At 70.0% G+C, this 112,881-nt stretch overlaps 7 protein-coding genes across 8 annotated transcripts; 4 read left to right on the top strand and 3 right to left on the bottom strand.

Moving 5' to 3' along the window:
* Positions 1–25,061: 25,061 nt before the first annotated feature.
* Positions 25,062–34,833, top strand: ADGRA1 (adhesion G protein-coupled receptor A1; the record flags this gene model as incomplete). Its single annotated transcript, XM_084244521.1, has 6 exons — positions 25,062–25,295; positions 25,542–25,669; positions 26,235–26,358; positions 28,534–28,679; positions 33,100–33,198; positions 33,708–34,833. The coding sequence occupies 6 exons, from the start codon at positions 25,062–25,064 to the stop codon at positions 34,831–34,833; spliced, it is 1,857 nt and encodes a 618-aa protein (XP_084100647.1).
* Positions 34,834–40,310: 5,477 nt separating this feature from the next.
* Positions 40,311–66,712, top strand: KNDC1 (kinase non-catalytic C-lobe domain containing 1; the record flags this gene model as incomplete). Its single annotated transcript, XM_084244520.1, has 29 exons — positions 40,311–40,412; positions 42,515–42,713; positions 43,171–43,229; positions 43,995–44,141; positions 44,249–44,366; positions 45,727–46,370; positions 49,060–49,174; positions 49,977–50,048; positions 50,135–50,196; positions 55,902–56,060; positions 56,614–56,691; positions 57,140–57,342; positions 57,416–58,041; positions 58,221–58,365; positions 58,796–58,896; positions 59,335–59,699; positions 60,181–60,274; positions 60,351–60,448; positions 60,545–60,765; positions 61,264–61,377; positions 61,724–61,865; positions 61,935–62,111; positions 62,462–62,668; positions 63,058–63,140; positions 63,236–63,386; positions 65,013–65,135; positions 65,200–65,259; positions 65,556–65,713; positions 66,441–66,712. 29 exons carry the CDS (start codon positions 40,311–40,313, stop codon positions 66,670–66,672), a joined length of 5,055 nt encoding a protein of 1,684 aa, XP_084100646.1. The 3' UTR covers positions 66,673–66,712.
* A 3,341-nt stretch (positions 66,713–70,053) lies between these two features.
* On the top strand, positions 70,054–71,110 carry UTF1 (undifferentiated embryonic cell transcription factor 1; the record flags this gene model as incomplete). The annotated part of the gene is made up of 2 exons (XM_084244571.1): positions 70,054–70,579; positions 70,659–71,110. 2 exons carry the CDS (start codon positions 70,054–70,056, stop codon positions 71,108–71,110), a joined length of 978 nt encoding a protein of 325 aa, XP_084100697.1.
* A 7,801-nt stretch (positions 71,111–78,911) lies between these two features.
* On the bottom strand, positions 78,912–82,779 carry LOC311178143 (sperm flagellar protein 1-like; the record flags this gene model as incomplete). Its single annotated transcript, XM_084244519.1, has 6 exons — positions 78,912–79,033; positions 79,923–80,211; positions 80,926–81,000; positions 81,596–81,740; positions 82,249–82,348; positions 82,641–82,779. Coding segments are annotated over 6 exons (870 nt in total), but the record flags the coding sequence as incomplete, so codon positions are not given.
* A 1,140-nt stretch (positions 82,780–83,919) lies between these two features.
* Positions 83,920–92,406, bottom strand: ADAM8 (ADAM metallopeptidase domain 8; the record flags this gene model as incomplete). The annotated part of the gene is made up of 22 exons (XM_084244518.1): positions 83,920–83,970; positions 84,308–84,385; positions 84,699–84,749; positions 84,838–84,903; positions 85,220–85,388; positions 85,711–85,813; positions 86,287–86,371; positions 87,088–87,318; positions 87,634–87,873; positions 87,958–88,047; positions 88,271–88,448; positions 88,515–88,663; positions 88,841–88,922; positions 89,065–89,234; positions 89,484–89,552; positions 89,649–89,711; positions 89,921–90,104; positions 90,286–90,362; positions 90,575–90,653; positions 90,828–90,904; positions 91,548–91,651; positions 92,361–92,406. The coding sequence occupies 22 exons, from the start codon at positions 92,404–92,406 to the stop codon at positions 83,920–83,922; spliced, it is 2,442 nt and encodes an 813-aa protein (XP_084100644.1).
* Positions 92,407–93,029: 623 nt separating this feature from the next.
* TUBGCP2 (tubulin gamma complex component 2) lies at positions 93,030–102,541 on the bottom strand (the record flags this gene model as incomplete). Of its 2 annotated transcripts, XM_084244969.1 has the most annotated exons (17): positions 93,030–93,425; positions 93,871–94,034; positions 94,437–94,565; positions 94,921–95,064; positions 95,364–95,484; positions 95,707–95,835; positions 95,997–96,169; positions 96,994–97,174; positions 97,399–97,579; positions 98,499–98,644; positions 98,880–99,069; positions 99,362–99,561; positions 99,829–100,036; positions 100,199–100,355; positions 100,465–100,641; positions 101,217–101,345; positions 102,392–102,541. In XM_084244969.1, 17 exons carry the CDS (start codon positions 102,539–102,541, stop codon positions 93,290–93,292), a joined length of 2,715 nt encoding a protein of 904 aa, XP_084101095.1. In that variant the 3' UTR covers positions 93,030–93,289. The 2 variants fall into 2 exon arrangements, with proteins under 2 accessions (XP_084101095.1, XP_084101094.1); XM_084244968.1 differs by having other exon boundaries at positions 99,829–100,355.
* Positions 102,542–104,555: 2,014 nt separating this feature from the next.
* ZNF511 (zinc finger protein 511) lies at positions 104,556–107,642 on the top strand. The gene is made up of 6 exons (XM_084244798.1): positions 104,556–104,912; positions 105,325–105,398; positions 105,588–105,789; positions 105,936–106,060; positions 106,785–106,904; positions 107,450–107,642. The coding sequence occupies exons 1-6, from the start codon at positions 104,760–104,762 to the stop codon at positions 107,526–107,528; spliced, it is 753 nt and encodes a 250-aa protein (XP_084100924.1). The 5' UTR covers positions 104,556–104,759; the 3' UTR covers positions 107,529–107,642.
* The last annotated feature ends 5,239 nt before the right edge of the window (positions 107,643–112,881 follow it).

Below are 112,881 nucleotides of genomic sequence, written 5' to 3'. Positions count from 1 at the left end.
GGGGACAGGGGGGAGGGAGAGGGGCAGGGGGGAGGGGGAGGGAGGGGGAGGGTGGGGGGACGGAGGGAGGGAGAGGGAGGGGGAGGGAGGGGGGGCCTGGGGCGCAAAGGGGCTCAGCAGGTGTGCGCCTTCCTAGCCCCGGGGTTCTGGAGGGGCTGCCTGGGAGGCGCGTCCTGAACGAACCCCAGAACCCCAGGCTCCGCTGCTCTGTGGGCCACCCCTCCGGGCGGGACGACCGCAGCGCCCACGGCCCGTGGCATGGCCCTGCCTGACCCCGACTCCCGGCCTCAGGGGTGCTGCGGGAAGGCGCTGGTCTCTCCGCCCGTCTCTCGGGAACCTTCCTCTGTGCCCGCCTGGGCCTCGCCCCAAGTGTTCCTGAGGGTGGGCGAGGCCCCGACCCTGCCTCGGCGCCCCGGGGCGCCTCTTCTCCTCCGTCCCAAGCAGCGGCTCCTCTTCTGGGGGCTGCTCCTGCGCCCCGCGCCCCCACCGCGCCCGCTCAGTGGGAGGCCAGGGCGAGGCGGCCCCTGGACTGGGGGACAGGGCTGGGGGCCAGGGACATGCACAGTCCTGGAACCCCAAAAAAGGGGTGCCAGGCTGAGGTGAGAGGCAGGCTCTGGGCCTGCAGACGTGGGGGAGGGAGAGGCCCCTTCCCCCTCAGTTCTGCTGCCTCCTGGCAGGCGGGCACGAGGGTTCACAGGGCAGAAAGGCCCATCAAGCCGCGCTCCCCGGTGAAGTGTCACCCGGGGAACCGCCAACCAGCTTACTGAGAGGAACCGAGTGTCAGTGGGTGAGGACGAGCTGCTGGAGGACACCCCCAGGCCGCAGTGGAGTGGGGGGCTTGCGGGCTGGGCAGTGCCCCTGACAGCCAGGCCCCCACCCTGCACCGTGGACTCCCACAGCACTGGACCAGAAGACCCCAGGCGCACCCCTGGCGTCCTGAGCAGGGGCTGCCCCGGGACTGAGGGTAGCGCAGAGGGACTTGAAGGCCAGGGTGTGGGCTGCAGCGGCCTCTAGCTCCTGGCCACATGTGCCGCTCCGGCCCCAGTGCTCGGGTCTCTCCTCCCCCCTTGTCCTCCACGTGTGCAGCCCCAGCTCCCAGCCGCCCTCTGCCAGGCGGCCCAGTCTCCCCCCAGGTGTGGCTTCGCTGGGGCCTGGTCTCTGCTCCGTGGATGAATCTCCTGTTCTCTCACCTCCCCCTTCCCCTTGCTCCCCGCGTGAACACACTCGCGTCCCTTTCTCTGTATGCTCACCCCCAATCTCACGCCTGTGGGTGTCACCTGGGGGCAGCAGCCTGGCCAGTGGGTGGGAGTGGGAGACATCACAGTCCACAGGCTGGTTGTGCTTTTAGCATCAGGGACAAAGGTGAGCAAGGGCATGGGGGGGTGTGCATGGAGGAGGGGGGTGGGGGTGGGGTGACCAGGGGCTATTGCCTGGGGGCTCCGTTGTTCCCCTGGTCAAAGCACATTATCTCCATTATCCGCCTGCTGTTTTCAGCAGACCCTGGGCCCCGGTGTGCCGCTCAGACCAGAACTTTAGCCCTTGGTGAAGGGCCCTGCAGGACCCTGGCCTGACTGACCAGCAGGAACTCTGGGCGCCGGGCCAATGTCCCCAAGAACAGGGAGGGGCCGGCCTATGCTGGCCAGATGGGAGGACAAGCTGTCTGGAGAGCGGGACTGTCCCTGTCCTGTGCCCGATGTCCGGAGGGGTCGGCCCTGGGATCCTGCTGCTGGCTGTGGAGGCAGCCTTGAGCAACCTGAGGGCTCCTGGGGTGAGCCTGAGGGGCCGGGTTGGCCGGGGCAGCTGCTGGTATCACTGGGCCTCCCCGGCCTTCCCTTCGTGTCCTCCTCGTTGGCCTGACTGGCCTGCTCCTGGCCCTGTCCAGAGGGAGAGAAGGGCAGGCGATTCCATGGTCCCTGCTGCTGTGAAGGGGGCTTCAAGATAGCTGCCCCCAGGGGTCAGCAGGAGGAGCTGAATCTTCCATGTTGTAACACCCCCCCCCAGCCCCACCTGCCTGAGCAGGTGCCCCGTCTTCCCACACGGTGCTCCAGGGGAGGCTGAGCACACCCGCACTGCCCGGCTGTCTAGAATTACACCTCCAGGGACGCCGTAATAGGATCAGTAAACTTACGGATTTCTATAAAGCACTTAATGACCCAGAGTGACAAGATTTTTTAGTAGATCTGAATTTCTTTGACAGGCTCAGTATTGCCGACAGGATTGGATTCTTGATTAACCAAGTCTGGGGGGAGAAGGTCACCAGGACACCCGGATTACCTAAGCATCGGGCTAGCGAGCCAGTAGAGGCGGCTGTGGGGCACGTCCATCCTTTCTGTAGACTAAAAGCCACACTTCAACACCCGGGAAACCAGCATAAACTCTCACAGCAAGTCCAGGGACTGCACAGAGCTTTTCCTTGTAGGCTCGCCCAGGCCCGTACCCCTCCCAGGCCCGTACCCCTCCCAGGCCGGTACCCCCTCCCAGGCCCGTACCCCTCCCAGGCCCGTACCCCCTCCCAGGCCCATACCCCCTCCCAGGCCCGTACCCCTCCCAGGCCCATACCCCCTCCCAGGCCCGTACCCCCTCCCAGGCCCATACCCCCTCCCAGGCCCGTACCCCTCCCAGGCCCGTACCCCCTCCCAGGCTGGTACCCCCTCCCAGGCTGGTACCCCCTCCCACGCGTTCCTAAAGCCTCCAGAGACCTTCAAGATACCCACCCCCCACCTTCCTGCCTTTCACAAACACTCCCTTGCCTGGCGGGGCAGCGCTGACCCCTGGCTGGGGCTTCTGGGCGGGAAAACCTTGTGGAGCTGCTGCGCAGCCCCCTGAAGCTGCTTTCCGGAAACACGCGCTTCAGCTGTCCTCCGGGTGAGGTCCACGTCATTTTTGGAGGTGTTGGGCTCGGAGAGGGGGTCCTTGTGCTACGGAACCGGCCTCAGCTTCCCTTGCCCAGGGGAGCAGTCTGAGGAGGAGGAAGGTGCTTTGATTTGCCGGCAAACAGGAGGGCGCGGGCTCGCGTCTGAACGCCCGTCCTGCTCCTGGACAGGGGGCGGAGGGGGGGGGTCACACACAGCAGGAGAACGGCAGGGAGGGGTGAGGGTCTGCAGAGGGGAGGCGGGCAGGGCGGGCATGGCCTGTGACGGGGGCGTAGGAGGCCCGGAGGGGCCGCTTGCCCGGTGAGCACCCGCCGTCCTGACCGTCCTCTGAGGGGCGTCCGTCCCTGTCCTTAGACGGCGAGGGGCGAGCGTGTCACGCGCAGCAGCGAGGGCTGCTCGGCTGGGGCGGCGAGACCGGCCGTGTCACCGCGTCCACGCCGCGCGGCTGCGACCTCCGTCTCTGCGGGAGCGCGGGGCCGCCCTCGGGCTCTTCCCGAGGAGGGGCGGCCGGGGGCCCCTGTGCACGGCCTGCGCTTGCTGGCGCCACGGTTCCCAGCACGATGTGGAGGCCTGGCGTGGGGTGGCAGCCACGGGGGCACACGACTTGCCCTTCCTCGGATGGCGGCGCTGGGAGCCGCCCTCCCCGAGGAGGCCCGGGGCTAACATAAAAGTTTCCGAGACCTAATTTTTCTCTGCCCTCATCCTAATTCTGTAAAATAGTGAACCAACCCTACTTTTAAGCAACTTTACCGATATTCGCACAAACTCCCAGGTCAGAATGACCAAGCAGCAGGTCGGCTTTGCTGAAAGCTCCACAGGCCTGGAAGCGCGTCCACACCCAGGCCGCGGGCGCCAGAATCCAGGCCACGGTCCGACCTGGCTGCACCTGCGGTTTCGTCTTCTTGAGGTCCCCAGGCTCTCCCCAGGGCTGTTCCAGCCCTGCCAGCGGGGACAAGCGGCCTCCCCTTCCGTGGAGGCCTTCGGAACCCGCTGAGCAAGGTGACGGCCCATCTCGGCTCGTCTTGGCTCAGCTCAAGCTAAAGAATTCAATAAAGCCTTGTAACACAACAAGCTTCCAATTTTCTAGTTCAAGGAGAAATAAATAAAATTCCCTGTGGAGATTAGGCCGAGATAGACATGTCCTGAGAAGTACCAATACTGCCTACAAATATCTTGGGATGAGAAAGGAGAAAAAGCCAATGTTCCAGTCTGCTCATGAAAAGATGCAAATTCACTGCTAAGATCACAGCCCAGTTTAAAGACAAATTTTCTGGAGATTAAAAAACAAAACATTAAAAACCAATTTTTTAAAAAGTTTTTCAATATTATAACAAGTTCTCCTCAGTGTACTTGTCCCATGTAGTAAGTCTTGATCTTCTGTTGGTAATTTTTATAAAGCCAATTTTTCTATAGGCTGATAGTCCTTTTTAGTTTCAAAACACATCTACACTATCAGTCGCTTTTTGGGATTTTTTTTGAAGACAAGGTTCAGCAGGTAACCTTTAGAAATAACAAAAACTTGAAAATGTCCATACCTGAAATGATAGTATAAAGCAAAAGACAAGGATGTTTGCTCAATTTTGTGACACACACACACACACATATTTGAGAATAATTGGAATTGACCAATAGTATTATACCAGCATATACTAGGTTTTAAAAATCTCATATATTTTAAAACACTTTTATCAATTTATATATATGTTAAAAAGCTCTGACTTTCTTTTCCTCAATGACAATACTTTTTCTATGAAGTTTAACATCTCTAGATTGGTCTAGATTGTGTTTTAACATTTTCTACAAGGAAAACTCTTTATTTAGAGTTCTTTTTTTTTTTTTTAGATTTATTTCTTTATTTATACAAGCACTGGGCACAGTCAGAAGCGCGGGAGGGTGAGAGGATTCACCAGAGCCAGAGCGGGGAGCAGAGCAGGCAGAAGGACCGAAGGACACTGCTGAGGGGAGCAGCGGGCGGCAGGAGAGGTCTGCACGCCATGCGGGACCCTCACCCGGCCGCCGGGGATCGAACCGGCGCTGCAGAGGCTGCGGCAGCTTCGCAGCCCAGCGCTCAACCGCTGCGCCACCAGGGGGGCCCTATTAAGAGTTCTTTTAAGACATCTCATATGTTTTTACTGATCAAACACTACTATTTCTGAAATTTGAGTTCAAGAAAGTTTTGTTACAGGGTTAATAAAAATATACAGATTTCTGTAACACAACACAAACTTACCCAGAGTGACTACTAAAGGTTTTTAAAGGTAGATCTATGTTTACAGTGCTCAACAATGCTGACAGGGCTGAATTTTTTTCTGTTAACCAAGCCTGAGGGTAAAAGAGAACCAAGATTTTAGATTACCTAAACAGTCCTTAATTTGTCATCAAAAACGAGTGAAAGCAGTTTAAGAATACTTGAGTTTTTACTGCGGATGAAAAAAAAATTAAAGTTTGGTTTTACAGAAGAACACTACTGCTATTAAACTTAAATATTTCTACAGCAAGTCACTCGAGAACATGTTTTCTCAGACCTTCAACAATTTCTTTTGCCTTCCTATTTTTATACCATTTATTTTATTTTGATGCAAAATTTTCCCCAAGACCTTCAGCATATCCATTTCAAATACACTCCTTAACACACCTCACTTTATTTGCATTCAGCTATGACATCCTAGCTTTTAATTTTTAGATTGTTAGACACCGTAAGAGCTATTATGCTAGCATTCCTCTGTGCTGGATAACCCACACATAAGCACACACTGTAATTTTTTCAGGTGAGATGGTACTAAGTTTTTGTTTTCTTACAATAAGAAGCAAAAAGTAAGCCCAAAAGCTCGTTAAGCAATCAACAAATTTTCATTATTAAACTCAGTAGCTGCTTAGTGTTATAGGACAAATACACGACCATTTAAATAATGATAAAAAGAACAGATTTAAGAGAGATACCAACTATACCTTTCACTTTTCTTAGGATTGGAAATTCAAATTACAGAGTTACACATGAAACAATTTCATACACCAGGGTTCTTTTTAGGCAAACTACACCACACACATTTCCTGTATGCATGTGAGAGTCTCAAGTCACCCCTCCACATGGCTTTAATGCCATTGAATTTTTTGGCAGGTACAGGGAAGGAAAAAGCCAATTAAGGTGCTTACCTGGGGAACAAAGTTACTTCTCTAAGGAAAGAGATAGTGGATTAGTCTTTTTAGAAAAGAATTTTATCAGGCCTCCCCGGTGGCGCAGCGGTTGAGCGCTGGCCTGCAAAGCTGCCCGCAGCCTCTGCAGCGCCGGTTCGATCCCCGGCTGCTCCCCGGCCACCGGAGGAGGGTCCCACATGGCGCCCAGACCTCTCCTGCCGCCTGCTGCTCCCCTCAGCAGTGTCCTTCGGTCCTTCTGCCTGCTCTGCTCCCCGCTCTGGCTCTGGTGAATTCTCTCACCCTCCCGCCCTTCTGACTGTGCCCAGTGCTTGTGTAAATAAATTTAAAAAAAATCTTTAGAAAAGAACTTTATCAAAAGAAATTTAGGTATAAACAAAATCACATTTATCTCTTAACACAGACCATATCAGTTGCTCTTACTGACTACCCCAAATGAAACACATTTAGACATACAATAAAAATGCTAACACCCAACATTATAAATTGAAGGCATGCATGCTTTAATTAAATCTTCACATTCTGAACTAGATTTGTTTACCAAAAATTCTAGATCATGATCTCAAAATTTGGTTTTCCTCTATTAGAATTTATATAGGTGCCATTCATAATAATTCTAACACAGCAACCTTCCAGAGACAAAAGACACAAAGGCAAAGACACAGACACAGAGGTCACTTTCATTTAGCATTTTGTCATTTGCACTAATTTTGAGAAATTGTTATTTTACCAATATCTGTGACAACACTGAGAACAATTATTCAATTTTTAATTACTCCTTTTTAACTGACTCCTTCAGGTAAGGAACCGTTTTTCAAGTTTATATTTCTAAGAACACCCCTCAGTTTCTAAAGAACGTAGGGCAGAAAATTCCCTATCAGTTTTCTAAGACCACATTTTCCCTTTAATTCCTAGAAGAGATTTTGAGCGGGTGGGCGGTTTCACCAGAACTATATCCCTTTTCAAGACAGAAATGGACCAATTCCTCAAACAACTTAAGTTTTCTAAGTTTGATAAACCCACCCAAGTTTCCCTCCCACACACTTTTCCGTCAAGGAGGATGCCAGTACGAGGTGGAAGCTAATACCCTTCCATGCTGGATAAATATCCCATTTTAGTAATTTTAAAACCTCCAAGGCCCAAGACTGGAATAGTTTTCAAGAGAAGCATGGAAAATTCAAACTGCCCCCAAAGGCCTGGTTTCTGTTTGACCTCACAGCTGAGGCCTGGTCCCGGGAAAGCAGAGACGCCGCCTCCGGGCCGCGAGGAGAGGCTCTTATTGGAAATCTGAGGTTAGGAATGCTGTTCACGGAAGCCTGCCATACAGACTTTTGCTTACTACATTGATTACTTTTAATGAAAAACTTAGATTTTTAAAGAAACCTCTATTTTTTCTGGCCAATCAGCAGCTTAGAAATTTTTTCCAACCAACCATCAAGCTCCCTTCACAGCTGACTCGAAAATCCAAAGTAATTTTGGCAAAACCAACGAGCCTGATCCCAGAAGTCTCAAGTGCAGAGTGTGATCAGGAGAAGAGGCCAGCGGACGGCGAGGGGGAGAAACAGGCCCCCCTCGAGTGGAGAACGCTCTCTTCAGTCACCGCACGGCCAACCTTCACAGTGACGGGTGGACACTGAGTTCGTTGTCTGACTAAACACACAAAAAGCAGAAAATACCAAATTTTCAAATCCTCCAAGACCTGAGTCCAGATACTTGCCTGAATTCCTTGCACGGGCACAAAGGTCAGACCCGAAAAGACATTTGTGGCAAGTGAGGAGAGAAAGGGACCGTGCGCCCCGGGGAGGAGAGGCCTGGCCCGCCCTGTCCCTGCAGCAGCCGAGGCCTCCAGCCGTCCAGCCGCCCCCGACAGTCAGGGTGACCCTGGGGCGCCTCAGCCAGGCTCCTGGACACACTGGACTTCAGGGTCAGCCTTCCGGGAAGGACAGCGACGGGACAGCGTGGGGCGGTGCTGGCTTTCTGCAGCCCCACAGCAGTGGCCCCGGGCTCCTGCAGGGACGCAGCATGGGGGCTGCTTCCTAGACACGGTTCGGTTCATAGATACAGGTCGACCCCAGCTCGTGTTCCCCGAGGGGCCTCCCAAACCCCCGCTTCCAGAAACTAACGGCAAACTGCAAGCCCCAAGCAGAACACCACGCGTCTCCCCGTTCCCACTCGCCGTGCCTCCACGCCAAGGGCGCCCCAAAGGGAGAGAGACTCATGGGCCCTCTCCCAAGTGTCGGGGGGGCGGGCCTGGACGCTCCCTTGCCAACGGGGAAGGCGAAGGCGCGGGCCTGGGGCCAGGCCGGGCTCACCCCTGACGCCATGGCTGCAGCTTCCATGCATTTCCCTCTCCTGGGAGGTGGAGGCAGCGGGGAGCCGAGCCTCTCCCGAGGAGGACCTGGGAGTTCCCGGAGAAGCCCCAGCAGCTGCCGGACTCCCCCTCCGCCCCCTGGACAGAGGGCGTCCCCCCTCCACCCCTCATGAGGGTCAGGCCGCCGGTGCCCGCCGCTCTGATAGCCTGGCTGGTAGGCCCTGGCCCGGCTGTGGCGGCTCCAGCTGCTGGGGGTCAGGGTTGGGGCTGGGGCAGGGGTGGCGCCCAGCTCCCAGGCGGGGGCCCAGCTGACAGGGATCGTGGGCTCAGTTTCCCTCTGCCAACAAAAGCAAACAGTTTGACGAGAAGGGAAGACGCTTGATTTGTCGACAAACAAAGGGCGCGGGCTCGCGTCTCAAAGGCCTGTCCTGCTCCTGGGCAGGGGTGGGGTGGGGTGGGGGTGGGGTGGGGGGGGGTTCACACACAGCAGGAGAACGGCAGGGAGGGGTGAGGGTCTGCAGAGGGGAGGCGGGCAGGGCGGGCATGGCCTGTGACGGGGACGTAGGAGGCCCGGGGGGGCCGCTTGCCCGGTGGGCACCCGCCGTCCTGACCGTCCTCTGAGGGGCGTCCGTCCCTGTCCTTAGACGGCGAGGGACAAGCGTGTCATTCGCAGCAGCGAGGGCTGCTCAGCTGGGGGCGGCGAGACCGGCCTGCGTCACTGCAGCATCTGGCCCCCTGGAGCTAGCTGGGGACACCCCCTAATTGTCCGGCGCCCAGGGTGGCCAGAGCAGACACTGCCCCGAGGCCGTGGAGTCCCGTGTGATCCCTCGTGGGGCATGTCCACACCCTGTCCGGGCCCAGCTGAGCCTCCCCCCTGGCGTCTTCACGGGCATCCCCATGGAAATGTTCATGGACGCTCTTTGATCCCAAACTTTGGGGTTCTCCAGAGAGTCCCTGAAAGACCTCAGGAAACTTCTCTATCCATCCGCCAGGGAGCTCAGCCCTGGGCCTCAGGGCATCCACGAGAGCCCAGACCAGCCTTCCTCAGCCATTCCCCACGAAAGGTCGGCCTGGTCAGCCGGTCACATGTCACCCAAGGCAGCCATGGCCAGAGAGGGCTGGCGGAGGGAGAGGCCGGCCCCAGCTGTGCGTTGCTCTCAGCTCCTTGCTCAGCAAAGAGTCGGGGTCCCCAGCCATCGCTGGGGGGCGGGGGGCTCTCCTTGCATGGCAGCCAGGATGGTGTGTTTTTCGAGATGTGCTCTCTTTTGTCTTAGTTCTCACATTTATTGGCATAAAATCACCTGGGCTTGGGCCTCCCTGGTGGCGCAGCGGTTGAGCACTGGGCTGCGAAGCTGCCCGCAGCGTCTGCGGCGCCGGTTCGATCCCCGGCTGCTCCCCGGCCACCGACGAGGGTCCCACCTGGCACGCAGACCTCTCCTGCCACCCGCTGCTCCCCTCAGCAGTGTCCTTCGGTCCTTCTGCCTGCTCTGCTCCCCGCTCTGGCTCTGGTGAATTCTCTCACCCTCCCGCGCTTCTGACTGCACCCAGTGCATGTATAAACAAATAAACACATCTTTAAAAAAATCACCTGGGCTTGCCTCCAGTGTGGGGGTGCCTGGGGCGCCACCACAGCGGCCTGGGCTCTCAGAGCCAGCTCTCACCGGTCCTGCCTCCTGGGGCGCTGGCTGCAGCATCCATGCGGCTCTGTAATGGCAGGTGGGCACGGAGCAGGTTCTCTATGACCTGAGCAGACGGGGTAAAGGAGAGAGTCCTGGAGCCCTCGGTGGCTTTTACGGCTTTTATTGGGATTTACCAGGCACACGGCAGGCAGGGGTGCTGCGGGGCCGGGAGGCGGGCAGGCCCCAGCCCCCAGCAAGTCTTCACTTTCTCTGGGCTCTCCGGCCTTCTCTGGTGGCCTTGTGCTCTGCTGCTCTCGTGGTTCTTTGTCTCTTTTGTTCTCTTTGCTTCTCTACTCTCTGCTTTACTGGCAGAGAGTAAACAGGCCGGTGACGCGCCCTGTGAGCCCAGCCTCAGCCCAGGTGAAGCCCATCTCCCTAGGCCCACCCCCCACTCCAGGTGCCGCCATCAGGCCTGCGTTCAGGACCGCAGGGATCCGTCATCCATCCTCATGGCGGGAGGGCAGGACAGCCTGATATCATTGACTCACCCCACAGGCTCCCTCCCTTCAACAAACCTGCGTCCGCTGCAAACGTGAAGGCGACTGAAGCCACCTGCTCAGAAGCGCTCGCCTCACCCCAGAAGCGGGCACGGCGGCCCGGTGGGCACTGAGGGTCCCTGGGGACACCAAGCCGGGCACGCCCCGCCCTGCGGAGCACACTCCAGCCGCAGGGCTGCATCAGGCTCCTGGCCCGGCCGGCGCAGGCACCCAGGCCACGCGGACGGCGGGGGTGCCGGGGGGGTCAGACTCCCAAAGGAGGAAGCAAGTGACAAGGTGTAGGGTAAGGTCAAAAGCATCAGGCTTTTCTGCCCTCCCGCCATGAGGATAGATGAGGGAAGCCCGTGGTCCTGGATGCAGGCCTGATGGCGGAGCTGGAGTGGGTGCACTGGGCTGAGAGACTGAGTTCATCAGGGCGGCGGCGCGGGGACGCCAGCAGAAGCGGGAACCGAGACAGAAGCCAAGAACGAACGGAAGCCGAGAGAAGAAGAGAAGCAGAGAGCACGCCAGAGAGCCCAGACAGAGTGAGGACTTGCTGGGGGCTGGGAGACCTGCCGGCCCCCCGGCCCCCCAGCACCCAGCCTGCCGTGTACCGGGTAAATCCCAATAAAAGACCCGCAAAAGCCGCCGAGGGCTCTGACTCCTCCTTTACCCAGGCTGCTGGGTCAGAAAACCTGCCCTGCCTTTACATTCCTGCCTTTACACAAGGCCACCCCACTGACCACGACACGGCACCATGGTCAGCGCGCTGCTCCCTGCCCCCGCACGCTGCCCCAAATGGCGGCGGCGCCCTGGGGCTCCAGTGCTGACTCACAGCGCTGAGTGCGCCAAAACACCCGTGTCCCGAGGCCCAGGGTCCAGCGACGCCCACCACCGAGCTGGTCCTCAGCCGCAGCCTGGGGCCGACGCACACACTTCCCGAGAAGGCCACTGCCCCTCCCGGGCTGACCAGGCCTGTCCTGGGCCCCGGGAACCCCGAGTCCACAGCCCCTCTGAACCCCCACCAGCCCACTGTAGGCGCCTGGCCCTCAGCTTTCCCACCTGGGCAGCACGGTCTGGGCCACCTCTGCCCAGGGCATCGGGGTGGACACATCTCTTGTGCTTTTCTTCTTCAAATGGCCAGAGTGCTCATCCTCAGACTCAGCACTACCCAGCTGCCCTGTCCCCCACCCGCCTCCCGCCCATGCAGAGAAGTCCTGGGCCGGGACTCAGGCCTGCCCAGCCCGCTGCCCGTGTGGCTGGGAGGCCTCCGCGGGGCTAGAGGGGAGCCACACGTACCCCCACATGGACAAGGGGAAGAGCTGGGCCTCAGAGGACAGGGCTGCTGGGTGGTGGCTCTCTGGTGTCTGGCACTCATGAGCCCTCAGCAGCAGGCATCTGCTCCTGGGCCCGCCTGCCTGGACAAGGGCCGTGGACTCCCCAGCAAACTCGTGCCTGGCCGAGGCCTGGCAGTCAGCTGTGGTCAGTTAAGAGTGGTTGTGGGGGGCCTCCCCGGTGGCGCAGCGGTTGAGATCTGGGTTGCGAAGCTGCCCGCGGCCTCTGCAGCGCCAGTTCGATCCCCGGCTGCTCCCCGGCCACCGGAGGAGGGTCCCGCATGGCGCGCAGACCTCTCCTGCCGCCCGCTGCTCCCCTCAGCAGTGTCCTTCGGTCCTTCTGCCTGCTCTGCTCCCCGCTCTGGCTCTGGTGGATTCTCTCACCCTCCCGTGCTTCTGACTGTACCCAGTGCATGTATAAACAAACAAACAAACAAACAAACAAACAAATGAATAAAATACATGCCTCTTAAAAAAAAAAAGAATAAAAAAAAAAGAGTGGTTGTGGGACTCAGGTGGCATCAAGCTCCCCGCACAGCTGAAGCTGTCTGGGGCTTTCAGAGCGGGGGAGCAAGAGGCGTGAGGCTCTAACAGCCCTGGCCAGGGTCCAGAGACCAGGCGGGCCAGCAGCACTTGCCGCAGCGCCCTGCAGGGCCCAGGCGTGAAGTTCTGGGGGGCCTGGTGAGAGCATGTGTGCTGGCCACCGTCTGTGGGAGCCCGGCTCAGCTGGGTGATTATGTAATCAGCGTGGCCTACCTGGGGTGCACAATCAGGGCTCCCGGAGACACAGCAAAGCAGCTAAAAATAGACGCGAGCCACAGGCTCCAGAGCCCAGGCCCCTCTCCCCAGCTGGGGGCAGACGGGTGCTGCCCCAGGGCCAGCCTGAGGCTCTGGAGGCCTGGGAACTGGCGGGCCGCTGCCCCACTGGCCCTTGGTCAGCTTCCTCCCAGGACCCAGCTTGGGGCGAAGGGCATGGTAGGGCCGTGCCTTCCCAAGCAGAAAACTGGGAAGCAGGGGTGGGCCCGCTCCCACACTCTCCACCCTGGGAGGGTGGATGGACCCTGGGTCCAGCCGGCAGGGGCCCGGCTCCTGGCCAGTGACCCCAGCCCGCGGGCGGGCCACAGGCGCCATCCCAGAGACACGGCTGCTGCGTGGGTCTGTGGGGCCCAGCGGGACCTTGGAGGGCACAGCCCCCAGCCTGCTGTCCAGAGTCAGGCTCCCCAGCCCGGCTCCCTGGTGGTCCCTGGTGTGGATCTGCGCCCAGCCCGGGCCGGCCCAGCACTGCAGAGGCTGTGTCTCGCCTCACTTCCTGTAGCCCCGCGGCCTCACGCACACGCGTGCACACACACCGTGCACCCGTACACATGCACACTCCTGCACACGTGCGTGCACAAGGCAGGCGCCAGCGCACGGCCCTCCATGCGGGCAGGCTGAGGGTGCACGTCCTCAAGGGGCCAGCCGCGGGGCTGACCCTACCACCCTGTTCCTGCGGGCGGTTTCTTCTTTTAACAAAAGTGAAAGGCTCTTTCCACCCGAGAAAATGCCACCTTGCTGCCGCGGAAGAGCCCACGACGCCCTTTTCCGGTGGTGGCTGAGCTCAGGCCAGGCCTGCGCCCCTGCAGCAGCGCAGCAGACCCTCCCCACAGGCTGCACAGAAGGGGGGTCGTCCGTGCTTGCAAAGTGCTCCTTTGCGGATGGCGTGTGCCTCCCGCCCCCCAGATCCCAGGGGTGGAGCCAGGGCCCTCTGGACACCATCTCCCCGACCCAGGAGCTGCCCTCCCGCTCCGCGCTGCAGACGGGCAGGAACGTGCCCCTCAGCACAGAGGTGCCGCAGCGGGCTCTGTGTTCCCATTAAACACGGGACTTGAAAATGTGGAACCAAGCTTAGCCGAGGTTTCGCCATTTTGTATATCCTCCACCTTGATGTGCTAGTCCTTGTCCAGCCGCATTCCGGAGATAGTTTCAGCAGTCACAACCCTCACTCCCCTTGGTGACGAAAAAGCAGACCACCCCAGCCGCCAGCGAGGGCAGGCCTGTCCATACATGGGACAGCATCCCTAACCGTCCCATCAGTTGGAACCTAGAACCGTGCGCGCCAAAATGCCTTTGTAGTAGCCATGAGTAATTGCCAGCGTCTTGCAAAGTTCGCGCCACTCGCGACCCTGTAAGACACCCCAGCTTCCCCTGTCCGGGCTCTCGACCTCTGCCGTGGCATCAGCGCCTGCGAGAGCCCGGACTCGAGCCCGTGATAAACTCCCTTTTGCATTTGCATCAGCTGTCTTTGGATTCTTGGAGGCTATGCTCCCCGAGTCTGCTGATCTCGGGCACAACAGCCCGCGGACGGCACCCCCACCCCCCACCCCGCCCCCCCTGCGCGCGCCGCGGTGTCCGCTCCGCTCCGAGGAGCCTGCGGCCCGGGGGGCTCCCGGCGCCCCTGAAGGCGGCCCCGCGGTCACGGAGACAGCCCGGGGAGGACACGCGCGCGCCCCCCGCCCCCGGCCGCCGGGCCGCGGCCCCCAAGCCCGCCCCGACCTGGGGGGCGCGTGGGGGGCCGGCGGGGCCGGGCGGCCTTGGCTCCGGGCCGGCCCCACCCCAGCCAGGCCCACCCGCCGCCCCGCCCCGCCCCGCCCCGCCCCGGCGCTGCCGCGAGGGTGGGCGGCGCGTCCGCGGGCACTGCCCGGACCGGACCGGGGCTGGGGCGGCCGCCCGGGCGGGCCGAGGGCGCGCGGGTCCGCGGGGCGTCCTGGGGAGCAGCGCGTCCCCGCTCTGCGGGAGAACCGACCCCTCCGGCGGCGCCTTCCCGGCCAACACGAGTCCGAGGGCCGCGCGGTGCAGGAATCTCCAATAAGAGCGAATGGATTTTAGTTGATTTAGCGGCAAGTCGGTGCAGCTTCGGAGGGTTTCAGGGAAACCTACAGGTGAACTTTCCATCGCTGTCTACGGGTAGCACTTGAAATTATATTTAGTGCAGAGACGCGTGGCGTTCCACGACGTGATCTGCGCGCCCCGCGCCGGAATCGGGAAGGAAAAACCTGCCATCACCCAACGCGGCCCGTTCTCGCCCACCTCAGGCCTGGCCCGAGCCAAATCTCCAATAAACAAGACGAGTCGCTCGCCCTTCAGATGGGGGGCCGGGCAGGCTCTCCCCGCCCCAGCAGCGGGGCCCCAGCCGGCCCCGAGTCTCAGAAGGTTCCCGGCCCTGCCCCCCACGTGCCCACCGCCCCCCGTCCTCCCCACCCCCCACCCCTGCCCATCCCCTGCCCTTGCCCATGCCCCTGCCCCCCCTGCCCCCCCTGCCCAGCCCCCTCCATCCCACCCGGCCCTGTGAGCTGGCATCCCCTGGCTGAGGCCCCTTGATGCTCCTTTGTGGGAGCAGGGACTCTGCTGGGGGCTCCCCAGCCTTCGCTGCTCCTTGACAAAGCTGCGTGTCCTCGCTGGGGAAAGCTGCCCTGAGTCGCTGGTTCTAGAACATCCATGAGGGGCACAGCCCTGGCCACGCGGGCCGGTCAGGTGACGCTGGGTGGGACAAGGTGCAGGGGTCCGGGACAGGCGGTGTGGACGGGGCGAGGGGCCTCCCCGCTGGCAGCGGCAGTGGGCTTGGGCTCGCTGGGGCCGGCCGTGTGGACGCTGGACCCCGGGTACCCACTGCGAGAGGCCAGCTCAGCAGCACGGACGAGCAGACACCAGGGGCGCACAAGCGCTGGGGGCAGCCGTCAGCCCAGTGGCTCCTGCACACCCGGCTCTGCCGGACCTCACTGTGAGACATCTCAGGGCCTCGCTGCCCACAACACACCCCCGCAGGCGCCCCACCCCAAGAGCCCCTCAGCCGCCCCGCAGAGGCCAGGTGGGGGCACCATGGGCCACTCCTACTTTGGGGCCCAGGGTCCTCTGGGCACCCCTGTATGGCTGTCAAATAGCCAGGCCAGCCGGTCAGCAAGAGCCGCAGGAACAGCTGCGCCGTGGGGCCTGCCTCTTCCGGCTGCGCTGCCTTGTGGCTATCTCTGGGTCAGCGAGCCTTGGCGACTCCTGAGGCCGTTCCACAGAGACTGAGGCTCAGGGTGGGGTGGAGCCTGGTGTCCAGGGAAGGAAGAGCCAGTTGTCTGTTGGGGGCAGCTGCCGGAGCCTCAGAGGCGCCCTCGTGGCCCAGGCCCCAGGCGGCCTTGGCTGGGCCTGCTCACTGGCCATGCAGCCCCTGCCCTGTGCAACATCTGGGGCCCCTGGTGGGCAGGGGTGCGCCAAGCTTTCCTCTGCTCTCTGAGAGCCCCAGGGCCCCCGACGGTCCCTGCGCTGCAACTGTGGGTCCCCACATTCAGGGCCTACTGCGGGTCATCACTCGTGTGTGACTGGACCAGGCCCTCCGCGAACACACCAGCCCTGCCTGCCCCGCGGCTCTCCCCACTGGAGACTCCTGGTCATCCTTCTAGGGGAGGCGCAATGGCTACCTCCTCCAGGAAGCCCTGCATGCTTGTGCCTCCCGTCAGAATGGGCCTCACCCCTGCCTCCCAGCACTGCCAGCTGCAGTCACTTCTGCCCCATCTTTCCCAGGGAGTCCACGACCCCAAAGCAGCACCCCCCCACCTCCGTCCCCAGCAGGACGCTGTGGTGCTGGGGATAGGCAGACCCCATCGCAAGGCCGGTGCCAACTGCAGACGCACTGGAGAACGCGGCTCCAGCCCCCTCTTGCTCCTGATCTGAGCTGGGGGGGGGGGGTCGCCATTAGAGGAGCGACCTCCTGCCAGGATGACGGCGTCGCCATGGAAACCACTTATTGTGAAATCCAGATGTTTATTTTGGTGACATCATCGCGGTGAAGCAGACAAATGGCACAGGGGTTCAAGTCGCCAAGACCGGAGACCCGATGTCGCCTGGGGCGGGGGCGGGGCACAGCCTGGCCAAGGCAGTGGCGTCAGCTCCCCGGAGGCCATGTTTCTGAGAAGGGCCTGCTGGGCTCGGTGTTGGGGTGCCGCCTTGGGAGCACAGCAGGAGCAGTGTTCAAGCCACAGCCTGGTGCAGAGAGGCCGAGAGCTGGCCTGGCCTGGACCCGCACCTAGGGGTCGGAGGGCAGGACAGCTGGCAGGGCGGGACCCTGAGTCAGCAGAGGGCAGGATCAGGGGTCAGGGCCCACTGACTGTGGGGCAGTCAGGCGCGTGGGAGGAGCCAGGCCCGAGCTGGTGCAGGTGCACGGAGCAGCCAAACAGACCTGCCTGGCCTCACCCTGGGGGAGCACGGGGTGCTCCCGCCCTCCCTTCCTGTATCTCCACGCTGGGTCACTTCCTGCCTCAGGGGCACCTGGGCCCACCTCCTCGGCCCCAAAGACCCCTGCCCAAGAAGACATGGTCCAGGCAAGGCGGTCACCTCGAGGCGGGACAAGCAGATGGACCCGCGATGCTTGAGCAGGAGGCGTCCGTGGCCACAGAGCCCCGATGGCGGGGCTGCAGGGGAGCTGGCAGCGGAGGTGGTGTCCCCCTGGACGGAGGAGCCCGGGAGCCAGGCGGGCCAGCGCGGGGGCCGGGAAGGTGGCCGCCGTCACAGCAGCCTCACCTGGCTTTCATGCTGAACCTCAGATGTGGCGTTTATCGAACCTACTTGAGAACTTAAGCCCAGAGCGTCACTCAGACTCACACACGAAGGTTTCCAACTTCGTCGGCGCCTGCCTGGAGGGGGTGGCCCTGACCAAGTCTCTTGAGTTCAGTGAGGACGCTCAGGCCTCCAGCCTGGACGGGCCCCCACGGCCGCCCCCCCCCCAGGCCACAAACAGCTGCAGGCGGCCCAGCTGGCTCCCGGCCGCTGCTGCCTGTCTGGGAGGTCACAGGCAGTCCCAGCGCTGCCCACGCGGGGGGCTGCAGCCAGGTCGCCTGAGAACTGGCCGCTGCAGGCGTGAGAGGGGCCGCCCGGGACTCCCCTGACCACAGGGCTCGGGGCACAGTCTGGGACCAGGGCGGAAGCTGCAGGCCGGGCCAGCGGCCAGCCCACCCTCAAGCTGTGGCCCGCACTGCGGGGGACAATCCCTCCAACCTCACAGAGGGCCACGAGCGCAGGGACACGTGGGGCCGAGGCCGCTGGACACGGTCTCCAGGCGCAGCTCCGGCGTCGCAGGCAGAGCCACGGCCCCACGCCCCCCCGGGGCAGCAGTGCGTCCTCCGCTGGGTGGCCCCCTCCGAGGCCAGGTCACACCTTGGCCCACCCCCAGGACGCCCCACCCCACTGGTCAAACCTTCGTGTGTGAGTCTGGTCACCCGGCCCGGCCCCACCCCATGATGCCCCGCCCCTCCGGTGGCCTCGCCCCCTCGCCCAGTCTTGTTCTCAGGCCAGAGCCTGCCAGGCTCAGCACCGCCGCCCCCGGGACACCTGGCTCTGCAGGGGACAGAGACCAAAGTGTGGCCTTGGGGTATCCTGACTCGATGGGGCAGGAGGGACCCAGCAGTCTCTGGGGGCCTGGGGGTTCAACGGGCGAGGAGGAGGGTGTGAGCACCCCGGGGTGCCTGGTGGTCAGTGAGCGGCTGGATCCTGGTGGTGTGGACATAGGCCTGGGATGGTACAGCTGGGGACGGCCCAGGAGGCCCCAGGGATATGTGGGGGCCACACGCCCAGACTTCAGTCCCTGAGGACTCAGACTGGGCCTCCGGCTCGTGGGGCTGTCCCTCGTCTGTCCATCCAGCCAGTCTGCCTCTCACCAGCTGCTTCTGGCCTCCCGGCTGCAGGCGTTTCTGCTGGACTGACCCAGAATGGCCGAGGACACGCTCAGGGGCCCCCGTCTTTGCAGGTGCAGGGGAAAATGCGAGTCCACCGCAGGGCGAGCTCAGCCGCACCTGGGACACCGGCCCTCCTCAGGGAGGGGGCAGGGGTCAGGCCATTGGGGTGCTCAGCTCGGCACAGGCCCCCGACCTTGCTAAGGCCCCGCAGACATACCTCGCCGCGTGGCTGGAGGCGCAGGCCCAGCAGCCACTGCCAGCCAGAGCCACGTCCGAGCGCCCCCCGGGCGCAGCCCAGCGCACCGACCGCCCCCCACGCCTGCCCCCGCCCCCCGCCCCGCGCCCAGGCAGCCCCCGGCTGCGGAACCCGTGTCTGCTGGCCCGGCACGCGCCGCGCTGGCTTATGAATATTTACATTCCCACGCTGTGCTTGTTTTTTCATGATTCAAGGGTTTTTCTGTTTCTGTTTATTATGTTTGCCGCTTTTCCCTTATTTTTTTACTTTTTGTTTGAAATTAATGCTCGTCATTTTTCTTTTTTCTTTTCTTTCTTTTTTGTTTTTCTAATGATATTTTTCCGGCCCTGTTTTGTGAAGCGGCCAGCACTGCAGCAAGCCAGACCCCGCAGGGAGCTGCTGCCCCGCCGCGGGCTGCGCCGGCCTCCCCTGGGCCTTCCCCACCTCACGGGTCACCGAGGAGGCGCTGGTGGCTGTTCAGGCGCCGGAGAGTGGGAGCACCGCGGCGCACCGTCCAGCCAGCCTCAGGCCCGGGCCCAGCAGCCACAGCCGAGGCCACCCAGGCACGCGCGGGCCAGGCACGCTCACCCAGGCTCACAGACACTCACACATGCTCACTCGCACACACCCTCTGACATCACTGCTCGCACTCACCTGTGCACACACATGTGGCTCCTGCACCGTTGTGTCCTCAGCTGTGTGTGAGCTCACGCTCGCAGGCACATGCCGGCACACTGCTCCCACGCCCGCTCACACTCGCGCGGCCCCCACGCCCTGCCCGGGCAGGCCTGCTTTCTGGACTGTTCCCGACAGCAGTTATGCCGGCGGCGCGAGTAATAACCCACTGGAGGGGACTAGAAATTTTAAAATAAGGAAATTATTTTAGTCTTCAGGGCATTTTGAGGGGGGGGCAGGTGTCCAGTGCCGCTCACACCAGAAAGGCCAGTGCTGGGGACACTGGTTTCCAGACCAACGGTCGTTTTCACGAAATCGCCAGGTGGCGCGCCCTGCTGCCGACCACATTTAATTTGGGTGAACTTGTTTGGGCCAAGTTGCCAGAAGCCTTGGCTGGAACCGGCAGAGGAGTCTTGCAGGAGGAACACCTGAATGGCAGCAGGGCCCAGGCTGGACACGCGGGCAGGGCCTAGTGGGGCAAGTGGCAGTTGCCAGGGGCGCAGGCACCAGGAGCTCAGGCGCAGTGTCCTCAGCTGCCCCAGCAGGCGTTCCCGGGAGGGGAGGCCCCCAGGCCTGACTGTCTGACCCCGCAGGGGCCGGGGAGGGGAGCCTGACTGCGGGCGGGCGGGCAGGGAGCAGCAGCCAGGTTAGGACGGGCTGAGGTCGCTGGCCGCCTCCTCACTGGCCCCCGAGCAGAGCCAGGCCACGGTGCAGGCTGGCCGGCCTGTTCTCTCTGCCCAGGCAGGGGGCTGCTGCAGCAAAGGCTCTTGAGAGAGGAGATTCTGCCAGCCCAGAGGCACCCCTGGCAGCCTGGATGCTGACTCAGCCCAGAGAGCACCCGCCCCCCAAGCATGGCCCCCAAGGCCCGGCCCCAAGGCCCAGCGTGGTGACCACTCCACAAGACCGGCTAGCTCTGTCCCCCTCTGGGCAGCAGGAAATCTGCCCCGGCCGAGACATCCAGCAGTGTGAGGACTCGGGGCAGCCTGGGGGTGCCAGAGCCCTGGCCAGGTGGGGATGGTGGGGGCCGGCTGGGCTGGGCGCCCCGAGCACAGGCCAGGTGTCAGGAGCTGGGAGGCGAGTGTGGAGTCCCCCGCGTCTGCCCAGGGTGAGGTGGGGGTGGCTGGGGGTGTCCTCCTCCAGGTGGGAGCCCTGGGCTTGCGCCCCCAGGGCGGTGCGACTGGCCTCCCCGTGGCCCCAACATGCTTAGTGAGGGGTGGGATGGGACCCCGAATGGGGACAGGGGTCTGGACAGCTCTTCTGCATACCTGTGGCCCCGGCCTTGCGCTTGCGCGGCAGGGTCGCCCCACGGCCCTCCCCGGGGTGGCAGCGCCGGCCAGCGCGAGGGCGAGCCCCTCCTGGCTCGGGAGGGGGGGCGGGGTCTCCCCAGGTCGCATCGGGGCGCAGGTTTGAGGGTATCTCAATACCAGACTTTGAAAACTACCCTAAAATCAATTTCCCGGCTGGGGTTTGCGCGCTCCGGCCTTGCTCGCCGGGCTTCCTCCGGCCGCGGGGCCCCGGGAGCCGCGCGGGGGGCGCCCCAGCCGGCCGGGGCGCCGCGGCCCCTTTAAGCCGCGCGGCGGGCCGGGCCGTCCAGCGCGAGGCCGGGCCGTCCCCATGGTGACGCGCGCCGCCGCCCGCGCCCCCCGCCCCCCGCCCCCCGCGCCCCGGAGCCGCGCGGCGCCTGACTCGCCGCAGCGCCCGCCGCAGCCCCGCAATCTGTTGCTGGAGCGCGCGCCCTGGGGTGGGCAGCGCTGCCCGGGGCGCGCGCCCGGCCTCGCGCGCAGCCGCCAGCCCCGCCGCGGGCCTCGGCCGCCTCCGCCGAACAGGTGACGGGCCGCGGGCGCGGGCCGGGCGGGCCGGGCGGGGGCGGCGGGGGCCCCGCGTCCACCGGCGCGGGCGGGCGGCGGCCCTTGCCTGGGGGTGGTGGATCCTGAGCCACTTTCCCTAAGCCGCGCGGTCCCGGCCCGCACCCACCCGCGCCAGGTGCTGCCGCCCGGCCCGGCCTCCTGGGGTGCGGTGGGGCGCGGTGGGCCCGGTGGGGTGCGGTGGGGTGGGGCGGGGGGCCCGCCGGGCCGGCGAACGGGCCCTCCTGGCCCTCCTGGCCCTCCTGGCCCTCGCGCGCTGACAGACTCCCGCCCGCGAGCCGTGCGCAGCCAGGGCCGGGCGCCTGCGCCGCACCTGCGGGTCTGCGTGGCTGTTCCCAGCCGGGGGCAGCTGCTGCCCGCACGTCCAGGCCCGGAGGGCTCCGGCCGCCCTGCGCGGCCCCCCGGCCAGCTCTGCTCCAGGGGCAACAGGCGGCCGCGGCGCTGGGGCGGGGGTGCCGGGGAGCCTGCTGGCTGGGGCAGCCCCGCCGCACCCACAGCGCTGGCTTGGCGGGCTGGGGAGCCTGCCCCGGCCCCCACCTGACCCTCCCTCTCTCTGCAGGTGGGCGCGGGAGCGGACTCAGCCTCCCTGAGGCCCGAGGTGCCGGACCCGCCCCCGCCCGCCGCTGGGTGCTGACCTTCTGCATGGCCATGGAGGCTGCCAGTGAGCAGGGTGCAACATAGCTGGCCCCCGGGCCCCCCGCCGCTCCCTGCTCATGTCTGCACCTGGGCAGGGCTCATGGTGAGTCCCGGGCGCGCCGGCAGGGAGGGTCAGGGGCCAGCAAGCCCGGTCGGGCCCGCCAGGGTGGCCGGGTGGCCGGGTGGCCAGCTTGCGGCTCCTGCGCTGACTGTGGGCCACGCTGACCAGCTGCGGGAGTGCTGCAGCGCTGAGTCACCTCCCGGGAGACAGCGTCCTGGGCCCCCAGCTGGACCACGGCTGCGCCACCGCCCTGAGCCTGTCCCCCGCGCTCCCCGGCCTCCCGCAGCTGCCCTCCCCTCCCCATCGGAAAGTTGGTGGACGCGCAGTGGGACGGCGTGGTCCTCTGGGCGTTGGGCGAGCAGGGGTGGCTGCTTCTCTCGCCAGGAGAGGGGCCCAGGGGCGGGGTCGTCCTGGAGACACCCCGCCTTTTCCTCGTGGCGCTGCCAGCCTGCGTGCGGCCGAGGCGGTCGGCGGAGTACAGAAGGGTTGTGCGGGCGGGGGTCAGCAGGGTGCGTGCGGGGTGCGGGCGAGTTCAGGCAGGGGTAGGTGTGGGCTCGGGCAGGGGTGCTGCTGGCCCAGTGGCTGCGTCCCGTGGCGGTCTGCCCGCGGGGCCTCTGGGGCCAGGCCAGGACTGGAGGCGTCTGCCGTCCACCAGCCCGGGATCAGGCACCTCAGCCCCCGGCCAGTCGTGCCCCTGAGGGCCACCAGCAGGGCCTCCTCGGCGTCCGCATTCTGCGCGCAGATCCAGGTGTTGTTTGCCACGCGGGAGCCGTGGCAGAGGGAGGGGAGCGGGGTGGGGGGGCGAGGGGCGAGGGGCGGGTCAGCTCGCCCCATGTGCCGGGCTGGAAGGGGCCCCCAGGGAGAGGCAGCATCTCTGCTGACCCCCACAATGGGGAGGCCACGGGCCACGCTGGGGCCGCCGTGGCATCAGCAGCTTGAGGTGTTTCATTCTAACAAAACACTTCTGACTGGAGACACGTGTCCCGGCGGGAAGAACCTGCGGGGGCTGCTGGCCCTCGTGCCTGGGCCTGGGGGGGGGCCTGGCCGGCCCACCCACCCCACTGGCCACACACACAGGAGCCGCCCGCCCACCGAGGCAGTGAGGATGGTAACCCTGGAGGCGGCTCTGCCAGGTTTGCTGCCCTCTCGCCTGGCGCCCGGCCACCCTGGGGCACACCTCCACATGGGGGCTGCCCCCGTTTCGCTGTCAGGAGGGCTGGGGCCCCGGGGTTTCCTTGGCCTCACAGCTCGGGGCTGCTCCTCAGCGGACAAAGTGACAGGCCGGGAATTAAAGATTGTCCAGGACACCCTGCTGGCTACGAAGAGGAGGCCACTGGCCCTGGGGAGCTGCAGCCCAGAACCTGGCCCCGAGGCCTCCACGCTGATCCCTGGGGCCACCGCGCAGGCAGGCCGGAGGCACTCAGCGGCTGGTGTCCAGGGCCAGGGGCGCCAAGCCCCGCGGCACCCCAGCTCCGGCGACCCACACGACCTCATGAGGCCCTGGCCGGGGGGTGACGGCAGAGCAGTCCCTCCGAGGAGCATGGACACAGGCCAGCTTTCAAAGAGGAGATATTGCTCTGCTTTGAATTTTAAGCGTCGGCTCTAGAGACGCAGACGCGCCAGGCTGGCGCACCCAGAGCAGGCAGGGGCAGTGGTCTGTGGTGCCTTGGGCATGCACGCAGCTGTGCCCCGGTCGGGGGCCAGCTCTGACGGCTCCGCTGGGCTCACGTCCAGGCGTTTGTTGGTGTGAACAGGCCCCACGGAGAAGACACATCTGGACATGAGCCCTGCCTCAGCTGGGGCCGGCCCCCCGGGCAGCAGGGCCCACTGCTGTCCTCGCCAGCCCCCCACGGGATCTGAGATCAAGGCCCCAAACCCACGCTCCCCCACCAGTGAGAGTCCAGAAGGGCTCCGGGGTCCCTCCATCAGGATTCCAGCAACCTGCTGACGAGGACACCGGTCCCGGAGGGCCAGAGAAAGCGCTGGACACAGACACTGGACACAAACGCTGGGCACCGTGTGCAGCCACGGTCCCACGGGGGCTGAGCTCGGGACAACCGCATGGCTCCCACGGGCAGCGGGGCTGTCCAGGTCCCACGAGGGTCATGGGCCTCACACGCGAGGGTCAGGGCCCAGGGCCCGGGGTACCCCATCGGGAGCCATGGCTGCCACTCCAGAAGGAGCCCGTGGAAAGCCCCTGACAGGCCTGAACAACATGTGCCTCCAGCTGAGCTGAGCCTGGACTTCCCAGGCTTTGAGGAGCCCGCGGGTTCAAGGTGCCCAGGTGGGCATGGGGTGATCCCACACTCCAGGTGGGTTCACGACTTCTGCTCCCCTTCCCTGCAGACCTCTGCACGTCACCAAGAGGTGACCCCACTGTTCAAGAAAACATCCTTACACTGCAAGCTGGAGGGGCCGCAGGCCTGAGCCCCAGACCCGGGAGGGCCGGGCCGGCAGACCCTCCCCAGGACCCCGGGGCCCAGCCCAGTGTGCGCAGCCCTTCCGCCAGGCTGGCGTGGGCCGGACCTCAGCAGCCGTGAGGGGCCGTCACCTGGGCGGGCCTTGGCCAACACTCCGAGTTCAGGATCCACGGCTCCTGGGCCATGTGTGTCCTGCTGAAACCCATGTCGTCCGGCCAGGCCGCTGTAGCCCATGTGTCCACAGCTGTCCTTGAGTCTCTGGCCGTGAGTCAGGCCTGGGGTGGGGGCCGAGCGGGTGCCGAACTGCTCTAGTCACGTCAGCCGCCTGCTTGCCCTGGGCCAGCGCCCAGCTCCTGGCCTCCTCTTGCTCCCCCCGGGCTCAGCGCCTTCCCGGGAGCAGCTTCCACCCATGTTGCTGGACCACTCACAAAAGCAGGCAAAGTCGGGGTGCAGAGGCTGAGGGGCACAGGCGCCCCACTCTGGCTGAGCCACACGGAGCACCATTGCCTGGCTTGCCCCAGCCTTGCCCTGCTGGACAGGGGCGGTCCTGCAGGAGCTCAATGCCCTCCCCTGGGTCGCCGCGGCCACCTTCTGCCCACCTGCCCACCTGCCTCAGGAGGGCAAGCAGCCCCCCCACGCGGGAGGCCCCGGATGGCAAGGCCGTCTCCCGAGGCCCCGCACCCTGGTGTCCACGGGGGCCGGCTGCACACGAGGCCTTCAGCCCACGTGGAGCACCTGAGCCGTGCGGCCGGACGGAGCCCAGCGGTGGGGCCAGAGGGGCACGGGGCCACCGAGGCCCAGGCCTGGCTGCAGTGGGTGCAGGGCCACAGCCCTGCTCCTCGTCTCCCTGCCCCGCGGCGCACCTGGGCTAGCAGCTCCCGGCAGGTGAGCTTTGGGGCTGCCCCCAGGGGCCTTCGCCACAGCGTGCCCCACGGTGGCTCCGTCCTTCCAGTCCCGCCTCTGGGGCCGCGCGGCGCACGGGGCTGGAGGGGAAGCTGGGGGAGGCTCGGCGGGCACCACTGCCCCACGGTAGCAGACCGGAGCTTCCACGGAGCCCCTCCCGGCTGAGGCTCTGGGGCGCGGGCCTGCGGTGGTCCAACTCCTGCTGCTCACGCACCCCTGTCTCCGCAGGATCTGAAGACTGAGCTGGCCCGGCCCCAGCACCCAGGGGAGCTCCTGCACCCCGTGGTGTACGCCTGCACCGCGGTCATGCTGCTCTGCCTGCTGGCCTCAGCCGTCACCTACCTCGTGCACCGCAGGTGAGGCCCGCCGCCCGCCGCCCTGTCCTGCCCGCCCGCACCCCGCGGCCACCCCGTCCCGCCCAGCCCAGTGGGGTCTCCTCGCAGCCCCAGCTCCCAGCAGAGCCGGTGAGGGGCCCAGACAGGCCCAGTCAGCACGGGCGCCCGTGAGCTGCCTCCTGCCGCCTCAGCAGGAGTCGGGCTGCCTTGGAGACACACTGGGCACTGTGAGGAAGGTCCTGGCCACGGTCAGTCCAGGCCCAGGATCAAGGGCATGGCCAGGGCTAGTGCTTTGGACACGTCCAAGGCCACGGAGCTGCTGTGGCCAGCACAGCGAGCGGCGGGAGCAGCAGCCTCAGCAGCAGCCATATCCAGGGCAGGGGCGGGCAGGAGCACGGGGAGGGCAGGAGTGGGGAGGGTCAGGGAGGGCTGGGGAGGCCGGGGGAGGCCGGGAGGCCCACCCCCGCAAGTGGCCCTGCCAGCGGGCTCGGGGCTGTCATGCTCGGCCGGGTCGCGGCCCCCGCTCCAGGTGCCCGGCCGGCCTGGGCTCCAGGGCTGAGCGGCGCTGACCGGCCCCCGCCTGCAGCGCCATCCGGATCAGCAGGAAGGGCCGGCACGCGCTGCTGAACCTCTGCCTGCACGCGGCGCTGACCTTCACGGTGTTTGCCGGCGGCGTCAACCGCACCAAGTACCCGACCCTGTGCCAGGCGGTGAGTGCTGCGGTTGGGCCCTGGGAGTCCATGGTCAGCCCCCCAGGCCAAGGGTGCAGGCGCCGCCCGCGGAGACGTGGGGCCGCCCCTCAGCCAGGGCCGCACCCTGGGGGGAGGCTGGTGCACCACCTTGAGAACAGGCCCCGGGGCCTCCATCCCGCCCACGGCCGCACTGGCCTTTCCTTGACAAGCTGCAAAGTGTGAGTGACCTGGGCCATGATGGTCGGGGAGCCCGCAGCAGTGACCCCCAGGCCAGACCCCTCCCTGCCCACTCTCTCAGGCCCCCGCCCAGCTGCCTGCCCTGGCCTCACCCAGCCGTTCAGAGTCACTCAGGTGGGCAGTAAGCCCGGGGGGTGGTGACCGTGGGTGGGTGGTGACCGTGGGTGGGCGGTGACCGTGGGTGGGCGGTGACCTTGGTGGGCAGTGACCCCAGATGGGTGGTGACCCCGGGTGGGCAGTGACCCCACGTGGGTGGTGACCATGGTGGCCACCTCCATGCCCAGGCACAGGTGGGTGGAGCTGCTTACAGAGCAGATCCCTGGCCAGCACCGGCCCTGGGCTGGCACTCGCAGGGTGTCCCGGCCGCCCTCTCCCTTTGCTGCTGTGAGTTCGGATGTTGACTGGGCCTCACTCCCGCGTGCCTGGGCCGGCGCGGCCTGCATGGCGCTGTCCATGGGGCCTTCCTCCTGCCCAAGTGGCGGCTGGCCTCGTGTGCTGGGACGGGGCAGGGCAGACATGCTGGGCTGCTTCACCGACACCCACCCCTGCCGCCTCCGCAGGGAGCCAGGGGCCAGGCTGGCCTCCCCACCCGGCCTGCGGCAGCCACTGTCAAGGCCAGCAGGACGTAGCCCCGACAAGTGGAGGGGACTTGCTTCCTTGAGCCGTGGGGGCGTGAGGGCCACCCAAGGGCCAGAGGGCAACTCTTGTGGTGCCCGTGGGCACGCAGGGCCGGCAGCAGGCAGACCGAGCCTCAGTGTCCTGTTGCCCAGACGCTGGTGCTGGGGAGCCTCACACCCCCAAGCCTGGCACTGCCCCTGTCTGCAGCCCAGACACAAGCTCCTGGGGCTGGACCCTGGAGGCCAGCTCAGCGGGTGGACGTAGTGTGTGGGGGGGGTCGGCCCCGCGGCGCCTGCACACGCGGCTGGGCAGCGGCTGGGCCAAGGCCCTGGGTCCCAGGAGGGGCGAGCCCCACCGCCCGAGAAGAGACCCTGGCAGGCAGGCGCAGACCTAGCGAGCACGTGGGGGTGGCTGGCCTGCCCTTCGAGCTGACTGGCCTCCACCCAGCGTTTGGTCGGATATGATTCCGGGGCATCCAAGGGTGTTCAGAGGTCCCAGCAACCCCATGGGTCTCTGCAAGCAATGAGGGCTGGGCCCCCAGGCCGCGTGGGGAGGAACCCCGGGGCCACGTGGGGAGGAACCCCACCCATCTGGCGCCAGCGTCCACCTGCGCCTGGACCAACCCCTGGCGCACCACAGGGGCCAGCGCCCCAGGTGACCGCGTCCTGCTCGCCACCACCTGGCATCTGCGCCCCGCAGCCCCCCAGGGCCCCTCGGCCTGGCTGTGAAGGCCCGGGGCTGGCGCCAGCAGATGGTCATAATGACAACAATGAAAAGATGACTCTGCGCCCCGCAAAAGCGCGCAGTGACATGGGGGCACCGGCGTGTGACTCATGCATCGGCGCCGCTCCACCACCACCACTCTGGGTCTGCAGAGGACATGAGCAGCAGGGCCCACCCTGGCCCCCGTCCTGGCCACTGCAGCCCACCCCTCGGGCTGGCCGGGCCAGACCAGTGCCCCTGGGGGTCTGAGGTCCGGGCTGGTGCCACGCTGAGCCCCACCCAGGCCGCGGGCTATCCTGCATGGGCGCCCCCACCCCCAGAGTGCCCCGGGCCGCAGCACCTCCCCCAGGCAGGAACTGCGCTGGGGACTGGGCAGCCACCCCGGATGCGGGTCAGGCCGGCTCTGCCCCTCCTCACTTGCGTCTGCAGGTCTCTCTGGCTCCAGCGTACCTGCCCCCTCTGTGGGCGTCCCCTGATCCCTCTGTGGGTGCCCCGTGCCCCCCACTGTGGGCGCCCCCTCCCTGTGCTCGCCCTGCAGGCTCATCCTGGAGCTGCGGCCCTGGGGGGGAGGGGCCGCTGGGCCCTGCCCGCCGGGTGCAGCAGGCTCTCCCGCAGGTGGGCGTGGCGCTGCACTACTGCACGCTCTGCACCCTGCTCTGGATCGCCGTGGCCGCCAGGAACGTCTACCAGCAGGTCGCCAGGAAGGCCCCCCCGGCTCCGGGTGCAGGCCAGCCCCCGGCCCCCAGGCAGCCCTTGCTCAGGTAGGGGCGCGTCTGGGGCGCGGGGTGAGCTCGCCTGGCCCTACAGGTGGCTGGGCTGGCGCCGAGAGCAGAGGGTCTGGGGGGCAGGGGAAGGGGCTGTCCAGTGGGGTGCCGGGAAGCACCTCCGCTGGGGAGCCGGGCGGGTGTGGGAGTCAGGTGTGGAGGGCAGGGTGTCGGGAGTAGTGTCCAGGTTGGGGTACAGGGGCAGGGTGCCCCGCTGCTGCTGCGGTGGGGCCGCCCTTTCTCCCTCCTTCCTGCCAGGTGTGCCCCCAAGTGTGTGGGACCCTGCGCCCACCCCTAGGTGCTCTCTCCCGCTCTCCAGTGGGTGGGGACGATCCCAGTGGGGGGGGGCTCTTGCTGAGCCACGGCTGGCACCCCCACGCCAGAACCCCGCCGGCCGCCGCTGCCCTCCTGGGAGAAGTGTGTGGCCCAGGGGGCTCCGCCTGTCTGTGCGTGGGCCGTGGGGGCCGTCACGTGTCCCGGACACTAGGTATGGTCCAGACGGGAGACCTGAAGATGCCGTGTCTGTGGGTGCGTGACCGTGTCACCCTCTTGGGAACGCCCCCTGACACGAGCCGTCGGTGAGGCTGACGCACTGTTTTCTCCTTGGTGACTTCAGTGCCACCTCGGACACCTTGGCCCGTCCCCAGGCCGTGATGCCGCCAGCTCCAGGGCTGACCCGCTGGGGTTTCTGTTTTAGTTCAGACATAGGCCGCAGGCCCCGACGTGAGGCGTGAGGCAGGGGTCCAGCCCCCCCTCTTCTCTGTGGACTGTCAGTGGGTCCAGCTGAGCGCCCCTGGCCAGCGGTCTTGGGCCCCCTGCTGAGAATGGCCTGGCCACACATTGTTGGGCTCCCCTGACCCCCAGGTCAAGTGCTACCTCTCCTTGGTCACCATGGCTTTGGGCTGAACCCTGAAACTGGAAAGGGTGGTCCCTCCGGGGACAGCACCCACCCAGCCCACCTCCTCAAGGGCCACGGGGGCCAGGCAGGGTGCCCAGGCCAGGACCCGTTGACTTTTGTCATGCGGCTGTCCACAAGGACGGCTCGGGCAGTTCCTCAGCTGCCCTGGACCTGGGCCCCTCAGCCCCACCCCAGCGGCGGGCAGGGCTGGCCACCCCCTCCTGTCCTCACTCCAGGGCTCCTCCCGTGCTGGGAGAGGGAGACCCCGCAGGCCAGCTGGACCTCTGAGTCCTGCACGGCAAATGCAGAGAGGCTGCGGCCGTGGACAGCAGCGTTAGAGGTCCATGGGGGCCATGGGGCAGGGAGGGCTTGCTGGTCACTAGCTAGAGACACACAGACAAAGCCCCTCTGGCATGGTGCAGCTGCAGTGGGGGGACAGTGCTGTCTGGAGCTAGATGGCCCCTTGGCCCGGCCTCTGTCCATCAAAGGCCGGGCCGGCCGCAGCCCCCCTCGCGGTGTTCGAGCCTTTGCCGGCTAAACTGCTCCCACAGCCGCGCCCCCGCCCGGGCCTCCTGAAGGCCACACTGACCCGCCGCCCGCCCTGGCACATCGGTGGCCTTCAGCCTGTCGCCATGTACATTTAGAACAAGTTTGTTCACTAAAAAAGCAATCTGCTGGCTTTATGTCATTGCAGATGGCTTTCTGATTGTCTAGTGCTTTCTGCTAGTGGACAGAAACATAACTGGCTGGCTCAGGAGGCCGGCAGCCCCGCACGGCGGGTGCTCCCCTTGGCTCCTGGTGCCCCGGGGCCGCGGGGCCGCCTGCTGGTCGACACACGTCCGTCCACTTCGTGGTGCCTCTCTCTTTGCTCGCTGGTGCCCCAGGACACGTCCACGGTGCTGGGGCCACCCCATCTGGTCCTGACCCGCCATCGGTGCCACTGCCGGAGGCTCCAGAGCCTCTTAGCAGCTTGCGGGGGCCCTTCTGCTCCAGTTTGTTGGGGCTTTTTTTTTTTTTAAGATTTATTTATTTTTATGCAAGAGCTGGGGTACAGGCCAGAGGTGCGGGGGTGAGAGGATTCACCAGAGACAGAGCGGGGAACGGAACAGGTGGATTGACCAAAGTACACGGCCGAGGGGGGCAGCGGGGAGGCAGGAGAGGTCTGCCGCGCCTTGTGGGAATCTCCCTGGCTGGCCGGGAATCGAACCCGCGCTGCAGAGGCTGCAGACAGCTTCACAGCGCTGCCCTCAACCCGCTGAGCCACCGGGAAGGCCCTGCTGGGGCTTTTTATGGGGAAAGTGTCGCATTTTGTCAGAAGCTTCTGCTGTGTCTGTCACGCGACCACGTCGCGGGTGCTCCCGGCTGCAGGGTCGGTTTTCAGGGAGACTGTGTTCCTGGCTGGGATCTTCCTTCCCACAAGCCTGGCTCGCGCTGCAGACGTGCTGGAGGTGCTGGGCCGGGGTCCCAGGGCACGTTGTGAGGCAGCGTGGCCTGGTGCAGTCAGCGGGGCCCCTCAGCGCCCCGGACACAGCCCTGCCACCCCCTTAGACAGGCGACTCACTGGCGAGTCGCGGGGCCTGGAATTCTCTGTTGCGTGTTTGTAAACAGGGAATTCGATTCCTGATCAGGTACAGGGTGTCCAGGTTTCCCGATTCCTCTCGCGCCAGGTCTGGTCATTTCTTTCCTGGAGACCTGCTGCATCTAAGCTGCCCGGCGTCAGACCTGCCGTCACTGGTGACGTGCTCTTGCGCTTGGACCGTCGGTGGGGGCGATCCTGGCAATTTGCGGCTCTCTCTCGTCCTAGTCTAGCTAGAAGGTTATAGTTTGGTTGATTTTTCAGAAAATTAACTTTTGGCTAGGTCATTTTCACTGCTTTTTTGCTTTCTACTTCTGCCCTTGTCTTTGTGATCTCCTTCCCAGTTACTCTCCTCCCCGTTTACTTGGTCATTTTGTTTTTGTGCCTTTGTGAAGTGGGATAACACCCCTTCCAGGTTTTCTCATGGAAGCATCTATGGCTATGGGTGTCCCTCTCGACGCGGCATTAGCTGCAGCGCACACACGTCACGAGTGTTTTCTTTCCCGTTCTGTTGTAAATATTTTCCAGATTCCCTGTGATGTCTCCTTGGGTCCATGGATTGTTTAGAAACCGGTTGTTTCATTTGCAGCCATGCGGGGTCTCCTGGCTGTCTTATCAGTAGCTCGTTTCCTTGCGGGCAGAGACCTTCGCTCCTCTGAACGCGTGGGGACTTGCTTCACGGGGCCTCGGCTCAGCCAGGCAGGCGAGCAGAGGGGCGCGGACGCGTGGCGTGACGGCCCGTGACCCGCGGGCAGGGCACGGGAGGCTCTGGGCGCTCAGACCTTGACCTCACGGCCTTTCACTTCCCCGCTCGCGGCTGGGAGCAGCGGGTCTCGCCCCCCGGGCCCGGCTCCTGGCTGCCGTCCTCCCGAGGGCACGCTCGCCCTGCTTCCTCGCGGAGCCCGTCTCGCCGGATGCAGGCGGCCGCTGGGCCCGCTCGGCTCAGGGCTCGTGCGAAGCTTCAGCCACCCAGTTAGTTTCCACAACGCGTCCCTCTGTTTCGGGCGTTGCTCGGTGGCCGTGACTGCTGCCTTCGCGGCATCTGTCCTGGCAGCTTCTCCCGGAGTTGCAGCGTTGGGTCCCTTCAAATGTAACAGATTTTTGTTTGGTGGAATTTAGGTCTTTTCGCTCTTGCTTCCTGCTTCGTTTCTCCTGTTCCCTCTTTCCTCTTGTTTCCTTCTTTTGAATTATTTTAACATTTTGAATCCACTTTCACGTACCCTCACGACTGCCTTCAGGACCACATGAACAGCCTCTCCACCGTCTGCTAGGGTAGAGACCGCGTGACGTGATGCAAGCACTTCTCAGAGCCGCGCGCAGACGGCCGCTCCCCTCCCTCCTCGGGGCGCAGGTGCCGGCCCCCCATCTGCTCTGCAGCCAGAGCGCCGCCCCCAGGGCTGCTTGAAAAGCAGGGCGCCACGAGATCATACACGTTGCCCCCCTTCATCCTTCAAGGGCGTGTTCTCTGGCGTAGAATTCTGGGGACCAGAGTCCCAGGGCCACTGCCCGTGACGGCCAGCACGGTCACTGCCGTCCACGAGCAGGGCCTGCTCCCCCGGCCGGGCGTGACGCTCTCTGGGCGCCCTGGACTGTGGCTGGAGCCGGGTCTGGGGCTGGGCAAGCCCCTCTGTGGGGAGGGCAGAGGTGGGCAGGGGAGGTGGGGGAGGGGCAGGGGAGGGGAGGTGGGGGAGGGGGAGAGCTGGGGGCTGTTGGGGGGCAGGGGAGGTGGGGGAGGAGCAGGGGAGGTGGGGGAGGTGGGGGAGGGGCAGGGGAGGTGGGGGAGGGGCAGGGGAGGTGGGCAGGGGAGGTGGGGAGGGGAGGCAGGGGGGAGGGGCAGAGGAGGTGGGGGAGGTAGGGAAGGCGGGAGAGGGGCGGGGAGGGGAGGTGGGGGAGGCGGCAGGGGGCCTCCCGGCCCGGGTGGTGAGGAGTCCGCCCTCCCACAGGTTCTACCTCGTCAGTGGAGGGGTCCCCTTCATCATCTGTGGGGTCACTGCTGCCACAAACATCCGGAATTATGGGAGGGAGGACGAGAACTCGGGGTAGTGAGTACAGGGCCCGGGGTGGCGCGGCCCAGCCCTTCCCGCCCACGGGGGGCCCAGCTCCCCCCACCCACTCAGCGGACCAGAGGCTGAGCCGGCCCCTCCAAGAGCGCTGACCCCTCCTCGCACCACCCACGTCCACGCAGCGACGCACACGCAGCTCGGCCCCGCGGCCCCTAAGGCGCCCTCACCCCGGCCCGGCCTGGCAGCCCTCCCTGCTCCCTGTGGTGGGGCTGGGGGTGGCTCTCTGGAGGTGGGAGGGTCACACACAGGGCAGCTGGGGTGGCCCAGCGTCCCCAGGCTCCCCTCCTAGCAGAGCCCTCCCTCCTGGGTCCTTCTCCTCCTCCTTTGTCCCTGCAGGAGAAAAGGGCAGCCCGGTGGGGGGGGCGCAGACCCGGGCACAGGCCTGCCCCCTCCCCCTCCCCGGAAGCCTCTGGCCACGGGACTGGATGGGCCCCTGACCGCGCTGACGCCAGCTCCCCCCTGCGCCCCTGACCTGCTGTCCCCCACAGCTGCTGGATGGCCTGGGAGCCCAGCCTGGGCGCCTTTTACGGGCCAGCGGCCTTCATCGCCCTGGTCACCTGCCTGTACCTCCTGGGCACCTACGTGCAGCTGCGCCGCCACCCGGAACGCAGGTACGAGCTCGGGGAGCGGCCGGAGCAGCCCCCGCGCCTGGCGGGCCGGGGCGACGGGGCCCTGCCGCGCTCACCCCCCTCCTGCGAGGCGGCAGGCGCCTCGCTGCTGCAGAACGAGCACTCTTTCAAGGCACAGCTGCGCGCGGCCGCCTTCACGCTCTTCCTGTTCACGGCCACCTGGGCCTTCGGGGCGCTGGCCGTGTCGCAGGGACACTTCCTGGACATGGTCTTCAGCTGCCTGTACGGGGCCTTCTGTGTGACCCTGGGGCTGTTTGTGCTCATCCACCACTGTGCCAAGCGCGAGGACGTGTGGCACTGCTGGTGGTCCTGCTGCCCGGCCCGCGGGGATGCCCCCGCCCCGGCGCTCTGCCCCCACCCGCTGCTGGACGCCAACGGGGAGGCCCTGGGACACCCCGCCTGCCTGCAGGACTCTCCCTGCCCCGGCCCGCCCCGGGGCTTCGGCCACTCGCCCGCCGGCCACTGCAAGATGGCCGAGCTGCGGGCCTCCCAGAGCCGCGTCAGCTGCCTGGCGCCCACCGCGCCCTGCTGCCCCGGCCGCCGCTGCGAGCAGCTGCTGGAGGAGGACGCCTTCGCGCCCGACCTGCACCTGCACAGGTGCCCGCAAGCCAGGACTAAGCTGCACTACTTTGGCCGCCCCCTGGCAGAGCCCGAGTGCGCCTACCACATCCCGGCCAGCCTGGACGGCAGCCCCCTCAGCTCGCGCTCGGACAGCGCCCGCAGCTCGCTGGAGGGCCCGGCGGGGGTGCCCCCGCTGGCCTGCTGCACCCAGGGCGACCCCTTCCCCGGGGCGGTGCCTGAGGGGGGCAGCCCCAGCCCCCGGCACTACGGCTGCGTTCCCGCCCACTTTGAGATGCTGCGGAGGACACAGTCCCTGCCCTTCGGGGCCCCGGGCCAGAGTGGGCTGCCCGAGAGCCTGGCCTTTGGCGCCGACAGCGCGGGGAACATCCGAACTGGGCTCTGGAGGAACGAGACCACCGTGTAGCCCCTGTTGCGCCGCGCCGCGCCCCTCCTGTGAGGGCCCGAGGCGGGACCCCGTCCCTCACGCCCCGCAGTAGCCGGCATTCACTATGCGGCCGGGTCTTGTCCGGTCCAGAGCCCCCGCTGGCCGGTCCAGACCCCCGCGACCCCCTATCTGACTGCAGCCCTGTCCTGCAGGCGCCTGCCAAGGCCAGCGGGTGTCTGGGGACCCTGTGCCTTTGGCACAGCCGCGGGTCCTGAGCCTGGGACTCGACCGCGGGGCTAGCGCTGTCGGGACAGGGCCGCGTCAGGCCGCCTCCGCGAGTGCCTGGACTCACGGCCCGACCAGGCTGGTGTCCGTTCCAGGCCCGCCCTCTGTGGGGTCTGGGGCACCCGGGCAGGGGGAGGCGTGCGTGTGAGCCCCCGCCCGCGCCCAGGTGTGTGCCCCCCATGCGCTGTCCCGTGCTGCCCCCGCCTGGGGCCCGGCTCTGCGCCCACTGCTGGGCTGAGGCTCCACGACTGCCGGGAGCGAGCCCCGCGTGGGCAGGGGGCGCTGCGTGTGCTGGGCTGCGGGGCAGAAATACAACGGAGGCCGTTTCCCCAGGTTATTAATGGTGTCGTTTGTGGGGTGCGCAGCCTGCTAGGCCCTGAGGGTGGGGACAGGGCATCCACAAGCCACCCACCCAGGCCCGGGGCATGGGCAGCACCGGGATGGGTGGACAGGACAGAGCTGGCCCTGGCGTTGGGTCTGGACCCGCCGGAGGGCCCTGGGCCTGGGGCTTCCCTTCTGGGCACCGGACGAGGGAGCAAGCTCAGGCCCACCAGCGGGTCCCAGCAGCCTCTGCACCTCCTGCTCCGCATGCGCACACATGTGCTTGTCTGCTGTGTGGCGCGTGCGGGTGTGCACCAAGCCATGAGGCTGTGTGCACATGAGCATGCATGTGCAGTGAGTGTGCGAGGGTGAGCTGTGCGTGGGGGTGCACCTGGTGCGTGTGCACGTGTGTGTGCATGTGTGTGCACATGTGGGCATGCACAGTGACATGGGTGCAGGTGGTGCATGGGTGTGAGTGCATGCATGTGCAATGGGCATGGTGGGGTACATGTGCACGGGTGTGAGTGCATGGGTGTGTGCACAGTGGGCATCGGGTGCGAGTGCATGGGTGTGTGCACAGGTGTGTGTGTAGTAGTGGGTGTGGGTGAGGGGGTGTGTGTGCATGGGTGTGTGTGCAATGGGTATGGTGGGGTACGTGTACACAGGTGTGAGTGCACAGGTGTGTGTGCCGTGGGTGTGGTGGGGTACATGTGCACGGGTGTGAGTGCACGGGTGTGTGCACAGTGGGTGCAGTGGGTGTGTGCACGGGTGTGGGTGCGGGGTGTGCGTGTGTGTGTGTGTGTACCTGCGTGGGAGACGCCATCCTGAGGCATCCATTGCAGGGTGGGGTGCCGGCCCAGGGCCACTTGGCTGTTGGCAGGGCGCTGGGAGCCACAGCCTTGCCATCCCCGCGAGCCCAGAAGCTGGCCGTGGCCTTGGGCACCGCCGCCAGCGTTGGGCACTGGCCCCCTGATCGGGGCGCTGCCGCCATCCCCAAGCCCTTCAGGCCGGGACTGTCTCCAAATTGCCCCCGAGCCATCTGGCTGGGCAGCCCCAGTCAAGGCTTCTGTGGGATGCAAGGTCCAGCCTGGGGCCCACCCCTGCCTCCCCTGGCCACCTCCATCCGGCCTTCCTGGCTGGGGCCCTGAAGGGATCCGGGGGGGCGAGGCCAGTGCATGGCTGCCCCCTCCACCGTGCCCGCAGCTCTGCCCCCACCACGGCACTGGTGTCCCAGCAGCCGGCCAGCCCCCCCCAGATCTACTGTGTGCCCACTGAGCTGGACCTTCACATCCCCATGTGGGCTCCTGGTGCCCTTGGGCCTCCCAGGAGCTACAGACACCATTTAAGGGGGACTCGGGGCCACGGCGCCCACAGACTGGGCAGCGGCTGGGACTGGACTCCACCCATTGCCTGGACCCCGGGTCCCAGAGGCTCATGCTCTGGGGACCTGCCACACAGCAGCCTGGGAACCCGGGCCTTCCAGACCTTTCCATGCCCTGGACCGGCCACGGGTGGGGTGGTGGGGGAGGAGGCCACAGATGACTGGGAGGACCAGGGCCTGGAGGGACAGGTGAAGGGACCCCAGCAGCCAGGACCTGGGGCCGCAGCCCCTGGAGCTGAGCACTTACCTGCGTCACAGGAGACACCTGCCCGGCCATGCTGGCAGCAGGAGAATGGGGGCTCCCAGCTGGCTTGGGGGACCTGTGGGGCCAAAAGGCACCCTAAAGCATGGTCAGCGCTGGGCAGACCCAACCCCCAGCTGCAGCCAGGGGCATCACGTGCAGGGGCTGGGCCACCCTCCCCCAGAGCCAGGATTCAGGCCACAGAAAGGTCCAGCCGCACCCACGCTCCAGCCAGCTCCAGGCAGCAGCCCCACTGCCCTCCCTGCCGCCTGTGACAGGGGCCCGTGCCACACCGGGGACACACAGGCGGGGCAGCCAGGGCCATGGACCCAACAGGAGGCCACTAACTGCTGGAGCTGGCCCCAGGCCCCTGCTGCGTCCCTCCCAGCCTGAGCACAGCTGGGCCGGCGCCGCCCTCTGCTGGCCACTCGCTGCACTGGCCCCGCTGCAGTCTGGGAGGAGCCCCCTGTCTCCCGCCCCCCCCCCCCAGAATGTGGCCTGTGGCCTCAGCGGACACCAGGGAAGCTCAGTGACCAAAAAAGTGGTCAGCAGCCTCTCGACGCAGCCCCAGTGCATTCTGGGCATGCGGCTTCCCTGGGCAGTGCGGGGCCAAACCTTGGGGCCTGGGGGGCTGAAGCCCACGCCCTCCAGGAGTGGCCAGAGATGCTCGGGGCCACCACAGGGACAGCAGGGGCTGCAGACAAGGCGCATCCCACGCGGGAGGTGGGGGGGGGCAGCAGGCCCACCTGTGTGTGCCCCTGTAAACTCAGCTTAAGCAGAACCCCCAGTCGCCCCCAGTATCCGAGTATACTTCCCGGCTGGGTGCCCCTGGTCCACTGGGCCTCCACCCCAGCCCCATCACCACCCTCCCCACTGCAGGGAGGGCTGGGCCCAGCCCCCACCCCAGCCCAGCCCAGCCCCGCCCCCAGCCCAGACCCCCCAGGCCTGCTCCCTGCCCAGCCCCTGCCTCTCCGCCCATGGGTGACGGGGCCACCCGGAGCCCAGAGGTCAGGCCAGGGCGTCCTTAGGGTCCTGAGTGTCACCTGCTCGGGAGGGGCCTGTCGCCCCAAGCCCCGGCCCGCAGACACGCAGAGACAGGTCCTGTTAATCAGGGGCTTGACGTTCTTGTCAGGAATGTTTGCCTCGAGTCTGATCTTCGGAAACTGCCTTCCGAGCGCCGGCCCCGACGACGGCCTCGCCCCCAAGCGACCCGCTCGGCCCTGCCGGGAGCCCCACTGGCCTGCGCTCGCGGCTGCCCCACTCGGCCAGCACCCCAGGCCCAGGCCCAGGCCCAGGCTCCAGCGGGCGGGCGGCGTCCTGGGCGGCGGCTCCCCACTCTGGGGGCGACTCTCGCTGGAGCTCCCCGCACCTCTCTGCTGGGGTCCCCACACAGGGAGCGTCTGGACAGGACACCTGGGGCAGGGGCGCAGGGGCGCAGGGGCGGGGCCCCAGGACTCAGCTGTGTGTGGGGTGTGCATGCGCCCGCGTCCACCCGTGTGTCTGTGTGTCCATGTGTGTCTCTGTGTGTCCGTGTGTGTCTGAGTGTCCGTGTGTCCGTGTGTATCCGTGTGTGTCTGTGTATCCGTGTGTGCCCGTGTGTTGTGTGTCCGGGCCCCGCTCCTGTCTGCCATGACTGCCCATGAGTCTCTCCCGCTCGCTCCATCTTGGGGAGAGGCCGTGGCCGCCCTTCTGGGGGCTGCCCAGTGCTGGGGCGGGTCCCCACAGCTTCCCTGCCCCTCCATCGTGGCGGCCCCAGGCTCGGTGCTGGCAAGGGGCACTGCCTGCTCTCGGCCGAGGTGCCCCAGCGGCCCTAACTTCCCATCCGTGCCCCTTGGCACCTCCCCCCAATGGCTGCGGGGGGTGCAGCAGGGCCCCCCCACCCCTCATCAGGGCAACAGCAGCCTTTTCCCACTGTGCCCTGGCCCTGGGGTGCCCCGCTGCAGGGCGCTGTCCGTGCTGCTGTCCGTGCTGCTGCCCATCGGCTGGCCGGGTCCTGCTCAGCTGTTGGGGCGCACGAGCCTCTCCCTGTGCCGGCGTGTTGGTCCTGTGGCCGGACACGCGAGCGAGTGTCTTCTGGGGGCGCCCACGGGACGTGTTTTCTCCTGCTGGGAAAGCTGCTCGCCGGGGCGCCCCTTGCCTGTGTTCGCGGCCCCCCCCGCCCCCCCCCCGCCCCCACAGCGCAGTCCGCCCAGGGCCGGGCCAGGTGCCCCTTCTCCGGGCCTTTGCGGCGGCGGGGGGCTCGGCCCTCGCCCTCGGGACCCGCAGTTACCCCGAGTGCCCCGCGCCGGCCTCTGCTGCGGGCGGGCGGTGCCCCGGGCCGCGGACAGCCCCGACCCCTCCTGCCCGGAGGCCCGCAGACGAGGGGGGACACGATGTCCTGCCCCCTGCCCCCCAGGAGCGGCGGGTCGCGCGGCGGCCACGGGCCAGGTGGGGCGACTGCGGGCTGACCCGCCCCGTCCCGCAGCCCGCGGAGCCCGCGGGGGCCCTCGGGGGGCCCGACCTCTGTGGCCGCCCTGGGCCCGGGCGCCCGGAGGCTGCCGCGGGCGAGGAGTGGGCGCCGCAGGGCGGAGGCCGGAGGGGGCTCCAGGGCGCCCCGCGGGCCCCGCCGACCCGGGCTGCGGCCCCGCCCCCCCAGCGGGGATTAGGGCTGCGCGGGTGGGGGGGGGGGGACCCGCGGACGCCCAGGGGGCCCCTCGCGTGGCCCGGGCGCTGCCTGCGCGGGCGGGGCGCACACACGGCGCCGCCCGCCCCATCGGAGCCCGCCGGCCCCCACGTCCCCCACGCCCGGCCCCCCCCGCCCCCCCAGGCCCGGGCCACCCCGCTCGCGGGCCACCCTCCTCGGCCCGCCCCGCCCCCCGGCCCCCCTCGGCCCGCCCCGCACCCCCCGCCCCCCCGCCCGGCCCCCCTCGGCCCGCCCCGCCCCCCGGCCCCCCCTCGGCCCGGCCCCCCCGCCCCGCCCCCCCCTCGGCCCGGCCCCCCCTCGGCCCGCCCCGCCCCGCCCCCCGGCCCCCCCTCGGCCCGGCCCCCCCTCGGCCCGGCCCCCCCGCCCGGCCCCCCCGCCCGGCCCCCCCCTCGGCCCGCCCCGCCCCGCCCCCCGGCCCGCCCCGGGCGACACTGCGGCAGCGCGGGGGGGGGCGGGGGGCGGGGCGCCGCGGGGCGGGGCGCGGGGGGCGGCGTTGCCATGGCGGCGGGGCGCGCGTAGCCGGCGGGGAGCCCCAGCCCGCGCGGCTCCAGGGGCGCGGCCGCCGCAGGACGAGCGCGGGGCGCGGGGCGCGGCCGGGCGGCGGGATGCAGGCCCCGGGCCCCGGCGCGGCCGCCCTGCGCGAGGGGGACGCCGCGGACCTGGACCTCTACGACTTCGAGCCGCTGCCCACGCTGCCCGAGGACGAGGTGAGCGCGCCCCGCGCCCCGCGCCCCGCGCCCGGCTCCCCGGCCGTGGGCTCCCCGGCTGCGGGCTCCCCGCTCCCCGGCTGCGGGCTCTCCGGCTCCCCGGCCGTGGGCTCCCCGGCTCCCCGGCTCCCCGCTCCCCGCTCCCCGGCCGCGGGCTCTCCGGCTCCCCGCTCCCCGCTCCCCGCTCCCCGCTCCCCGGCCGCGGGCTCCGCAGGCGCAGCGCCCGGGAAGGCGCGGGGGCGGGGGGGGGGGGGGCTGCGGCTGCTGCGGGGCGCCGGCCCTGCGGGGCTCGACCTCCACCTCAGTGGGGCGCGGGGGCGCGGGGGGGCGCGGGGGGGCGCGGGGGGCATGTTTCTCCGCACCCGGGAGGTCAGCGGCCGCGGAGCCGGTCAGACCGCGGTCGGGAGGTGGGGGAACCCCCCCCACGGAGGGCCGCTTCCTGCTCACAGGGCCTTGGGGTTCTCCATGGGGGTCCCGCGCAGCCCCGGGCACAGAGGGCCTGCAGCACATGGGGCTCCTGCTCTCCCACTGGGCCGGGCCCGGCCGGGACACCCTGGTCCCTCAAGGCGCAGGCCCCACCCAGAGCCGCGAGTCTGCTGCGGGCAAATGCGGGCGCCGGCGGCCGGGCCAGGAAGGCGGCCCTGCCCTTGGAAGGGCCAGCGCTGGACAACGGCCTCTGCCCTCGCCTGCAGGGGACGGGCCCGCCCCGCCCCCTCCTGGAAGAGCTGACCCTTCAGAGAGAGGGAGGGAGGGGCAGGGGGGAGGCCGCTGCAGGAGGGCTGGGGCGGGGTGGCCAGAGGGCAGTGCTTCAGGGCCTACCTGTCCCCCCAGTGCCTGCAGAGAGGGGAGCCAGGCGGAGGGAGCAAGCCTGTTGGCGGCTCCCTCACTGGTGGGGGGACACAGCCCACAGCCTCCAGACTCCCAGGCGTGCCTTTGGGGGTGTGTGCTGGAAGGCTCGCCTGGCGCCATCCAGAACAGCCCCTGCGTCAGCCTGAGGGCCTCAGGGCCTCCCGGGTGCCCTGCGAGGCCAGCGCCGCCAGCAGAGCCGCAGCCCCTGGATGGGCACCAGAGCTCGTCCCCGCCCAAGCCACCCCGGCTGGGCCCGCGGCCTCTGGTGGTGGCGTGACCCCAGCCCCCCGCTGAGCTAGAGCAGCCCAGCTGCACAGGTGTCTGGGGTGGGGGCGGCCGGACACTACCCTCCTGGTTGCTCCCAGCTGGAAGTTCAGGTGGACCCTGCAGACCCCACCACTCTGGAGGAGCTGCCGGGCTTGGGGGGCTTGACCCTGTTTGCCCGTCCCAGGCCGGTGCCTCGGGCCGGACCCACGCCTGTAGCTGAGGGCCTTAAGCCACGCCAGGGACGCTGCCCGCACAGGTCAGGGAGACGTCCTGTGGGCGAGCAGGCCGGGCTGCAGCTGCACCCGATGGGCAGGCCAGAGGAGGGGCCCTGGAGCCTGGCGGTGCAGGGTGCGCTGAGTGGGAGGTAGGGCGAGCCCCTGTCAGACAGCCGCTCGCGGGCCGTGTGGGGGTGTCTGGAGGAGTCTCTGGAATGCCCCCCGTGTGGCCCCGGAGAAAACCCCACACAGCCTGTGAACAGACGCGTCTGACGGCGGCGATGGGGAGCCAGAGGCTGCTGGGAGCGCTGGTTAGGGCCCCCTGCCAAGGGACCGCTGGGGCCGCACCGAGGCCCGTGGGGCCAGCAGGTGGGGGCCCCACCCCTGACCCTGAGGTGGCCCGGAGCCAGGGGCGCGGCCTGGGGGCCGGCGCCGGGAGGCGGGTGGGGCGCCGGCAGGGGTGAGAGCAGGGCAGGCGTGGGGCTGCCGGCGACTCCGGGGTGGGCGCCGAGGTCAGGGCGCATGGGTCCCCCCACGCCCCGGCACAGGCGGCTTTCGGGGACACCGCCAGGTTGGGGATGGCGGCCGGGGCCCGAGGCCTGCGGCCTGGCCGTCTGCTGAGCCGCCGCGGGGCAGAGCCGGGCCGGAGCAGCCTCTCGGGTGGGCGGGCGGCGCGGGCCTCGGCTGCCAGCGGTGGCTGGGCTGGCCGGGAGGCGGCGGGGTCCTCTGCCCAAGGCGGCCGGGACTGCGCCTCAGCGCCTTTCTCGGCAGGAGAACGTGTCCCTGGCGGACATCCTGTCCCTGCGGGACGGCGGCCTCAGCGAGCAGGAGGCCTGGGCCGTGTGCCTGGAGTGCAGCCTGGCCCTGCGCAGCGTGGCGCCCGCAGCCATCTTCCAGACCCTCTGCATCACGCCTGACACCCTGGCCTTCAACACCAGCGGCAGCGTGTGCTTCATGGAGCAGCTCAGCGGTGAGGCCCTCGGGGCGGGCGGTGGCCCGGGGAGGGCAGGGTGGGCAAGGCAGCTGCCGGAGATCAGGACCTGCTGTGCGCCCCGCGCCTGCTCGGGCCAGCCCCTCCCACGCCAGAGGGCACCCCGGCCTGGCCAGCACTCAGCCAGCCCCGACTTGTGCTGGGTCCAGCTGCCCTGTGGTGAGCGGACCGGTCAGGGAGGCCCTGGAGGCTGCTGCTGGCCCAAGGGGAGCTTGAGGGGCCAGGCCTGGCCCCCTGACGGGGCACCTCTGCCCTGCTGCTCTGGGGAGCCGGTCAAGCCCTTCCTCTCCGAGCCGACTTCCCACGCCCACCATCAAGTAGTGGCCTCCCCTTCGCGCCCGCCCTGGGGTGGAGGTGAGCGGCCCCAGCACGGGGACCCGAGTCCTGGCCCTGCTCACTGGGCCTGTGGTCAGCGCCTTCTCTTTCCCTCCCGCAGATGACCCTGAGGGCGCCTTTGTCCCCCCAGAGTTTGATGACACTGGGAACACCTTTGAGGTGAGTGTGGCAGGTGGCCAGGCCACAGGCCGGCCAGTCCCCAGGACCCCTTCTTGGCAGCAGAGGGTGGGCGGGTCACAGCGGTGCAGGCGCACTGGCCTCTGGGCACCGGCCAGGGAGCAAGCGTGGCGGCTGTGCCCACTCCGTCTGGAGCCCCACTCAGCAGAGTCGACTGCTTTGCACCCGAGTGCCCAGCGTGGGGCTCCCCACACAGGGGCCGCCCCCCAGCGGCATCTTCCCAGAGAAGCCCTGAGCCTCGCGTCAGTCGGCTGAGTGTTTGTGGAGGAAGCGTTTGTGACTGGGCCTCGGTCTGCTGTGAACAGCAGGGCTGGATCCCTCGGCTCTCAGGGCCGCCCGCGGAGGCCTGCAGAGGCTGGGGCCCCGTGGGGTTTGGGGACCCCGGGACCCCAGATTCCGTGTCCTGCAGTCCACACTCCCAGTCTTCAGGTGCCTTGAATCCAGAATCAGGTACCCCAGCACCGCCCCCAGATAGTCCATGTCCCTGTGCCCCGCATCCCCACTTGGGGGCCAGCGCCCAGCCCCGCCCTGGTTCCACCCACCCGGGCTAGGCTGGGGCGGGGCCTGGGCCTGGGGGCGGGGTCTGGGGCAGGGGCGGGGCCCAGAGGCAGGGGCGGGGCCCGGGGCGGGGCGGGGCCCGGAGCCGGGGGCGGGGCCCGGAGCCGGGGGCGGGGCCCGGAGCCGGGGGCGGGGCGCGGCGGGCCCACCGGGCGGGGGGCGCACTCACGGGTGCCCCCCCCCGCGCAGGCGCACATCTACTCCTTGGGGGCCACGCTGAAGGCGGCCCTGGAGTACCCCGCGGGGCCCGAGCCGGGGCCCGAGCTGAGCCGCGACCTGGAGGCCCTGCTGAGCCGGATGCAGGCGGAGGACCCCGGGGAGCGGCCCGAGCTGCAGGTACCCCCCCCGGCGCCCCCCCCCGCCCCCCGAGGAGCCGCCCGCCGTGCTGGGCGAGGCTGGGGGGGCGCCGGGCGAGGCGCGCGCTGAGGCCGCCCGGTCCGCAGAGCGTCATCGCGCTGTGCGAGCAGAAGCTGCAGCTGGCCTCCCCCTGCCGCCTGTGCCGGAGCCTGTCGGCCGCGGGACGGAGGGTGCTGTCGCTCGAGTCCTTCGGGGCCTTTCAAGGTGAGCGCCCCCCGCGGGGGCCCGCGGTGCACGCCGGGACCTTGCGCACCAGCCCTGCCCCGCACGCAGGCACCCCACCCCCCCACCCCCGCACGCAGGCACCCCCACCCCCGCACGCATGCACCCCCGCACACAGGCACCCCCACTCCCCCACCCCCGCACGTAGGCACCCCCGCTCACAGGCACACCCCGCACACAGGCACCCCCACACCCCCACCCCCGCACACAGGCACCCCCGCACACATGCACACCCCGCACGCAGGCACCCCCACCCCCCCACCCCCCGCACACAGGCACCCCCGCGCACAGGCACCCCCACCCCCCCACCCCCGCACGCAGGCACCCCCGCACACAGGCACACCCCGCACACAGGCACCCCCACTCCCCCACCCCCGCACACAGGCACCCCCGCACACAGGCACCCCCACCCCCCCACCCCCCGCACACAGGCACCCCCACTCCCCCACCCCCGCACACAGGCACCCCCACACACAGGCACACCCCGCACACAGGCACCCCCGCACCCCCACCCCCGCACACAGGCACCCCCACCCCCCACCCCCGCACACAGGCACCCCTGCACACAGGCACACCCCGCACACAGGCACCCCCGCACACAGGCACCCCCACTCCCCCACCCCCGCACTCAGGCACCCCCGCACACAGGCACACCCCGCACGCAGGCACCCCCACCCCCGCACACAGGCACCCCCGCACACAGGCACCCCCACCCCCCCACCCCCGCACACAGGCACCCCCGCACAGAGCTGCCCCCCGCACACAGGCACCCCTGCACACAGGCACCCCCCACACGCTGACAGCAGGCAGCAGCTCGGAGATCCTGGGTGGGGCGTCAGGCTCGGCCTGTGGGGGGCAGTGGGCGCCCCAACTCCTCTCCGGCCAGCCTGGGACTCAGCAGGCACTCGCTGACTGCCTGGGGCTTCCGGGCTCCCTGGGACTCCAGCGCAACCGCCTGGGGCACCCCTGGGAGGGGCACTGCCGGAGTGCACAGCAGGCACCTCCTCGCGGGGCCTCCAGAGGGGCTCACGGGCACGATGTGCACGCGTGTGGCGTGCGTGTGTGACTGTGTACGTGTGGCTGTGTGTGCCCGCGCACGTGGGCCCCGACCGGGCATGCCGGCAGGCCCGCTACCCCTGCGGGGTGCAGCCCTCAGGAGCTCCAGCGGCTGGCTTGGCTGGTCCCGCAGGAGTGGGACAGGCAAGGACATTTCTGGACTGAGGGAGGGGTGGGGCCTGAGTGCAGAGGACCCAGCCAGTGAGGCCCTGAGGGCGGGGTCCCTGGTGTGGGTCCCCCTTCCTGAACCACGGCGCCTGGCAGTGACCACCCTGCTTTTGCACAGAGGTCAGCGAGAGTGCCTGGCGGGGGAGACCCAGGAGGCCGCCCGGGGACCCTGGGGACCTGCCCACCACAGAGGGCCCACCCCAAGCCCCCCTCCCCCGGGGCCCGGAGCACCCCGGGACCCCGCCCACCAAGCCTCTGCTGTCGGCCCCCATGAGGAACGGTGAGAGCCACGGCCTGGATGAGCTGGCCAGCCTCCTGGATGAGCTGGACACCCCGCGTGCCAGGGGGGCCCTGGAGCCCGACTTTCTGGAGCGGGGCCACCTGCGTAAAGTGCAGACGTTCCCCCGGCTCCTGCCCGAGGGGCCCGAGGCCAGTGGCCTCTGCCTGCCACTGACCAGCGCCAAAAACTTGCTGCCCGCCTCGGAATCCCCTACTGCCGACGCCGGGAAGGGCCCCCGGGACGGGAGAAGGGGGCTCTCCAGTGTGAAGGCACCACCCAAGTCCAGACTGTGGCCAGAGCAGGGCCCAGAGCCCCAGCCGGACGGGGCCCAGGCAGCGTCGCAGCCCAGCCAGGGCCCTGCAGAGGAAAGCCCCCCAACCCACTCCCAGGACCCCGGTGAGGTGGGTCCCGCTGCCTGGACTCCCAAGACCGAGGGGACTCTGGATGCAGCTGGACAGCCAGGAAGTACAGCCGCGGAGCAGGTGAGAGCTGGGGGCTCCCCGTGGCTGGAGGGCCCCTGCACCGGCATGTGCCCCTCCACCCCCACACACACCACCTCGGCCTCCCTCGCCCAGCCCTTACCCAGCTTCGCCCCAGCTGCCCTGTGCACGCAGCCCAGACCCGGCCCTGGGCCAGGACCCTCCCTGTTTCCGTGGATTGTGAAGGACTTGTGTATGGTCAGCCCCCCACTAGGACCACCACACCCCCAGGGGTTATCTCCGGAGCTCTGGCATCTTCAGGCTGCTGGTGCTGTCCCCATATCAGCTGTGAGGACCTGGGAGGCCCAGGGAGGCCGGGGGTGTTCAGCCTCACTGCAGGTGCTCGGAGTGGCCCGAGGCTGGTCAACCCAGCCCCCAGCAGGCTGCTTCCCGAGCTCTGGCTCGTGACCGGACAGGAGGGGCACAGCTGGTGCTTGCACACCCTGGGCTCTCAGGCTGACATCACGTCCCTCACCTCAAACTATCACCTGCCCCATGGGCGCCACAGGTGCCCCTGGCCGACAGCGGCTCCCAGCACCCAGGTACATGACCTCACCACGGCCCCCTTCTAGATGGTAAACAGGCACGGGCAGCTCTCCCCAGCACTCGTCAGTCCAGCGGGGGGCCTGAGTCCTGGTGTCCTCAGGCGTGGGTGTAGCCGGGGTCAGCATCTCCCTTTTATCTCTTTCTTTAATTATCTCAATTCTATATTATCACGTATAGACATTAACATGTATGATATATAAGTGTTTTTATTTGTATTGAAGCAATGTCACAGTCCATCCTATAAACCCCCGGCCTGTGGCATCGTAACCGAACATGTCACGCTGGGCACCCCCCCAAAGTCCAGATCCCTCCCTCGCCACACCCTTGTCCCCTCGCCCACCCTCCTTCCCTCCTAGTGCCGCCAATTGGTCTCGTCCTCTGAAAGCTTGTCGGTTTCTTTGTTTCTCTACACACTGCACCAGTGAGGTCACGTGTTTGTCTTTCTCCCCTTGACTTATGTCCCCAGGCATCATCCATCGCGTCGTTACAAACGGCGAGGCTCCACCTTTTTCATGACCGAGTAGTACTCCACTGTGTTGTAGCCCACATCTCTCGGTCCACTCATCCGTCTGTGGTCGTGCGCTTAGGCTGTTTCCAGGTGTAATGCTGCAATGAAATGGGGGTGCACCTATACTTCAAAATAACATTTTTGCATTTTTCGGGTAAATGCCCAGCGGTGTGATAACTGGAACGTGTGGCACTTGGTTTTGATTGTTTGAGGCATCTTCATGCTGCTTCCCGTGATGTCTGCGCCCTCGCCCCACAGCAGGGCGCAAGCCCTTGGCCTCCTACCACCTGCTGCTTGTCTTGGGTGCACAGCTGTCCCCGCAGGGTGAGGTGACAGCACGAGGCTCAGACCTGTGTTTCCCTGGTGCCAGGGATGAGCTCCATCCTGGCCTGCTGGCCGTCTGTGTCTTCTTGGAGAAGGCCTGTCCTCTCCAGGCCAGCTCCTGGGCCTGTGTGGAAGATCTCAGTTTGCTGCTGTCCTTGCTGACTTGCGCTGCTTTGCGGCCGAGTCCCAGCAGCCCCGGCCGGTGGGCGTCCGGGAGGTGTCGCCGTGCTGGCCGGTGTGTTGTGGTTCCAGGTCTCACAGCCAAGCTTTAACCCACGTGGTGTGAGGGCCCCACTCCAGTCCTGTGTGTGGCTGGCGGGTTTTCCAGCTCCAGGGCCCGCGGGGCTCTCTCTCCATCGTGAGGCACCCGTTCCTGGTGTCGAGGAGCTGCCCACGTGAGCTTGGGCTCTTCTGGGCGCTCCTTTCTGGTGCGGGTCGTTATTCCCGTGCCATGTTGTTTTGATTCCTGGTGCTTCGAAGTGAGTTTGAAGTCAGCGAGTGCAGCCCTTCATGTTTGTTCTTTTCTCTCAGGGTTGTTTTTGCTCTTCAGGGTCTTTTGTTTTCCAAATAAACGCTGTCATTTGTTCTCCTGTGAGGAAGGCCGCTGGCATCTTGATGGAGGCTGCGCCAAGCTGGGCTTGGCTCTGGCTGGCACGGCACATGACTGCTTCCCCGCCGGCGTCTCCCCGATGGCCGTCGCACACAGGCTGTCACCTCTCGGGTGCGAGCATCCCCAGGGGCTCCTGTTGGTGCGGCTGGCCGGCCCCGGCTTTCTCCTCTGCCTGTTCGCAGGAGCAGAGAGATGCAGGTTCCTGCGGTCGGCCCTGCAACCTGCCGCTTCGCCGCCAGGGTTTATTATTCCCAATAGCTCTTCGCTCTGGGAGTCAGGGTTTTGGTTGAGGTTTGCATCTCTCTGGGTATATTATCAGGTCACCTGCAAATGGTGAGTTTTCCTCCTTCCTCTCCGGTCTGGCTGCCTCTCCCCCCTCCGCCCTGCCGGAGGCTGCGCTGGGCCCTGCTTGGGGCTGAATGCGGGCCGCGGGCAGGGCCGGGCGCGGTTGGGGTCCTGGGCGGCTCCAGCGGCGCTGCGGGCCGGGGGCAGCGGCACGGGAAGGCCGGGTCAGCTCCCGGCACGGGAAGGCCGGGCGGCCGGGGCCTCCGCCTGCCTGCCCGGCACGGCCCCGCGTACCCCCGCCGTCCCGGGATAGGGGCTCCCCTGTGCCTGCGGGGCTCTCCCCGACCTCTCCGCAGCCGGCCCGCCCGGGCTGCGCCCCGGGAGCCCCCAGCGGCTGGGCTGAGCCGGCTCCCCCGCAGGACGTCCGGCTGCGGGACCTGCTGCGCCAGCTGGGCCGGCCCTTCAGGGAGTACGAGCTGTGGGCGCTCGCCCTCGCCTGCCTCCGCGCCCTGCGCGCGCAGCGCCAGCGCCCAGGTGAGGACCCGCGCCCGCCCCGCGCCCCGCGCCCCGCCTCCCGACCCGCGCCCCGACCTCCCCGACCCGCGCCCCGCCTCCCCGACCCGCGCCCCGCCTCCCCGACCCGCGCCCCGACCCCCGACCCCACCCCGCGCCCCGACCCCCGCCCCGCGCCCTTAGCCCCCCGCGCCCCGAACCCCGCGCCCCCCGCGCCCCGCCTCCCCGACCCGCGCCCCGCCTCCCCGACCCCACCCCGCGCCCCGACCCCCGCCCCGCCCTTAGCCCCCCGCGCCCCCCGCGCCCCGCGCCCCGCCTCCCCGACCCGCGCCCCGCCTCCCCGACCCGCACCCCGACCCCCGCGCCCCGCCTCCCCGACCCGCGCCCCGCCTCCCCGACCCGCGCCCCGCCCCCCGACCCCACCCCGCGCCCCGACCCCCGCCCCGCGCCCTTAGCCCCCCGCGCCCCGCGCCCCGCCTCCCCGACCCGCGCCCCGCCTCCCCGACCCGCACCCCGACCCCCAAGCCCCGCCTCCCCGACCCGCGCCCCGACCCCCGACCCGCCTCCCCGACCCGCGCCCCGACCCCCAAGCCCCGCCTCCCCGACCCGCGCCCCGCCTCCCCGACCCGCGCCCCACCTCCCCGACCCGCGCCCCGACCCCCGCCCCCGACCCGCGCCCCGACCCCCGGCCCCGCCTCCCTGCCCCGCGCCCCGACCCCCGCCCCGCGCCCTTAGCCCCCCGCGCCCCGACCCCCGCGCCCCCCGCGCCCCCCGCCCCGCGCCCCGCCAGCAGGCCCGGCGCCCTGACCCGCCTTCTCCGCAGCCTACCTGAGCCCCGACTCCGTGCTGGTGGCCGAGGACGGGGCCGTGCGCCTCGCGCCGCCCCCCGCGCACGGTGCGTAGGCCGGGGTGGCCCCGGGGTGGCCCCGGGTTGCGGGGCGCCCTCCCCGCGCGGCTCAGCGGGCTCGCGTCTCCTCGCAGGTGCCCCCGACGCCTTCTTTCTGGCTCCCGAGGCTGCGGAGCAGAAGCCGGTGACCGAGAAGGTAACGCCGCCGGCCGGGCCTGGGGTCCTGCGAGCCGCCCGGCGGCCCGGGGTGGGGGGTGGTCGCTGAGCGGGGGCGCACTGGGCTAAGCGCCCCAACTGGCAATGAGGCGCTTAGGGTCAGAATCCCGGGGGCGCTGGGGCTGCCTGGAAGGTGGGAGCGCCTAACGGGCGCCCGAGGCGCGCACCCGAGCACCCCGCACCCTCCGCGGCGGGGAGGCCCAGGGGGGCTGCTGCGGGGCTTCTGGAGCCGGCGCCTCGGCCCGGGAGGCCCAAAGAGCCCAGGGCCCGCAGCCCCCGAGGCCAGCGGTCAGCAATGAGGTGCCCTGCCAACTGGGGGTGTCTGCGAGGCCTGGGAGAGTCGGACCTCCCGGTGGCCGGGGTACCGGGGCGAGGGCCCCCCACCCCCGCCGTGGGCACCTCTGGAGACTGAGCCCCGCCCCTGCTGCAAAGAGCCGAGGTGCCCTGCCTGGGGGTCTCCCCAGCCGAAAGAGGCACTGGGGGGGCGGGAAGCCTCCCAGAAGAAGGGGGGGGCTTGCTGGAAAGGAGGCGAAGCCACAGTCATCTAAGCTGCACCCAAAAGCTGAGGGCAAGAGCGGGGGAAGTGGGCGGCAGCAGGGGGGGCAGCAGAGAGGGTACGAGGTGGAGGCCGATCCCCAGGCAAGGCCAGCAGGACACGCTGCCCCCAAAACAGCAAAACCGGGAGATGGCGCCACAGCAGGGACACCCCTCGCCCGCGGGCACTGGCCAGGAGGGTGGGCGCCCAGCGGCCCTCACCCGGCAGGCCCAGCGGGCGAGGACAGGCCAGCGGGCGAGCAAGCTGAGCTCGTTCCCGGCAGAGCCTCGAAGCCAGTATTCCCACGGCCCCCAGCCAGAGGCCACGGGGCCGGCCAGGGCCTCGGCAAGCCCCTGGGGCGGGGCCAGCACAGGGCCGCTCCCCAGGCCCAGGACGGCCTATGTCGAAGCCAGCGGGGCGCCCAGCACACTCGCCCCCTCCCCCCAAGATCCTGGTGACCCGGAGAGATGATGCAGAAAAAAACATTTGGCAAAACTCAACTCCCACCCGATGCTACAAAGAAAAGTGGGAAGAGAAGAAACCAGGATGGGGAACAAAGCAGGGGCGTCCGTCCCCAACCTGGTCCTCGCAGAGCGGGGCGCTGCCGCTGCGGGGGGGACGGGGCAGAGCAGGCTGCAGACAGCCCGCGTCTCCACAGAAAATTCCAAGTTGTCGACAGGAGACCAGGCGCACACCGAGACCCTGAACATGGCGCCTTCACGACCCTCAGAAACACGGGCGCTGGGTGTGACCTCACAGACACGCACAGACACCAACGCGCCAGTGACCAAAGAGGGCTGCCGGGAGAGCCAGCGGGGCGGGGGCTGGACTCCAGACGCTCTGTCCAGAACTCCGTCCACTACAGGAAAGACAGACATTGAACTTCATCAAAATTAAAAATGGACCAAGTGGGATTTGTTCCTTGGAGGCAAGAATCCGAGGACTCACACGTGGATCCACGTGATACGGCACGTCAGTCGATTAAAGAAGGAAAATTACGTTTATGTGATTGTAGATGTTGAGCTTTTTTTTTTAAAGATTTATTTATTTATGCACATAAGATCTGGGGAGCAGGCCAGAGGTGCGCAGGGTGAGAGGATCCACCAGAGACAGAGCGGGGAGCAGAACAGGCAGACTGACTGAAATCCACCGCCGAGGGGAGCAGCGGGGAGACAGGAGGGGTCTGCTGCGCCCTGTGGGTAGCTCCCTGGTGGGCCAGGGGTCGAACTCGTGCTGCCGAGGCTGTGGATTGCGTCATAGTGCGGTGCTTAACCCCTTGCGCCGCCAGGGAGGCCCTGTGGATGTCGAACTTCTAACAAAATCTAGCGGCAGTTGGATAAACACTCAGCAAGCGAGGACCAGGGGAGATCTTCCTCACCTCGGGGACAAAGCCCCTCCCCAACCACCGCAGCGTCATCCTTACTACGGGAAACGAGCCAAGTGACCCGAGGAGCAGGCGGCCGGGGCCGGCCACTGCCCCTCTCAGCACCAGGCGGGGGTCTCGGCCTGTGCCCAAGGCGAAGACGGGAGGGAGGAAGCAGAGCGTGCCCAGGTGTAACATGCACAGAACCCCAGAGAACCAGCAAAGCCTGGGCTGCTCACGGCCATAAGCGCGCAGCTCGCCTGTCTGCCCTCAGTGGACGAGCACGGCTTCAAATTAAAAACACGCCCCATTGACACGCGTGCCAAAAAGCCACTCTCGTGCCCAGCAAGACTGCACCGGCGTGGGAGGAGGCGCCGAATCCGGGAAGGGAGCGCGGGTGGACGCGGGTGTGGGGGCCACGCCCCTCCCGCTGACCCAGGCCGGGCAGCAGTCAGAGCCTGCAGGCCACGGCGTGGGCACCAGCAAGCCGAGCCCCGTGTGTGGAGTGAGCACAGGCCCAGGACGCCAGTTCCGCCCAGAAGGTGAGGTCGCTGGCGGGCGCCTGGGCTCGCACACCCGTGCCCTGAACCCCAGGACAGAGCAGGGGGCCCGGGGCCCGCAGGAGCGACTCAGTGGGAAACACGGTCTCTTCAACCCACGCTGTCGGGAGTCTCAACACGCAGAAAAGCAGCTCCTGGCGCAGGTCTGCAGGCCACAGAGTTCACGTGCCCGGTCGGGCGCAGGTGTGCAGTGAGAGCCGGAAGCTTCCAGAAGAGCTGATGACGCAGACCTGAGGCTTACATGATGGCAGGGAGCTGCTACTTCAGTTTTTAAAAATGACCCTAAAAAAGAACTGCTCCATGAAGACACCGCAGGCGGGCAGTTTTCTGAGGTGTGGCCTGAAAACTGAGCCACGAGAGGGAAAACTCGCGTCAGCCTCTTGGTTCCAGGGTTTCGGCTCCCAGGAGACGCTGCGGAGGAAGAGCCAGCCCGGGGCGGGGACGGCTGCAGCCCAGACGCACAAGGAGCTCCTGAAACGCACACAAAGGAGGCGAACAATCGGAACGTGGGCACGAGGCCTGGAGAGACGCCCCCGGGAAGAAGCCCCGAGGGCAGTGACCCAGAGACACGGTCCCCAGGGCCCAGGGGCTCGCTGGGGGCGGCCCACCTGCTGGAACAGCCCAGCGGGGCGCAGGGCACAGCATAGCGCCCCACAGGGGGCGCCCGGCAGCTCCCGAAACAGCCCCAAGCTGGAAACCACGGGCTCCTGCTGGGGAGGTCCCTGCACCTGCCACACCAGGGGCGCCTGCTGCCGGGCGGCTCTCCTGGGGCTGCTGAGGGGTGCCAGTCCCGCGGGGCTGTGTGCTGCGGCCACCAGGCAGGGAGGGCCGGTCTCCTGCCCGTGCTGCTGTCCGGCTGCACCGCGGTCACGAGAGAGCTGCTTGGGGGACGGGGCGAGGGCGCGCGGTCTGCTCGTGACCTCCGTGTGGATCGACGGTTTCTCGGCGCTGGATGTGTAAGCTCAGGGAACGAACCGTTTCCTGTGAGGGCAGCATTGCCGCCTGCCCCGCGTGGGAGCCCCCGTGACACACGCCGCCTGCGCCCTCCCCCGCCCCAGCGCCCCGCTGTGGGGCATTGGCTCGGAAAGTCAACAATCTACAAGCAGGGCCTGTAAGGCTGTCGTCGTTCACAGGTGATACGGTGATGTCCGTAGAGAACCCCAAGGACTCCGTGGAAAAACTAATTAAAACAACAGACCAGGGCCTCCCCGGGGCGCAGCGGGTGAGCGCTGGGCGGCGAAGCTGCCCGCGGCCTCTGCGGCGCCGGTTCGATCCCCGGCTGCTCCCCGGCCACCAGAGGAGGGTCCCACATGGCGCGCAGACCTCCCCTGCCGCCCGCTGCTCCCCTCAGCAGTGTCCTTCGGTCCTTCTGCCTGCCCTGCTCCCCGCTCTGGCTCTGGGGGCTCCTCTCACCCTCCCGCGCTTCTGACTGTGCCCAGCGCTTGTATGTATGTATGTGTATGTATGTATGCATAAATCAATCAATAAATCTTTAAAAAAAAAACCAGACAGACCAGTTCAGCGCAGTGGCACAGAGATCAGCTGCCACGCTATACACCGATGATGAAGCAGAGGAAATCACAAAAGCTGCCCCATTTACAATCCCACCAAGAAACACCACCAGAGAATAAACCTAGCCAAGGAGTGAGAAACTCCTAGAGGAAAACTACGAAACATTGTAAAGAGAAACCGAAGACGCAAAGACCTGCGAAGACATTCCCTGCTCCTGGATCGGAAGAATCAACCCTGTCAAAGGGGCCGTCCTGCCCAAAGCACTTTGTAGATTCACTGCAACCCAATAAAAATCCGAATCGAATTCTTCAAAGAAATGGAACAAATACTGATGCAGTCCATGTGGAACCCCAAAGTAGCCCGAATAGCCACAGCTTCTGCCTAAAAGGGGGGACGTGGGGGGTTCACAGTTGCAGACTGGAGCTGCACTATGAAGTCGCTCATCATCACTCAAGCAGCCTGGTCCTGGGGCCAGACAGACACACGGCCATGGAATGGAATCGAGAGCCCAGAAATAAAAGCACCTTCGTGGGCGACCGTCCCGTGGCTGAGGAGGGAGACGCGCTGGGCAGGGACGCCTCTTCAGTCAGCAGCGGGAGCTGCAGGGCCGCGGGCAAAGGCGCGCACCTGGACTACACGCTCACGCCTCACAGGAAAATCACCTCAAAATGAAGCAGAGACTTGGGTGGAAGATGTGAGGCCGTGACAGACACCGAACGTGGGCACCTCACCCCGTGGCAGGGCCCTCGGACGCGTCGTGGTGGACTCGCCTCTGGAAGCAAGGCAGGCAGAGCAGAGCGCGAGCAGCCGGGACGGCAGCAAATGAAAGTTCCTGTAAGGGGCTGACAGCAAAGATGACGCGGGGCTCCCGGGACCCAAGAGAACGCACAAGCCACCAAGTCCAGACGTGGGCAGCAGCAGCCAACAGCCCTTTCTCCAAACGCAGACGCATGGAGAGTGCCCTTCCCTCATCAGGGAGGCGCTGCCTGGCCCTGGGGCCGCGGCCCAGTGATGCCCCAGGAGCCAGAGCCGGTGGGGGTGGCGGGGAGCCTCCCCCTTGCGGGGTGTATGCACGGCCTGCCCTGTGGGAAGCTGGAGGCTGCTCAAAATGTGGCACGTGGCCCAGCGATTCCACTCCTGGGAGCCTGCCCAGCAATCACACAACTGCAAACTCCAAGGGAGACCTGCCCACTGCTCGCTGCAGCACCCTTCGCAACAGCCAGGCCGTGGACACAGCTCCCACGCCCGGAACAGGCCGGTGGGTCAAGACGTCGTCTGTGCTCTGGTGGAATACTACACAGCCATCAAAAAGGCAAACTCGCGCCATGGGCAGCAGGAGGGAGGGCGCTGGGTGAAGCGAGCAGAGAACATGGGCCCCGGGGGTGTCGCTTCTACTCCAGATCCAGAGAGAACGGGACAAAGGCCAAGCTTAAAACTGACCCCTGAAAGCTGACCACAGCGCTGAGGTCTCCGGAGGGGGAGGGGCAGGAGAGGAGAGAGTAGAAAGTGGGGGAGCCCCATGGACTGCGGTGGGGGGCCAGGGGTGCCCTGGAAAGCCACAGCGGCCGCACCTGAGGGGGAGACGGGGAGCTGTGGAAGCCCAGGCAAGGGCACACCGCGGCGCGTCCTGCTAACCAGCCGCGGCCCGAGGGTGCCCCTGCCGTGGGCGCGCGGGGGGCTCTGCGGGGCGGCCGCTGAGCGCGCGTCCCCCCCAGGCCTCGGTGTACTGCGTGGCCGCGGTGCTGTGGGCGGCCGCCAAGTTCGGTGTCCCCCGCGGCCGCAAGCTGGCCCTGCCGCACCGGCTCAAGACGCTCCTGCTGGACATGGCGCACCGCCGCGCCCCGGAGCGGCCCTCCGTGGCCGAGGCCACCAAGGTACCGGTGCCCCCTCCGCCCGCCCGGCACCGTCTGCGCAGCGCGGCTGCGTCACCCAGACCAGGCGGCCCGGCCCGCGGGGGGGTTGGGGGGGTTGGGGGGGCTGGGGGGACAGGCCCTGGGGCGGGGGCAGCCGGCGCTGGGGCAGCCCTGGCCTGGGGTGCTGGCGGGAAGCCTGGGGGCGGGCCCTTGTAGTGGGGCGCGGCTGCTCGACCTGCAGGCTGCACCCCGACACCCGACACCCTCCCGCGGCCCCGAGGGCAGCGCAGGAAGAGTCCCCGCCCCCAACACGGCCCCTGGCCCGGTGGAAGGGGCCGTCCCGCTGACCCCCCAGACCCCGAGGCCGGGCGGTCTTGGCCTCAGCCCTCAGGGGTTCCTGTGGGGCACTGACCGCTGAGGCTCCAATGGGAGCTGCCCCTGTGGTTGGGGAGGGCGCTCGGCCTCAGGCCTGCCCCGGCCACCTCTGCTGGTGTTGACTCCCCCGCGGGACAGCCGGGGAGGCCGCCGCGCCCCTGGACGGACCCTGGGCCTGCCGGCCGGTTCTCACCCCCAGATGTGCAGCGCCTACCTCCTGCAGCGAGGCATGGACAGCAGGAAGATTCTAGCCCACCTGAGGGCGTCCACCTGCCAGGTGCGCGGCTCTGGGGCAGACGCAGGCCTCCTGCTGCCCCTGGGGGGGGGTGCCCTATGGCTTGCGCGGCTGCCCGGAGCGCAGGACGGGCTCCCCCTCGAAGGCCATCATGGGGAGCTGGCCCTGCAGGGGTGTGGCGCCTGGGGGAAGTACATGTTGGGCCCACACCCCCTCAGGGACATACCCGCACTGCTCCGGGGTGTGCTGGCCGGCAGCCGGGGAGCCCGAGGAGGCAGCCAGGAACCCCACAACACTAGGTGGTTTGGGTCGGGGTGGCCAGGGGCCTGGACGAGCCACACCAGACCCAGAGATCGGGGCCGTCTGAGGCTAGGGAGGTGTCCCTGTATCCAGGCCGGACAGGCCCGGCTGAGAGCCGGGGCCCGGGGCCGCGGTGCCCCGTTCTGCAGGGGTCCCATCACCCCAACCGCCCCTTCCTGTTCTGTGCCAGGCTGACCAGGAAGAAGAGACCATCGGTCTCCGGAAGGCCTGCCCTGTGGCCGGTCTGAGCCCTCGCACAGTGGCCGCCACTCAGCTGGGCCCAGGTGGGCGACCCCCCTGTGGCCCCACAGCCCTGGAGCTGCCGCCCGCGTTCACTTCTGCTGCCACCCACTTCACCCCCATCGAGCTCCCGCCCCGCGCAGGAGTGGCCAGGTGGGTGCCCCCCAGGTGCTCTTGCACAGGCGCCCTGCGAGGGCCCTCCTGAGCGCTCTCCCCTCTCCCGCAGGGACACCCTGGCCCTGCCCTCGGGCCCCAGGTCTGAGCAGCCAGGTCCAGCTCCGGAGCCCCTGGAGGGGTCTGCGCTGAGAGAGCCCGCCCAGGGGCACGCCCCGCCCTCAGCCCCAGCCAGCCCGCCCAGTGGGGCCTCCTCCAGGTTGCTCGCCTCTCCTGCCCCGAGCCAGGCCCTGAAGGCACAGGTGCCGCCCCAGGGACAAGGGCCAGAGGAGCAGGTGCTCCCAGGAGCCTCTGCCGGAGGCCACAGGCCCCTCGCCCCAGGGCCCGCTGCAGCCCCGGGCTCTCGTCACCCAGCCAAGCCGCCCAGGGCTCCGGCCATTGAGCCCCGGGGTCAGGAGCCTGGGAGCACCTGGTCAGCCTCACGGGGCCCCGCCCTGGCTGCAGCAGGTCCAGAGAGTCCTGGGGGCACAGCTACCTCGGAGCAGGGAGACCAGACCCCGGACGGTCACCCTGAGAGGCCCCGGCCAGCAGACCCCAAGTCCTGTCCATCTGGTGTGGACGCCCCGCCTCTCCCAGGGAGAGCGGCCTGCCCCTCGCTGCAGGAGGCCATGCGCCTCATCCAGGAGGAGTTTGCCTTCGACGGTTACCTGGACAACGGCCTGGAGGCTCTGATCATGGGTATGGGGGGGGCAGAGCCCGGGATGGGGAGGCCTGGGGGCCACAATGGGAACGGGGAGATTCAACTGCCACAAGGAGGGCCCCACTAGGTATCTGCAGAAGAGCTGGGCAGACTGGGCCCCAGGGCCCCCCAGCCCCGGCCTGCGCCCCCAGCCTGGTCTGCTGACCCGCCCACGCAGGGGAGCACATCCTCGGCCTGAGGGACCTGACCTTTGCCACCTTCTGTGGCGCCGTGTCCGAGAAGTTCAGCGACCTGTACTGGGGCGAGAAGTTGCTGTGCGACCTGTTCGCTGCCGTCAACAGGAGGGGCTCGTCCCCAGAGGGGTGAGCGTTGCCCCGCCAGCTCACAGCCCCCCACCCCCACCCCGCCGCAGGTGCTGCTCCCTAAGGGCTCTCCTCCCCGCTTGGGCAGCAGCTCCTCATCCCCGGGGAGCCTGCCATCCAGCCCTGGCGCGACAGCCACCCCCGTGGTAGACTGTTGCTGGAGGGGGGCCCTGCTGCAGGCCAGGTGAGTCCTCGGAGCTGGGCCTGCCCCCAGGCTGAGACAGGGTCCTGCAGCCTGACCTGCAGTGGCTGCCCGGGGAGCAGGTCTGAATCCTGGGGACCCCGGCCCTGAGGGCCCCACTTCTGCCCCAGAGGGTTTGCACAGGAGGAAACCTGGGGTAGCCCCAAAGGCTCTTCAGGGTTGGGGGACAGCCCAGGCGAGGCCAGAGCCGAGGGGCGGGGGCCAGCTGCGTGTCCCCACTGATGGCAGGGCTTCGGAGGAGGCTGCGCCCCAGCGCGAGGGTGGTGGCTGGACCGGCCAGCCCGGCGGCTGCTCCCCAGCCAGCAGGAGAGCCTCCCTGCGCGGAGCTGGTAAGGGGTGGGCCTGGGGCACTGGGCACAGGGCTGTGGGCAAAGGGGGCCTCGCCTCTGGACCCCACGGCGGCCTGTGGTGGGAGCGTCTGCCCCGGAGGGGACCCCACTTAAGCCTGATTTGGCCAGGCTCCCCCGGGCTGCGCAGGTGTGGTGTCGGGGAGGGGACCTGTATACTTTCCCGGCGGGGGTCAGGGCCTCCCCCTGCGCCCGCGCACCTGTGCGCCAGAGTAGAGATGGCCAGAGCCCCCGCCCGGGGGAGCCCCCCTTCTGCACCTGTTCCCTCACCAGCAGTCCCAAGCCCCACCCCTGGCTCCGCACCACGTGATAGCATGTTTTGGGGGCCGGGAGCAGGAGCCAGCCCCGCCCTGGTGGTGACCCCACCGTCCACGTGGGCCGCCCCTCTGGGCGGCGCTGAGCGTCTGACCCTCTGTCCAGGGAAGGAGAAACTGCCCGCAGCAGGCGGCAGCCGAGCCCCCTGCCCGGGCCCCGCTCGATCGGACAGCGACACTGAGGAGCTGTCGGGGGGCAACCTGGAGGTGGGGTTCCGGCCGCAGACGTCCCTGAGAGCCAGGCGGGAGCCGCAGGCTGAGGCCGCGGAGGCCCCGCGGCAGGCGGGCCCGGGCTCGGAGGCCGGGGCGCGGCCGGCCCGGCGGGAGGAGGGCCGCGGAGCCGGGGTCCCGAGCGGCAGCCCGGGCTGGGGCAGCGCCTTCTACGAGGAGGCCTGCTTCGGGGCGGACGTGCACCGCTGCGCGCAGCAGCTGGCCGGGCAGCAGGCCCTGGACGCCGACACCCGCAACCCGGTGAGTCCCGGCCGCGTCCTCGGGGGCTGGGGCGGCTCCACACCCGGGGGGGCTGCTCTGCCAGCCGGGCGCGTGGCCGCGGGGACAGCCGCCCCTGGGTGGGCGTCCAGCAGCCGAGCAGCTCCCGGAGAGGCAGAGCCCCGAGAGGCTTCCTCGTCGGGCGGGGGCGACCTCCGCCTCCCAGGCCCCAGGCCCCGCGGGGAGGGATGGCCCCTCAGCGCCCCGCTCCCCCCGCCCCCCCCCCCGCACCTCCGCCGGGCAGGCAGGGCGGCCACCCACCGCGGGCCCGAGGGCGGCGTCCGGGGCGCCACGGGGGCGGGGCCGGGCGGGCGCTGGACGCTCCGCGCGCCTGGGCGGGTGTCCGGGCCCCGGGCCGCGCCGGCCTGGTCTGGCCTCCCCCGCCCGGGCGCGAGAGGAGCCCCGGGGCCGGCCCGCAGCCCCGCCGCCCGCTCCTGGGAGGCCTGCCTGGGCTGCCCCGCAGGCGCTGGAGCAGCAGCTCGTGATGGAGAAGCGCAGCTACCGCAAGACCCTCAAGTTCTACCAGAAGCTCCTGCAGAAGGAGAAGCGGCACAAAGGTGGGCCGGGCCGGGCCGGCGGGCGGGCGGGCGGGGGACCCGCGCGGGCGGCCAGCGCTGACCCGCCGGCCCGCAGGCTCCGAGGTGAAGACCATGCTGGCCAGGCTGCGGGGGCAGCTGGAGGAGACGCAGGGCAGGGTGCAGCAGCTGGGGCTGGTCAGGAGGTACCTGCAGGCAAGTGGCCGCCCGCCCCGCCCGCCCCCCGCCCCCCGCCCCGCCCGCCCCCCGCCCCCCGCCCCCCGCCCCGCCGCTACAGCCGCGCCCCCCCAGGTCCTGTACGCCGAGCGCTGGGGCCTGGAGCCCTGCGCGCTGCCGGACATCGTGAACGTGGCGGCGGCCCAGTGCGGCGCGCCGGCCTTCAGCCCCCTGGACGAGTCCTCCTCCCTCATCTTCTACAACGTCAGCAAGCCGGCGCGCGGCGGCCGCCCGCGGAGGGGGCGCGTCCTGCAGGCGGGCACGCCGCTGGGGCTCATGGCCTACCTGTACTCCAGGTGCCGGCGCGGGGCGGGGCGAGCGCGGAGGGGCGGGGCCGAGCGCGTCTGTGGGCGGGGCTAACGCGGAGGGGCGGGGTCGGGAGAGTCTGTGGGCGGGGCTAACGCGGGGCGGGCGAATCTTGGGCGGGGCGAGCGCGGAAGGGCGGGGGTCGGGAGTCTGTGGGCGGGGCTAACGCGGAGGGGCGGGGCCGGGCGAGTCTGTGGGCGGGGCTAACGCGGGGCGGGGCCTGGCGAGTCTGGGCGGGGATAGCGCGGAGGGGCGGGGTCGGGAGATATGTGGGCGGGGATAGCGCGGAGGGCGGGGCCGGGCGAGCCTATGGGCGGGGCTAACGCGGGGGCGGGGCCTGGCGAGTCTGTGGACGGGGATAGCGCGGAGGGGGCGGGGTCGGGAGATATGTGGGCGGGGTAACGCGGAGGGCGGGGCCGGGCGAGTCTTGGGCGGGGCTAGCGCGGAGGGGCGGGGCCGGCGCCCGCGCTGAGCCGCCCCGCCCGCAGCGACGCCTTCCGGGAGGGCTACGTGCAGCAGTTCCTGTACACCTTCCGCTACTTCTGCACGCCCCAGGACTTCCTGCGCTTCCTGCTGGACCGCATCAGCGGCGCCCTGTCCAGGTGGGTGCCGCGGCCGCTGTGGGCCGGGCGCGCCGCGGGGGAGGGCGCCGTCTCCGAGCTGCCTCGCCCGACCTTTCCCCGCCCGGGCCCCCCTCACTGCTCACCTGCACACACAGGTGCAGGCGGGCAGCCCCGGGGAGCAGCCGGCGCCCTCCTCGTGGGGAGGGCTCACGGGAACCCTTTCCTCTGCACAAGGAGAGCCAGCCCGGCAAGCAGGGGCTGGCACACGAGGGCAAAGCTGCCCTCAGAGCCTGGGCCGGCCCCCCTTGGCTGCAGTCCCCCACTTCGGCACGTGCCAGCCTCCCGGCTGGCAGGGACCCCACCCTCCGCTTCCTTCCTCCACCAGGGCTCCCCAGGACCCCACCTCCACCAAGATCTACAAGCGCAGCTTCTGCCTGCTGCAGGCCTGGGTGGAGGACTGCCTGTCCGTGGACTTCGCCCGCAACGCCGGGCTGCTGGGCAGGCTTGAGGACTTCATCTCCACCAAGGTGACCGCGGGGCGCCCCCCAGCCCACAGGGGCCCCCAGAGCAGCCATGACCCCCACGCCCCTGCCCAGATCCTGCCCCTGGACGGTGCGGCGGAGCAGCTGCTGGGCCTGCTGGAGGTGGGTGCTGACCGGCGAGCAGAGGGCGCCCCCTGCAGCGCAGACCTGGAGGACCCTAGGGTGGAGGAGGAGGCCAGACCCCTCAGCGCCCTCTGTAAGCGGCTCTCAGAGGACGGCATCTCTCGGAAGGTGGGGGCCTCTCCTGGGAGGGGCTCCCTGGACAGCAGGGCCTGCTGCCCAGACCCAGCCAGGGGCCCAGCACACACAAGCACCCGTGCACTCTGTCCCTGCAGCGAGAACCCCCGCTGTGCACCCTTTGTGTCTCAAACACACATGTGTGTACACCAGCCTGTGCTGCCCCACGGGGCTGGCACCTCCTACCCCCCAGCTTGGGCAGCACCACAGAACTGGCCGGCCACTCAGGGGCCTGCTCTCAGGCCAGAGGCCCAGACCAAGCCAGTGGGGGGAAGCTGGGGGCAGCCTGGCTGGAGCGGCCGCATGGGGACACTGCCCGCTGAGTGCGCTGGTCCCACCCGCAGAGCTTCCCCTGGCGGCTGTCCCGGGGTACCGGGCTGGCCCTGCCTCAGGCCAAGGAGCGCCAGTACAGCATTGCGGCCGCGCTGCCCCGCCCCTGCTTCCTGGAGGACGTGCATGGACCCCTGAGCAAGGCCAGCGAGAAGGGGCCCTACTTCCTGACCGAGCACAGCGCCTACCAGCTCTTCACCCAGCTGACGCTGCTGCAGCAGGTGAGGCCTGGCCGGGGTGGGTGGGGGAAGGGGGGGTGCGCCTGGCCACCCACTCTGCACGTGGCCCCCGTGTCACAGAGACACAGATGGGCTGAGGCCCCGGCAGGAGTGGGGGAGCCCCTCACCTCGCCCATGGTCCCCACCCCCACCTCCCCATCACTCACAGGCCCCCAGGGGCCCCCCCCCATGGCCTCTGGCTCAGTTCCCCAGGCCAACTCACCCAGCCCAGACTCAGGCCACCCTGTCCTGTCCCCGCATCGCTCGGCTGGTGCCCCAGGGAGCATGTGCTGTGGTTACAGCCAGGCCCCCGAGACCCGGCCTCGCTGAGCCCAGACAGGCTCTTGCGCATGAGCTGGGAGCCCTGACCCACTCCCTCCTCGTCTCCCCAGGAGCTGTTTCAAAAGTGCCATCCCGTCCACTTCCTAAACTCTCGGGCCCTGGGTGTGATGGACAGGAGCGCAGCCCTGCCCTGGTGAGTGTCCCCGCGAACGGGAGGGGCGGGCACACGAAGACGGCGTCCCCGCGGCCTGGCCCTGCCGCCTGGCAGCAACCATCTGTGTCTTGCAGCTCTGGCTCTGCCGAGGGCCTGGCCACCCGCTCCTGCAGCCTCTTTCTGCCCAGCTACGTGCAGGACAGGTACCTGCTGCAGCTGCTGCGCAGTGCGGACGATGTCAGCACCTGGGTGGCCGCTGAGATTGTCAGCAGCCCCAATGCCAAGGTCAGCACCGAGGGCCGGCCACAGTCCTGGGGGCCCCACGGGCACCGGGTCCACCTGAGGCCCAGGCCAAGCACGCTTCAGCCTGTCAGCAGTGGAGTCCACAGCTCTGGAGCACGCTCCTGGGCATGTCCCCCGCACGTACCCACTCCTGGCGCCCCGTCTGGGGGGGTGTCCCGGGGCCAGCACCCGCGCGCAGGCAGCGTGCCGTCGCATTCCCACACAGGCGCGCTCACACCTGCCGCGGTCACACCTGTGCGCTCACACCTGTGCTCACACCTGTGCACTCACAAGCAGGGCCCGGCACACCCCGCTGGAGCCGTGGCCCGGCCTCCTTAGAGGAGACAGATGTCCCGGCCCTGCAGGAGCGCCTCTGTCCCCAGCCAGCCTGTGAATCAAGAAGGCGCGGGCCAGCGTCCACTCTGGGTCCAGCTCCCGCTGCCCGAGCATGGGCCGTGGGCAGGGCTGCAGTGGCTCGGCCCAAACGGCCGGGTGCTGCAGACCACAGGACGGCCACCCGCCTGCTCCGGGTCTCCCCGGAGGGCCCGGCAGTGAGGGACCCCAGACCCCGGGGCCGCAGGTCTGCCAGTGAACACCCCAACCCGAGTGGCGGAGCGGGCACCAGGCTCCCCCCAACACGTCCATGTGGGCTTCAGAGCCAGGTCAGGACCAGGTCTCCACCCTGGGCAGCCGCCCCCTCAGCAAATGGGAGCCCCAAAGCAGGTTTTCCTAGCACGGGCCCCAGCACCACACCCTAAGGTCAGAGCGTGCCCAGAGAGCTTGCCGGGGACACACTGTGCTCCCCAGAGCCCCTTAGACGCCCTCCCCAGCTTTAACAGGCGCCACCATTAGGCTTTCCTGGTCCCACACGCCCCAGAGTCCCAGGCAGTCCCCAAGCCTTTTGGGAACATGGGGGGCAACTTCCTTTCCCAAGGCTGGGGTGTGGGCCCTCGCTGCTGGGCGCTCACCCTGTGTCACAAGAGTGAGCCCCAGAGCCAGGGGTCTGCAGACCCCAGGGGATGGGCGCCAGGACCCCCAGCCTGAGAGTGGGGTCCTCCCGGAGGCCAGCAGGAGCCCCGGCGAGTGGGCTTTCAGTTGCGGCTGGCCTGGAGCTCGTCCCACCCCCCCACGGCCTGGCCCAGCAGCCACAGTGGGAAGGGCTGTGTGGGGGTGGATGGGAGGGAACCCCACGGACGCAGCTCAGTGAGGGGCTTGTCAAAGCCACACCGGGCGGTGTCCCCAGGAGAGGCGTGTGGATCAAGATGGCCCTTCCCAAGCAGCCGGGCCAGACAGCAGGGCCTGCCTGGAAGGTGGGGTGCAGCTGAGGGACAGGGCTGAGCTCTCAGAACCTCCGTCCTGGCCCCAGGACTCTATTGGAACCCGCCAGCCTGGCCTGGCAGCGGGTCCGGGGGTCCAGCAGACAGGCCCCCAACCTGGCTCTTCTCCGAGTGGGCCCAGGAGCCCTCTGGAGATCGGGACGGCCTGGCCAGAGGTGCTGACCGCGTGCCGCCAGCTGCCTGGACAGCAGCCTTCCCGCCGGGCCGTCTCTTGAGAAGAGGGGCGGTTCCCGCATCTCTAGGACCGGGGACCACCTCAGGTGCGGGCGGGGCTGACTGGGCTCCGCTCCAGCTGCAGGTGACCCTGCTCTCCAAGTTCCTGCTGACCGCGAAGGCCTGCTGCGAGCACAGGAACTTTGCCACAGCCATGCAGATCCTGGGGGGCCTGGAGCACCTGGCCGTGAGGCAGTCCCCCGTGAGTGTCCCTGGGTGGCGGGGGGGGGGGGCCAGCCTGAGGGCTGACTGTGCGCTTGCTCTAGGCCTGGAAGATCTTACCCGCCAAGATGGCCGAGGCCCTGGAGGAGCTGAAAGCTGTAGAGGTGCTGGGCGCCGCAGGGCTCACCTGCACCCACCCCCAACCGGTCATTCCCAGACCTGGCCCCAGACACGCCCCCCGGGCCTCCGCTGGTCCTCTGCCACCCAGGCCAGGCTGAGCGGGGGTCCCCCGGACCCAGGGGAGGTGGGTGGCTGGCACTGGGCAGCCTTGGCTGTCGGCCCTGGGTCTCCCCACGGCCGCCTGGGTCACCTGCTCTTTCCTGGCGCCCTCCTGAGAGCAGGGTCGGGGGAGACCCCGGAGCCCGGCTCCCCACGGCCCCAGCCGCCCCACCCCGCCCAGGTCTTCCTGAAGAGCGACAGCCTGTGTCTGATGGAAGGGCGGCGCTCCCGGGCCCAGCCCACCCTGCCCTCAGCCCGCCTCCTGGCCATGCACGTCCAGCAGCTGGAGACCGGGGGCTTCACCATGACCAACGGGGCCCACAGGTGGAGCAAGCTCAGGTGAGGGCCCCTGACGCACCCGCCCCAGGCCTGCCCTCCCCGCCCCACACGACCTTCGGCCCTAAGACGCGGGACCAAAGCTGCAAGGACCTTGTTGGGAGACCCGGGCCCGCCCTGCGCCTCCACGCAGCCGCCTCCCTCGTGGGGCTGTCTTCCCTCTCCGTGTGCCGCCCGAGCCCACTGACACCCACCACAGTCCCCAGGCAGCTCCCGCGGGCCCACCTGGGGACCCACCAGGAGGCGAGGCCGGGGGGCTGCTGTGGAACCAGCACTGAGACCCACAGGGCCTCAAGCCCGTCTGCTTCTGCGTGGGCAGCCCCGGCCCCCACCTGCATCTCGCGGGACCCAAACCTCACCCTCCACCCTCTCCCCGCCGCCGCATCTCCGAGCAGGCACCGCGAGGCTGGTCGGGCCCACCTGCCAGGGAGCCCTTGCAGCCACCAGTTTAAGCAGAGATGCCGCAGTCGCCTCGTAGTAGGGGCCGGGCCAGGCTGCCGGGGGGAGATGACAGTGGGCAGGCGGCCCCCAGACCTCACGGGCAGCCCCGCCAGACCCAGGCCCACCCTGGGAGCCCCGGCCGCCCTCAGGGCCGGGCCGTCAGTTCTGGGTAAACTCTGGGGGATTCGGAGGGGCTGGGCGGGCGACAAGGGCAGAGGGACGGGCGGGGAAGGAAGGGGCACCTGTGGGAACTGCGGCCCAGGCTGCCAGAGCTCGCCCTGCCCCTCAGGAACATTGCCAGGGTGGTGAGCCAGGTGCCCGCCTTCCAGGAGAGCCCGTACACCTTCCCCCCCGACCCCAAGCTGCAGGCGCACCTCAGGCGGAGGATCGCCCGCTTCAGCGGGGCCGACGTCGCCCTCCTGGCAGCCGTCAGCAGGCCCGAGGGCCCCCAGGGCGGCAGCGGGAAGCCCTCGCGGAAGCTCCAGGACAAGCTGCGCAGGATGAGGGCCACCTTTCAGTAGGCGGCCGCAGGCAGCCCAGGAGCGCCCACAGCCCCGCGCCCAGGCGGGCGCAGTGAAGGGCAGCGTTTCGGCGGGAACTTGGAATTAAACTCAGAAATAAAAAACGAGTCCCCACGCTGCAGGCCCCCGATTCCTGGGGCTCTGTTGGCCCAGGCCGCGGGGCGGGGGCTCGGCCACCATCGGGCTGGTTGGGGACCTCGGCGTCTGTCCAGCTGCAAGGGACCTGCTCGCCCCTGCCCCACGCACCGGCCCCTAAGGGCCCAAAGCCCCCCCCACCGCCCCCTCAACCTCGCCCACCCACACGCCCTCCAGGCCTCTCTCCTCCCACCCAGCCCTGCAGCCCTTCCCGCCCACAGGCACGGCCCTGTCCCCTCAGGCCCTGCTGCTGCCCCACCCTGAGATCCTGCAACTGCCACCGCCCACCCCACCCCAGGCTGCGGCAGAGTAGGGCTGAGGGCTGCGCCCCCAGCAGCCTCCAGGCCTGGCTCAGCCCTCCAGGGGGACCAGGCAGAGCTGCTCCCTGGGTGGCACAGACCCCCCCATTTCCAGCCGGCGGGCAGGACGCGGGCCCCACACGGCATCCAGGTGCAGTGGCCTCTGGCCCAGGGCTGTTCCTTGTGGCCCCCCAGAGCGTGGCAGGAACACTGAGACCTGCTCCCCACCGGCTCTGGCTGGGCAGGCCTGGGGGGTCGTCGCCACATGCCAGTGACCTTGATGAGGAGTCCCTGCCCCCCCACGCACGACTGCAGGGGCACCCCACTAAGCACCGAGCATGTGGCTCTGCCCCTCGTTTCTCAATAAAGGCCTTTCTATGGACACGGCTGGCTGGCTGCCGGGCAGACACCCTGGTGTGGGGGGTGGGGTCTCAGCCTGGCAGGGGCGAGCCCAGTCAGTGCCCCGCAGAGGGGCCGGAGACTCTCCTGGGCGGCAGACACTGGCAGCCCAAGCAGCAGACCCACTGGCTGTGCCCACTGCCAGCTGCACGCCCTCCCTCAGGCTGGCCAGGGTCTGGCCAGGGTGCCACACTTTTTGGGGAGGGGCTGAGCGTGCCTTGGGGTTTGGCCTCCCCTGGGGAGGTCAGGATGATGGACACCACAAAAGGAGGGGCGGAGGCCAGGGCCCAGAGCTTGGGCATCACCGCCTACGGGTGCGTGCAGCTTGGCAGCTGTGGAAGGCTCCCGGAGGAGCGCGGATTTGCGGAGCGGGCACTGCTCCAGCGGCGGCTGGCCTGAGGGCGTCCACGCAGCAGCGGCGGGCGGGTCCTGACCCTGGCCCCCAAGCTTCTGAAAGCCTGTCCTCTCCCGCGAGCCGGGCTGGGGCCGCCCCGCCCGGGACCCACAGCGAGCTCTGCCGCGTGGTAGTGGGGCTCCTGGGGGTCCCCCAGCCCACGGGCCAGGACACAGCGCTGGCAAGTGCTCCCAGAGGGGTGCTCGGGGACAGCAGCTGTCCCCAGCCCGGCCCCGGGAGGACCCACAGCGCACAGCTCCCCGGGAGGGGCGTCCGCCGCACGGCCCTGCCCCCCCAGTCCCTGGCAAGGCGGGAGCTGACCCCAAAGGCGCAGGGGCTGAGGGCGCCCGAGAGTCCGCCCTGCGCAGCGCGAGCTGGGCTCTGAGCTCTGTGGGCCCAAGTGCTGCTGGGGCCTGAGGAAATGGGGGCCTCGGGGTGCTGCACCCCATCCCTGCTTCCCTCGCCCCCTTCCTGACTGCTGCGCAAACGCCTCTGGGAGCACACGGGACGCGGTGTCCCCAAGGGTGTAGGGCAGCAGTGTCCACCCGCCCGGCACCTGACCGCCCCGGCGAGGCCCCCACCGCCCTGCTGTCCAGGGTCTACGCGTGGACTGGCGTGTGCGGCTGTCCCGCCTGCCTCTCTCTCCAAGGGACGCGGTACCCCATTCCTTCCATGGCTGCGAGGCAGGCCCGGTGCCCGTGGCCAGGCGTCCCCAGCAGCCGCCCCACCCACGGCCAGGGGCTGTTTCCAGCGTGGGCCCTCAGAGAGCTCCTGTGACCCTGCCCCTGTGTGACGTGGGGCCCACCCACCCCCTCGGGAGCAGGAGGGCTGGGGGCAGGTCAGGCCCCAGATCCCCCACCAGCAACACTGGCCGCCCCAAACGCCGCCCAGACCCCCGTGGGCTGCTGCTCCTGCTTTGTGATCCCGGCCAGGGGGGGTGGTGGCTGGCGGGGGTGGCGGCCCGTCCCTGACTGTTGGCGTCCGTCGTCTCCGCGGCCAAGGCGGGCCCCACTGCCCCAGCGGAAGGCTGCTCTGGGCGCTGCCACCCGCCCCGCGGGCCCGCATCACCAGGGGCTTCGGCCCGGAGGCCCCAGAGAGGGCCCTGGCTGGGCCGGGGCAGGGTGCCCCAGCCCCCCTCCTGGCTGGACTCACTTCCAGAAAAGAGGGCCCTGGACGGGGCTCCCTGGGGGCGCAGGGGTTAGTCTCAGGGCTGCCAAGCTTCCCCGCCACGGCAGCCCGAGTTCCAGCCCCGGCCAGGGAGCGACCCACATGGCGCAGACCCCTCCTGTCTCCGCTGCCCCCTCAGCAGGGCATTTCAGGGTGGGGGAAGCGGTGCCGGAGGCGCGCGGGGCGGCCTGTGCACCCTCCCCGCAGGACGGGCCCCCAGGGGCGCGTGGGGTGCCAGCAGCACCCCTGGCCTCTGCCCAAGGGACAACGGGAGCACCCCAAGTTGTGACAAGCAGCGCCCAGAAGCCACTAGGTGAGTGCTGGGGGCAAAGCCGCCCCACCCGCTGCGGAGCCCACGCCCCGGCGAGGGGGCGACCTGGCGAGGCCCCCAGAGGCCCGGCTCGCGGGTCCGCCTCGAGCGCCCGAAGGAGCCCGACGTCTTCACAGCGGCCGCCCGGAGCCGGAACCGCGGGCGCCCGGGCGTCCAGTCTCGGGGCGCCAGCCAGCGCCCCCCTAGCCCCCGCCCCCGCCCCCGCGGCGAGTCCGCCGGGCCCCGCGCAGGGCCGGAGCGCCAGGGCCCGGGGCGGGGCGGGGGGCGCGGGGCCCGGGGCGGGGCGGGACGGGGCGGGGGGCTCGGGGCAGGGGGCGCGGGGCGGGGCGGGGGGCGGTCCCGCGCCCCGCGCGCGGTCAAAGGGCACGGCACATGCGCAGCGCGCGGCCCGCCCCCCCGCGCCCAGCCCGCCGCCCGAGGGGCCCGGGGCCGCCCACGGCCGTCGCGGGCCGCGCCGCGGGGAGGGGCGGCGCCGAGGCTCGCGGCCCGGGGCCCAGGCCGGCGGGAGGCCCGGCGCGCTTGGCCCCCGGGGCCCCCGGGGCGCGCGGCCGGGGGCGGGGCGGGGCGGGGCGGGGCGGGGCGGGCCGCGTAGACCCGGCCCGACGGCGGCGGACGCGCGCCCGGCTCAGACCCCCGCGCGCCCGCCCGGCCCCGGGATGCTGCTCCGGCCCCGGCGGCCGCCCCCGCCCGCGCCGCCGTCGCCCGCCAGCCCGGACCCCGAGCGCGACCCGGACGCGCCGGCCTCGCGGCCCGCCTCGCCCGGCGCGCTGGCGGCGCCCGCGCCCCCCGGCTCCCCGGGCTCGCCGGTGTCCCCGGGCTCGGCGCAGCGCACGCCCTGGAGCGCGCGCGAGACGGAGCTGCTGCTGGGCACGCTGCTGCAGCCGGCCGTGTGGCGCGCGCTGCTGCTCGACCGGCGCCGCGCGCTGCCCACCTACCGCCGCGTGTCGGCCGCGCTGGCCCGCCAGCAGGTGCGCCGCACGCCCTCGCAGTGCCGCCGCCGCTACAAGTTCCTCAAGGACAAGCTCCGCGACGCGCGCGACCAGCCGCCCGGGCCCTTCGACGCGCAGATCCGCGAGCTCATGGCGCTGCTGGGCGAGACCGGGGGCCCGCGCGGCCGCCGCCGCGCCTCCGGGCGCCCCCAGCGCGGCCGCCGCCCGGCGCCCAGCGCGCCCCCCGAGCCGGGTAGGGGCGGGGGGCCGGCGGGGGGGGCGGGGAGGGGCGCGGGGCCCGGCCTGACCCCGCCCGCCCGCTCGCTTTGCAGACGCCGCGCCGCCGCCGGCCGCCCGCGACCCCGGCGCGGACCGCGCCTGGACGCTGGGCCTCGGCCCGTCGCCGCCCAAGTCCGCCGCCGCGCCGCGCGCCCCCGGCTCCCCGACGGCGCCCGGCCGCCCCGAGTGCCCCGCGCCCTTCCGCGGCCCCGGCTCGCCGCCGGCCCCCGACCGCGCGCGGGAGGACCCCGGCTCGCCGCCGCGCAGCCCCGAGGACCGCCCGCCGCCCGCGCCGCCGTCGCTGAACGCCGCGCTGCTGCAGACGCTGAGCCACCTGGGCGACATCGTGGCCGTGCTGGGCCCGCTGCGCGACCAGCTGCTGACCCTGAACCAGCACGTGGAGCAGCTGCGCGGCGCCTTCGACCAGACCGTGTCCCTGGCCGTGGGCTTCATTCTGGGCAGCGCGGCCGCCGAGCGGGGCGTCCTGCTGGACCCGCGCCCGTGAAGGGCCGCGCTCCGCCCGGCCCGCGCCCCGGCCCCCGCCCGCCCCCGGCCCCGTCCGCTCAATAAAGATGGTTCGCCCCGACTTGAGCCTGTGACGCGGCTCCTTCGCCGGCAGCGGCTCGTCCCGCCGGGAGGCGCGCGCGGACCCGGGCCAGGTGCGGGGGCTCCGGCCCGGGGGGGCTGGGCGGGGGGGCCGCGGGCCGCCCCCCGCCCCGCGCGGCGGCGCCCCTAGGACGGGCCCCCGGGAACGCGGGGCGGGGCGCGGGAGCCGGCTGGGGCCGGAGCGCGGCCGCGAGGGCCTGGTCCGGGGGAGGGGCGGGCGCGCGCCCAGGTGCGCGGAGGAAGTGGCCCCAGGCGGCGCCCGCATGACAAAGCCCGACGGGGCGCATCCCGGGGGCGGGAGCCGGCCGGCCGCGGGGCTGAATGGGGCCCGCCGCGCCCTTCCCCCCGCCCCGACCGCGCCCCGCACCGCCCGCGGCCTCCCTGGGGGGCGCGGCTCGCCCGGCACCCCGCCCGGAGCGCCCCCTCCCAGCCCGAGGGGAGCCCGGGTGTCGCGGGGCCCCTCCAGCGTCTCCCCGCTCGGCTCCGCCCCTGGGCGGGGGCCTCCCCTTTACCCTGGAACCCCGTTACTCCGCGCCTCCCCCGGGGGGAGCCCTGGCCGCGCCCCTCCTGGCGGCGGGGGGAGGCGGGCGGGAGTGGGGTCCGCCCGGCCCGCAGCTGGCCCGGCCCCTCGGCCTCCAGGCCGCGCGCCCGCCCGGGCCGGCCCAGGTGCGCGGGGGGGGGCGGGGGGCGCGTCCTGCCGTCTGCGGGGTCCGGCCGTGGCGCGGGGGTTCGCGCGCAGGCGCCTCGCGCCCCCGGGACCCCGCGGCCGCCCTTTCCTCGCCGCGGCCGTGACTGGCAAAGGCCGGCGGCGATTTCCAGCCCAGCCCGGGGCGCGGGCGGGCCCCGCGGAGTGTCCCGGACGGGCCCGGGGCGCCCTGATTGGGGAGTCCTGCTGAGCCGTGGCGGGGGCCCCAGCCCTGGTCCTGGAGCCACGGGGGCGGCCGTGAGGCCCGCGCCCCCAGGCCCCTTGGGCCCCGAGCCCACGGCTGCCTCGGCCCTCTGCGCGCCACAGTGGCCGCCGCCGCCATGACCCCCGCCCGGCGCGGCTCTCGCTTCCCCTCGGCCTGGCCCGACCGAGCCGGGGCTCCGCCCCTCGCCGTCCGGAGGACGGGGCTGAGGCCTGGGGGGCTGGGCCCAGCCCGCCCTCTGCTTTTCTCCCTCGGGGGGAGGGGACTGAGTCCCCCGCACCCCCACCCCTCTCTCAGGCGTCCGAGGTCAGAACTGCGGGGCTCGGCCGGTCAACAGCGGCTGCCACCCCCGCACCTGGGGCGCCTCCCTGCCCGGGGGGCCCCGCCCCCCGCCCCCTCGCCCTGTGGGGCCCCTTCCCCCGCGCGCCGCTGAGGCGCAGCCGGAGACGAGAGGCTGCTGGCCGCGGGGTCAGCTCCGGCCGGCCGGGGTCTGGTTGGTGCTTCCCGGCGCGAGACTCGGCCCGCGCCCCGGGGGGGCTCCCCTCGCGGTGTGATCCCGCTGCAAAGTCCCGTGGGCTTCAAGGTGGAGGCCGCCCTGCAGGCCCAGCACGCAGGGGCAGCGGGGGGCCTGGGCCCTGACCGCTGGGCAGTGACTCCTGGCGCTCCCCGGGGTCTGCAGCCGGGGCCTTCCCAGGACAGAGGACACAGTGGCCAGGACACCCCCGCACAGGGGCCTCCTGCACCTGGACAGCCGAGCAAGGCCAGGGCCGGGGCCCCAGAGGGACCTGAGGGGTCCCGCCCCGTCGCCCACGCGCCCTGCCCTGCCTGGCTGGCCCCAGAGCTGAGGGTCCAAGGGGAAGGGGGGGTTGGCAGGACTTGGGGTGGGGGGCTGGGGGCACCCAGGTGAGGTGCTGCGGGCCTGTCCCAGCCCTTCCCTTCGTTCTACCCTAGAATCCCAGGCTCCCTCTTTCTGCCCTTGTCTCCCTGCACCGCCTCCACCCCCACCCCCAGCTGGGGCTGCAGGGGCCTCTCCCCAGGGCGCTCCCTGCCCCCTCCCAGGCCCCACCCTGGGCCCAGAGCCCCAGGGGGCGGGGCCTTCCCGGAGGGCCACACCTGTCCTCCCCCAGCCCATCCCCCGCCTCCCTTGCCCTGAGCCAGTGCTGCCTGGGGGCAATGGTGATGGGTGGGGAGCAGCACCCCCTTTCCTGGGCTTTCTAGCAGCAAAGGAAAAGGGGCGGGGGTCCTACTTCCTCTGGCCCTCGGAAAGGGGGGGTGAGGGCAGACGCGCAGTGGACAGAGGACCAGGCCCCTTCCCCACAGCCCTTCCCAGCTTGGGGCTGCGGCTCCTCATCACTCCTGCCCCGGAGCCCAGCGGGGTGGTCTCTCCCAGAGGAGCCCCTGCAGTGGCGGCCCTGGGCCGCACCCCCAGGCTCTGCTCGGCCTCACTGGGGCCCCTGGAGAGGCTGGGGTCTGCGTGCAGGTGTGGAGGGGCCCCTGCTCTGCCGGCCGCTCCCAGGGAAGCGCCCCCCAGCCCCCAGCCGGGCAGCCCCAAGCTGATGGCTCTCTCCCAGGGGCGCAGGCTGCAGGTGCGGGGTTCACCGGCGCAGGGGCTCTTGTCCTGCACCCCAGGACCAGAGCCCCTCCAGGCGGGTGGGGGTGGGGGAGTCACCACTTCTCCCCCAACCGGGACCCTGCCTGGCGCTGCAGGCCTCGGCCTCTGAGTGGGCGGCGGGTGCTGCTCCTCAGAGATCCGAGCCGCACACCCCCACCCCACCCACCCGCAGCCCAGCAGGCTGGGGGACCCTCCGTGTGGACAGAGAGAGGCGCCGGCGGCCCCCCACACAGACAAGCATCACCAGCGGGTTTGCAGGCTTCCTTTATTGACATTTCCCTCAGAAAATCGGTTCTTGCGGTGGTCACAGGGGCGTGACGCGGGTGGAGGAAGCAGTGGCGGGGAACATATCGAGCCCCCCTTCCCCGCACGGAGCCCCCAACCCCCCAGACCTGGACCCCGCCGGCCGGGCCTTCCTCCAGGCGGTGCGGCGCCGCGCGGTGGTGGACCTCGCCGCCCCGCCTTCCCATGCCCGACACCTCTTCAGGCCGGACCCTCGAAGAAGTATGTGCATAGGAAGGCGGGGCGCGAGAGGCGCGTCGGGGGTCCTCCTGGCGGGGCGGCCGAGATCTGCGGGGCGAGCGCGCTGGGCTCGGGGGGCGGGGCCGGGGAATGGACCTGGAGCCGAGCCGGAGGAGCGGAGGGGCCGGGGCCGTCGGGAGCGCAGCCGGGGAGCCGGGAGCCCGGGAGCCGTCGGGAGCGGAGCCGGGAGCCGTCGGGAGCGCAGCCGGGAGCCGTCGGGAGCGCAGCGGGTCCCTGCAGAGTCTGCGCTGGCCGAGCTCTGCCCCGCCGCCGGCCGGCGAGCGCCCCTTTATGGGCCGCAGGGACCTTGGCGGGCGCGGGCAGCCGCGGTCACATGGGGCCGCAGGCCGCCAAGGCCCGTCCACCCCCGCACCTGCGAGGTCGGGGCACAAAGACCCGCTGTGAGCAGAGCGGGCCGGGCCGGGGCTCCAGGCGCGACTCCCTCGGCCTCCCCCGCCCTTATCTCGGGCCTCTGCTGGCGTCAGGAGCGGGGAAGGCAGGGGGAGCCGGCCTGAGAAGGGGTGCGGCCCCGCCCTCCGGACGTGCCCCCACCCCCGCCCCAGGCCCCGAGGTGCCCCAGCACTGCCCACTGCGCTGGGCACTGCGCTCTCCGCCCCACCACACCCCCCTGGGGGCTGCCCAGGGGTCCGGAGGAAGGGGGGAGCCCTCCCTGGCCGGACACCCGTCCACCCTCCATCCCCAGCTCTGGAGAAGGTTGGGGCGCTGAGGGCTTGGGGGTCAGAGTGCAGGGGGAGCTGGGCAAAGACCAAAGCTGCTCACGCAGAGATTTCCCCTCCCCCAGAACCTAGAGCCCCCCCAAGCCTCTGCATCCCTCCCGCCCCTACTTGGAGGGCAGGTCTGGGGGTGGAGGGCCGGTGTCTCCTCCCCATTTGGGAGCAGCTTGTCCGCAGGGGCTGGAGGGACAAGCCGTCCTGACCCCTTTGGGGTGGAAGCCAGGACCTGGGTCAAGATCCTCAGTCCCACCCTGCCTGTGGGGTCCAGCGGGTCAGCCCCTCAGACACACACAGATGAGCCCCAAGTCTCAGACATGCATGACCCAGGCTCAGCTGCTCCTGCACCTCAGTGGCCACCATTCTCCATTAAACCCCAGGCCTGCCGCCCACCCCGGGTGCCATCGCCCCCCGCATTCTGCCACCCACACAGGGCCTTTCCCACCCTGAACCTCCATCTCGCGTTGCCCCCCCTTCTAGCTGCCCCCCAGGCCTGCAGGGAGCGCAGTCACCCTAGACGTCAGGCGGGGGGAGGGAGGAGGCCGGGAGCGGAAGGAGAGATGAGCAGCAGCGGCCCGGGCGGGAGGGCCAAGGCACGAGGGCTGCTCCTGGCAGGCGCCTGAGGCTGGGCTCGCCTGGTGTGCGCCCCAGGGGCCCTGAGCACCCTGAGACTGGGAACCCGCGGCCTTGGGGCTCCCGGCGGAGCCTGTACCTTGGGCAGCCACGTGGGGGCGCGCGTGCGACGAGTCCGCAGGTGCCAGCGGGCAGGTGATCCCCGCCGGCCGTGCCCACGCGCCCCTTGCGTCCCTGTCGCGCGTCACTCTCCACAGCCGCCCTGCGGCCCGGAAGTCACCGTCTCCTCTGGTGGCGAAATCAACCCCGGCTCACTCTGAAGCAGAGGCCCGGGCAGGTGTGGAGATGACCGGGTCTCCGTGGGCCCGGGCCTTGCCATCCTGCCTGCGCCCCCCGTGGACGCTGATTGCCAGCCCTGTGAGCCGGCTCAAGGCCAGGCTCTGCCCAGGGCAGGTCAGAGACAAGGGGTCAGGGGCACCGTCCCAGCCAGCCCTTCTGGCTGCACCCCAGGGACTCGGCCCCTCAGACACATCTGTGTTCCTGGAGCAGGGGTGGCATGGGGTAAGGGCCGCCTGCTGTTTGCAGGCACTGGGGCCGCTGCCCCACTGCCTGGGCACTGTGGACCCTGCATTTCCTGCAAAGGGCCTGCCCAGGAGCAGAGCGGGCAGGTCCGCTGGGGACAGTGTGGTGAGGACCCACAGGCGGGAGCCAGGCTGAGCGCCAGGAAGCCCCTCGTGGACCAGGCCACTGGCTACAGACAAGCCCTGGGCACGGGGCCTCAGCGGTGGCCCCCGCAGCTTCCCCTATGGGCCCCCTACCCTGGACACAGTCTCCCCCACCCTGGACGACTTGGCTCGGGTGCCCGCACGGTGATAAGGGGTGGCCTTCAGGGCTCCTCCCTGCCTGCCTCCCTCCCTCCGCTCCAGCCTGGGGGCCCTCACAGCTGCTCCCCAGGCTGCAGGGCCAACTCCCAGGGCCTACTCTTAACCCTTGAGTTCCTGACACTCCCAGAGGGGCCACTGGTGTGGGCCCCACGCCCCCCAGCCTGCCCCGCATTCCGCCTGCACCCCCAGCCTGCCCGCGCCCTTCCCCACCTCCCGGCCGGCCGCTGCTCCACCAGGTTTGGGAGTGCGGAGTCCCTGGCGCCCTCAGGCCGGCAAGTCACCCCTGATGCAGTTCACCCCTAGGAGAGACAGACACGGGTCCCCAAACAGGCTGGACAGAAACGTCCCCCAACGCCTGCCCACAGAGCCCAGCCCGGGGTGTGTTTACACTAAAAACCGTTGGTTGTTACAGGCCTCCCCGGTGGCGCAGCGGGCTGAGCGCAGCGCTGTGAGGCCGTCCGCAGCCTCTGCAGCGCCAGTTTGATCCCCGCCGGCCTCAGAGTAGCCCACATCGCGAGCAGACCCCTCCGGTCTCCCCGCTGCCCCCCTCAGCAGTGGGCTTCAGTGGCTCTGCCTGCTCTGCTCCCCGCTCTGTCTCTGGTGGATCCTCTCACCCCCCGCACCTCTGGCCTGCGCCCCTGCTCTTGTATAAATAAATCTTAAAAACAAAAACAACTATTCGTTGTTGAAACCAGGTGTCCTGAGCTGTGTTTGCTGAGTGGGGCAGCCCCACACCCCACCCCTGGAGAGGATTTGGAGGGCCAGGGCTCACAGATCTGGGGGGGCAGGGCTGAGACCCCCCCACCCTGGGGCTGGGACAGTGGGGCCGGTGCCTGTGGTGAAGTGCTGGGCCCCTCCGCCCTGTGGCCAGGCTGGCTGAGCCCCAAGGCCCCCAGGCAGAACCTGGGCCCCACCAGGCCATGGTGGGGGGGCAAGTTGAGCAGCGGCCTGGGCAGGGTTTCAAGGCTCCGGGGAAGATAACCCTCCCATGTCTCCTCTCTGGCTCTATCAGGAAGCCTCCGGGCGCGGGAACCTCCGTCCCTCCAAGGCCACGGACGGCCGCTCCACCTTCCCAGGATCCCCCGCCCCGGGAGGAACAGGGCGCTCTGCCTGCCCCTGCCGGCTCCCCACCCCCGCCGGCCCCGACACCAGGCCCAGCCCTGGTCTTCACCGTCCACGCTGAGGGACCAGGCAGGGCTCAGGCCCTGGGGGGGAGGGGCCGGGCCCCAGATGTGGGAGGCCCCATCAACTCCAGGCCCAGCAGCCACCTCCAGCCTGGACGCCACGGCCCCTAGACCAGGGTGCCCGTCCTCAGGCCCTGCTCAGTGTCCTGCTCCGAGGCCAGGGTCCCCACGAGCCTTGGCAGACTCCTGGGTCAACAGGGCTGCTCCCCACGCCCGCGGAGAGTGTGGGTCCCACAGGGTAGGCACAGCAGCGCGAGCCTGAGGCACCATCAAGGACAGCAAGGAGCAGGCTGGGGGGACCAGGGTGCAGGCAGAACCCCGAGGTGCTGGCCCTGCCCTTGCTTGGGGTGGGGGAGACACTGCTGGGTGCCCACCCAGGCCACTCCACCAGGACCACCTCTCCTCCCGCGGCCCCCAGCTGCCGCTCCTGCCGGACAGGTGGGGGCCCCAAGAGGTGGTGCTGGCCTGGAAGAGGTGGCGCCCTCCTGCCCTCGCCTCAGAGTCTCTGCAGGGGACTAGCTCACTTGCTGGGGGTGGATTTAAAAAAGCAAGTGCCCCCCAGGCACTGGTGTGCGAGGCCTGATGTGCAAGGCCCAGCAGGTGCCGCCCCCCCAGTAGCCCTGGTCCCGTGAAGCCCCTCAGCCACCCGAGGGGAAGCGCTTGCACCCCTGTGGGCAGCTCACACCCGGGGGCACCTACCTGGGCGCCCTCTGGGCTCTCGCCTGCCTGCACCCTCTGCTCCCCAGCACCCCCCGACCCCTCCGACCCCAAAGGCGCCAGCGGAAGTGTCGGTGGGAAAAGCAGCCTCAGGTGGGGACACTGCCCTCGCCCCAGCTCGACTGTCTGGGCCAGGGACCAGGCCCTGGGCTCTCACTCCCCGCCACCCCACCCCAGCAAGCCCTGGCCTGGCTTCGGGCCCTGCAGCCTTTGTACCAGCCCCCTCCTCCGGCCACCAAGCCCCCACTTCCTCCACACCTTGGCCCGAGTTCACCTGGGGGCCCCTCGCTCCCCTGAGCCGGCGGCAGGACAGGTCGTGCCCTCAGGAGCCCAGGCCGGGGCGAGGCCGAGATTTCACATCAGCCGCGTGGGGCCCCCCTTGGCCAGCCTGCGGGGCTCCCAGGGGCCACCCCGCACCCCGATCATAACTTGTGGGAGGCAGCACTTGTGGGAACCAGGCCCAGGCCTCATGGTCTCAGGGGATAGGGAAGTGGCCAGAGAGGCGATGAGGCAACAGGCGCTTCACCAGCTCAGCTCCAGCCTCCAAGGCGGCCTGACACGGGGCAGAGTCACTGCAGCCGCTGCTTCCTGGGCGGGGCCGCGGGGTCCCGGCAGACACAGGTCAGCTGTATCCTCTCCAGGAGGCCGGCCATGGGGCCATGCTGCCTCATCTGGACGGCCAGGGTCCAGCCTGGCGCGGGCGCAGGTACGGGGCAGGGTCGGCCCTGCAGCCTGGAGTCCTCGCCGGGGGGAGGCCGGGCCTGCGAGCCAGGGCCTGCCTTTGGGGTGTGCTTGGGGCGTGGCCCCCTGACTGGCTGTGGCCAAGCCCCACCTTGCCTGCATCTGAGCCCCAGCCCGTGGAGGAGGCCGTGCAGTCTGAGCAGGACCCCCGCTGCCTGCCCGCCCCGCTCTCCACCACCTACCCTGCTGCCCACCTAGGGCCAGGGCCTGCACACCCCAAGGCACCTCCAGCTCCTGGCCAGCTGCGGCCCCGCGCCGGCAGGGAGGCTACTGGGCAGGGGTCTAGATCCCTAGAACCAAGGCTGGAAACCCTGAGGCCTGTGCCCCACACTGGAAGCCTTTCTGACCCAGGAGTCTAAAGGTGAACCCCAGTTCTCTCAAGATGGACGGGGTCCCACCCTTGCAACGTCCAGGCCTCTGTGCTCTGCTGGTGTTGGGGGGGGGCGCAGGCCCCACCCAGACCCCACAGGCCTCAGCCGGGCGTCCCCCTCTTGTCCTGGGGACCCAGAGAATGGGGGGGGGCTGTTCCGAGGAGAGGGTGCAGTCAGGCGGGCCCTGACCCCTAACCTCTGGGGCAAAGCGGTGACTGGCCACTCCACGCTGCCCCAGGAAGGGCGCAGGCGCACTTCCCCCACGGCGCCCCTGCACAGGACGGACACGCTACCCAGTCAGCCGTTTCTACGGTGTCTTCTGAGGACTCCAGGCAGCCGGGATCCCAGTGCTGTGAACAGCCAGCACCCCCCGAGACCCCCCCCGAGACAGCAGGACGCCTCCAGGGCTCGAGTCTCATGTCAAAGCTGCAGTCCCCCAGGGACACGCGTGGGGACCTGGCCCCCCACAGCAGGCGCCCTGCTCTGAGCCCGCCGGGCAGTCCGCACCCATGTCTGTGTGGCCGCAGGTCTGGGGGGCTCGAGGTCCATGGTCAGGGTCCAGGTGCCGGGAGGGGCCTGGCCCCCATCTGGTCAGCTCTGCAATGCACTGGCCCCGCAGCTCCAGCAGCAGCTCCAGCCTGTGCACCTTCATCTGCAGGAGCTGCGGAGGACATGCGCCTGAGGGCTCGGGGCCCAGGGCGACCCAGCTGGCCGCCAGGCCCCAGCGGCGCCGGACGTGGGGCCCTGCGGGGAGGTCCTGGGCACGGAGCCAGGGGGTCGGGGGTCAGGGCTCCAGCTCACAGCAGCTCTGCGGGTGGGGAGCGGGCCCTGGGGGCTGTATGTGTGGCGTTGGGCAGCGGGCAGGGTCCTTCTGAGGGCGGAGACGGAGGCCACAGGTCAGCAGGAAGCCCTGCTGTGGACTCTGAGCCTCGCCAAGGCCGGCCATGCTCCGGCAGGGGAGGAACACAAGCGTCCGCAGACGCCACCAGCCCAGCCGTGCCCGGCCCCGCTCTGGCCTCAGCAGGGAGCCTTTGCCCAGGCCCTTCAGGTCAATCATCAGGCCACCGCTGGCCAGGGCCCCCCCACACAGTGACCTCCCGCCCTTCCTCCTCATGAAGGTGGCACACAGGGGCTCCCACAGTCCCTAAGGCCAGAGCAGGGCTTCGCACCTGCTCCCCAACTGCCCCCTCCATGTCTCAGGGAAAATAGTCCTGAGGTGCCAGACTGGGGGACTCGAGGTCCGTGGTCAGGGTCCAGGTGCCGGAAGGGGCCTGTCCCTGGGGCTGGCTACAGCAGGCTCACCGGGGGCTCCCGCCGGTGCCTGCACTGACCCAGGGATGGGCCTGGGGGCGGGGCACGGCTGGCAGGGCCAGTCACTATCCCCCCTGCCCTGGGCATATTTCAGCGCCCAGGGTTAGCTCTGGTCCCCCCGACCCCGCTGACCCCGGGCTCGTCGGGGAGTGGCCCCTACCCTGACCGCCTCCTGCAGCAGAGCCAGCGCCTGCTCCTTTCTTCCAGCTGCGGCGGCAGCACGGGTTCCGGGCGTCTGGAGGGCCAGCAGCCGTCAGCAGGCACGCGGGGCGGGGGGACAGGGGACAGCCCCCCTTGTGCAGTAGCGAGTGTCTGGAGGTGGCTCATTCCCGAGGGTCTTTGTGCCAGAGGGCGTGGGGGGTCCTGCCGGCCTGCCAGACAGTGAGACGGGACCAGCCCCTGGGGCTCCGCGGCCCTCCCCCCCACAGCTGCCAACCACGCCCTGGCAGGACCCTGCCTGCTGGCAGCCCCAGGCCCGTGGGGAAGCCCACTCAGGAGGCTGGAGTGGGGTCCCCTGTGCCCCGGAGGAGCTACCCGCTTGGGGTCTGCTTGGCCGCTGGGCCCCAAGTGCTCAGAGTCCTTGCCCTCCTGGGGGCCGGGCTGGGAAGGGCTTCATGTGGGGGCTCCCACACAGGGGCTTGGATACTACCGGTGTGTGCTGGGGGGGGCGAACCCCCCTGGGGCCTGTCGGCGTCGCCACTGGAGCGTCGTGGGCCCTGCAAAGGTTCCCAAGGGGGCACAGTGAGGGTACCAGGGCAGCCCTGTCCTCCTCTGGGGGTGGCTGGGGCGGCCAGGAGGCCCAGGCCCGCCAGCCAGGCAGGGGCACCTACGGCTGTGCCCGGCCGGTCCCGGGTGCTGGCCTCCACCTTCTCCCTCAGGACACACAGGATGGGCTCGATGGCCCCGGGCATGTTGGCCACCACCTTCCGGATATCCGCCTCCGAGACGCAGAAATGGAGCTTGTGAAAGACTTTCCTGCAAGGGAAGGGGCTGCCCTCAGCCTCAGCCAGGTGTCCTGCGCGGGACCAGGACGGGGCAGCAGTGCTGGTGGGTGGCCTCGCCCGTGGGCGTGGGGACCAGGCTGCGCCATCCTCCCGCTGGCTGGCCTGGCTCTGCGGGGTGTCCCGCCGGACCTTGCGACCCCTCATTTCCTCCCCAGGGCAGGGCAGCTCCCTCCCCGGCCGTGGGGCCCCAGTTTCCTCTCCCTTGGTAACCCTGAAATGAGCCCCATGGGGACCCCCCCCCCCCCCCCGCCTGGCCCCCAGCCCCAGGGTAGCAGCCAGCTCCTCCTTGGCGGCCGCCAGTGGCTGCCCAGCTGCGCCCTCGCCCTCGCAGGGACTGGACCCCACGCCAACCTTCGCCGCAGCCTCCCTGGCGCCACCCTCCGGCCGCCCAACTGCCGGCCGTCCCCGCGGCCGCGTGTCCCGCTGTCACCGCGCGGGCGGGGCGGGGCGGGGCGGGGCGGGCGCCGGCCGGGGCCTGCCTGCTGAGGATGCTCGGGTTGCTGAGCTTGCAGGTGGGCACGTGGTTGTGCAGGTCCACGAGCCGCGGGCGGAAGAGCTTCACGATCTCCGCCAGCATCACTGCGGGCGGGCGCGCGGGCGGGGCTCGCGGGGCGGCGCGGGCCGAGGCGCCGGGAGGGCCCAGTGCCCGCGCGGGGCTCCCGGGGACGGGACGGGGCCAGCCCAGCGGCTGCAGACGCCCCAGGGAAAGGGGCTGAGGCCGGGCCTGGGGTCAGAGGCGCGCCGGGGCCAGGCGCCCCCCGCCCCGGGGAAGCCGGGAGGATCCGCGCGGGCGCCGCCGCCCCGCGCCCACGTGGGCGCCCCCGCCGCCCGCCCGCCCGGGGCTGCAGCCCCCGCCGCGGCCCGCGCTCACCGCCGTCGCTGAAGTCCCGGGCCGGGCGGCGGCGCCTGCGGCGGCTGAGCGGGAGCGCGTCCAGCCAGGCGTGCGGGCCGCGCAGCGCGCCGCGGGGCAGCGGCGGGGCCGGCGGGATCGGCGTGGCGGGCCCGGCATGCGGCAGGCCGCGTCGGGGCGTTGCCGGGAGACGGCGCGGGGGCGGGGCCGGCAGCGCGGGGCGGGGCCGTGCGGGTTGGGGGCGGGGCCAGGGGTTGGGGGCGGGGCGGGCGCGCTCCGGGGTAACGGGCAGCGCCCGAGCGCCGGGCCCCGAGCCCCGCGTTGGCGTCGCCCGCCCCCCCCCGAGAAGCCTCCGCCGGCCCCCGGGGGCGCAGGGGTGAAGCCCCGCGCCGTGCAGCGCTCCGCAGCCTCTGCGGCCTGAGTTCGATCCCCGGCCGGGAGCTTCCCCGGGCGCGGCAGGCCCCGCCCCCCCGCGGCCCCAGCGGCGGGCTTCGGGGGACCCGCCTGCTCCGCGCCCCACTGTCCCTGGGGAGCCCCCGCCCCCCTCGTGCGTGCAGGAATAAACAAACTTTTTTTAAGAAAAGGATCCCGTCGTTTAGAACTTCGTCAATAATTTAATCGTGAACCCCGAGTTCCGAGGAACGTCTGGGCGCCGCCGCGAGCCCGCCCGGGCGGGGGGCGGGGGGCGAGGGGGGCTGAGCCCGGAGACGCCCCCGGCGGGGACGGCCGGAGCCCTCGGACACGACACCAGGCCGGCCTGGCTGCCCCTGGCGGCGGGAGGCAGGCGTGGGGGCGCCCGGGGGCGCGGGGGGGCTGGAGGGGGGGGCGGGGTGGCGCGGGGTGGCGGGGGTCTCGGGGTGGCCCAGGGGCGCGGGGGGGCCCCGGGGGCGCGGGGGGGCTCGGGGGCTCGGGGTGGCCCGGGGGCGCGGGGGGTCCGGGGGCGCGGGGAGGCTGGAGGGGGGCGCGGGGTGGCCCCAAGGGTGCGGGGTGGCCCCGGAGGGGGGGAGCGGGGTGGCCCAGGGGCGCGGGGTGGCCCCGGGGGGCGCGGGGGGGCGCGGGGGGCGGGGGGGGCGGCGCGGGGTGGCAGGAGCCGGGGGCCAGGCGCGGGCGCAGCTCCCCCGGCCGCCGCAGACGCTCGCTGGGCGGGACGCCGCAGGGCAGAGCCTCCCCGGGGTGCACCGGCCCCCCCCAGCTGTGCCGGCCCCCGGGGGTGCTGAAGCGGCTCGACGGGATGGACGGCCCGGCGGGGCTCACGCAGCGGGCGGGGAGGGGCGCCCCCACCCCAGGGTGCGCGGCCTCGTCACCTCCGCAGGGCGGGGGGCTTCAGCGCACCCCTGGCGCCTGCGGGGCCCTTGGGGAGGGAGGGGAAGTGACGTCAGAGCCACCCGGAAGCCGCAGGAGGCCCGAGAGGGTTGGGGGATGGGGGGCGGCAGTGGGGGGTGGGGAGGGGGGTGGGGAGGGGGGTAGGAGGGGGTGGGGTGAGAAGGGGGTGGGGGTGGGGGGATGGGGTGGGCGCTGCCACTTCGGGGCGCTGGGAAAGGCCCCGCTGGCGGAGCCTCAGGCCAGGCGGCTGTTAGGGTCGACCCCCACTGCAGCGCTGGCTCTTTTCTCAGACCAAACGGGCCAAGGGCGGCCCCTGGGGCTGCGGGCCAGCGGCCTGGGGAGCCCCGCAGCCGGGGTGGGCTCACCTGAGCAGGCCCAGGATGGGCCTCTCCAGGCCGGGGCTTCACGGGCGGCATCGGGGGTGCGCAGGTGGGCTTGACAACCTGGGGAGGCAGGAGCCCGGGCTGCACCGCTGAGAACCCCCCAGCCAGGCCCCTCAGCAGCCTGAGGGAAGGGACGGCGGCCAGGGCCTGGGAAGGGCGCCAGGGAAGGCCCTCCGCTGGGGAGCCATGCCGGCGGCGGAACCCCAACACTGCAGGGGCCCTGGGCCTGGGAACTGAGTGCACCTGGACTGGCCCCAGTGGCCCACATTCGGGAGAGAGCTTTCCGAACACCCAAAGCCTCGCCCCAGCGAGCCCAGGTCTCGAGGCGGATAGGGAGGGTGGAGAGGGGGCACAGGTGCTGGAGGGGGCTCACCTGCTTGGGCTTCAGCTGCGGGAGCGACTTGGTTGGGGGTGCGGGTCTGAGCTGGAGGGAGGAGCAGCGGGTCAGCCCAGGACCCGCCCCGACGGCCCCTCCCAGGCAGCCTGGGGCTCTGGCCGCAGCCCCCACCTACCTGGTCTGGGGCCTGCCGCGTGTACACAGGTACCGGGAAGGGGGTGCTGGACAGGGCGGCCGGAGGCTGCGGGAGCAGGGCTGTGAGCCCGAGAGCTGCCCTCGCCCCCGGCGCCTGGCGGGGCCACGCCTCGCTGGAGAGCCTGCACCGCGGCCGAGTGCGAGTGTCTGTCCTGAGCGGACGTGTGACCCACTTTCCCACCCCTCCGTGTGTGGATGCGTGTCCCCTGCTGGGCGGCGGGGCCTCCGAGCCCCCAGATGGACCGGCAGAGGCCAGCGCCACCATAGGCTCAAGCCCCGAGCCCCTCGCTGGGCCTCTTCCTCGGAGCCGGAGCAGGGGCCACGGGCTGGCACGGGTGGGGTGGCCCCGCTGCTTCACTTACCGCCGGCGGTGGCCGCTTAGGGGCCACTGCAGAAGCCGCGGGTTGGGAGGGCTGGAGGGGGTGGGTGGGGGGGGCCAGCTCTGGGACTTGGGCGACTGTGGATGGTGCGCTGCCCCCTGCGTGGAACAGGGGGTTGGAGAGCCCCACGGCCGCCTTGGGCTCCGGGCTCCTGGGGAGAAACCGGCCTGGGTCCGAGAGTGGCCGGGCTCGCGCTGAGCCACAGCCACCCGAGACGGGACCCTCTGAGTGGGGCGAGGCAGCCTCCGGTCCGGGCCCTCGGCCCTGGAGCCCGCTTGGCCAGGCGGAGGCCCGTGGAGGCCACTGGGAGGCATGTCCTGTTGGGCCAGCAGAGCCCCCAGACTCCGCTGCCGGGGCCACGGCACCCAAGGGCCAGGTCACCAAGTCACCAGCAGTGCTTGCCAGGAGGGTGCGGGGGTTGGTGACGACGGTGCTGCCCGCGCCCCCTCTGCCTGGGGCCGCCAAGGCCTCACCTCCTCCGGAGCTTGCGGTGGATGAGCACGCCTGCCAGGGACAGCGCCAGGGTCGCCAGGAGCAGCCCGGGCACCAGCACACCCAGCGGGAAGCTTCCGGATGCTGCAGACACACGAGGCCACAGTCAAGGGACCAGGACAGTCAAGGGACCAGGCGGCTCAGCCGCAGGCCAAAGTGGGGACACTTTCTCAGGCCCCGTCCTGGCTGCACAGAAACCAGTGCCCAGAGCTCTGGGCCCCTCCCTAAAGGAACAAGACAGGCCACAGATCGGGGGCTTGGTGGTCGAGACCCCGGACCCACAGAGACGGGTCGCAACGCGCCAATGCAGTGGGCAGCCACACGGTCAGTAGCCGCAGGTCCCCAGGCCTGAGAAGGCTGCCATTCCCACGGCCCAGCCCGATGGGCTGACTGCAGACACAGGTCCTGGGCCGTCGAGTCCTGAGGTGGGCACGCAGGGGCCGCAGACCCCTCAGTGAGGCGCCAGGGTGGGTGAGGCCGCCCCCTCACGTCCACCCAGGTGGGCAGGACAGGGCAGCCTCTGGAGGACCGCAAGCTGGGGGAGCGGGGAGCCCTACCTGGACGTGTGTGGGTCAGCCGCTGGGCACAGTCAGGTGGGGCCCAGCCTGGCTGGCAGTGGCACTGGCCCTTGTGGTTGCAGACCTGGGGACAGGCAGGGGCACTCAGGCACCGGGCCTGGACAGAGCCTGCCGAGACTCTCCTGGCCGTGGACACCTGGGCATGGGGGTGGCGCTGCCAAGGACTGGCCGGGCATGCTGTCCTCACCCGGGCCTGTGACCCGGCCTTGCCCAGACAGGTAGGGGTGCTGACCACACAGCCCAGGCCGGCCGGGAGGGGCCCGCAGGGGCAGGGAGGGGCTTCCTGGGAAGCAGGCCATTGCGGGTGCAGCACCAGCCAGGGTCTTTCCCACAGCCCCGCGCCAGGCCTCAGTGGGCTGGTGGCAGCACGTGGGCCCACGTACCCCATGGTGGCTGCACCCAGAGGAGCAGCTTCTCCTGTACACCTGGAGGTCCCGACACTGTCCCCTCCAGCACACCTGGGAGAGAGGGGGGCATTCAGGAGGCCGGTCCAGACCCTAGCCCCTCCCTTACAAGCCCAACACCCCGAAACTGGCGGTGAGCTCCAGGGTGGGGCAGCTGATGGCTGCAGCCACCAGGCCCCACCCCGGGCATCTGCGACCCTTGGGGCAGCCACATCAATGGCACCCCAACCCCTCTGGGTGCGGCTGAGAATGAGGGGTCACAGCACGGCCCTCCTGGACTGGGCCTGCCGATGGACCCGGCCAGGCGTGAGGGGTACCAGACCCGGGCTGCACAGCCCTGGCCCGGGGGCACGTCTGGCAGGGCCGGGACACTCACCTTGTCCTCACCACACCTGGTGCCTTCGGGCACCGGCTCGTAGGCAGCGTCATCCAGGCCCAGAGCCTGGCAGGAGTCCGAGGCGACAGTGAGCGTGCAGGAGCTGCGCGCCTGGGGCCTCTGCCCCCCCTCACAGAACAGGACCCCGCACCTGCCAGCACTGCGGACAGGGGGCGTGTGGGCCAGCCTGCCCGGCACTGCCCCGCCGCCGCCCACTAAGGACACCGGGGGCTGTGGAGGAGACCCAGCGCCCTGGACAAGCTGTGGGGCTGCTGATGGGGCCGCGCTCCCCGGACGCCAGGGCCGCCCACGCCGCAGGACCCGCCGGGCAGCCCAGGCCCAAGGCCCGGGAAGGCAGGGCCCAGACCCCTCTGTGTGGAGGGCCCCCGGGGAACCCGCACCGTCATCCCGCACCCCGAGCCCAGGGGCTCAGCCGGGGGACCCTCACCCTCCGGAGCTGGTCCCGCCACTGCAGCCGGGCAAGATGCTGTAACGGTAGCAGCTCTCCGCGGCGGCCCGGGCGCCTGTGGGCGCAGCCGGTCAGGCCGAGCCCGCCCCGGCCCGCGCCGCCCCGCCGCTCAGGGCCGCCGCCTCACCTGGCCCCCACAGGTCCCGGCAGCGCCCGGCCAGCGTGGGGCAGCCGCCTTCGTAGCAGTAGCTGCCCGGGCAGGGCTTGCCGTTCTCCTGGAAGACGTCCTCGGGGCACGCGGGCTGCTGGCCGTCGCAGAACTCCTCCAGGTCGCACGTGTCCCTGGCCGCACGGCACGGCTCCCCAGGCGGCTTCACCTGGCCCGGCAGAGGAGGCCGGCGTGGGCACGGGGGCGCCCGGGGTGGGGGGGCACGCAGGAGGCGGGGGCACCCGGGCCCCACCTTGCAGTGCTGGCAACAGGCCCCTTGTGCGCACTCAGCCCCCTCGGCCAGCTGGCAGGTGGTGGCGTTGCAGCAGGGGTTCCGACATTCCTGGGGGCACCACGCAGAGACGGCGGAAAGCGGGGCTCCCGGGGGCCCATGCCAGCGCCCCAACCCTCCAGCGCGGGCTGAGCCCTCCGGGGCCACGGCCACTCCCTCCCCAGGCTCGCCTCGGGGTCAGGGAGCTGGAGGGTGCACGGCCAGCGGCGGTGACCGCAGAGCGCTGGTCCGCGGCCGGGGGGGCGCCCGCTGCCGGAGAGGGGGCGGCCTGTACCTGGGGTGTCCCGCAGTCGCACTGCTCCCCCCGCTCCACGAACTGGTTCCCGCACACGGGGCCGCCCACCAGCCGGCCGGGGTCCGGGGGGTTTCCCAGGCAGCTCGCGGGGCTCTTCTCCACGAAGGTCTCCAGGTCGGCCCGGCTGCACTGGCTGAACCTCCTGGGGAACTTGGGGCTGCAGAGGGGCCGTCAGGGCGCTGCGCGGCCGGGCAGGCGGGGCCCTCACCGCACGCGCCCTCACCTGAGTGTGGCCGACATGACGCAGCCGCCGTCCTCGGTGGGCACCGGGCAGTAGCAGCCCTGCACGTTCTGGTCGTGGTCCATGCCCAGGTTGTGGCCCATCTCGTGGGCCATGGTGGACGCCACGCCCATGGGGTGCCGGTGGTGGTCCTGCAGGCAGAGGCCGTGCTCACTGCCCCTGGCGGGGACGAGGGGCGGCTTGTCCTGCCAAACACACCTCAGCGGCACGGCAGGCTCTGCTGGCCTCGCCCCCGGCCCAGCCCCCAGCAGTGGACTCCAGCCTGCGTGGAAAACCCCCACCCCAGCCGGGTGGGGGTCCCTTCACACCTGGTTCACAGCCCCGGAGGCCCCCGAGCACATGGTGGACACCCTGGCCAGCCCCACGGTGCTTCCTTCGAAGTCGATCCCGCTGGAAAGGACCAGTGTCAAGGGCACCCCTCCCGACCCGGCCGGCCTGTCCCGGCCACCCTCAGCGCCGGGGCCGGCCCCGCCTCCGTCAGCCGGCCAGGTCCAGCTCTGCGCCAGCCCGGCCGCCCCCCCGGGCCCCTCACGTGACGAGCTGCACGTTGTCGTGCTGGTGCCGCCTGACCAGGTCCCTCGCCCGCCAGGCCAGGAAGTTGTCCAGGGTGGCGCTGGGGTCGGGGCTGACGTCGATCCTGTTCCTGTCGTTCCAGATCTCCAGGCCCACCAGGACCACGCGGAGGTTGAGCTCCCGGTACAGCTGGGAAAGGACAAGGAGTCCGGGCCGGGCTGAGGACCCCGCTGACAGGGCCCAGGGCCGCCTTGCCCAGCGAGCCGCTCCGTCCCCCCGCGGCTGATGGCGGCACCTGCGCCCCGGGTCCCCTGCCCCCGGCGCCCCCATAACCAGGGTCTGTAGTGGGCAGGGTGCTGCCCATCCCAGAAGGACCCCTGTGCCCCGGGCTCCCGGAGCCTGCTGGAGGCGCCCCGCGCAGCCCCTGGAAGACCCCACCTTGTCCACGTGGTTGACCACGTCCAGCACCCGCTGGCGCACCGCCGCCCTGCTTCCTGACACCTGGAACTGAAGACGGGAGGCCCTCGGGTTGGAGCGGCCGCCGCCCCACGGGCCCCACCCTCGCCCCAGCCCTGCCCACCCAGCATCCACCCTGCTCCTCACCGCTGCCTTGTCCACGACCACGTACAGCTCCACGTAGCCGGTCTCTCGGGGCGGCGGCCAGTTCTGGGGAGCAGTGACAGAGCTGTCTGGCTCGGCCGGTCTCCACGTGCTCACCGCCCCTGGCCCCCCGTCTTAGAGCTGCTGCTGGGGCTGGGCCCACGGGCAGGGGACACAGCACCCGCACTTTGCTGAGACATGGGGTCTGGACACGTGACCCAGAGGGCAGTGACAGGACTGAGTGTCCACGGGAACAAGGTGGTCAGCCTCCTCACCCGCGGCCTCAGGGCGGCCGAGATGCGTGGCCCCAGGACGTGCTCCAGGCTGGCGTCGCTGACCCCGCAGGTGCCCAGTGTGGGCGGCAGCTGCTCCGCTTCGTACAGCGCGTGCAGCCCCGCTTCGTCCGCCCCGTCCAGGGGCTCAATCAGGTGAGCGGCCGGGCCTGCCTGGAAGAAGCCCCTGAGACCCAGGGTGCTGGATTAGTGCCCCGCCAGCCCTGCCCCCTTGGGGCCAGAGGCCCTGGCAGGCCGGGAGGCTCAGCTCGGACGGGACGGGCGGCTCCAGGCGCCTGGCCTCTTGCCTGAGGAGTAAGGTGAGGGGACACTGGGGACTGGGATCCCCGCCCCCATCTGCGCCTCACCTGAGGCCAGCGCAGGTGCTCATGCTGGCGGCGGAGTGTGGGTGCCCCTCCACGTGGCCCTGGTAGAAGCAGTGGTCCTGCGGGAGGAGGGAGAAGGGTGGGGCTGCGCACTGCCCCCTCCACTCCCCAGAGCCCCCCCAACACTGCCCCCCTGCCGCAGCCCCTCCCCGCATGTGCCCCCAGCCCCACTCCCCACTGTGCTCCCTGCGCCCCACCCCTGCCCTGCGCCCCTCCCCTGCGCCCTCCCCACCCTGTGTGGCCGCCCGGGGCCAGCCTGCTGGCCACAGACCTGCAAGGGTGGCTGCTCTGCCACCTGGGAGCCGTTGGCAGCTGTGTAGGTCTCCACGTAGCCGGAGCCGAGCAGGTCCCTGGAAAAGAGCCCTTGAGGAAACTGGGGTGCCACCTGCCCCCAGAAGCTTGGTCACCCCGAGGGCCTGGGCCGATCTGGCCAGAAAGAGCTGGGGTGGGGCCCATGCCCAGGGCACGGGGGTGCTGGGGGGGCAGGCCCTGTGGGCCCAGCCAGGAGGGACCGGCCCCCTCACCTGTTCTTCCTCAGGTGCAGGGTGAAGTTGTGCCCGCGAGCCCCCAGGACATAGCTCACACTTTCTGGGTACAGGCCCTGAACAGGGGAAAGGGGGGAGTCCAAAATGAGGGACCCTGTCCCAGCCTCAGAGGGCCCCGGGTGGCGCAGTGGCAAGCGAGAAAGCCCCGGGTCTCCCGGGCGGCCCGAGGGAGGCGGGAGCCCCATGCGAGCACGAGGTCTCCTCAGGCCTGGCTCCTGCCTCCTGCCTGGGCAGCAGCAGGGAGCAGCCCCACGGACAGGCCAACGGCCGGGCAGCCAGGCGTGGGGGGGGCGGCCTGTGGGACGCAGCCCAGGGGGCAGAGCAGGGCCGGGCGGGTGGAGAGCCCCGGCGGTGGCGGGCTCTCCCTGGGTCGGAGGGCAGGACGTGAGTGGCCCCTAGACACTCACCGCACACACACGTGCACACACCTGCCGTACGTGGCCCACACTGCGCAGGTCACCCGCACACACGACCCGGCACGGCCGCCGCAGGACTGCCCCAGGCCAGCACCCCGCTCTGGGTTCGCTGCCCGACCCGCTGGCCCGGAAGGGTGTGCAGAGAAATCCGCTCTGCGCCCCAGGGCCTGGGGTGTGGCTGGGCGGGGAAGGCGGCTTCTGGCCGAGGCCTGGCACCGAGGCAGCCCCCCGGCACCAGGGGGGCTCTGGCTCGGGCAGAAGCCGGGTGGGGGCAAGGACTCACCGCGTGGGACGGCAGGGCCCGGCGGGCTCGGGGCTCGGGCAGGCGCAGGGGCCGAACCACCTGGAACTGCTGTCCCGGGGGCAGGGCAGTGCTGGGGGCGGTGACTGTGGGGAAGGGGGGTTCAGCCAGCGCCCAGGGCCCTCCTGGCTGGGAGCCCCTCCTTCTCCGGGGCACTGCCCTGGCGTGGCGGGCAGGACCCCGGTCCCACTGGGGGGTCTGGGCGCCACAGGCCCCCCAACCGGCTCCCTCCAGCCCTGGTCTGTGCCTTCTCGTCTCAGCTGATCACAGCTGCACCTCTGGGGAGCGACGGCCCGCAGGCAGCTCCCTCAGCCCAGATCCCAGACTCCTGTGTCCACCCAGACGGCGGCCAGCGCCCGACGGCTCTGCCCGCACTGAGCACCCCCAGGTATGTCCCCCACAAACTCCAGGGGCGAGGCGGGAGGACCAGCCGGCACCACCTGCCTGGGGCTGAGCGTGGTGGGTGCCAGCCTCCGCTCAGGACCCCCTCTCGGGGCGGGGGGCGGGGTGGGGGCTCGCCTCCCCTCCCCCGCTCCGGGCGACTCCAAGGGGCAGGTCCTCCACGATTGGTTGGCCCCAGGCCTGTCCCCACCGAGAGCTCAGGAAACACCCAGGGCGCGGCTCTCCCAGTTCCCCTTTGAAGGTTCCCATCTCCGCGCTGCCGGCGCCCCTCCCCCCGTCACCAGCCGGCACCGTGCCACAGCGCCGGGCACAGGAGACCAGGCGAGCGCCCAGGGAGGCCGGGTGAGCGCCCAGGGCGGCGAGGATGGGCGGCCCCCTGCCCTCCGCACTCACCCTGCAGCCACAGCGCGCCCAGCAGCCAGAGCCCAGGGCCGCGCATGCCGGGCTGAGTGACCGCCGCGGTGGGGTGAGGATGGAGCCGGAGGCGCTCGGGGTCCAGGCGTGCGGTGGTGGCGGGCACTGGGCGGCTGGACACCGCGGGCTCCCTCGGGGCTCCTGCCCCGGCCCCGCCCCAGAGACCTGCCCCTGGGCCCTGGCCAATGAGGACGGGAGGCGGAGGCAGAGGGTGGCAGCCCAGGGCGGGTCTGCCCCGTGAGCCCGGACTTGGGGTGTGGGAACAGCTTCCCCAAGACACAGGCCAGAGCCCCCCCGCCGAGACGCCCCTGCTGGAACTGGGGCCCTGCGGGCAGGAGGTGAGGGGCAGGTGGGGAGCAGCGCCAGGAAGCTGCCCCGCGGGGCCCAGCAGTGGGCTGTGCGGGACTCAGGGCCACTCGAAGCTCCAGGAACTGGGTCAGCCCGCGGGCGACCATCAGGCCCGGCCCTGTGTTGGGGGACAGCCGCTCCTCTGGGGGTCACGGGCCCAATGAGGGGCAACCTGCCCACAGGGGTGCCCTGAGGTCTGTGGTGAGCTCGGCTTGTGCCGCTGGGTACCCCCCGCCTTGGGGTGCCGCCGAGGCCCAGCCAGGAGGGTCTGCGCCCGCTCCCAGCCTGGGGACTCCTGCCCGTCTGCAGCTGAGGTGCTCACGGCAGCAGGGGGCACAGGGACAGGCGGGTCCCGTGGCCGCCAAGCAGAGGCCTCGGCCAAGCCCTCGGCCCTCCCCGCAGAGCAGCCCCCCAGGTCACGCTGGTCGCCATCGCCATGTTGCTCAAATGGGGCTTTTCACTGTCTTTATTTGAGGTAAAAATACAAGCGACAGGACGCGCCGCTGCGCGTGGACGGCGGGCGGGCGCCGGGGCCGCAGGCGGGCAGGGCGGCTGGCGTCTCACTGCGCTGGGACCGCGACCCTGGGCGCCGGGGCAGGGGCCCCCCGGGGGCCGGGGGCGGGAGGGGCGGCCTTCTGGCTGCGCTCTGCGGACAGGCGCTCCAGACGCCGGGTGTAGAAGCCGTTGAAGTCCAGCCTGCAGGGAGCGAGGGCACTGCTGAGCCTGGCGGCCCGGGCCGAGCTAGCCCCGCTGCCCGCAGACGCCCACGGGCTCCTGCCCGCAGCCCGTGCTGGTTCACCCTGATCCAGGCCCTGGACGTGGGGCTCCCAGCACCCCAGCCCCACTGGGGGCCCAGGCTGAGCTGGGCTCCACGGGCCCCAGCACCCGAGCGCAGAAGCGCCACCGGCGGGCCTGCTGCCCCCACCTGTGCCCCGGCTGCTCCTCAAGGGCCCCCATCACACTCCCCGACTCCCACACCCCGTGGGACCCGCACGCCGCTCCCGGGATGCCCAGGGGCCCCAGGGGGAGGCCCGTCAGGGGCTGGCGCAGGCGGGCTGGGCGTCCTGCCCGTCAGGCCGTGACCTGAGGAGGTTCGCGTGGCAGCAGCGGGGTGCCTGGGGTCCGCCCGGCGAGGGCCCACCTGGAGATGACGCTGGCCATGCCGTGCTCGTAGTCGCTGGTGCTGTAGATGCTCAGCCGGGCCAGGAGGTCCAGCAGGTGGGCCGAGAAGTTCTTGTCAAATTTGCTGATGGTGGCCTCGAAGCCGGAGGCCAGCTGGGGCGCGTCTGCATGCTGGGCCAGGTGCTGGAAGGCGGAGCGAGTTCCACCCCTTGGCGCCCCAGCAGCCGCCTCTTCCTCCCGACCCCTCCCCGCGTTTAAGAAAGCGGTTTCAGGCGACTCCGTCACAGGGAAGGGGTGGAGCAGCAGCCGCGTGGGGGACAGGGAGGTGCAGGCATGTACCCCCCCCAACACGTGGGCTGCTTACCACAGGGAGGCTGTCGGGGGGCGCTGGGCCCCTGCACCCCCCACAAAGGCCTTGGGGCTGGCACCTGCCGGCACATGGCCCTCCCCACACCCCGACCCCAGGCACCCGTAGCCGGTGAACCTCTGGGCTTGCAATTGGGGCCAAGCAAAGGTGGGCATGAAGGGCGGGGGTGTGGCTCTGGGGCGGCAGCTCTGGGGTCCCCAGCCCGGCGCAGGGCGCACCTTCCGGGCCAGCTCCTTCCGGGCGCGCTCCTCTGCCAGCTCGGGCTCCGTGGGCGGCCCCAGCATCGTGCCGTGCTCCAGCGTCAGCCGGCCCAGCTCGGCGTCCAGCTTCATGCTCTGTGTGAACCTCTGGTGTTGGGGAGAGAAGGGCCTGCTGGGGACAGGTGCCTGCCGGCTCTGCGACCCCATGTGGGCCCCTGCTCTCCTCGGGGGTGGCGGGCGGGCGCCGGTGACACTGCCCCAAGTCCCCGCCCGAACTCAGGAGTAGTTTTGTCTGCGCGGCTGTTTCCCGACCCCGAGGAGCTGGGTGCCCACTCTCCTGCTCGCGCAGCCCTCTGCCTGCCGTGCTAGCTTCAGGCGCTGCCCCTGCTGGGCAAGCACTGGCCACAGGGCGAAGAGACCAGTCAGTAGGCCCCGTGGCTCAAGTCCTGACGCGGGGGCGGAGTCGGGGAAGCCAGGGGGGCGCGGGGTGGGGCGCGGGCACCTGCATGCAGTTGGTGAACATGACGCACACGGACATGAGCTTGGAGAAGACCCGGAGCAGCTCGGGGTTGGTGAGCATGCAGTCCTTGAGGCAGGAGTCCAGGAAACCCGTGTGGTGGCCCAGCACGTCGTCGATGTTGGAGGCCTGTGGGGAGCCGGCTCAGTGCCCCCAAGGTGGTCACCCTCCACCCCCGACTGCACCACCCTGTAGACTGTGGGGCCTGATCATTCTCAACATGCCCGGGGCGGCCCCCGCCCTGGTCACGGGTGAAAGAGGGGAGACACTTCCCATGGGGATGGGTCCCAGCAGGCCTGGGAAGAGCTGGGGGGGACCCCGAGGGCTCCCCGCACACACCCACTCGCGCTGACCAGAACCCGCGGCCCTCGCACAGGCCCCACACGCGCCCCTGGAGTCACGGTGGCGCCCTGGCTCGGCGGACTCACGCCTCTCAGGTTCTCCTCCAAGACATGCCAGGTGGGCTCTGTGACCTCAAACATCATGTAGTACTGGATGTTCTGCACGAAGTTGAGCATTCGCTGGCGCAGCGTGAAGGCCCCGGCAAACCTGAGGGCACATGGGGAGTATTGGGAGGCATCAGGAGGCGCTGCCCCCTCGGTCCACATTCCAGCCCTGGGGGTGCCAGCCTTGGAACCGGCTCCCAACCACACTGCCCAGCTGGCCGCGGGGCCAGAGGCCTGTCCCGTGCACGTGCACAGGCGCGACCTGGAGTTCGCGGGCGGTGTTGGCAGGGTCTTGGCCCAGCACAGCTCCTGAGGCGGGACGTACCACTTGGCCGAGTGCAGCGAGCTCTGCTTGGCGGCCTTGTTGCTGACCCACACGCTGCACAGCTGCCGCTCCACATGCTTGCAGTAGAACATGTGCCGGAAGAGCATCTGGTAGCGCGTCAGGGCTTTCCTGGGGCGGGAGGGAGGCAACGGCTTGGGACAGGCCCCAGTGGCCAGGTTGGCCGGGAGCTCTGGGCAAGGCGGGCTGAGCGCAGGTCTGCAGCTGGCCGTGGCCCGAGCCGGGAGGGAGGCGGGCCCGGCGGCATGGAGCTCACAGTCCATCCCGCTCACCTGTTGATGATAAGCGACAGCGGCCACTTAACGACGTAGTCGAAGGAGAAGGCCTCCAGGCCGCTCAGCGTGAGCTCGGTGGGGTCGGCCTGGGCCATGGCTTTCTCCTGCTTGGTCTCGATGGCCAGCACCCGCAGCAGCTGGGTGATGAGGTCGTGAGGCATCAGATCAATCTGCGGGGAGACACAGCATCAGTTCCGGCCCCACCCACGGCAGCAGCCGCCAAGGGCAAACTCAGGCGCGCGGGAAGCCCCGGGCACATAGCCGCACCCTGCTCAGCCATGACTCAAAAGCTTGGCCGCTCCCGTCCGCACACAGAGAGAGAAGAGGAATTCGGGAGATGCCAGTGAGTAAGCGAGAAACCACCACTGCGTCAGACAAGCCAGGACCCCCTGGTGACCAGGGCGGGGGTGCCACCTGCCTCAGCAGCTGTGGTGTCCTCTCGCCCCAGGCGAGCCAGACGCCGCCCCAAAAGCAGAAGCACCGCTATGAGGATCACAGGCTTGAGACTGGTCAAAGGGGAAGTGAAGGGAGATCAGAAACCCCCGGGGCCACACGTCCCGGGCCAGGGCACCCATGAAGCAGGCCCCTCCCCCTCCTCAGTGTTGGCACAAAAAGTGGCGACAGCACCCGAGGCGCTCGGAAACGAGACGCAGACAAGACGAAAACCGGATCTGAGAGGCCACGGGCAGCCGCCACCGCAAGGGGAGACGCCATGAACCAAACGAGACGTGGAGGCCGCGTGTGGCCGTCAACCTCGCGGACAGGCTCGAGCACTGGCTCCCCCACACCCTAGCGCATGAATCCTGAGACCACTGGGGATAGGCCAGCACCGACCAGGACACCCCTGGGCCCAGCGCCACCCACGGCTTGTGGGAGCCCTGTCCACAGGGGAGCCCCCAGGCTCGTGGTGACCCCGAGCACGAAGCCAAACCAGTGCCAGCAGCAGGGGGCCAGCCCTTATCGGGGACCCTGCGGATGGGGCGGGCCGGCCCACCTTGAGGTCATCCTTGAAGGGGTCGGTGTTGGCGGTGCTCATGCGCAAGGCCAGCTCCAGCAGCGCCTCCAGGCGCGTAGGTGTGATGTCGTCCACCGGCTTCTTCAGCTCCTCCTCCGTGAGATCCATGAAGTGCACGAAGAAGTCCCCCTGGTCCATCAGGAAGTAGCGCTTGATGGACCTGCCAGGTGGGGCAGGATGCGTCAGTGGGGAGAGCAGGCGTGGGCAGAGGGCGCCCACCGGAGGGTGGGGGTGGGGCGGGATACTACCTGCCCCAACGGGGCCCCAACAAGGGTCAGGTGGTAAGCAGGTGAACAGGGGCCAGCTCCAGGCAGGCTCTGGAGGGACTCTGCAGAGGCCAGGCGGGGGGGACGAGGCGGGAGGGTGCGTGGCCGTGGGGCCCACCTCAGGTGCGCCAGCAGCTCCTGCTCCTGCAGCAGAAAGTCCAGCAGCACCTTGCTGGCATAATTGAAGGCCTTTTCGATCTGCTCCACATACGCCCGCTCCTTCAGCGTGTAGACGATCTCCTTGGCCACGGGGCAGGTGACGTCGTGACCGCACTCCCGGACCACGTTCAGGTACTTTCCTGGAAGGGGACAGCAGGTCACGAGCTCCGCAGAAAACTGGCTGGGCCCGGCTGCTGCAGCCTCGAGCCCTGAGGTCGGGGACATGGCCAGTGGGCTCTGCCTGCCACCATGGGCACTGAGGACAGAGTGGAGACGCTGGCGCCCGCTGTGGTCCTTTGTGTCGGGACTTTCTGACCGAGAGCACAGAAGTGGCCTCCAGAGGCCCCCGTGAGGACCAGGCTCGCACACGCCCGCCCCCCCCACCCCCCCCACAGCTAGGCGTCAGGGCTCGGACCCGGCACGAGGCCCTCAGCCAGGTGTCTGCAAGCGCCTGTAAGTCAGCTTCCTGGCCAGCGGTGGTCACTGCTGGCCCAATGCCCACTTCTCTTGGCGTGTGAGAGACTGCGACAGGGTCTGTCCCTGGGGTCAAGATCCCGAAACCCTGGGAACTCTGCTCCCACAAGCACCACGACCACGGAGCCCTGGGACTGAGGTGACCGCAGAGCTGGGGCTGCACCTGTCACTGAAGCCACCGTCCTATCCCCCCGGGGCCACTAGAAAGACCCTAACAATGGGGTTGCAGAGCTTCCACCTACCAGGAGGGCGCACCCCACTCCACAGACACAGGAGCCCCTGCACCGGGACCCTTCGTCTCCCCAGGGGGACCCCACCTGTGTCCTCGTGACCACCCCTAGACCCTGAGGGTCACTGGCCTGACTGGCCACAGGTGGGGCAGAGTGAGGTGTGGGGCGGCCTGACCCTCATGGACAGCTCTGCAAAGGTGCTGGCCAGGTGGGGCTCCCCCCGGGGGCATCCGGGAGACGAAGGCTCAGGTGACCCCGCACCTGGCCAGGGCATGGAGCGCAGAGAATGGGCTTTGGGTGGGGACAGCCTTCTACAGGCGAAGTGGCCAGAGCAGGAGGCCCTGCAGCGCCGCACCTGTGCTGAGCACCTTGCCCGCCATCTTCTGCAGGAAGGAAGGCACCTGCCGCTGCGCCACCGTGTACCGCTGGTCCCAGTACTTGTCGTTGTAGTCCTCCTGGATCTTCTCCTTGCGCAACTCGTGCTCCTCCACCATGAATTCACTGCGGGCACCGCCGGGAGGCCGTCAGGGCGCCGGGAGCCCGCGCTGGAGCTGACCGCTGGGTGCTCTGGGGGCCGGCGGTGGAGCCGCCTCTAGGACCACCTGGGTTTTCATGGCTCCCCCACAAGCACCTCGACAGGCACTCCCCACGGGCCAGAGGTCTCATCGTGGGCGTGACATGCGCATGCTGGGTGCAAGGGCAAGGTGGAGCCCCCTCCCCACAGCACCAGCCCCACCTGTACGGGTCGTTGATGATGCCCCTGTAGATCCACCGCTCCAGCATCTCAAAGTAGGGTGCGCTGGCAGCCTTGGTGAGGAACAGGCACAGCTCCTGGGCCTGGCTGTCCCCCGTATAGCTCAGGCTGCGGTCGTGCAGGAGGCTGAGGGTCGCGCCCCCCCCACACTCGCCCTTGTCCACGGCTGTGGCTGTGGGGGGAGGGTCGCTCAGGAGGCGAGTGCAGCCGCCCCAGCTCCCCTGGCCCCTCCCTCTCCCATCCTGGAGAGATGCACAACTGCAAAGCTGCAGCTGCTAATTAGCCCGCCAGTTTCCAGTTCCCCTGCCTGTCAACCGATAGAGCACGGGCCTCCGAATCCCAGGTGAGAGACAGTGCCCCAGCCTGGGGGGTCCTCTGCCCGCCACCCGGGTCCTACCTCCAGGGGCCCCACCTCAGGTTGGCGCATGCCCCTGGCCCCCCAAGGTGCTACAAAAGACACATACCCAGGGAGGCCAAGATGTCCATGGTACGCATGGCCGGCTGGACATAGAACCAGAGCTTCTGCAGGGACAGCAGACCCTGCCTCTGCAGCTGCTCCAGCTGGGTGACCAGGATCAGGTACTCCTTCACCAGCGTCCTCATGGCGGCCGCCAGGGCATGGTTCACCTGCCCGTACTCAAAGGAAGACTTCTCCTCGATGAACCTGTGCAGAGGTGGGCACAGCTCATGATGAAAGGCCCGCCGCCCAGGGCACCACCCTCAGAAGGGAGCAACGGCCCCTCAGGAGCTTTTCCCAAAGGAACCGTGCACCAGAGGGGACGAGTCAGAACACAGGGCCCTGACCATTCACACGTGCCTGGAGGGAGCTGGGAGCGAACGTGCAGCTCCCCCAAGGGAGGACGGGACGACAGACACAGCATGCCCCCAGCAGGCCCATGGCCTGTGTCCCCTGGGGCCCGGCTGCGCCTACCTGGTCACAGTGGAGTAACTGGCGGCCACCGGGAGGATCCTGCTCACCAGCTCCCTGATGGACAGGTCAAGGTTGGGGTCCACCAGGAAGGTCCGGCCCTGCCTCCCGGTGAGGGGCTGGGCAGTGACATAGCGGCCGTCCACACCCACCAGCACGTAGAGCAGGTCCTCCACCAGGGCCGACTCCTGTGCAGCCAGGGGCAGCGAGCCTGTAGGCACAGAGAGCTGGGGCCACCGCCACACACTCCCCGCCTCCCTGGCTGCGGGTGCACCAGGCCCTTCATCCGCCCAGGCCGGCCCCACAGGGTACACAGGCCGAGATGCCAAAGCGCCAGCCGGGCTATGGAGCCCGTGGGGGAGGGCGCACGCACCTATGGGCACCGCTGTGTCCTCCGGGCCTGCGCCCGCCAGGAAGTCCCCAAGCAGCGCTGGCCTCTCGTACACCCACGCCGGGAAGACCGGCAGGTGCAGGCCCGAGTTCTTCTTGCTCTGCTTGTCTCGGAGCGCCTTCCTCGTGAGCGCCAAGGACTGAAGAGACGTGTGGAGACGGGGAGAGAGGAGAGAGGCGCCGCCTGTCAGGCGCCGCACGGGGTGGGGGAGTGTTGGTGTGCGCGGGGCCTGCGCGGGGCGCAGCTACCTGCTGCAGAGTGGAGCTGGTGGCCACGCTGCCCAGCTGCTTCCTCAATTCCTCCAGCTCCTGCGCGGAGATCTTAGAGGCTGTTGCGGTGGCACCGAAACTAGGGGTGCTGTTGGCGGCAGCCGTGGCTGCAAGCTCCGCCCTCTCCTTGGCATTCTGCTGCAAGTACTGCAGAGTCTGCAAGCACACGGGGCCCCATGGCTCAACTGCAGCCCGCACACCCCGGCTTTCCTGGCCCTACACAGCGCAAGCGGCAGCTCCTACGGGCAGCCTGTCTGGGCGCTTCATGCCACAAGCACCATGTCCCCGAGGCAAGTGGGGAGGGGCCCAACAGCTGCCCACGGCACAGCCTCTGCGGCAGGGAGACCATGCCTCACCTGCCTCCAGCCTGGGGTCACCAGGGACCAAGGTCCCTCCTTGCCTGCCCGCTGCTGCCCTCAGCACCACGGCAACAGTGAGACAGATGGGCAGCAGGGCTAGGCTCCCTGGAGCGCAACGACCAGCAGCCCTCAGCACCCACGAGGCCCGGGGAACACAGCCCACATGACCTCAGGTCAGGGCTGAGGCAGGGAACATGTCGCCATGTGAGGGAAGCAGGTCCCGTGATGTGACAGTGTCAAGGCAGCCGCTCTGCAAGGTGTTGCCCCAGCTGAGGGGACCACATACATCAGGCCAGGGACAGGTTGTTAGGACCCTGCACCTCATGAGCCACCGCAGATACAGTGGCCCTCTCTGGCGCCCAGCGAACTTGCCTCTTTGTCTTCCGTAAGCTTGGACAACAGGTAGACCAAGGAGTCGAGGTTCCGAGTATTTTTTAACTTTAGTTCATCGTATTTCTTCAAAAAGTCTTCGGGAGTACGCGAAAACTCTGCTATTTTAACCTGAAAAGCATAAATGTGTCCGGTCAGTGACAATCAAGCACTTGAAAAATACCCCGTTGGGCTTCCCTGGTGGCGCAAGGGGTTAAGCACTGCACTATGAAGCAATCCGCAGCCTCTGCAGCACAAGTTCAATCCCCAGGCTGGCCAGGGAGAAACCCACATGGCGCGGCAGACCTCTCCTGTCTCGCCCGCTGCTTCCCTCCGCAGTGTTTTCAGTCTGTCTGCCTGTTCTGCTCCCCACTCTGTCTCTGGTGAATCCTCTCTCTCCTCCCCCGCATCTCTGGCCTGTACCCCAGCTCTTGAATGCATAAATAAATAAAACTTAAAAAAAAAACACCCCAGGGCCTCCCCTGGTGGTGCAGCGGTTGAGCGCTGGGCTGCGAGGCTGCCCGCAGCCTCTGCAGCGCTGGTTCGTTCCCTGGCCGCCGGCGAGGGTCCCACAAAAAACAAAAAACAAAAAACAAAAAAAAAACCGCATTGAGTCCTGCACATTTTTTCTCTCCACACGAGCTGCCTGAGCCCCAGGGCCATCCCCACCCAGCCCGGCACCCCAGACCCTCCATGGTGGTGCAGAGATTAAGTTAAAGCACTATCGAGCTATCGCCAGCCACTGCAGCCTGAGTTCGATCGCCAGCCAGAGACCTGACCCACAGGGCGCAGCAGATCTCTCTGCTGCTCCCCTCAGCAGTGGATTTCAGTGGATCCGCCTGTTCTGCTCCGCCTGTTCTATCTCTGGTGAATCCTCTCACCTCTCCCCATCTCTGGCCTACGCCTCAGCTATTGTGTGCTTAAATAATAAATCTTTTAAAAAGAAAAGACGTCAAAGCTCTCTCTTAAAGAAGGCATATGAAGGCTGGCCTGACGCTTACAGATATGCTGATGCACAGCAGCTTTAACCAAAAAACACACTAAACTATCTCGGCGTGGACAAGGGGCATCAGCTGGAGCGACTCCCCATCCCAGGCCCACCTGTGCCACCAGGCCCTCCCGCCGGGGCTGAGGGGCAGACCCCGTGTGGACAGAACTACTGAGTGCGGCCCGCTCACCTTGGCACCATGTGCTGACACAGAGGTGGTGACGTAGGGGGTGCGGTTCCTCTGCAGCAGGTCGATGTAGACCTCGGCCCCGTCGCCACCCGGGACGCGCAGCAGGCTCAGCAGCTCGTTGACGTCGTGGTGGATCCGGAACTCGCTCATGGTCCTGGCTGGATGATGTCAGTGTCACTCGTCCTCCGGGGGCAACAGATGGCTGCTTACAGGACAGGTGTGAACCCCAAGACACTGCCCGGCGACAGCCGGATTCGCCCTAAAGTGCTTGGCGCAGGTGCCCCAGCAGGCCAGGCCCAAGGCTGCCTGGGAGGGGAGCAGACACGGCCACACCACCTCAGTAAAAAGATGGAGAAAAGCAGCCACTTCCATGAAAACAGAGGGCGTCTGAGCACGTGGGCAGCGCAGCAAGGCTGAGGCTCTAGGATGGGGGGACAAGGCAAGGGAAAGATTTCACAAAACCCTGAAAATTTATTAAAAAACAAAGGCTCATGCCTCAGCTCAGGGAGTTGACACATCCAGTGTGGACCTGACCCTCCAGGCCCAGCCTCCTTCCCACGGGTGGCCTGGCCCACAGGGCCCTGGGCAAGGGGAAGCCCCCTGCAGGGCCTGGGTCTCCAGAGCACAGGCACCCCTGCCCAACCCCCCAGCACGGATTTCAAGCCCCAGCTCCCACCCTGAGGCCCAGGCCTGTCTCTGGCCCAGCTGCACTCACGCCCGGCTGAGCAGCCTTCTCACTTGGCCAGCTCAGAGGGCCTTCCTGGGCTGGCCTGGCTCTGCACGAAGATGCGCTTGCGAAGCTGCTGTTTGCCTAGCATGGGGGCCGGGGCCCTGCAGCTTGGCCTGCTCTGTGGGGCAAGGGTCCGAGCATCACCCTACAGAGCACAGAACCCTCTGGGTGCAAGCCCAAGATCCCACTGCGCAGACATCAGCGCCCCCCGGCCGCAGCAGGTCTAGGTTCAGCGCCAAGGACTGCCCAGCAGACAGATGGGCGAGGAGATCGACATGCCACAGCACGCGCTTCTCACCCGGCGTCCACAGGGCTCCTGACCAGAACCCGTGGACCACCGCGCCCCCGGTGGGGGGGCAGTCACAGGCCAAGTCCTCTGTGTAGACTTTGGGACACACTCAAAGGCTCTGCGGCCCCAGAACGGTTATGACTCCTAGCTAAATTGCCCCACAGCTGGCAACGTGTCCAGCGCAGCGGATGCAGCATGCCCAGCACTGCGCTATGCGCGTGCTGACTCGCGAGGAAGCGTGTCCACCCTGTGTGGCCCAGGACACCCCTCTTGTGTCCACGCGGTCCAGGTTATGGAAGCACCAAACACTGGCCTGACACCCCTGCTTCCGGGCCAGGAAGTGCTGGGCGGCCTGGGCTGGACCCCTGGCACTAGGGGCTGGGGGGCTGCGGGGGCTGGAGCGAGGCTTTCTGTGCCAAAGGGGTGCAAGGCCGTCGCTCAGGCCTGGGCGGGCTGTGCAGCGGAGTGGCCTCAAGCCAGGGCCATGGGGGGCAGTGGGGGTGCGCTGCAGCTGGAGAAGTGGGAGCAAGCCTGGCGCCCACCCGGCACAGGCCAGCCGCCTGGAGGCAGCAGTACCGGCAGGGAGAAGCGGTTCCTTTCACAAGAGCCAGCCAGGGCGCCCCCGCCAGCACCCCGAGCCCCGGGCTGCCTCCCAGCGGCTTTGAGTCCCCACCAGGTGCCCCGCGGGCAGCACAACAAACGCCCGCCCGGCCGCCCCCGCCACACCCCGGCCCGCCGGGTGCGGGGCTGGACAGACGCTGCTCAGGACACGCGAAGGGGCGCGCACCCCCGGACGAAGCTCCCCGCGTGCAGCGGGCAGGGCGCGCCCGTGAAGAGCGCTCCTTTGAGCGGGGTGCACAGCTGCACCCCGCGGCGGGGAGGGACGCCAGGCGCCCGCGACACAAGGGAACCCCAGGGTCGGCGCCCCCCAGACCTGGGGGTCCCTGCGGGAACCGGCCCGCGGCCGCAGCGGCACCCCCGGGGCTGGAGGCGGGGAGGGGCCCTCCGGCTGCCACGGAGACCGAGGGGCGCCCGCGGCAGCGGCGGGCGGGAGGCCGAGGGCGGGACCCGCACGGAAGCGCCGTCAGCGCGGCGCCCAGGCCGCTCCGCACGGGCCGGGCCCCGGGAAAGCGCAGCGCGAGCCGAGGCGGCCCGACCGCGCCGCGGGCTCCGGGGGGGCGGGGGGCCCCGCGGCGGGGGCGGGGGGCAGGGGCGGGGGCGGGCGGGGGCCCCGAGCCCACTCACCCAGGCGCCGCCGGCCCGGCCCGCCGAGCGCCGACGTCGCGGGACACGGCGCGTCACTTCCGGCGCGACGGGCGACGGGGGCCGGCAGGGGCGCCGCGGGCGCGATGCAGCTGCCGCCCGCGCTGCGCGCCCGCCTGGCCGGGGCCCCCGGGGCGGCCGAGCCGCTGCCCGTGGAGCGGGTCCCCGCGGCCGGGGCCGCGCCCTTCGGCTTCGCGGCGCGCCCGGTGCGCTTCCCGCGGGAGCACGCGTTCTTCGAGGTGCGTCGGCGCGGGGCCGGGGGCCGGGGGCCGGGGGCGGGAGGCCGAGGGCGCGGGGCCGGGGGCCGGGAGGCCGAGGGCGCGGGGGCCGGGGGTGGGGGGCCGGGGGCGGGAGGCCGAGGGCGCGGGGGCCGGGGGTGGGGGGCGGGGGCCGGGGGCCGGGGGCCGGGGGCGGGAGGCCGAGGGCGCGGGGCCGGGGGCCGGGAGGCCGAGGGCGCGGGGGCCGGGGGTGGGGGGCCGGGGGCGGGAGGCCGAGGGCGCGGGGGCCGGGGGTGGGGGGCGGGGGCCGGGGGCGCGAGGGCGAGGGCGCGGGGGCGGGGTGGGGGGCGGGGGCCGGGGTATGGCTCGGGGGCGGGGCCGGGCTGAGCGGCACCTGGAGCCCGGCCCCGCCCACGGCGCGCCTCTCCTGCAGGATGGGGACGTTCAGCGGCACCTGTACCTCCAGGACATGCTCACGCAGGTGGCCGGGGCGCCGGAGAGGCCCAGGTGAGCCCTCCCGCCGTCCTGACCCCTCCCGGTGCTCCGGTGCTCCATCCGCAGCCGCCTGTGCGCGGCAGGCCGCCGCCCCACAGCTGGCCCGCGGGAAGGGGCCTTGCAAGGAGAGGGGGTCGCAAAAGGGGCTGCCGAGGCCCCGCCGGGGCCGGGGACAGCGACCTCCCTGGGTTCCCTTGCCAGGGTTCCCGCGTTCACCTGCCAGGTGGCGGGCTGCTGCCAGGTGTTCGACGCTCTGCAGGACTACGAGCACCACTATCACTCGCTGCACGGGAGCGTCTGCTCCTTCTGCAAGCGCGCCTTTCCCTCCGGGCACCTGCTGGACACCCACCTTCTGGAGTGGCACGACTCGCTGTTCCAGGTCCTGTCTGAAAGGCAGGCCATGGTGGGTGATCTGTTTGCGTTCCTGGACCAGCCCTGGATAGGGCTGGGTGCGGTGTTGCCTCTCCCTGGACACCAGAGCTGGGGTTCGGGACTGGGGTTCAGGGCAGGGCCTCTGGGGGCCTTGAGGGCGACCCGTTTCTGTTTCAGTATCAGTGTTTGGTGGAAGGCTGCACGGAGAAGTTCAAGAGCAGCAGAGACAGAAAGGAGCACCTGGTGAGCCAGCACCTGTACCCCACGGACTTCCGCTTCGACAAGCCCCGGAAGAACAAGGGGTAGGTGAGGCCCTGGGGGCGGCGGCCTCCACACAGGGGGCGTGACGTTAGCGGGGGCTGCGTTGACTTCAGCCTTCACAGGGGCCCTGGCAGATGAGGGGCTGCGGCCCAGTGGGGTTCAGCGGATGGGGATGGTGGCCCCCACTCCCCCTCTCCTGGCCCTGGGGTCGTCCCCCTTCGCGCAGGGCCTCCCGGCCAGAGCGCGTCTAAACTGGCTGCTGCCAGCCAGCTCCGTGGGAAGGGCCCAGCACGCCCGCCGAAAAGTTCCACTGGCCGAAGCCTCTCCTGGTTTGCCCGGGACTGCACGTGGTCGTTAAAGTGAAGGGGCCGCGGCATGGAGGGCTCCTCTTCTGCCAGGCAGCCGCAGGTGGGGACGCGGCAGCAGGGGGAGGAGCCCCGACCGCGGGTCTCCGCTGGCCCTGCGCCGCCTCCGCGGGGCGCGCTCTAGCAGGCGGGGCAGCTGCCCGTGCGGCTGGAGCTGGCAAAGTGGTGATGGGCGCCCTGGGTGGGGCTTGGCCACGTGACTCCACCTGCGCGAGGTGGGAGTGTCCTTGTGCGCAGTGTGGAAGGGGGACCTACCGCGTGTTCCCCACGGCCTGGTGGAGCCATTCTCCTTTCCCCAAAAGCTGCGCTCTGAAAACAGCGAAAAGGGCCTTTCTGGGAAAGGCGCTTCCGCCTCAGGAGCTGTTTCCAGGACACAGAGGATGCTCCCCTGTCCCCACAGCCCAGTCTCGGCCCCCATGCCAGCAGAAGCCTCGCCGGGGGCTGGGGAGCCCCTGGAAGGAGACGCCATGGAGGTCTGCTCGGAGCCAGCGGCAGCCCCCCCAGGGCCTGCGGGCCGCAGGTCGGTGTCTGGCCTCCCCAGGGGCAGTTGTGGGCCCAGCCCTGGGGCCTGGGGGCACAAGGCCATCGGGGCACTGGCTGCAGGGGCCACAGCCTGACTGCAGTTCCTCTTGCTGTTTCTGGAGCCCGGTCCTGGTGGTGCCCACACTGGGGTGGGTGGGCCCTCCTGGGCACTGCCGCCCGCTGCGGGTCGCCTGGGTTTCTAGTACTAACTGTGCTTTCATGGGGTGAAGCTGAAGTAGCCAATTTGGGGCAAGACATTGAACAAATGGGAAAAGGCCACCAAGGAACCCAGCGACTGCGGGTGACATCCGCGCTCCCCCTTCGGGGCGTCGTGGCCGGCGGCGGGCGGGCCTCGGGGTGGGGCAGGTCCGGGCTCCTCCCTCTGCGGGCGGCGGGAGCCAGTGCAGCGTCGGCAGCTGCAGGCGGGGCCGCCCCAGCGCCCGCGAGAGGGAGCGTCGGGGCCAAGGAGGCCCGTGGCGAGCCCGCGGGACGAGCCCGTGTTGCGGGGGTGGCGGCTCAGGGCGCCTCCTCGGTCCCTTTCAGGATCCCCGCCACGGTCTGCTTCGGTCAGGGGGCCTCGAGGGGCTTCAGAAGCAGCAGGACAAGCAGCCGCCGGCAGTGACGCCGCGGGAGGCCGCGGGAGGCGGGGCGTTCGCGTCCCCCGACTGGGCGCCGCGGCCAGGGCCCCTCAGGAGCTGCGGGAGCCCCGGTGTGAGCGGCCGCGCCCGCCCCTGCGAGGGCCCCGACATAAAGCGGCGTTTCTCGGGATCTGGGGTCGTCTGTGCTGCCGCCCCGGGGTGCGGTGTGCGCGGAGGCCGCCCCCACGTCTGGGGTCGGGGTCGGGGTTCAGAGGGTGGGGGCCGGGGCGGCCTCCGCTGCCCCCTCGCCGGCGGGGGCGTCGGGCCGGGCGGGCGGGGCGCCCCCTGGTGGCGGCGGAGGACGGGGCCTGAGGGGGCGGGAGCCGCGAGGAGCCGCCCCGACGCCGCGGGCTTGGTGCGGGGGCGACGGGCCCGCGAGACCGGCCCCCTCCCGTCGGCCCGGCCCGGCCCACAGGCGCCCGGGCTGTCTCCCGTGACGCGCCCGCCGCCCTCTCGCGGGCCGGGCCGCCCGGGGCGCGCCGACGGCGGGACGTCGTGGGTTCTGGGCCGAGGGCGCCCGGACCCCGCGGGCCCGCGCCAGGGTGGCGGCGCCCACGGCCCATCCCCGGCGGGAGCGGGGCGAGGCGGGCCCGGGACGGGGCCGCGGGGCCGCGCGACGAGGGGACCGGACGCGCCGCCCGCACGCGCAGGGCGCGGGGCAGGTTCCCGCAGCGGACACCGCCCACAGCCCCGACCCTGGAGGCGGCGGCGGCCACGTGTCTGGGCGGGGCCACGCGACACCCTCCCCAAGCGCGGTCTGGGCACCAGGTGATGGCGGCCCGTCCAGCGTACCTGGAGCGGGCGGCACGTGACCAGTCACGTGTACTGAGGCAACAGACACGTGACCACCATGTCACGTGTGCTCGGCGCGGGTGCCACATGAGAAGTCACGTGTACCGCGTGCCTCGCCACATGACCACCGCCTAACACGTGTGCTCCGTGCGAGCGACACGTGACCGTCGTCTGGCCCGGGCGTGGGCCCAGCGGCGCCAGCCACGTGCAGCGCCTCGGGCCCCAGGAAACAGGTGCCGCTGAAGCCAGCACAGTCCCTCCGCGACGCCCTGGGGCGCCTCAGCGCGGCACCGGGTCTGACCCAACCGACCAGCTCCCGCGACGCCGGGCTGCGGCTCTCGGGTGGGCAGTTTCGCGCGGGCGCGGGCCTGGGTCTGGCATTGCCCCGGCCGCCATCTCAGGGGACAGGCTCCAGGGGGCGCGGGGCCGGCCAAGATGGCGGCGCGGGGTCCAGCGTGCGAGTCTCGCCGCCCGCGCGCGGGGTCTCGGCGGGGCCTCCGCGTCCCGCGGGCCTGTCCCGGCAGCCGGCGCAGCGCCCCCCGCCCGCGCAGCCTTCGGCCCCGGGAAGGGCGCCGGTGTTGGGGTCCCCCGCCCGTGGGCCGCGGCCTCTTCCCGCGCGGGCCGGCGCTTTTCTTTGAAGCCCGCCGCGGCCTGCGGGGCAGCCGGGGCGCGAGGGCAGCGGCGGCCGGCGGGGCGTCGCGTGCAGCCTCTGCGGGGCCGGGCTCGGCTGCGCGTCCCAAAGAGGCCGGTCACCCCCGAGCCGGCGGGGAGCCGCGGACGCCGCGGGGAGCCGGTGACCGGGAGGCGCCGGGCCGGGCCGGGCCGGGCGCGAGGGCCCGTCGGGGCTGGTCTGCTGCGGGCCGGGCTCTCCGCCGCCCCCGCGCCTCTCCGGTTCCCTCGGCCCTCCCGGCGTCCCTGCCCGTCTCCTCCGCGGCCCCCCGCGCCCCCCACGCCGGGACTTGCCGCGGCCTCCCGCGGGCAGAGCCGCACCCCGAGATGGGGGCAGCGCGGGGCCCGGACGCCCGCTGGCTCGCCGCGCGGTGGTCGCCTCCCGCCGGGGCAGGCGGAGCCCGACCGCGAGAGGCTCTGGGGGGGACGGAGGCCCGGGGGCGGCCCCTCCCTGCTGCGGGGAGGCTCGTGGGACCCCCCCAAAGCCAAGCACAGAGTTAGGGCCCCGCCGGGAAGAAGCGCCTCTTCCAGCAGCCGCGGCCCGCGCGCCAGGCAGGCGCGTCCCAGGTCGGCCGGGGCCTCCGCGGGGCGCCCGCGCCTGTGCCGGGCTGTGGTCCCTGCCGGGGTCAGCGCCCCCCGCCGCCCGCCCGTGCGCCCCCCGCCCGCTGTGGAGCAACCCTGGAGCCCGCCCCGCGAGCGTGAAGAAGAGGCGCCTCCGCGGGACACGCGTCCGACCCAAGCCGCGGCCCGGGGGCCGGCAGGGGACTCGCGCGTGGCGGACGGGCCGGCGGGGGGGGAGCGGGGAGGCGCCTCCGCGCGGGAGGCCCCCGGGCACCGCGGCCCGCGCAGGCCTTGCTGGCGCCGCCCGGGGGTGCTCCAGGCGCGGGTCCAGGGCTTCCCGGGCTCCCCGTTTGGAGGAGACGCGGGCCCAGGGGCCCCGGGTGGGAGTGGGGGCTGCGTGTGGTGGGGCGCTCGTGGCTGGACGTGGCCACCGGAGCCGAGGGAGGGGCGCCCCTGGGCAGGCGGCCGGCCCCATGGGGGGGCATCGTGGGGCTTCACCCCGGGGGCCTCTGGCGCCCCTTCCGGGCGCGTCTGGCGTGGGCATTTGTTTTCTTTAAGGTTATTTATTTATTTACGCGAGCCCTGGGCACAGGCAGGAGCGCGGAGGGCGAGAGGAGCCCCCAGAGCCAGAGCGGGGCGCAGAGCAGGCAGAAGGACCGAAGGACACTGCTGAGGGGCGCAGCGGGCGGCAGGAGAGGTCTGCGCGCCATGTGGGACCCTCCTCCGGTGGCCGGGGAGCGGCCGGGGATCGAACCGGCGCCGCAGAGGCCGCGGGCAGCTTCGCCGCCCAGCGCTCCGCCGCCGCGCCCCGGGAGGCCCAGGCGTGGGCGTGTTTTCAACTGTCCGTGTCCGCGCAGCGGGCAGGCGGGGGCACCTGGGGCTGCCCGGCCCCGCCCGGGCAGGTGCGCGCCTCCCATCGGGGGTGCGGGGTGCCTGCGCCCCGGTCGGGTGGGGGTCTGGGCGTTTCCCGGCAGCGGGCGCGGCCACCGTCCGCCTGTGGCTGGGGGGTTCCCCCCCAGTGACTCGGCCCTGCCCGCGGAGTCCTGGGGCTCACGCTGCCCCTGGGGGGGCGAGTGCGCGGGGCGTGGAGCGACGCCCCCAGGCGGGCGCGCGGGTGCTCGTCTCTGCTCGGGGCCGCCCCGCGCGCCCGGCGGCGTCTTTGAGGGGACGCGGGTGTCGGGGCGCTCGGGCTCCGCTGTCTGCCCGGGGCTCCCGCCGCCGCGGTCGCGGCCCCGCGCCCTCCCCTGCGCGGGGGTCAGGCTCGGCCTCGGTTTCCTTCCCCGGGGAGGCAGGCGGAGCTGGGAGGACGGGGCTGGCGGGGTGCACCGAGAAGGGCGCCCCCGTGTCCGCACACCCTGTCCTGCTCTTGGGCCACGGCCGGGGCGTGCAGGCGAGAGTAAAAAGGGGGAGACAGGCGGGGGGCTGCTCGGAGGGTCCCGCGAGTCCTGGGGATGCAGGAGCTGGCGATGGGGCGAGGCCGGGGGGGCGTGTGCGCCCCGCTCTGCTTGGAGCCCCCCCATCTCAGGGCCGCAGGCCAGGGGGGCCGTGGGCGGCGCCGCCTCTGCTGAGGGCGGGCAGGGGGAGAGGCCCCCGCGGGGCGGCGCCGGGACGGGCCAGGGGGCGCCGGGGGTCAGGAGCCGCGCGAGTCCTGGGGCCGGAGGACGCCGCGCTGGGCTCGGCCTCCCCGTCGTGGTCCTCGTGGCGGCGACTTTCCTCCCGCAGCGCAGGTCGTGCCCGGCTTCCCGGGGGGACTGGGGGCCGTTTCGGGTCCTGACGTGGCCCCCGGGGAGGCAGGGGTGCGGACGGCGCGCCCCAGCTCTGGCAGCCCCTGCGGGGCGAGTCCCCCCGCGGGCCAGGAGCAGCCCCCTGGGCGCAGCGGGCCTCCCCGTGTCCCCGCTGCCCGCTCAGCCGTGGGCTTCAGTCCGGCCGCCTGTTCTGCTCCCCGCTCTGGAGACTCCCCCCCGCACCCCCGGCCGCGCCCAGCTCGTGCGCGTGGAGAAGGAACCCTAAAAGGCTGGAGGCGGCGGCGTGTGGCTGAAGCAGCGTCTATTGGGGCGCGCCGCGGGCGGGTCCGCAGGGAGGGGCGCGGGGCGGGCTCCCCCTCGGCCTCCCCCCAGTGACGGCCGCGTCTTCGCCCTTCCCGGGGCCGCGGGAAGCGGCCTGGCGCTCGCCCATCGGGGCCCCCCGCCCCCCTCGGCCCCCGTTTCCCCTTCGCAGGAAGCCCCCGCCCCGGGCCGTCGACGTGGTCTCTGCCCGCAGGCGCGTCCGCGGGGCCAGCCCCGACCGCCCCGGGCTCGGTCTCCGCGCGCGCCGGCCGGCGGCTGACCCGGCCCCAGGGACGCGGGGCCCGCGCCGCCCCCGGCCCCCCGGACGGCGCCGCCGCCCTCGCGCCCCTGCTGGCGGCGGGCGCGGCCGGGCGGGGAGGGGCCTCCGCCCCGGGGTCGGGGTGTCGCCGCGGCCGCTCCGCCCCAAGCCCGCCCCGCGGCGTCTCTCCCGGCCGCGCCGCCAAGGGGCGCCCGCGGCTCCTCCTCCTGAGGCCCCCGGGGCGCCGGTGACCCCGCAGGGCCCGGCCTCGGGTGCGGGGCGGGCGCCCGGGCGGGGGGGCCGCCCAGCGGGCAAAGAGGCGCCCGAGCCGAGGACGTGGAAGAGCCTCGCGGGGCGGCGCGAGAGGACCCGGCGCTCCGGGCAACGCCGCCTTGGAGTCTTCGCTCTGGTTCTTTTTCCTCTAAATGAACTTTTTTTTGATTATTTGTGCCCACAAGAGCCGGGGTGCAGCCAGAGGGGGGGGGGTGAGGGGACCCCCCAGAGACAGAGCGGGGAGCAGAGCAGGCGGGTCCACTGAGACACGCCGCTGAGGGGGCGGCGGGAGACGGGAGGGTCTGCCGCACCGTGGGGGTAGCTCCCTGGCTGGGGCTGGAACTCGTGCCGCAGAGGCTGTGGACAGCTTCACGCTGCTGAGACTGACCCCTGCGCCCCCAGGGAGGCCCGTACCCCTTCTTCTCTGTCATGAAAGTCCCTCCAAACACCCCCAGCACCTAAAGCAGGACGAATGTCCCCAGGCTGCCCAGACAGGTGGCGCCGCACAGGTGCGTTCCTGACGGGCCGCTTTTCCTCGGCGCATCCGTGACGGCCTGTTCCGCTAGGAGGCCTGTCCAGCCAGCGGGGTGCCGGGCGGTGTCCCTTGTGCCCTGGCCCGGGAAGGGGGTGGGCATCGGGGGCGGTTCCGGGACTGTCCTCTGCACTGACAGGCATGGCCGTGGGGTGCAGTAGCCCCCACTCCGGCACCGTGGGCTTGGCCCGGCCCTCTTCAAGGGA

Source organism: Talpa europaea, assembly GCF_964194135.1.
Source record: "Talpa europaea genome assembly, chromosome: 10".
NCBI classification, from domain to species: domain Eukaryota; kingdom Metazoa; phylum Chordata; class Mammalia; order Eulipotyphla; family Talpidae; genus Talpa; species Talpa europaea.
Note: the sequence above shows the minus strand (reverse complement) of the source record. Positions and strands in the feature narration are given on the sequence as shown.

Excerpts from the sequence above, each read along its gene's own strand:
- ZNF511 (XM_084244798.1), top strand. The coding sequence starts at position 104,760 with ATGCAGCTGCCGCCCGCGCTGCGCGCCCGCCTGGCCGGGGCCCCCGGG. Across the intron at positions 105,399-105,587 it reads GGGGCGCCGGAGAGGCCCAG|GGTTCCCGCGTTCACCTGCC; the intron begins GTGAGCCCTCCC and ends TTCCCTTGCCAG. Across the intron at positions 106,061-106,784 it reads AAGCCCCGGAAGAACAAGGG|CCCAGTCTCGGCCCCCATGC; the intron begins GTAGGTGAGGCC and ends CTGTCCCCACAG.